We start from the raw sequence: 144,179 nt of genomic DNA, 5'->3' as shown, positions 1-144,179 counted from the left end.
TCTGCTCAAGGTCATGATCTCAGGGACCTGGGATAGCCTATGTTGGGCTCCCTGCTCAGTGGGGAGTCTGGTGGTCCCTCTCCATCCCCCAACTTGTGCACGTACTCTCTCTCTCTTGCTCTCTGTTTCAAATAAATAAACAAAAACTTAAAAAAAAATTCCACATACAACAGCATCCATAAAATAGTTAGGAATAAATTTAACAAAAAAAGCACTAGGCTTGCATGCTGAAACTCTATTACACTGGTGGAAGAAACTAAAGAAGACCTACACAAATAGGAAGACATCCTGTGCTGTGGATCAGAGAAAGGCAATACTGTCTCAATTGATTTTCAGGTTCTACACAATCCCTATCAAAACTGCAACTGCTACTCTTTGCGGAAATTGACAAGTTGATACTAAAATTCATATGTAGACATGCAAGGGATCAGTAATAGCCAAAACAATTTTTAAAAAAGTAAAAATTTGAGAATTCTCATTTCCCAGTTTCAAGCCTAAGCTGTGTAATCAAGACTGTGTGGTGCTGGCAAAAGGATAGACGTAGACAATGGAATAGAATTGAGAATCCCAGGATAAACCCATACATTTATGGACATACATTTATTTTCAACAAGTCTGTGAAGACAATCCAGTGGGGAAAAGTACTCTTTTCAACAAATGGTGCTGGAACAACTGGATATCCACATGTGTGAAAAAGGAAAGTGGACCCCCCATCTCACACCACGTTTAAAATTTAACTCATAATGGATCAAAGACATAAATCTAAGAACTAAAATCTATAAAACTCTTAGGGGAAAACACAGGTATGAGAAAATATCATAGAGCATAGTGCTAGCCCAGGAAAAGATCAAAATCAGAAATCTGAATTATGGTTTTTATTGGATGCATATTGCTTGCATACCATCTTTACGAAGTCAAACATTTGTAAGTTGGGGATGATCTGTACACTATCAAGAAAGTGAAAAGAGTCACAGAATGGGAGAAAATATTTGCAGCTCATTTATTTAATAAAGATACAGTATCCAGAAAATATAAAGAACCATCACAATTCAACAATCAAAAGACAAATAATCCAATTTAAAAATAGGCAAAGAATTGAATAGATGTTTCTCCAATGAAGAAATGCAGATGGCTAACAAGCACATGAAAATATGCTCAATATCATTAGTCATTAGGGGAATGCAAATCAAAACCACAATGAAATACTACTTTACATCCATTAGCATGGCTATAACCTAAGACAGACAGCAGGAAATGTTGACAGAGATGTGGAAAAACTGACACTTTGTACATTACTGATTGAACTATAAAATTATATAGTTGCTTTAGAAAAGAGTTTGACAGTTCCTCAAAAAGTTAAACACAGAATATCTGTATGACCCAGAAATTTCTCTCCCAGGCACATATGTAAGAAATGATAATATATGTCCTCACCAAACCTTGTATGTGAATGTTCATAGCAACATTATTCACAGTATCCAGAAAGTGAAAACAGTCCAAATATCTATGAAAGGATGCACTGATAAACAAAATGTGGTATATCCATATAATGGAATATTATTCTGCTGTTGAAAGGAGCGAAGTACTGACTTATGATACAGGGTGGATGAATCTTAAAAAAAATCATGCTAAATGAAAGAAGTCAGATATCAAAGGTCACAAATTGATTCCATTAGTATGAAATGTTTGAAATAGGAAAATCTGTAAAGACAGAAAGTACATTTCTGTGTACATTGCGGTTGCCAGGGTTTAGGGTGGGGGGAAGGGAAAATGGGGCATGATTGGTAGTGGATATGTAGGATCTTTTGTTGTGATGGTTGCATGACTTTATGAATATACTAAAATAAAATACATTGTATGCTTTAAAAAGATGAACTTTATGGTTTTTAAGTTGGATCTCAATTTAAAAACAAAAAAGTAATTTTTTAAAAAAGAGATGGAAGAAAAAAATTCATTCCATTAGATATTCTTAAATTTTCAACAAGCCTATTTTAACCTCATTTATCAACATCAAGAATAGAATAGCATTTATAACTCCCCTTCCTTTCTATTATCTCCACAACCTGAGAAATTTACTTTACTCTTACTCTCTCTTCTTGAACGCTCTGCGTCTGGATTTTGTTGTTGATGATGATAATGGAAATAATACAATTATTACTTGTTGAGTGCTAAGTGCCAAGTATGATGGTTGTGCTAAATGCATTGTCTCATGTTTCCCAAGTTCTTTTATTTTTTTTTTTAAAGATTTGATTTATTTATTTGACAGAGATCACAAGTAGGCAGAGAGGCAGGCAGAGAGGAGGGGGGAAGCAGGCTCCCGGCCCAGCAGAGATGCGGGGCTTGATCCCAGGACCCTGGGATCATGACCTGAGCTGAAGGCAGAGGCTTAACCCACTGAGCCACCCAGGTGTCCCCTTTAAACAATTTTTAAATTAAATGGTATAACTACCCTATTGGTTTCTTAAAGCTACTTTCCTTCTGTGGCTTCTATGACAACTCATAATCTCAGTGTTCTCTTATCTCTAGGAGACTCCTTCTCATTCTCTTTTGCTTGATTCCCCTCTTCTTCTTGACTCCTACATATTGGAGTGCCCCAAGATGGACTCTCTTCTTTTTTCATTTACCACATACCTTAGGATCTCATCAGCCCAGTCTTCACATCATCTTTCCCAGATAATTCTCAAATTTGTATCTCTAATCCTGACCTCAAAACTCCACTCACCAGTTTGACACCTCCACTTTGATGTCCAATAGGCACGTCAGATCTAACATGCTATTGTTGATAAGCCACCCAATCTATGGTATTTTTGTCATAGGAGCCTGAACAGACTAAGACAAGGATGAAAACTAGAACTTCTTATAAAGTTCTCTCATGTTCTCTGCAGTATTCCCAATGTCTTCATGTTCTTTATTCTCTGATGGCTCTCCAAACAACTTTAGCTGTTCCACTGCACTAGGGTAATGCACTATGGAATTGTGTAGTGACCCCTGAGTTGTCTTTCCATTTAATCCACATTGTATCATGTCTGGGTAATATTAATCAGAATTTGTAATAAAAGGTTGGGGCTTTTCTTAGTTCCAGTTCGAAGTAGCTTTCTTCCCTATTTAGTTTTATTTTGCTTATTTGCTCCTCTACATTTTTAAGTGAATTGTAACTTCATTGTTTAACTTTTACTATGCAAGTGTATTGAGTTCAGACTAATTTTTATGACACTAGAGATGACAGTGGAGTCACAGGTGTGGAAGAGTGATGCTCTTTTCTTATTATTCAAGAGTTGGCATATGAACAGTTTCAGTTGTGCTTTTATTTTTCCTATCCTTAGTATCTTATCTTACTATTTTATCACTAAAAGTTTTTCTTAAATTCTTTTCATGACATTTCTTTAGTACTGAGTTTATAGGACTATAGGATTAGTCTCTCAATCAATATTTTTAAAAACTGAACCCTTTTGTATGATTATCACCATCTGAGTGCTATAGGAAACTTGAAAATGTCTTTGTTCTGACCTTCAGAATAGACAGTTTGATTAGAGGGCACAAAATAATAAGACAGAAAAAGTGTATGATTAGGAACAAATTGGAGATAAAAATTAGAGATTAGAGATAAAAATATATAGATGTCCAGAGAAGAAAGAAATTAGTGTGCAGGAGAGACACTCATCAAACTCTACATGGAGACTGTGAAACTTGTGAGGAGACTTAATGCCTGAGCATCATTTGAAAAGACAGAGAAGGGAAGTCTGGCTTTCCAGATGAGAGAAACAAAAGAGGAAATGGTGTTTGTGTGACAGTAAACATCCAGGCTTGATTATATTTAAAGTCGACCACAGAGTCAGAAATTCATCACTGCAGATCCCATAGGCATCAAAAAAGGGGGACTTTAAAAAAGTTTTTATTTATTTAGTTGAGAGAGAGAGAGAGAACAAGCACAGTCATTAGGAAAGGGAGAAGCAGACCCCCGCTGAGCAGGGAGCCTGACACAGGAAATTTCTAGAAAAGTTCCACATATCAAAATGGAGACTCAAGAAAAACACATTACCTGAGTAACTATTAGAGAAATTGAATTATTATTTAAAACTTCCTCTCAGGGAAAACCCTAGTCCCTGAAGTCTTTGATGATGAATTCACATAAACATTTAGAGAACACCAATCTCAAACAAATGGTCTCAGAAAATAGAAAAAGGAAAAATAATTCCAAACTTATTAAATGAGGAAAACATAACCTTAATGCCAAAACCTGACAAGGACATTTCAGGGAAGGAAAATTCAAGCCAATCAGAACCCAGAGGCAAAAATTCCAAACACTGGCCAACCAAATTCAGCATTATGCAGAAGATAATTTCATGACCAAATTAAATTAGCTCCAAAAACATTTGAAAATAAATCAGTGTAAGCTACCACATGAACAAATAAAACTATGATTATCCCAGAGATGCAAAAAAATCTTTAGGTAAATTTTATCATCCTTTTAAAGAGTACACTTGTCATGATGAGCACTAAGTAATGTACAGAAGTATTGAGTCACTGTATTGTACACCTGGAACTAATATAATGCTAATGGTAATTATACTGGAATTAAAATGAAAACTTAATAAAATGTTACCATCCATACAAAAATATTCTTAGAAAATTGGGAATGGAAGAGAACCTCTTCAATCTGGTGAAATTTATCTAGGAAAAAAAAAGCTATGGCAAATATTATATTTATTGGTGAAATGTTGAAAGATTTCCCTTTGAAAGTGGGAATAAGACAAAAACGTCCACTTTTATTCCTATTTAACATGGTACTGGACCTCCTAGCCAATGAAGAAAAGCAAGACATGGAAATAAAAGATAAATTAATTGGAAAGAATAATATAACGCTCTCATTACTCATAGATGGTATCACAGTATATGTAAAATATCCAAAAGAACCTATAAATACAGAAAGACAAAGGACCAAGAATAGCAATGCACTCTTTTTAAATTAAATTTTTAAAAATTTTAACTTCAGTGTAGTTAACAGTGTTATGCTAGTTTCAGGTGTACCATATAGTGATTCAACAATTCTGTGCATTACTCAGTGCTCATCAAGATAAGTGTGCTCTTAAATCCCCTTTACCTCTTTCACCCGTCTCCCCACCTACCTCCTCTCTGGTAATCACCAGTTTGTTTTCTATAGGTAAGAGTCTGTTTTTTTGGTTTGTCTCTTTTCTTTCCTTTTCTCATTTGTTTTGTCTCCTAAATTCCATCTATGAGTGAAATCATATGGTATTTCTCCTTCTCTACCTTTTTTTTTTTTAAAAACTTAATCATTATACTCTCTAGATCCATCCATGTTGTGGCAAATGGCAAGATTTCATTTTCTATGACTGAATAATATTCTGTTGTATATGTATATACCACATCTTCTTTATCCATTCATCTATCAATAGACCCTTGGGCAGCTTCCATAATCTGGCTATGGTAAATAATGTTGCAATAAACATAGGGGTGCGTATATCCTTTCGAATAAGTGTCTTCATATTCTTTGGGTAAATACCCGGTGGTGTGATTACTGGATCATGGGGTAGTCGTGTTTTTAATCTTTTGCGGAAATATCATACCATCTTCCACAGAGGCTGCACCAGATTTCATTCCTACCAATAGTACACAAGGGTTCCTTTTTCTCCACATTCTTTTTTTTTTAGATTTTATTTATTTGACAGAGAGAGACACAGCAAGAGAAGGAACACAAGCAGGGGGAGGGGAGAGAGGAGAAGAAGCCTCCCTGTTGAGCAGCGGCCCCACCCCCACCCACTGCGGGCGCCATCCCAGGATCCTGGGATCATGATCTGAGCCAAAGTCAGACGCTTAACGACTGAGCTACCCAGGTGCCCCCTTTTTTTCTACACATTCTCACCAATACTTGTTGTTCCTTGTGTTTTGATTTTGTTCATTCTGACAAGTGTGAAGTGATATCTCATTGTAGTTTTGATTTGCATTTCCCTGATGATGAGTGATGTTGAGCATCTTTTAAGGTGTTTGTTGGCCATCTGTATATCTTCTTTGGAGAAATGTCTATTCACATCTTCTGACCATTTTTTAATTGATTTTTTTTTTTTTTTTGGTGTTGAGTTGTATAAGTTCCTTACCTATTTTGGATACCAACCCATTATGTCATTTGCAAATATCTTCTCACATTCAGTAGACTGTCTTTTAGTTTTGTTGGTCATTTCCTTTGTTGTGCAGAGCTCTTTATTTTGATATAGTCCAGTAGTTTATATTTGCTTTTGTTTCCCTTGCCTCAGGAGACATATCTAGAAAAATGTCATAGGTGATGTCAGAGACATTACTGCCTGTGTTCTTTTCTGGGATTTTTATGGTTTTAGGTCTCACTTCTAGGTCTTTAATCCATTTTGAGTTTGTGTATGGTGTAAGAAAGTGGTCCAGTTTCAGTTTTCGCCAGTTGCTGGCCAGTTTCCCCAACACGTTTGTTGAAGAGACTGTCTTTTTCCCATTGCATATTCTTGCCTACTTTGTCATAGATTAATTGACCATATAATCTTGGATTTATTTCTGGGTTTCCTATTATGTTCCATTGACCTATGTGTCTATTTTTGTGTCAGCATAATATTGTTTTGATTATAACAACTTTGTAATATAAACTGAAATCTGGAATTGTGATACCTCCAGCTTTGTTTTTCTTTTTCAAGATTCCTTTGGCTATTTAGGGTCTTTTGCAGTGTGTGCAAATTTTAGGATCGTTTGTTCCAGTTCTGTGAAAAATGCTGTGGTATTTTCATAGGGATTGCATTAAATCTGTAGATTTCTTTGGGTAGGATGGCTATTTTAATCATGTTTGTTCTTCTAACAAAGCACTCTTGAGAAGAACAGTAACATAGAAGGATTTGCTCTACTGGATACTGAGTTTTTATAAAACCAACTGATTAATTACAAAAAAACCAGAATGATTAAATACACCAAGACACATGCAAATTATGGCATGTTGAGATGTTGAGTAGCAGTTATAAAAAGTAAAGTAGATTTATATGTAGTGGCACTGGGGAGTTTTTGAAGACATATCATTATCTTTGAGAAAACTAAACCAATCACAAGAAGATATGCACAACGTGATACATTTATATCAAAACAAAACAGTACCATGTATTTTTCCATATACAGTCGTATATGCATAGACATGTAAGGAAATAATTTCAGAAGGATCCGTACCAATCTAAAAACAGTGGTTATCTCTAGGGAGAGGACTAGGTGTCATTGAGAGGGCCTACAGGTATGATTTTGTATAACCAAAACAAACAAAAAAGAAGAAAGAAGGAAGGAAGGAAGGGAGTGTGGGAGAGAGGAATAGAGAGAGGACCAAGCCGAGAATTTGGAGCCAAGCCACCCAAGATCTCCATGGAGATGGTCTAGAGCAGCTTCACCAGGAGAATTTCCTAGACATTTCTTTCCTACTTCCATTGAGTCTCAAGAGTTAGTTCCTTCCTTCTTTCCTTTCTCCATCAACAAACATGCCTATTATTGTGTTTCCTGAGATAGACCTGTTTGGCGTTTACATGCTGCTGAGTAGACAACGATGTGATGATAGCAAGAGAATCTCACCCTGTTAACATTCAAACACTTCACATTAACAGGCAACATATTTATAAGAAATGTGTGTACTTCTAATGATGTAATCTCAGAATTGTATGTGTTCTTATTCAGTTCATCAAATCTTTACATTTCTTAAAAATATAACAATGGCCAAGCAGTTTCTAGGAACTCTGGAAACTGTAGGAGAAATGCTGGTGAAATACTAAGGAATCAAACAGACATACGGATGGAAATCCCAAGGAGTAGGCAAGGAACAGTAGAAAGAGAGAAACATCATCCCCCTCAGCAGAATGTGACAGTCATGGAAGAACTTGTTTCAGGACACGTGTGTGATTCCTGGGAACTGCAGGAAAGATGGCATGTTCTTACACATTCCATCAGGCACAAACATGCTTTTTATGTCCAGCAGATGGATATGTAAACTTGCCTTAAGAGTGTCAGTAGCGCCTGGGTGGCTCAGTGGGTTAAGCCGCTGCCTTCGGCTCAGGTCATGATCTCAGGGTCCTGGGATCGAGTCCCGCATCGGGCTCTCTGCTCGGCAGGGAGCCTGCTTCCTCCTCTCTCTCTCTGCCTGCCTCTCTGCCTACTTGTAATCTCTCTCTGTCAAATAAATAAATAAATTAAAAAAAAAAAAAAAAAAGAGTGTCAGTAAAACACAGGGACATGTGGCAGGATCTGCTTCCAGAAGCATGAAGTCAGAAGACTTCATCTTTCCATGCAACAGCCTCGCGGGTGATCCCCCAGCTACCCTTCCCAACCCTGCAGTCCGTTCTCTACTGGCTCCTCTCAGGGTATAACTTAGATCACCCCTCTCCTTGGCTTAACACCCTGCAAGAAGGATAATTTTTATGAAATGTCAGTGTTGTATCCATATTTTCTCATGTGATCTTCCAAGTATCCTGACACTGGAGCTGCTTTTACGATTCACAACTTCTACATGAGGAAGTTGAGATCAAGAGAGTCCTCCCAAAACAGCCACCCTAACATGGGGGGCCCCCTGCTGCCTTCATGAATGCTCTTCTCCATTATTCTCGTGTTTTCTTCATGGTATGTATCACTTTCTGAGATTTCTAATTGCTTATGTATTTATAGTCTACCTCACTCCACCAGAAGACAAGCTCCACGAGGAGAGGGATTTTGTTTAACTTTTCACTGCCATATCCCTGGTGCTAATATGATGACTGGCACGTAATAGGCACTCAATAAAAATTTGTTTAGTAGACAGAACAGATTAATTTAATGCTACTCTCTCAACTGTTTCTTAAATGTTGCGTCCAAAGTGACCAAGATAGTTACTTGCAATTATTATGAATTATATAAATAAATGCATTAAATATGATACTAACTCTACAACAAATATGACGTGGCATTTTTATATAGTTCATTTGCCAAATGCGGACTATGTACCATACATTGTTAGGCACGGGTAATAAAAATTATTGTTATCTTAAGGAGCATGTGTGTGTGTGTGTGTGTGTGTGAGAGAGAGAGAGAGAGAGAGAGAGAGAAAGAGAATACAGGCCAGTAAATTATGTCACCACACTGTGTTGTAAATACAATTACAGGGGTAAACACAGGTGCTGGGGCATAGAGGAAGCACATGTCAATCCAGAGGGGTTGGAGGGGGAGGTGTTTAGTGAAAGCTTTCAAGAGGAGCTGAGTTAGGGAGAATGTAATTATCCAAAGAAATGGGGAAGCTTATGTAAGTCTGGGAAGCAACTCCTCCAAGGCAGGGAGGTGTCGTGCATTTGGGGAACTGCAAGGTCATGGGTAGGGCTATATGGTACAAGGCAGGGATGCATCGAGAGATTAAACTGGACATGCATGGAAGAGCCATTCACAGACAACCTTGAATTTCATTGAATATTATATCACTGTGTCTGTTCTCTTTCTCAGTGTATACATTTTGCTAGCCCAGTGCCTGTCGGATGGTAGACCTAGGTAAGTATGTGCTGAATGAGTAAATGAATGAATGGATCTGGAATGTTACCCTGTGGTATCCCTTGTTCCAGGAACCAGTTAGAGTTTGAAATAGGGAAGAGACTGATTAGATGAACACTTGAGAAGGAGCACTCTGGGAGACACAGAGCAAAAGAAGAAAGGCTCAGGTCAGTGAGCAGTGATTGTGGGAGTGAATGTGGGAGGACCCTGGAGAGAGGGGGGTCCGAAGGAAAGGATGGATTTGAGAACAGCCTGGCGACTGATTGGATGGGAGGAAAGAAGTAAGGGCAAACCCAGGAGGGCTGCATTTCTGACATAAGACCTAGGTGTTCTTGGTACTACTCACTGGACAAGGGACTGGAGCAGCTTTGACCCAAAGGGGAGATACTGGACTGCTGGCTCTGAGCTGCATTTGGAATTCCAGGCTGGAATGGGCGTCTGAAGCCCAGCAGGGAAGAAGATAACAGATGTCAGCAGGGTCTGGGTAGTGCATGGAACCCCACAGTAGAAGGAGAGAGTGCAGGGAGGGAGCCCTCCAGGGTGGAGGCTTTCGTGGCCCCAAAGGCATGTGAAAACAGAGAGGTGCCCAAACAAAGCTTGCTAGTGGGTGGTGGTAGAGCCAGAATTATGGTTTGAAGGAACCAGTATCAGATGCACAAGGACTCTGTCCCTGAACGCACCTGAAATATGAAAGAACACCAGTAAAACTGCAAGTCAGAAGGATAAAATCCAAATGGCATGAGGTGGGAGGAACGGGGTGAGGCAGGCAGCCTGGAACCAAGCAGGGAGCGGATGATGGAAATCCCTTTTACATGATGCCCTAAGTAAGGTGCAGGGCAAAGTGGCCTCCAGGAACCATCAGGGCGGGGCGATTTCCTTCTTTCAGTAACTTTCCATGCCACCTGCCAGGTAATTAGAGCTTCCCCTTTAAATGTTCTGCCCCTGGGATCTTGGCCTTCACCTGTCTCTCCTTCCCCTGTAATTCACTGCTATATGGCCCTGGAGCAATCAGCTGTGTGGGGCGGTGCAGCTCGGGGGAGGCCTGGGTACACAACACCCACATGCAGGCAATTACACGTCCACTCATTACTCACATTGTTTGGCACAGATTTTCACATACATCAGGCATTTCCAGTCATTCCCAGTTCCTCTTCCTAGAGCCTTGGACCTCTCACTCTTGCCCCTAGGGAAGTTTTGTTCCGGTTTCTTAGGTACTGAGAGCAGAGGATCCTGGGCTGTTTGGACCTCAGTTCTCATCATTCCGATTCTAACCTGAGGCCTGTTCTGCATTGCTGGTGTGCCCTTTGGAAAAACAACAGCAGTAGACCCGAGGAACCACACATGATTCAAGACCCCCTTCTTCGGGATGCCAACCAAAGGTCCCTAAATGCAGAAAAATCCGATGCATAAAGATGTTTGTCTTAGAATTAGTTATGAGAACAAAGAGTGAAAAAGTGTGACCTGGAAATATCTAAAAGGGGGTGATTCAGGGGACCACCGCATTTCCTTGGGTAGAATGTAATGCGAGAGTTTCTAATATCAGTTACAAAGGTCAGTTAAGAACATGGAAATGCTACTGATTAGATACCAAGGAAAAAATAGAATGCGAAATGATATATACAGTGTGATTAGAACTATGTAAATAAAAACACACATAGGAAGTTTAGAAACAAACCTCTAAAATGTCAACAGTGGCTGTGTTTGGATTGTGGGATTGAGGGCATTTTTTCCCCCTCTTTCCCAAATTTTCTGTAATGAGATTATATTGATTTTACAATGGAAAAAATGCACATAATAAAAAATAACTTTTAGAACACTGAAACCTAATTTGACAGCTCCCTTCTTTTCTCAGGCTTTCAAGGATGAGGCTATCCTGGTTCTCCCTCTGGTCTCCTCTGTCCTCGGTGGCCTGGGCTCTGTCTACTGATCTGGGGAAGGTCACAGAGGCAGACCAGAGCTTCCACCAGGAACCAGACCCTCTTCCTGGGGTGGGGCAGGCAGGGCCCTGTCCTGGGGTGTTGGCATTTACAATGTGCAAAAACTATTAAATGCGGCTTTAAAGCTTAGCACAAAGTGAGTAGGGGAAGCTACCAGAAAGTTCTTGAGGCCCATTCCCACAGCCTGTCCTTGACCTAGTCATGGAGGCCTTGAAGTAGGCTCAAGAGGGTGGGGCCTCCTCTTGGTCCCTCTGGCTGAGTGCCCTGCCCTGGCCCGCCAAGAGTGAAGTTCTAGGCCACAGGGAAGTAACACCATCAAAGATAGGGGGAAACCTGCCAGATAGCTGGCCCAGGGAGGCCTACAAACCATGGCGGGGTGACCTTCCTTCCTGCCAGAGCTCTGGGGCCAGTCTCTGGCACCCGAGAGGTGTTCCAACAAGAGCAGGGGGAGGAAAGGGAGGGAGTATGAGCTGGCAGAGGGAAACAGGGCTTTGGCTGCAGGAGCAGGCCAGCCAGCGTCAGGTACAGTTGACCCTCCACAGGATGAATGATTAGGGAGAAAAGCCCCGATGGGGTTGTAATACTGCTGTTTTGCACAGCTGTAGATGCAGGCGTGGAGAAGCCCACCTTTTTCCACCCTATGCTAGGATGGAAAGGCCAACATCCCTATCCCAAGGTTCAAGCTGTCTTCAAATTCTCCCTCCATGTGTATGTTTCAGGCCCCCTGGGGGAATGATGCTGAAGGGTTACCAAGGGCTAAGGGATGGCGGGCAAAAATGGAAGATGCCCATGTCTCAGTGGAACCCATGGGCCCAAGTCTGAAGCTCCTCAAGGCCTCCAGGTCAAGCCCTTTCTCCCTTGACTCTTCCTCCCTAGGGACTCATACCAGCTGAGGGCTTCAGGTCCTAACCCCACAGGGACTCACTGGTTGATATTCCCAGCACACCCTCTAGACAAAATCCTTACCTTATCCTACTAACTAATAGTCCTTGAGCACCCTCCCTCCCTGTGTCAGGCTGGGATCCAATAGCAATTTGACCAACACCCTGCTGTGGGGCGCTTGCCTTCTGCTGCTGTCTCAAAGGCACCTCAATCCTATCGTGTGCTGAAGGCTGACACTTACCAGGCCAGGTATGGCTTTAGACACTTTGCAGGTACAGGCACACCTTGTAGATAGTGTAGTTTCTGTTCCAGACCATCTCAGGAAAGTGAATATTGCAATAAGGCAAGTCAAGACATTGTCTGGTTTTCCACTGCTTCCAAGGGTCATGTTTCTACGACACAGAGGTCTATGAAGCATGCAGGAGCATTATGTCTTAAAAAAACAATGCATATGCCTCAGTGAAAAGTGCTGGATGGCTAAAGAATGTTAACCATCACCTGAGCTTCCGGTGAACTGTAATCACTCATCACGTCACCATAATGAATACAATGAAAGAGACTGAAATATTGTTAGATGACCGAAATGTGACACAGAGACAGGAAGTGGGTGAATGTTGTTGGGAAAAAATGGTGCCGGCAGACTTGCTCAACGTCGGGTTGTTACCAACCCTCAATTTCTAAGAAACGCAGTATCTGCAGAGCATAATAAAGGGAAGCACAATAAAATGAGACACGCCTATATAAACGTGTTTTATCTTCGCAACAGCTTGGTGACCTAGAGCTATTGCTTTCCTCCTTTTCAGACAAGATAACTCGATAAAGGGACTTGCCTGATGTGACAACAGTGGTGAGCGCTATGCTGGGCTGGGACACCGGCAGCTGGATGTCCAACGCCACACTCTCACTCCTACAGCCTGGCTTTTGCTCCAAACAAAAATTGTGATTTTTCCCTCCCAGGCTGCCTCCCTACGAGTCATCAATATGTACCTGGTGACATAGAACAAGAGCCCAGAGGCGTGGTTGACCCGTTCCTCACCCTCATCCTCCATGTGCTTTCAATCACCAAACCTTGCTTTTGAAGATGCTTTGAAGTTTTTCTTCAAGAGGCAGAAAGGGCTGTGCTTTTCGCTCACCGTTGTGTCTCCAGTGCTTGGCACCTTTCGTGATCACTCCATGGGGAGTGACTCGGTGAACTCACGGTTGTGTTGGGGAGATGGAATCCTCTGCCTTTGGGTGCATCCTTTTGGTCTGGATGGAGAAGGAGCAGTCCCAAAGCAAATCATGAATGAGGTTGGAATGACTTGCCAGGTTTGGTAGATGGGAACCAGACCAGTGGATTTAGATAAACAAACAAATAAAGAGATGAAAGCAATAATTCTAGCACCTGAGGTAGAGAGCAAATTCATGCAATCTGCATCTGTTTACTTGTCTGTCTCTATAACAATGCACAGCAAACAATTATTGAACATTTCCCACGTGGCATGCATGATTCCCGATACTTTCCATGGGCACCATATAATCCTTGCTATGACCCTGTACCTTAGGTAGGGTTATATTACAGATGGGGACACTAAGGCTCTCAGAATTCAGTTACTTGGTCAGGGTCATCTAGCCATTAAGCAGCAGGATCTGGGTTTGGATCCAGGTGGTCTCGCTTGGGCTCCATAGCCTTAACCATCGAGATCTACTTTGCCCCAGGAAGCCACCTTTGGTGAGATCTGCCCTGTCTGTGGCTCCCCAAGACAGTCCATTCCTGAGGACTAAGCGTTTGTATTTCATGGCAGCACTCTCTTGAATTCAAGGTGGATTTCAAATGAGAGATGAGGGTCACTGTTGCTGGTCACTTGAACTCAGCATGTTTGTCCTAAGGGCATTCTATGCTGTGGGCTACCCTCTTCCATGGTGGGCACAGGGAAGCAGAGAACACTTGTCTCTGAGAGATAAGATGAGGCAGAGGGAAGGGGGATGCAGGATCAGACATTAGATGAGCAGAGCAAAGACAGATCCATGTAGTCCCAGAGAAATAAAAACGTCACATCTAGGTCTTCAGGAGCCTCGGTGGCACATCCTGTCCCTGGATTCTAGGATATAGTCTGGAATCCAACAACAGATCCCCGTTTTTGCCTTTTCACTGCAATAATTACAGAATGATGGTCAATGAGATAGGCAAAAATATAAACTATAGGGCACCTGGGTGGCTCAGTCGTTAAGCGTCTGCCTTCGGTTCAGGTCATGATCCTGGGGTCCTGGGTTGGAGCCCCGCATGGGGTTCCCTGCTCAGCAGTAAGCCTGATTCTCCCTCTCTCACTCCCCCTCTTTGTGTTCCCTCTCTTGCTGAGTCTCTCTGTCAAATACATAAAATCTTTATATATATATATATATATATATAGAGAGAGAGAGAGAGAGAGAGAGAGTTACAGACAGCATTCAATGAACCCTAATCTTACAGCAAAGAGATTGGCTGCAGTCTGCTGTGTATGAATAGGTGTGAGCCTGGATGTACATAGGGGGTATGCCTACTCACATCAGGTGATAAGAAGTCGAAAGAAGCTTCAATTAAAATAGGTTAAAGAAACAACTTGAAAGCCACCCAGAGAACACATGAGACCATGTTAGGAAACTAGATTCCAGGTGAAAGGTATGGACACAGAGCTCCCTCTTGACAGGGCAGACAGATTCCAGCTCTAATATTCCAACTGGTATTCACAGTTGTTCAGGTAGAAGCATTCTGGACATACCAACACCCACAACCAGGTGCCACCTTCACTTCCCTACTGAGAACTTGAATCTTTAACAACTTTAAAACCCTGAATCCTCCACTACTAGACTCAGATGGTCTACGACAATAAATCACCTCCTCTTGGCTGGGTAAGTGACTTTGCAACCCTAGGAAAATGTGCAGATCATTATAGATGGTGAGCTGACGCAAAATCAGAATATCGCTATATTTTCTCAATTTTAACATCTTGGAATTTGGAATGCATTCTGTAATCTAATCAATGGCATCAAACAATTATGAATAGTGGTATCACAAAAATCACGTTATATCTTAAAATTGAAGGCATCTTATATCCCATGAAATAGAGCATTCCTTTCATGGTAACTTCAGGAGCAAGTGTTATATCATCATTATAATCTGTATATTATTTAAAGAACTTGAAACAGGGGTGCTGGGTGGCTCAGTCGGTTAAGCATCCAACTCGATTTCAGCTCAGGTCATGATCTCAGGGTTATGAGATTGAGCCCCACTTCGGGCTTCACACAGGGCATGGAGCCTGCTTAAGACTTCCTCTTTCCCTCTGCCCCCCAAATAAATAAAAATAGAGAACTTGACACATTAAAGAAAATCTAACATATTAGAGAACCTGGCATATTGGACTTGCAGTTCAATTGGAAATGTTTAAGAAGATATAATCATTTTGAAGGAAGTCTTTGAATGTTGCGTTATTAGGGTACAGTTTAACCCCCAACTACAATCCCTCAAAGATGATAGAAGTCTAGTAGTTAGTGGCTCAGAGCTGTATCCAAGCAGCTTTGCTATGTGAGGAATGGATTCCTTCTCTCCTTTGTGTCTGCCATGGCCTTTGGTGCCTTCATCAACATGGTTGAGGCTGGCTCACCACCACATCCAAGGGAAGTGGGAAAGAAGTGGGTCCACTGCAAGTGTCTTAAAGGCGATTATCTGGTTGTAGTGTACATCCTATCTACTCACATCCCATTGACCCTAACTTGGTCACATGGCCACAGATGGCTGCATAATGTAGTCTATTGTTGGGCAGATGGATGCCCAGCTTAAAGCTCAGGGGTTTTAATTAAAGGCAAAGAGGGGAGAATTAACACTAGAAAACATTTGGTACATCTACCATGAATCTTAAGAAAGCTCATTTGTTGGGTTTGTGAAATTTTAACAATTGCTGAAAGGCTTAGAAAAATTTCACTTGTCCATCTTGTAAGTTTGCCACACTGGATGTTTGAAGTGTTTTAGAGAAACATGTATTTTAACTTTATTTATTTATTAATTATTTATTTTATTTTATTTTATTTATTTTTTTAAAGATTTTATTCATTCACATTTGACAGAGAGAGAGAGATCACAAGTACACAGAGAGGCAGGCAGAGAGGCAGGCAGAGAGAGGGGGGAAGCAGGCTCCCTGCTGAGCAGAGAGCCCAATGTGGGGCTCGATCCCAGGACCCTGGGATCATGACCTGAGCCGAAGGTAGAGGCTTAACCCACTGAGCCACCCAGGCGCCCCGATTTATTATTTATTTTAAAGATTTTATTTATTTGTTTGACAGGCAGAGATCACAAGTAGGCAGAGAGGCAAGCAGAGAAGCGGTGGGAAGCAGTCTGTCTCCCTGCTGAGCAGAGAGCCCAATGCAGGGCTTGATCCCAGAACTCTGGGATCATGACCTGAGCCAAAGGCAGAGGCTTTAACAGACAGAGCCACCCAGCTGCCCCTGTATTTTAACTTTAAATGTGCATTTTAACTTTAAATACTTTAAATTAAAACTTAAAATGTTTTAGAGAGTTAAATAATAATTTTCTAAATAGGGCTAATTACTTAAGAGTACTTACTACTTAAACTTTTTCAGTATAACATGAATCAGACAAAAAATGAAAGTGATTAATATTATTTTTACATAAAAATTACTAGACACAAATAAGGGCAAGACTTGTGAATTAAACATGAAGTCTTTGGAAGAAGCCAGGTTTTAAAGTATTGCAACTTTCCAGGTTGGCCTCTTTTACTTAGTAATATGCATTTAAATTTCCTTCAAGGTCTATTCATGATTTGAGGGCTCATTTTTCATTGCTGTATAATATTCCAGTTTTTGGATAGACTATAATTTCTTTATATACTCCCTACTGAAGAACATCTTGATTGCTTCCAAGTTTTGGCCATTATGAGTAAAGCTGTCATTAACATCTGCATGCTGGGTAACTACCAAGGAGCATGATTGCCAGATCATATGGTAAGAGTACATTCAGTTTTATAAGAAATTGCCAAACTGTCTGTCAAAGTGGCTATACCATTTTGCATTCACATCAGTGTCAAGTGAGTTCTTATTGCTCCACATCCTCACCAACACTTGGTGTTGTCAGTGTTCTGGATTTTGACCATTCTAATAAGTGTTTAGCAATATCTCATTGTTGTTTTAATTTGCATTTACCTGATGATGCAAGATGTGGAGAATATTTCATATGCTTAGACAAGTATATATCTTCCTTGGTGAAGTGTCGGTCAAACTCTTTTTTTTTTTAAAGATTTTATTTATTTATTTGACAGAGAGAGATTACAAGTAGGCAGAGAGGCAGGGAGAGAGAGAGAGAGATAAGCAGGCTCCCTGCTGAGCAGAGATCCCGACGTGGACCTCGATCCCAGGACCCTGAGATCATGACCTGAGCTGAAGGCAGAGGTTTAACCCGCTGAGCCACCCAGGCGTTCTGTCTGTCAAACTCTTTGGCCCATTTTTTTTTTGGTATCAATAAATTTACTCAATATTGATAGAATACAAAATTTTATATGCAACACATTGACTTTAGTATTACAATTTAACCTTTTTATAATGTATCTTATGGTGTAAACTCTTCGCCTATCTGTTCTAAGCTATAATGTGCTGCACCAACAGATCTCCTTTCCCCATAGTTTTTTATAAAGATACTTATTTATTTATTCAACAGAGAAGGAGTACAAGCAAGTGAAGCAGCAGGTAGAGGGAGAGGGAGAAACAGACTCCTTGCTGAGCAGAAAGCCTGGTGTGGGGCTCAATCTCAGGACCCTGGAATCATGACCTGAGCCAAAGGCAGATGCTAAACTGACTGAGGCACCAAGGCATCCCCATAGCTTTTTACTATGTACTTACACAGTTGATTTCTTTCCCTTAGGCAAGGTGAAAAAAAAAATCACACAAAATTCCCACCAGGAAAAAAACTGTTGGCCCATAAAATCTTAAAAAAAAAAAAAAAAAAATTTAAAACTGTTGGCCCAAATTCTGAGTTTCAGCATAAGATAATACCAGAAATAGATTATGGGCAACTCTTTTTTTTTTTTTTAATTTACTTGACAGAGAGAGAGAAAGAGAGAGAGAGCGAGCACAAGTAGGCAGAACAGCAGGCAGAGGCAGAGGGAGAAGCAGGCTCCCCACTGAGCAGGGAACATGATGGAGGGGCTCGATCCCAGGACTGTGGGATCATGACCTGAGTTGAAGGAGACACTTAATTGACTGAGCCACCCAGGCACCCTGGTTATGGGCAACTCTTAATTACCTGAATAGTACTATATGAGGTTACAGTGTTGGCCAAAAGAAGACACAGTTTTCTCATTAAACTTTTGATTTAATGGGTCTCAAAACTCGGTGACAGACTTTTGGTTAACTTGTTTCCATTAAAAAGTACTCATTTAAAAAAACTAATAACTGGGTGCCTGGGTGGCTCAGTGGGTTGAGCCGCTGCCTTTGGCTCAGGTCATGATCTCAGGGTCCTGGGATGGAGTCCCGCATCGGGCTCTCTGCTCAGCGGGGAGCCTGCTTCCCTCTCTCTCTCTCTCTGCCTGCCTCTGCATCTACTTGTGATTTCTCTCTGTCAAATAAATAAATAAAATCTTAAAAAAAAAACCTAATAACTTAAAACACACACACACACCCAAATAGTCCATAAAACATTCTCCTCTCCTTCTGAAGTTTTTATGATGCACTGTTATCACTAGCCAGTCTTTTACTATTAAACTTAAATGGCCAATTGACACACTTCTGATGTTCTTCCACCACTGATTAATCCTGGGATGACAGGTATTGGGAATAATATTCATTTAGCCCTCTGAGCTTTCTGGGCAGACTTGGTGACCTTGCCAGCTCCAGCTGCCTTGTTGTACACTCCTTTGATGACACCCACAGGAACTGTCTATCTCATGTCATGAACTGCAGAACGGCCCCCAAGGAGCATAGTCAAAGAAGCTCTCAACACACATAGGCTTGCCAGGAACCATATTAGTGATGGTGGCATCACCAGATTTCAAGAATGTGAGGTCATCTTCCAGCTTTTTCCAGAACCACAATCAATCTCCTTCAGCTCAGCAAACTTGCAAGCAATGTGAGCTGTGTGACTATCCAGCAAGGTGCATAGCCACCACTCTGTGGTTTAGATGGTTCAGGATAATAACTTGAGCCATGAAACCAGCTGCTTCCATGGGTATGTCATTTAAGGGGTCATGAGCCACAATGCCATGCTGACCATCTTTGACAGATATGTTCTTGACATTGAAGCCCACATTGTCCCCAGGAGACGCTTTGCTTCTCCTGGGGACATTTCAACACACTTGACTTCAGTTGTAACATTGACTGGAGAAAAGGTGACCACCATGCTAGGTTTAAGAATGCCACTCTCCACTAGGCCCATAGGGGCAGTACCAATACCACCCATTTTTCAGATGTCCTGGAGGGGCAGACACAAGGGCTTGTCAGTTGGATGAGTTGATGGCAGAATGCCATGCAGAGCTTCAAGCCATGTGATTCCACTGGCCTTGCCATCTTTATGGGTGACTTTCCATTCCTCAAACCAAGGCACATTAGCACTTGGCTCCAGCATGTTATTACCATTCAACCAGCAACTGGCATAAATGTTACTCTGTCAGGGTTGTAGCCAATTTTCTAAATGTAGGTGCTGACTTCCTTAATGATTTCCCATCTCTCTTCTGGCTATAGGATGACTTAGTGGAATGCATTTTGTTAACATCAACAATTAGTTGTTTCACATCCAGTGTGTAAGCCAGAAGGGCATGCTCATGGGTCTGCCCATTCTTGGAGATAACCTGCTTCAAAGTCACCAACACCAGCAGCAACAACTGGGACAGCGCGGTCAGCCTAAGATGTGTATGTAATCACGTTTTTGATAAAGTCTCAATATGATGGTCACATAATACTTGCTGGTCTCAAATTTCCCAAGGGAAATAACAATGGTAATTCTATGTTCATGTTCAACTTTCAATTTATCCAAGACTCAGGCATACCTGAAGGAGACCTTTCCCACTTCAGCAGGCTCCTACTCAAACTTTTTGATAGTTCCTTTGTCAATCCCACCACATTTGTAGATCACATGACCAGTAGTGGCGGACTTTCCTGAATCGACATAACCAGTGATGAAGATGTTGACATGAGTCTTTTCCTTTCTCATTTTGGTTTAGGTGTAGTGATGGTTTTTACAACACTTGTGTTCTGGTGGCAAATGCGTTGTGAAAAGGTCCTTGGCCTATTTTTAAATCAGGTTGTTCTTTCTTTCATGGATTGTGCTTTTTGTGTTGTATCTACAAAAACTACCTATTGTATTTTTCCAGTTATATGACATTCTGGAAAAGGCAAATTCATGGAGACTCTAAAAAGACCAATGATTGACAAGGGTTAGGGAGGAGGGAAGGATCAATAAGTGGAGCACAGAGGGTTTTTAGGGAAGGGAGAATACTCTGTATGATACTTGATAGTAAATACATGTCATTATACATTCGTCCAAACCCACAGAACTAACAACATCAAGAGTGAGCTATGTCTATGTAGACTATGGACTTTGGGTGATGATGTGTCAATGTGATTTTATCAATGGTAACAAACGTACTATGGCATGTGATGTGGATAGTGGTGGAAGCCATGCAAATGTGGGGACAGGAGTTGGGCTTATTGGAAATCTCTGTACCTTCTGCTCACTTTTGCTGTGAACTTAAAATTGCTCTAAGAGAATAAGGTATTTTTAAAAGCATGACAACGTTAACAACTTGAGTAATAATTAAAACAAGTAACTGTAGGTGATCCTCTGCACATAAGACATAGTTTCTCCCCCAACTTCATTGCATCCTGTTTCTACTCTGAGTTTCATAAGCCTCATAGACACATTTTAAACTTTCTTCCGCTTATGACAACTCTCCACGTATGCATGGGTGGAGAATATGCCTACTGAGATGCCTGTTTAGAATCTCCTTTGCTGCACGCTATTTCTCTTTACCTGCAACCCCCCAGATCCGCAGGGCTCAGAGGTAGCTGCTCACTTTCATAATGATATGATTTGACCTAGTCTTTAGTCTTTGCTGATTGGCCAATGTGGACTGCTAACCTAACCAAGGCTAATAAATGTGCCAATTGAGGGAGAGACTCAGACTATGTTTGGGTGGCTAGAGGGATTCTATGTAGACCAAAAAGTCAGGAATAGCCACTGTCTACTGCGTAGACCAAAGAACAGAGAAAAAGGGTCCTATTGGAGAAAGAAGAATTAAGCTGATGGGCAGGGCAGGAACAAAAGTTGGAAAGCATCCTGGTTTTAGTCTGTTCCAAAGGCCTAGTCAGCTATGCATTGCCTTGAGACCTGGGATGCATCTGGCACACTTCTAATAATTCATCCCTCCCGTATAAACAGACTAGAGTCAGTTTCTATTATTTGTAATCAAAATAATACTATCAAATATGTATGAGATATACTAAACTCATTGTGTGGAACAAATTTGTAGATTTTTTTTTCAAAAGAATTAGCTGCCTGGTTGTCTCAGAAGAACTTTTCAGTTGTAGACCTGACTTCTTGGGATTAAGTATAGGGGCTAGTCCAAGGCATATGCCCTGGTAAATTCATGAAACTGAATTTACCTAAAACTCAATTCTTAATGTAACTCTAGCGTGATCATCACTTGCAAAATATTCAACATTGAATATAAGAAGAGCCAATAAACTACTTGTGACTTGTGTAACATCATCGTATTGGAGTGTTTCATTGGAAGATACCCAAATTGTGTTATATGGTCTATAATAGAAACTAGTAGTTCACCATCCTCTCCCAGCTGAACTTATATTTCCCAGTCCTTCTTGGAAGGAAAGGCAAAGCTATAGGATTAAGTTCCAACTCATGGAAAATAGGTAGAGGTGATGGGTAAAACTTCTGTAACACTTCTTAAAAGGAATGCTGTAAGACTTCTCTTCTCCCTTTCTCCTGGCATGTGAACATGATTCTAGAAGAAGGAATGATGCTAGAACACAAGATGGAAGCCATATGTTATAAATGGATACAAATGGATAGCAACAAGCTGGAAAGGGCCTGGATCCCCAGCCCTACCTACATTTGGAACTTCCCATGTAATATACCATCTTATTTAAGTCACTGTTGTTTTGACTTGTATTTCAGTATCTGAGGACCCTAACTGTGACATAGCCTTTGCATGGAAAAACAAAAATGAATGACTGTTTCCTACAAGAGGTATTGTAACTATTATTCAACAAATGTTTATCGAGTCACCAAGGTCTTAATGTGAACAGCTGAGCGCCCTTGGAAAAACCGTCCAGGTTAGTTAAGTAGTCTCACCCACATGAGATGACAAGTGCCCAAAGAAACAAGGGGCACTTAGCCAAGGGAAAGAAAGGGTTAGATTAAGTCAGAAAGCTGTCTTCAGACATAGGAAGAGTTCATCTGGAAGAGGGGACAAACCTGTTCCATATGGATCCAAGGGGGCTGAACCAAGGCCAACAGATTTATTCAGGGAACTGAAGCACTAAGATCTAACGAGTTCTACATCAGTCCAGGTTGTTGGCTTCAAGCAATATAAACAGATTCTAAAATCTTAGGCAAAAATGAAATTAATTGGAATGATATTTGGGGGAATCTCAGAATTGACCAGAGTCTAGAGTACTGGCCAGGAACCAAGAGTATTCTCAAGGGCTGGTTAGCAGGAAGCATAACCACAACCATCAAGAAGGAAGGGTCTGGTGAGCATAATGAATGACCTCTCGCTGTTCCTCATGTCACTGAGTCATTCACTCAGGACTCAAAAGCATGAGAGAGAGTCTGATGCTTGCACATGGGATTATTTTCCATTTGCTGGCTTCACATGGTAGAATAGTGGAAAATCTGTCTCTGTTGATTGTAGCATGGAAGTCAGGCACTACCTCCAAGAAGAGCCCAAGATACTATGGGACAAATTTCCAGTCCTACCTCTCATGATGCTTTCAAAGCTCATCATTCTGTGACCAGTGTCTCAGGATTGGGAGGGATTTGTCCATTCAGCAAAGTCATCTCCTTTCTACATTCCTCGTATATGCTCATATACTCTTTGCCGAATGATTCCAACAGTGAAAGCTTCCCTACATTCTTATTGTTGAAATGAAATAAAGGCCAAGAGTTTAGACTCTCTACCTGGTCCTCCAGGCCCTCGAACTCTGGTCCCATTTTTATAGAATTAAGTTCCTGTAAGTCTTCTACAGACACCTTTCCTCCTGTCAAACTTGTACACTCAATGTCACCATCCCCTGACCCCACCAAAACATCTTATGTTTATCCTCTTTTCTGCTCCCATCTATCTAAATGTTATCCATTCTTCACATTCCAACTCAAATCCCACATCCTACATGAAACATTCCCAAGCCATCCCAGCCCAAAGTCATGTGGCTTTGGAAATTTTTGCTTGTACTCTTTGTTAGAGAGCTAATCTCTCTCCTTTTATATACTTTCTATTTCTTAGAATTGATACTTAAATCTTGTTAGATGATTTAGTTTTAAACATACTTCTATAAAAAAAATTAAAAAATAAACATATCATCTCTGCCTATGTAGATTATAACTTCTTAAAGACATGGACTATTTCTTATCCATCTTTGCATCTCCTGCAGAACTTAAAATTCTTTCCACATGGACATTTTTTTTCTTAATTGATATGAATACCAGAGGTGAGTGTGGTTTGACCTCTTATTCAGGAATTTGGGGAAGGGAAAAGAGGAAAAGATGTGAGTAGAGGTATATTAGAACAATAGAACAATGACTGAAAATGATTTTTCTGAGTATAATAATGATGTGATTTATATTTTTTACAGCTTTGTTAGGCTATAATTGATACCTAATAAATTGCACATACTTCAAGTATATAATTTGATAAGTTTGACATTGTATGCAACCATGAAATTATTGCTCTGATCAAGATAATAAAGATATCCATCATCTCTAAGTGTTTACACATGTTCCTTTATAATTCCTCTTCTTCACTTCTACCTCAAGCAACCACTGATTTGTGTCACTATAGTTTGAATTTTCTAGAATTTTATGGGATGGAATCATTCAGTATGTTTTTGAGTGTGTGTGTGGTGGGGAGGATCTGACTTCTTTCACTTAGCATAATTAATGTTCATCCGTGTTGCTGAACATATCTATAGTTGACTTTGTATTGTTGAGTAGTATTTCATTGTATGAAATGAGGATAATAAGAGGATTCACCCCAGGACTGCTGTGAGCATTAAATGCATTGATACAAAAAAGATACGTAGACCAACACTTGTTAATTTTATTAGGCTTTTATTTCCTACACAAAGCAATCATAGTCATTAAGAATTGCCTAACCCATTTAATAGATAAAGAACCTAAAACATAAAGAAATTAAAATGACTTGGCGAGGACCCTCAAGACAATGATTACTTAGGTCTTCTGACTCTCAACCCCGTGTCTTCACTCTACCACTGAGACTATAATATGGAAGCCCCATCTTTTTATAATGTCAATTCAGAAGTTATATCCTATCACTTCTGCTGTATTCAATTCCTTAGAGGTCTTTAAATCTGGCTCACACTGGAGGACAGGGGATTATATAAAGTGTAATGCCAACAGGTAGGGATCATAGAAGACCCTCTTAGAGGCCACTTACTATAGGCCCCCTCTTTGGCCATTTTTTAAGTAGGAAGTGGAGCCTGTGGCTAGGCCTGTGGAAAGAAGTGGGGTATCAGTATAAGAAGCAGTTTTCTTCTGCCTTCAAGATGACACCAGTCTATCATGTATCTATCCCACTGTTTGGCGCTGGGGGCACAAGGGTTTCTTTTCTGATAATTTTTGTACTCATTGCTAAGGTCACAAAGTAAAGAAAAGGTGACACTTTGTTAGTTCTGGCTCTCTAAGAAGCGGACACCAAGACAAGATCAGATGTGTAAGAGATTTCTTGGAGGAAATATCCATGAAGAACAAAAGGAGGGAAGCAGGGAAGGTGGGGAGAGGAGTGCATCACAGGTCTGACATCTATCCTGGAGATGGGGTGGGGAGAGAGAGTCTCACACCGCAGGACAATTTCAAGAAAGGTTTGGTCAATCACTGGGAAGTCCTTGAGCCCAAGTCACCCATCAGAGGAGTCCTGGGTGTAATAGAAATGAACCTGAATTTGTTCTTCACTTTGCTGTGCTCCATCCTTGATGGGGAGCAGCCTGGGGGACACATGACCTCAGTGCTAATAAAGCAATGGACCCAGAGGGCCAACAGCTAGGGATCTGAGCAGTATCTTTGCATTTCTGTCCTGCGCATGCAACAAGAGATGGTTCACAAGATTATGGAGTAAGCATAGGTGCTGAAAGAGTCCAAAAGATCCAGACTTTCAAATTCAGGGTAGGCTTTCTGCCTGGCAGTCGTCAAAACTGAGACATGAACAGAGGGAAGCAAACTGAATATACCATTGGAGAAATGCCTACTGGTACCAGCACTTTGAGGAACAGTTTGGCATCATGTAGAGCAGTTCGGGGTTTGCATACCCTGGGAAAGAGCATGCCACTCTTTGTACGGGCACCTATATGCATTGGTCTGTGTGTATAAGATGTTCCCACTGCTGTTCTTTGAAATAGCTACCCACAAAGGAAACCATCATGCCCTCCTAGCAGAACAGATAGACAGTGGTTTAGCTGTACAGTAGAATAGTTTCAGTGATGAAAATAAGTGAGCAACAATTACACTCTAGGACTTGGATGAATCTCTTAAATACATTTTGAGGGGAGGAAAGGCAAGGCACTCACAGGACATTCAGGAAGTGGGCAGAAACAGACTGTTGTTTGGGGAATGCATCCAAAGATGGTAAAGCCAGAAAGGAAGCCAAGGAAGAGGGGTTGTGCTTCTAGAGAGGCACGGAAGAAGATTCTGGATGTGGGCTTCTGTGAACCTTGTGAAATAATTCTTTTTTTTTTTTTTTAAAGTCAGCTCCATGTCCAGCATGAACTGGAGCTCATGACCCTGATATCAAGACCTGAGCTGAGATCAAAAGTCAGACACTTAACTGATGGAGTCACGCGGGCACCCCTTATAAAATAATCTTTGTAATTCTCCATGTGTGTTTCATGCAATCCCATGAAACATCTCATAATTTAAAAAAATATATGGGGGGCAAATAGAAGTAGGCTAGGGCAAGGGAGTGGTATTTCTAGGCAGAGTGGAAATGGCAGGAGAGGAAATGTATGCGGAGCTCAGGGACCTCAAACACCATGGAGTAACACTGAGGAGGGGCAAGAGGGATGGGGTGGGCATGGGGGGCATGCTCAGAAGGAAGGGTCTTATAGACCCCTGCTGGGGAGTTAGGAATGTACCCTAATGACAAAGAGGAGCCATTGAATTATTTAAGCTGGGGAGAAACTGAATCAGATGTGTGTTTTCCAAAGTGGCTGCACCAACTTCCACGAACAGTGGAAGAGGATTCCCCTTTCTCCACATCCTCTCCAACACATGTTGTTTCCTGTCTTGCTAATTTTGGCCATTCTAACTGGTGTAAGGTGGTATCTCAATGTGGTTTTAATTTGAATCTCCGTGATGGCTAGTGATGATGAATGTTTTTTCATGTGTCTGATAGCCATTCATATGTCTTCATTGGAGAAGTGTCTGTTCATATCTTCTGCCCATATTTTGCTATGATTATCTGTTTTGTGTGTGTTGAGTTTGAGGAGTTGTTTATAGATCCTGGATATCAGCCTTTTGTCTGTACTGTCATTTGCAAATATCTTCTCCCATTCCGTGGGTTGCCTCTTTGTTTTCTTGACTGTTTCCTTTGCTGTGCAGAAGCCTTTGATCTTGATGAAGTCCCAAAAGTTCATTTTCGCTTTTGTTTCCTTTGCCTTTGGAGACATATCTTGAAAGAAGTTGCTGTGGCTGATATCGAAGAGGTTACCGCCTATGTTCTCCTCTTGGATTCTGATGGATTCCTGTCTCACGTTGAGGTCCTTTATCTATTTCGAGTTTTCCTTTGTGTACAGTGTAAGAGAATGGTGGAATTTCATTCTTTCTTCTACATATAGCTGTATGGAGATTCCTTAAGAAATTAAAAATAGAGCTTCCCTATGACCCTGCAATTGCACTACTGGGTATTTACCCCAAAGATACAGATGTAGTGAAAAGAAGGGCCATCTCTACCCCAATGTTTATAGTAGCAATGGCTATGGCCGCCAAACTGTGGAAAGAACCAAGATGCCCTTCAACGGAAGAATGAATAAGGAAGATGTGGTCTATATACACTATGGAGTATTATGCCTCCATCAAAAAGGATGAATACCCAACTTTTGTAGCAACATGGACAGGACTGGAAGAGATTATGCTGAGTGAAATAAGTCAAGCAGAGAGAGTCAATTATCATATGGTTTCACTTATTTGTGGAGCATAACAAATAGCATGGAGGACAAGGGGAGATGTAGAGAAGAAGGGAGTTGAGGGAAATTGGAAGGGGAGGTGAACCATGAGAGACTATGGACCCTGAAAAACAACCTGAGGGTTTTGAAGGGGCGGGGGGTGGGAGGTTGGGGGAACCAGGTGGTGGGTATTGGGGAGAGCACGGATTGCGTGGAGCACTGGGTGTGGTGCAAAAACAATGAATACTGTTACACTGAAAAGAAATAAAAAAAAAAAAGATATGTGTTTTCTGAAAGATCCTATGGCTGCAGTGTGAAAGGTACCTCGCAGCACTGAGGTGAGTGGAGGTGAGGTGGTCAGAGAAAGGGTTCCTGGTGCTTGCGTGTTGCCTGTGACACTTACCCAGGGCTTGCCACAGCTTCCAGCTGGAGTCAAGTCTAACAGCACTGATTCCCAGGCCTGAAGCTGCCCTTCCTCACTGGCTGACCATAGCCCTCCTTCCCGCATGCAAGAACTTGGTCATGTCTTAATCACTGAATCATTAACAGCAGGAGGAGGTTTGCCAACCTGGCTGTCTCTAATGTCAACCACCCTTATTATTGATGGAAGATAAAGTGTTGTCCTTGCTCCCAAAGGCCCTGCCTTCTGGATTCTGAACACTTTGGAGAAAAAAAAAAAAAAAAGGACTTGTAAATAACTGATCATTGCCAAGGCTAACCTCTTGGGAATTCCTTAGTAGGAGTCATTTAATGATAGCACCGTATGTAATGATTCTTTCATGGCTCAAGTAACTTGTTCCATTTGCAATAATACAGGGGAACAGTTGATTAACATGGTTATTTAAAATTTTCTTAGTAACTATGTGTTTAGTGTTAAGGTCAGTTGTGGATCTCTTTATTCAATTTGGGAGCTAAATCCTGAGATATTTCCTGCATATTCTATTCTCCTAAGGTCTCAGTAACTGGAGGCTGAAAGTTCATGTTTTATTGTAGGAGGTATCACCTGATAGCTCTCAATTATCTTGTAATTTTAATTGCACGTGAGGATTTTTTTTTCTTTTTGGCAGAACAAACAGCTGCTGTTCTTGTTGCCAGGGAGTTGATTTTTTAAAAACTATGGACAATTTGAAAAAAAAATAGATATTATCTAATACTAAGGCATTATATCTTGATTGGTGATACATTCTCAATATAAGATCTTCCTCATGACTGCATTTGGGGGTTTGACTTCCTACTAGGTTCTCTGTTGCAAAAGATCACTTTCTCCCTGAATATGGGCTCCTTTGGAATCCCCTCTGCCTCCCTCCTACGTGCTCTTTACCTGCCTGTCATGTGCCTTTGTAAAAGGAAAGTCCAATGAAGTTTAGATAAAGGGCACAATTCCGATTTGACCTTGAGGCAATGGGGGGCTGCCTAACCACTGGATGTAGTCTAGTGCCTACGGGCTTTGCTCCTTGTACCAAGTCTATGCAACCCCTTCTTGTTATAATGAGGGCATTCTCCCCAACATGAATCGACAGAGCCCTAACAACACAGGCGAGATGATCCCCACAGAGGGTGTGGACTTGGAAATGATACTGGCATATTGACCTTCTTACCAGGAAGTGTGGACTGGTGATGTCATGACCCCCAACCTCCAACAGTCTTTGGGTGGCCAGATCATTCGAGTTGTGGATCTGCGCAGGCGTTTTTATGCCTACCACTTTCTTCCCTTTGGTGGAAACCCTGAAGAGGGAGACTCTTTGGAGACATAAAAGAGATCACTTCAGTTCTTCAGAAGATCGTCATCTTGCTATGAAGATTTGCAAAGATAAGATATCTGGAGAGAAAAAGTACTAATACATTGAATTGTCATATAAGCTTTTTGAGTTAGGAGCTGAAGAGATGCCACACAGGGATATGATCAGAACAAAGGCAAATCGGTCCAGAATGTTTATTGAAGAGAAACCTGGGATCCACTGTTGACACTTGCCCCACTAACTTCCCCTCAAATATTCAGTCAGTCACCAGATCCTACGGATTCTATCTCTTGACACTCCTTCCTTCAGCTTCCGTCAGCCCCCATGCCATGCCCTCTGAGCTTGCCCCAGCCGGTGCCCCAGCCCTCTCTGAATCCATTCAGGCCTGTCACATTCTGCGCTTTCACGTCCAGCGTGAAAGCTGCTCTGTGTGGAGCAGGCCTGGCTTTTGTACCTCTCAGGGCCCAGAGTGAGGGCCACTTAGTTTATTTTGCCAGGCATTCCTACTGACTTTTGTTTCGTGCCTTGCCCCCTGAAGACCCCTTCAGACACTGCTTCATCCTCCTGCACCCTCTCCAGACCATGGCCTCGCTCCTTTGACTAATTCTAAAATCCTTCCACGTGTGTTCTGGATTTTGCACTTGTGGAGGAAGACCATAAAGCTGTTACCTCCAACATTACTGACATTTAACATGAGTGTCCCACCATTAGGCTGCTGGAGACACTTTGTTTTCTTTTTTTAAAAGATTTTATTTATTCATCTGACAGAGAGAGAGAGAGAGAGAGAGAGAGCGAGCGAGCACAGGGGTGGGGGCAGCAGGAAGAGAGAGAGGGGGAGAAGCAGGCTCCCCGCTGAGCAGGGGCTGATGCGGGACTCGATCCCAGGACCCTGAGATCATGATCTGAGCCAAGGGCAGATGCTTAACTGACTGAGCCACCCAGGTACCCGGACACATTCTAACAATGTCAGGAGGAAAGCTAAGTCCTTTGATAAGTGAAGGTATAGGGAGGATTTTGTTGTTGGTCTTTTTTTTTTTTTTTAATAATTGTGTGTTTGCTTGCTTTTTAAAGATTTATTTATTTATTTGACAGACAGAGATCACAGTAGGCAGAGAGGCAGGCAGAGAGAGAGGAGGAAGCAGACTCCCTGCTGAGCAGAGAGCCCGATGTGGGGCTCGATCCCAGGACCCTGAGATCATGACCTGAGCCTAAGGCAGAGGCTTAACCCACGGGCCACCCAGATGCCCCTCCAAGTTAAAGTTAAAAATTATATTAAGCATTTTTTTCCTGAAAAAGTACTATGGTGAAGAGAACATTTCCCACAAACATGCCATATTTATTTATTTATTTGTTTGTTTGTTTATTGCAGGGGAGGGTAGGCAGAGGTGAAAGTAAGGAAACGTTTCATTTAGGCAAACTTTGCTTTCTTTTCTTTTCTTTTCTTTTCTTTTTTTTTCTTATAAAGTGGAACCCAAATTTGAGCTCCCTCTCCTCCAAGAAAACATACTCGATCAAAATGAGAAAAATGATTTGGAAATTAGTGGATTAAAAGAGCTCCCCAAATGCCTGACCTAATAACGTACGTATTTTGTACACTGTGTTTCATTTGGCAAGGCACACAGCCAACAGAGCTGTGAGATGACCCACTGAGTCTCTGAAAAGGTGGGTGACAGCGTGAGCAAGGGGGTTTAGAAACACCAGCAGGTTCAGTGGTAAAACGTTGAAAAACAGAGTGAATCTGAAATGTTGTGACTTGGGTCGGGGCCATGGGCTGAGCAGTCAGGCCAAGAAATGACGCCGTACTTTCCGCAGGGGGAAGATGATGGGCTGAGGAGAGTGTTGACTGACAGTTGAAAATCTGACTTGGTTTGACTGTCATTGAAAACATTCCCATTTCTTCACTTTTTGGAGTTGTCTTTAGACCCACAAGGCCTGTCTGTGACATATCTTTCAAAATTAACAATCTTCTGTGGGCTCAAGGTAAAGCCTTATTATACAGTGATATAAAATAAGAAGGTAAAGATGATTAAGCTGGCCCAAGGCATACAGTGATGTTACTTTTTTGAAATAGGACTGGATTTCAACTTATTTTTTCTTTTCTGTTGCCTCTCCTAAACCTTACTTGAAAACGAGTCAAGATCTCCGGTTAACCAAATCTTCAAGATTTCTGGTTAATCAAATCTTCAATAGATACCACATTAAATGTTTTGGAGACCCTAGGTTACAGAATATTCTTTTTTCTTGTATAACTAAAGTTTTGGACTCTTTCACTAATACAACCCCACGGCGCCTTCTCCCAGATCCTGCCAACAGCCATTCTACTCTCTGCTTTTATGGTTTTGAGGATTTCAGATGTCTCATGTAAGTGATATGTAGTATTTGTCCTTTTGTGTCGTGTTTGTCCTCCAGTTTCTCCGACATTATCTCAGATGGCAAGATCGCCTTCTTTTTTAAGTCTGCCTAGTATTGTAGTGCATCACATTTTCCTTATCTGCCCGTGGACATTGAGATTACTCTCATGTCTTGGCTGTTGTGAATAATGTTGCATTGAACATGGGACTGCAGATAGCTCTTTAATATCTGATTTCCATTCCTTTAGATATAGGATCATAAAAGGGATTGCTGGATCATCTGGTAGTTCTATTTTTAAACTCTTCAGGAGTCTCCATACTGTTTTTGACAGTGACTGCACCAACTTACATCCCCACTGACAGGGACAAGGGTTTTCTTTTTTCCACATGCCTCCCAACACCTGCTAACTGTCGACACCATTCTAACAGGTGTGATGTGCTATCTCATTGTAGTTTTAAAATTTTTAAAAACATTTTATTTATTTGAGAAAGAGAGAAAGAATGAGCAGGGTGGTGGGGTAGAGGGAGAGGGAGAAAAAGACTTTCCATGTGAGGCTCAATCCCAAGGCCCTGAGGTCACGACCTGAGCTGAAGGCAGTCGCTTAACCCACTGAGCCACCCAGGTGTTTCCTCATTGTACTTTTGATTTGCATTTTCCAGATGATTAGTGATATTGAGCACCTTTTCATGCACCTGGTGGTCCTCTATATGCCTTCTTTATAGAAAAGTCTATTTTTTTTTTTGCTTATTTTTAAATCACAATTCTTTGTGTTTGTTGCTGTTTTAATTTTTTATTATTTTTTAAATATTTTAATTTATATATTTGACAGAGAGAGAGATCACAAGTAGGCAGAGAGGCAGGCGGGATGGGGAAGCAGGCTCCCTGCTGAGTAGAGAGCCTGATGTGGGGTTCGATCCCAGGACCCTGAGATCATGACCTGAGCCGAAGGCACTGAGCCAACCCACTGAGCCAACCAGGCACCCCTTCTTGCTGTTTTTAAAAATCAAATTGTATGAGTTCCTTTATATATTCTGTAACTCAACCCCTTATCAGACATACAGTTTGTAAATAATTTCTCCCATTCTATAGATTGCCTTTTCATTTTGTTCATTATTTCCCTTGCTGTGCAAAAGCTTTTCAGTTTGACGCAATCCCATTTGTCTATTTTTGCATTTGTCACCTGTGCTCTTAGTGTCATAGCCAAGAAATCATTACCAAGGCCACCATCAAGAAGATTTCTTTCCCCTGTGTTTTATTCAAGGAGTTTTATATTTCAGGTCTTATGTTTAAGTCTTTAGTTTATTTTGAGTTAATTTTTTAATTTTTTAAAAAGATTTTATTTATTTATTTGACAGAGAGAGAGAGAGAGAGATCACAAGTAGGCAGAGAGGCAGGCAGAGGCAGAGGGGGGAAAGCAGGCTCCCTGCTGAGCAGAGAGCCCCATGCGAAGCTCAATCCCAGGACCCTGAGACCATGACCTGAGCCAAAGGCAGAGGCTTAGCCTACTGAGCCACTCAGGCACACTTGAGTTAATTTTTTAAAAAGATTTAATTATTTAAGAGAGAGAGCACAGGAGCATGAGGATGGGCAGAGGGAGAGGAAGAGAGAGGATCTCAAGCAGGGTCCCTGCTGAGGACAGAACCTAGTGCAGGGCTCCTTATTACGACCCTGAGACCATAACCTCAGCTGAGATCAAGAGTCAGACCCTTAACCAACTGAGCCACCCAATTTTGAGTTGGTTTTGGTGTAAGAAAAGGGTATAATTTCATTCTTTCGCCTGTGGATATCCAGTTTTCCCAACACCATATATTAAAATGACTACCTTTTCCCCATTGTGTATTCTTAGGCCCTTGTCAAATATCAGTTGACCATTGGTTGACCATATATGTGTGTTTATTTCTGGGTTTTCTATTTTGTTCTACTGGGTCTATATGTCTTTTTTAGTGCCAGTACCCTACTGTTTTAATTGCTATAGCTTTGTAATATGGTTTGAAATTAGAATGTATATTGCCTCCTGCTTCATTCTTCTTGCAGAAAATCGCTTTCATTATTCTTTTGTGGTTCCATATGAATTTTAAGATTTTTTTCTATTTCTTTAGAGATTGACATTGGGATTTTGATAGGGATTGCACTGAATCTGTAAATCATTTTGGGTAGTCTGAGCATTTTAACATTGCTTCTTCTAATCCATGACCACAGATATCTTTTCATCTGTGACTGCTTTATATTGTTTTACAGTTTTTAGTGCACTGATCTTTTGTCTTCTGGGTTAAGCTTATTCCTAAGTACCAGAATAATTTTAATACATCAAATATTACAGTAATATTTATAATTCTAAATGTCTACTTAAATACATAGTATAAAATTCAAAATATCTTTCCGGTGCATTTTAATTTGTAGTTATAATAGAAGGACACAAAATCTGCATCAGCATTCCTTGTGATTTTCTCATTTTTAAATGAGCATCCTGTGCTTAAAAAAAAAAAAAAAAAAGTTGAAGGGGGAGAAAGAAAGGGTAGATGCCCTTTCTCTCCCTTTCAGAAGAAATGGAGTGAGCCCCTGGGCAGCCACCAGATTGGGAGAGCTGGGCATATCGTGTTGAGGCAGAATGCAATGAGACTAATTTCCTCATACTAATTGTCAACAAGGTAGGCCCTTCACTCATCCCTGGCCATTAGGGAAAAATTATGGCCCTTGCAAGAGGAAATGCTAAAAGTTAAAGTCAACAGGTGGTATTGCCCTAGTCTTTGCCTTGGCATATTACTTTGGGGGTCCATGTTTTCTCATTCCCAAACTGGGACATGTTGTTGATAACAGGAGGGACTGTTGAAGTAGGGAATCGTCCTGGAAAACAACTCAGAAGTCCAAGAATAGAAAATGTTAAAACCCAAGTATCACAGAATAGACATGTTCAAAAATCATCTTTCTCTTTGATGGGGGATGGGAGGTAAGATCTGAGAAATATCAAGGTCTCCGGATAAGGTGGCACAGGGACTCTATTCTCAGTTTATATGAGCTACATGGTACATCAACCGAATAATACTTTTGGCACTTTAATCTGCGCGGTGGGAGAGAACCAGAAGCTGGACTAAGTATGGGCTCAGCCTTCCTATAGTTTGGATCCAAATTTTATCTCTATTACTGTTTGACCTGGGCCTAGTTACATAAACTTTGCGTGAATCCCTGAAGTTGTGGTTCATAATAGTACGTGCCTCACAGAGTACGAATTTTAGGAGAGGCGTATAAGAGCCTTAGCGTTGGGCCAGATACACAGTAAGCGCTAAGTTTTATCCATTAGCATTAAAGCACTTTATTTTTTTTTTTAAATTTTATTTATTTATTTGACAGATAGAGATTTCAAGTAGGCAGAGAGGCAGTCAGAGAGAGGAGGAAGCAGGCTCCCTGCTGAGCAGAGAGCCTGATGCGGGGCTCGATCCCAGGATCCCGGGATCATGACCTGAGCCGAAGGCAGAGGCTTTAACCCACTGAGCCACCCAGGCGCCCCTAAAGCACTTTAAAGACAAACATTTCACGCACAGGCCCTTTTAACGGGACAAGCATACTATGCAGGGGCGACAATTGCAGGGGGCTCTAAGTTGCAGGAGTCTCTAAGGAGTGGAGCTGGAGAAAATGCATTTGGTACTACGCCTCGCCTGCCTGCCGGGAAAAGTCATCATTGGCTGGAGGGAAAGGTGAGCCCTGTGTGCCTGTTTGCGGGGGTAAAGGGAATGAATGTACCACAAGCCTCTCCTCCTCCAGGGCACGCTCATGCTCCCAGACGGTTACTAAACGGCTTTCCAAGTTCTCAGCTGGTCCTCTAAATGAAATCTGAGCAAACATTTAAAGAATATCCGTTTGAGCCAAAGTATTAGCCTGCCCTTGGCAACTACTCGTGGGGCAGGCCGGGCTCATACAACAACAGATGCTTGTGTCGCGCCTATGTGCAGGCATCGTTCTCAGCGGTTTACGTGCATCAGCTCACTCAAAGGCATCGCGGCCCTGGGAAGTAGGTGCCCTTCACATCCCCCTTCTGCAGAAGCCTGCCAAGGTCAGGCAGCCGGCGAGGGATGGGGCCAGAGCCGACCACGCGCGCGGTGGGCCACAGTGGGAGCGGTGGGTCACAGCGGGCGCCTTGCGCCCACCTCGCCAGGGAAGGGGGTCCCGGGAATCCGGTGCCTGCAGCCACGCGAGGACGGCTGTGGGCAGGGGGCGCGAAGGGGCAGGCTGCCCCGGGCATCCCCTGCGCGCGGAAGCGCAGTCCTTAGCAGGAACGTTCTGGAACTCCCCTGCGCAACCATGGGCGGGGAAAGCCCAGGTCCGGCTGAGACCCCACCCGTAAGAGCGTGGCCGCCTTAGAAGGTCCCCCGCGCCGACAAGTCGCGGGCGAGGGGCGCGCGCACGGACAAGACCGCACTGTTTAGCGCACGCGCACACGAGGGCGCACGCTCGCCCGCCGCCCAGGATGAGACGGAGGCATGGAAAGTTCCAGCTGGTTCGAGAACCGTAGGTAGCTGGAACGTTGGCGGCAGGGTCGGAGGCGGAGTGCGGCCCGCGCTGGCCCCTCCTGGCCGAACCCCCGGCGCCGCCCCCGCGCAGCGGCTGTGGGGCCAGGGGTCCCGGCGGGGGTGGCGCGCCTGGGGGAGAAGGACTGTCGAGGGGGCGCGGCGCGGCCGCCTTAAGGAGGGAGCTGGGCGGGGCGCGCAGGAGGCGGGGCGCGCTGAGGGGGGCGTGGCGGGCCGTCTGCGCAGCTGCCAGAGCCTTAAAGCCCGGGCTCGCTCGGCCGGAGCGTGCTTTCGCCGCCCGGGAGCCTTCCGGCCCAGCCGTCCGTCCGGCCCTCGCGGTCCCCGCCCCTCCTGCGTCCCGGGAGCCGGCTCGCTCCGGAGCCGCGCGCGGTGCGACCGGGCATGCCCCGCTACGAGCTGGCTTTGATCCTGAAAGCCATGCAGCGGGTAAGTGACCTTCCCCCCAGAGCCCGCCTTCCCGCGCGGGCGCCCCTCACCCCCTGCCGCTAGGCCGTCGCCCCCCGCCCTCCCCGCGCGGCCGGGGTTGGGCGGGGGGGAGGCCGGGGCCGCGGGCGGGCGGCGGGCGTCCGCGCTGAGGGGGCGCGCGTGGGCCGGCCGGCGCGGCGAGGCCGCGTGCGCGCGGGAGGCGGGGGTGTGCCCGCGCGGGAGCGCGGCCGCGGGAGGGTGTGCCTCGCACGCGGCCGGCCGGCGGGGCGGGCGGGGGGCGGGGCGGGCGCGGGAGACCCTGGAAGGTCCGCGGGAGGACACGCGCGAGCGCCCGGCCCCGCGCCCGCCGTCGCCAAGCTGCCTCGTCGCCGGCCCCGCCGCCGCCGCCGCCGCCGCCCGCTCCGCCTCCACACTAGCGCCCGCCGGCCGCCCCGGAGCCGTCCGCGCTCAATAAAACGTTCTCCACAGCGTGGTTTGTGCAGTTTTCTGGACCACGGGCGCTTCCGACCGATCTCACGTTAAAAAAATCTTTGACTTCTCTTTTTCTGACTTCAGCGAAAATCCTGCTCCGGGTGCCCTTAGCCCAGTTTCATTCATCCGAGTTGTGGCCTTTTTTGCGCCTTCCGGAAGAAACTTTTCTCCCCCTCTGCTTTTGATTGATCTTGAGGTAGGGGATTTCAGGTTTGGAGGGATGCTAAGCGAGCCTGCAGCCCCTTCGTTGCAAGTGATGGTGTGGCCGAGGACAGGGCCCCGCGGCCCGGAGGCAGCTCTTCGTCCTCTGTGCTGGGTCAGGTACTCCACAAGCCTTCGCCGAAATCCCCATCCTTCCCGTGAATTCGGTAACGTAGAGTGTGGTGTGTGCCCCCCCCACCTCCCCCACCCTTCGCCCAGATACGATAATTAATACAAGCTCTACCATATCTGAACTTTGCAAGCAGAACTTTCGACAGCGCTAGAATCATGCTTTGAGTCCACTCGGAGGAGTAGCTATTCACTGAAGTTTGGTTGAACTTAAATTTAGGCCTGGCTGCACGGTCCAACTTCTATAGAAAAGCCGGGGGTCACGGGGCGTTAGGAGATGGTTAGTCACCGCACACCCCAAAGCGGGAGAGGACACCAGTCCTTCGTGACGAGGTCTAGAGAGGTTGGTCAGGCGTGCCATTGTGTCCCCAAGCTTGTTCTCCCAGAATTTGGGAAAAGATAAGATTGTATTGTTTAGCCTCTGGAATAGTCCCCTTTCCTGGCCCTTCTCCCTCCACGCTGAGATGTTACTGCTTTAGGAGAATAGAAACAAGGAAAAACCAGAAGCACATTTTTAAAAAGGAAACATTTAAAATTATGTAGACATTGGTTAAGCCCTCCCTTTAACCTGTGCTTTTTAGGCAATATACCATAGAGCCTGGAAAATGTGGTTATTGAAATTTATCTTACCTTGATTTAGGGACCAAATGGGTAGCATTAGTCAGAGTACAGGCATAATATTTGTTTATTCCATAAGCCTTTAAAATGAAAACCCCACACTCTTTGGTTTTAGTGTAGCTGCCAGGTACATCTATCTGTTAGTTAAGGGGGCTCCAAGCAGAGTAGTTTAAATGTATTTGCTTTACTATGTTACTTGTATTTCTTTGTATCCTGTTTTTTGGTGTGCTCCTGTATGTGGTGCAAACATTTCTTAGTTCAGGTAAGACACATAGTGCAGTGGTGAAAATGATAATTGAATACTTTTCCTGAAGTCTCTGAGGTGGGGGGGGGGCAACCCATTAACAGAAAATCAAGGTGAACAACTCCTTGGAGGAGGCCTCCGTGGGTGCAGATAGGACAGTGTAACAACGGTGAAGTTGTGTCTGAAGAGTTCTTGACCTGAATAAAGTCAGATTAAACAACAAAAACCTCTCTCCCTTTTTTTTTTTTTTCTGTTCATAAAACTAGTTTTGGAGTAGGTTGTAACTGTATAACAGACATTTCCTGGTTTTGAATGATTTTGATTTCGACTTAGGAAAGTGGGATTCTAAAATAAGATCAATACTTGGCAGGGGGTGGGGGGAATGAATGAAAATGTTCACATTAGGTTTATGTGATGCTAAAATGCCACTTGTGAGCTCCTACACCTTTGGCAGGCCTGGAGAACCCCAGTTCTAGTCTGTGGCAGTTTGTTTCGTCTGCTGGAGGCATGTAGTGACGCCTCAGTTGTGAGTGGCATGTTTTTCATATTTTTAGATCCTGAAGTGTACATCCCCTTTAACGGGATGGTTTAACCCCCATCCACTCACTGATGTGTCTTGGGATTGAGGAAACGGGCTTATATTGACGACTCTTAGAGCAGGCATGGGAGTTGAGACTGATATAGTTGTCCCAGCATTTTTTGTTTAGATTCCCTGAGGTGTCTTCCTTTCTGTTTCTTTTTTGTAGTGCTCTAGAAGCCTGAAGAGCATTCCTGGTCTCTTTGGAGTGCGTTACTCCCTCCTCCCCTATTTTACTTCCTTCCACCCCTAGCTGGGCTCCTTAAAAATGAGCATACAAGAATTTTTGAATAGAAAATGCAGAAACTCTGTTGAGGCTCTCAGCATGTCTTGTATGGGAGACCCCTTGCTTTGTAGCACAGTCAGCTGTGGGGGTTCCCCTTGAAAGGTTTCAAGGTATAATATACAGAATGAGTCCTTCTTGAACCGTACAATTTTGTGTTGATCAGTCACTTAGAATTTCCAGTGCTGTTTTTCTCAGTTTGCAACTGGGAGTTAAATGAGTCTGCTTTTGTCACACATCCAGGTTTCTGCATTTCTGAATATAGTTACCAATCCTCCCAAGAAGAAATTTTGGGAGGTGATTTGCAGGTGCCCTTTAGCTGGAATGTTGTCTCAGTTTTGTTTCTCCCTAATTTTTACTATGAAAAAAGTTGTCTCATTTTTGTTTCTCCCTAACTCGTAGTATGAAAAGTAGGTAAAAGTGTGGCTAAATTCTGCAACTGGACGTGGTAAAGTAATGGGTGTTGTGAAACCAGGCCTTCAGAGGTGATGATTAAAGCCATTTGAAAAGGTTGTTGCTTCGACCAGTCTTAGATCACATTTATAAAAGGGTCCCTAGAATAAAAAGATTTGAGTCATGTTACACCTATATCGAGATAACATCAGAGGAGTTTTCTAACAACTGAAAAAGAAATGAACTGCCTTTGCGGAGAGTTCTCTGTTCACCTCTGCCTTGTCCTCTTGCAGTGGGAACGTTCAAGTGAAGAAGAGAGGTTATGCATTGGTGGTGGGTAAGGTCTGATGCTGCTTTCTGAGGACCCTTCTCTGGAGAGGCTGAGGAAGTGGCTGATGTCCCTTCATTTCACCTTGAAATCAGACTTTAAAGATTGGTATTTAATTTCAGTTAGGTAGAAGACAGAACTGCCGATACATGAATGATAAAGCCCCGTACTGTGTAGAGAAGCCTAGGAAAAGCTGTGTAAACTGTATAAAATTTTTACTCTTAGGATGGGTTCAGGAAGAGGAATTTTGAGGTTTAAGAAAAAGATCTGTGCAGAACATTTATATTCTGTGGTTACTTAGTTTAGGAACTTTTTAAGTTTAGGAGCATTTTAATTATCATGTCTCTGTATGTTTACCCAGAGTTGGCATATTTAGAGTTCTGAAAGCCCTGGACACATATTTTTCCTGAAGTTTTCTCAGTTGCTACTCAGGAATTTTTACATGAGGAATTCAAGATTAATGGTTTCAATAATAACTAGTTTAATTGCTAAATGAATCCTTATGTGTTTGATAAAATAGCGTTATGTATCTTCTATGTATTTTCCTAAGAGGAGTGAAAAAGCAGATAGGTACTTTGGAGATCTTGAGTTCTTTTTCTTTAAAACAGAGTTCACCAGTTACTTTATGTTTAATATTCCTTATTTTAAATTTCATTGAAAAGCAGATTATATTTTAAATTTTAAAAAATCACTCATCGAAGTAGTTCTTTGTGGGTGAAGCGTTTTATGTTGTAATCTGAGTTTATTTTATAACCTGGATTTTGTTAAGTTGAGAAATACAAGTGGTAGTAATATTCCAGTTCTTGATAACATGGAAAGCCGTAGGTTTTCTGACTCTGCGGTAAGAGTCTTCGGTTTTTCTTTAGTCAAGCCTTTCGGATTAGAAAGACTGGCAGAAGTTTTGTATTTGCTCTAGAGTTGTATCCCAGGTAGGATCTTGTGAAAGAAATACCTACAAAATGTTTACAGTTCTAGATAACTTTTGGAGACGTAGATAAACTCAAGTATGGGACTAGCCAAACACAGGTCATTGTAGCTTCGCTTGGTGGCAACATCTGGTAACGAGGAAATAGTGACATTTCTGCTCTCAGATGGTAGCAGACCAAAGTCCAAAAGGAAATGTCTTTGTCCTAGCTGTCAGGTGGCTAAGTTAGTTTTTTTCTTCTAATGGGCCCTCTTTGAACAGCTTAATAATAATCACCCTTTGTGTTTTGTCTGCTTGAAACCAGACAACTTAAAATAGTTATCCAGTAATGAAAGACTTGAGCCTTGTGGGCAATGTTATACTCTCATTTGGTATTACAGTTTTCTTGGGTTACAGCTCATTGCCGCAGCAAGTGATTGAAGAAGGAGTCCTGTTCCTGCCCCTGAGCTACAGCTAAGGTACAAGGAGTGGCTTGGGGGTAAGGAGTCCTTCCTCACCAGACGTGGTTTGTATTTATTAAGACTGCTTGTCGGAAGTTGACATTCTGCACTGATTTTTTTTCCCCCTTAATTGTTATTAATGACTCATACATTCATTACTGATGTTTATAGGTTTTTTAAAATCTAGGAATTTATGTGCAGACTGCTGTCGAATCTTCTTACCTTTAGATTACAAAATCACTTGAAAAAGAAATAGCTTGAAAGCAGTGAGGGACAAACTCTAAGGTAATAATTTTCGTCTAGCGCCTTTGCTGTATTGTAGTACAAGTGTAATTTTTCTGTTCAAGATAAAGATTACCTCTTTTTAGTGGAAGGCAGTATTCTTAACCAACAGGGATTATTGTCAACACATGTAGTTATCTCTCAGCAGAATCAAATTTAAGGAATTAGTCAAATTGAAGGAAATCATTCAAATTTAATGAACATCTGGTAAGTTATTAATATATTTAAAGGAAAAACTGCCCTCAGAAGTTTAGAAGAGGACAGTTAATCCAGTTCTCTTCGTTGTTCTGTCAGAGGAGGAGTTGGCAAATGATGGCTCACAGGCCAATTTAAACCTGCCACCTGTATTTTATGGCTCGTGAGCTAAGAAAGGATTTTTCAGTTTTAAGTAGTAGGAGAAAAAAATTCAAAAGGATAATTTATGACATGAAAACTCTTAGGAGATTCAAGTTTCAGAGTCCATAAATGTAGGTGTATTGGAACATAACCCTGTTCATTTGTTTATATTTTTCCTCTTGTCCTTTACAGAAGAATTTGCTGACCCTCGATTAAGAATATACAAATAATTTCATAGGTTCAGTATTTCTCGAAGCTTCTTATGGTGCTATTTTCTGACATTTCTGCTTTGATTCCTTCCTTGTATTTCTATACCTTCACCTTCGTATGGATGATTTGCCTTTTCTTTGTTTCTTTCTTTTTTTTTGTTTTTTTTGTAATAAGCTAAGAACCCTGGCATTTTGTACTCTCTTGTGTGCTGGTCATAACCTCCTGGATGTTCCCTTGGCACTGCAAACTCAGTATGGTTCAAAATTGAGTTGCCTGCCCTAAAACTTGTCTTTAACGGTTCATGACTTCTCTGTCTTCCGTCACCTGTGGCTGAACAAATTCAACTCCTTCTATTCCCGTAATCCCAGTCCCACGTAGTCTTCTCTGCTCTGGTTGAACCACTAATATTTCTAGTTTGATTCTTGCAGTTTCTTAGCCGGTCTATTTAACGCAGAGCCGAGGGAGGATGGTTAATGCCTGTAGTGAATGCGCTTCTTGGAGTGCAAAAAATAGCTGTTGTGGAGATACTTTAAGACAATTGAGATTTCATTTGAGATTCATTTTTAGCAAGGAAATAATACAAAGCATTGTGTAGTGTTGGCTTTCTGATTACTTTAATACCCTTCCGTAACAGTTCAGTGTGTCAGCACTGTTGCCAGATACCAGTACCCCTGGTTTTTACAACGACCTTCAGACTGAAGTCTGGCATATAAGGCCACCTCTGATGGGACCCCCCTTTTTTTTAAACTTCATCTCTCTGTTTCTTCTCCTTTCTGTGTATCGAGTAAACAACCTGTTGCAAATCCCCATAAATACCATTACCTTTCATTTTCTTCGGTGCCTGTATCATACTGCTTTTCTTAGAATGCCCTTCCTCTCGAAATTACCCATGGTCCACGTGAATACTTGCCTCAAGTCCATTTTATCTCATTTCGTACATTAAAAAAATATATATATTGAGGCCCTACACTGTTAGCAGTATAGACTAAAACCTTTCCTTTGGATTTGCATGGTGTTTTCCTGTGTCTTATCACATGGATCACTTTCTTACTGTAGTTAATCGGTGAATGTTCATCTCCTTTGCTAGATGACAAATTCTTGAGGGTTCAGCCTGTTTCATTTCTGTCCTCTGCTCTGCATTGCACATGTCCATGTTCACTTAGCTACCTTAGGAGGATTCCTGCTCTCATCTCTGAAATGTTGTGGGTGCTGACCTCTTGTGTTAGTAAGTTGTTTTCAGGTCTGTACACTTGGCTTGCACTGGGCAAGGTTTATGTTTATCAGCAGTTTTGCTGATTTCCAAGACTATTTCATGGCAGGTAATATGTAAATAATAATTTAAATATCACGTGAACTGATGAAATGAGTACATAGACCTTTTTTTTTCCCCCTGAAAACCAAGTTGGATTCTTTGGAAAGACTTGATAAAGGTGAGTTACTAAAATAATGCTTGTAGAATTAGACATGGCTGCAATATCTAAAAGTTTGGGAGGAAGAAGAGCCCTAGTCCCAAAGGATTCTGTATGTAGACTGCTTCACAAGGATTTCTTAAAGCTTTCCACTTTAATGAAACTGAAAATGGAAAATTTGTAGATGATGCATTTATAGGTGTGGTTTAGATCAAGCAGAAGGAACTTCAATCAGCAAGGAGCTCCTCATCATCGATCCCATTCTCCAAGTGCTTTCACCCCATATTAAGATTGGCAAATGAATGTACATTTATGTGTTAAACTTAAATAAAATGTTTAAGGTACGTATGTATGATATTTTGATTTCCTACTTTAGCTTTAATCCATTTTTTTTGCCTGTTATTTTTGGGTATGATTGTTTTGGTTATGAAAGCTTCTTTAGTAAGTGCTCTGATTTTTGTTTTCTAAATGAATAGAAGAACGTAAGATCCTCAAATGAAGATACTGGTTATGTTATGTCGGAATAAACAAAAGAACTGGCACTGGGAAACTAGAAAGAGCTAGAGACAGATCGACTGGTTTTGCTTCCTGGCACCTGCCTCCTAGGGATCTTAACTGTTTTGGATCTTCATTTCCTCGCTGTAAAATGGGAGTGATCTCTAAGATGGAGAGTCTGAAGATAAAGTGGTAACATGACCTTGGATGTAATAGGTGTTCAGTGTGTCACTGAAGTAGCTTTGTGATATCGGGCAAGTTATGGAACTTTAATTGCCTAGTTTTCCATTATTACCACCTTAATGATGAAGAGACTACAAAAGGTAAATATTTTTACGTGTAAGTTGTTTTATCAGAATCTGAGGGTTAGTCAAGCTTGGAGTATAGTAGTTGCTCAGTAAGTATCTGACGCTGTGAGCATGAGTCCTACTACATAATAGCTTGCGTGCTAATGAAGCAAGGCAAACTTTTGCATCTAGAAGATGTAGAGTGTGTGTATGAGGGTTCCCGTGGGCTCCACCAGCTTAGAACAACCTCTTTGTTAGACTGATGTCTATCATTTAGTAACAGCTGCTGGCCTTTGCCAGCAGCTGTGCACTGGGACTCCTCATCAAGAGCTAAACTGTTTGCGTCTGGTCTTTGTGTTTCTCTCTCCCATCCAACTTGATTATAACTAGTACTTCAGTAAGACTTAATGTATGTTTTAGGTGAGAAATCGGGAAAAGTAAAGAATAGGGAAAATCTAAAGAGAAGAATTACTTAATATAGGCTGTTAATTAGTAAGGTGATTCGAGGCAAGTGTAATTCATATTTAGTATTGTATATAGTTAGTATTTAGTAGTTAGTATTTTATTTAGCAAATGTTTGATTGCTAATGGGCAAATTGCTAAAGCTGTAAGGAGGACCTCTCTTCAGTAGGAAAAACAGTTGTAGCAGATAGTTGGTAGCCTATTGATTTCTGCCACTATATAGTATTTTCAGTTAGTAGTCTACTTTTCATTTGATACAGCAGTGTATTATAAAACTACATATTTTATTTTAATTGGTGGTTTTAAGAACTTGTTCCATTCCTATTACACTTTATTTTTATGAAGGAATTAAAACAGTGTTTTATGGCACATGTTGCTGGAGTGTATATATTTCATTAATACGCTTAATTTTTTTAGTAATTGTTTTGTAAGCCAGAAATACTTATGATCTAACAAGTCCAAGATAAGACCTTCTGCAAGAGAATATACTTTTTTTTTTTTTTAAATGTTGCCTTGTCAGTCTTCTAAATCCAACTTTATTTCAGGCTTAATTTGTGACTTGATACCTGCTTATTTTATTTCACCTGAAGTTGCATAATGGGCTCGGGGATGGTATAAGGTGTTGGGCATCCCTTGGAGCAGACTTGAGATGTGTGTGTTTGAGTGTATAAAGGAAGAAACAAGAATGTGACCAAGAGGAATAGTAATGCTGGTAACTTAAGTCCTTTTCATTCTGTTTGGGAGATGGCAATGTGAATTGTAAATGTATTCATGAGTTAATAAAAGTGATTTAACAAAGTTGCTTGAGAAATAGCCAGGATGTGTGTTGAATTCTTTTAACTGCTGTGTTTTAAAAACTGGGTAAGTATGAAGGGTTGTCCTCAGTTTCGATTATACCTTGTCACAGTGTGGAGTGTTTTAATTCCTTTACTGTGAGGGGCTGGGTGGGCCAGGGGCGAGATGGAGGAGCTGCAGGGCGGGGAGCCCGCGCGTGCTGGTGGCGCTGGTGCTTGCCAGCCCAGTCTGCTCCCCGGGACTGGGGGCCTGGTTCACGGCTCGTCCTTCACTCTCCTGCTTTGTAGCCTGAAATTCAGATTTTTCAGGAAATTGATTTTTAAGATGTTGGCAACTAACTCAAAAATACTTAAACATCATGGACCAAGTGAAATATATCTGTTGGTCAGATATGCTATCACCTTATAATTTCTGATTTAGATAATTGGCTTTAGACATTTTTTAAAGATGTCCGTGACTGCTTTTGGACTCCTTTAGCATTTAGGTTTCAGAAATTGCTGCTCACATGTTGCTAAAACCCACTTTGTTGTTAATTGGTCATTGATTTACAATAGGACTGATAGTTAATTAGTAAATGGCAAACATGTTCCATTCTTAAAAGTAATACTGGTTTCTAGTTATGGACTATTGGATAATGTATGTCCATATTGGCTAAAGTGTATGTACAGACTCAGAGAATAGTGCAAGGACTGAAGCATGACTTAGTATAATCTGTCAAAAATTGGTATTCGTAGTCCACTTTTTTTTTTTTTTTTGATGTCCGAGTGAGTGCTTACTTTAAGCACGCATTAGTACAGTTTGGTTCATACCCGTTGTACTAACCTCTTAGGGGGTTGAAATACTGTTCTGAGCAGACTGCTTGTCTAGAAAATGAAATTTTTAAAAAAAATCTTATTTATTCATTTGACAGATCACAAGTAGGCAGAGAGGCAAGCAGAGAGAGAGGAGGAAGCAGGCTCCCTGCTGAGCAGAGACCCTATGGGAGGTTTGATCCCAGGACCCTGAGATCATGACCTGAGCCAAAGGCAGAGGCTTTAACACTGAGCCACCCAGGCGCCCCACAGAAAATGACATTTTTTGAAGTTCACATTAACTTATATGACCCATGATCCTTGGAGAACATAGCGTTACCATGAAAAAAAAGTAGGTGTTCTCGAGTCAGAGTGTTGAACAAGGGGGTGATAGAATATTTTTATTTTTGACTAGGCTTCGTGTTTCCATAGAGTGGAAACCAAGCTGTTGCCTTGATTGACTTTCCTTTTTTTCTTTCTCATGTCCCCATTCTCACTTGATCTATGTAACAGCAACTGCAATGAGAAAAACAAACTCAGGCTCAGTTCTTTCCTGCCTTTCAGGTCCAGGTTATAATTGATTGTGCTTTCCCCCCAACCCCCCCCTCCCACCCCCAGCAATTTTACTATGATTCCTGCATCCGACTTAAGGGAATCCCTACCCGCTTTGGGAACACTTCAGGAGTGGCTGGTGTGGGTGAGAGCTTAAAAATGGAATTGCAAGTGAAAGTTCAGACTTAACAAAACCTTAAACCTTAACCCGGAGCCCTCAGTGCTTGTAAACTGGTATTGCTTGCTTCTGCCCCAGAATCAAGAAATGCTGGTATTGTCTTAGTTTAGATTTTAGTTTTTATAACATTCTTGTGGACAGCTACCCTTACTGTTAAAATGCTTGAATTTTGTCAAGTGAAGAAACCCAAGTGCAGTTATCATAGTCCGATTGCTGTGAATGTAGTCCAGTATGGGAAAGTGTGTTCAAGACCTTGGCTGCACTTGGATTTCAGGTACTGGGAAGGTACTTGTGTGGAAACCCATGTGCAGTCTTCGCTTTGGTTAGATGGATAAATTAGGAATATAAAATATTCAGTTCCGGGTTAGATTCAAACACAAGGTGAGCTTCTCTTGCTCAATGAAAAGCTAAATTTGAGGGTAGGGTCTTTGCCAGGCGTTACATATAGAAAAGATGTATTTAAGTGTCCTTTAAAAAAAATTAGGTTGAATCTATTAAGTAAATATATGACCCAGGAGTATGTTGTTCTGGTTTTCATTCTTGCTGGTGTACTGTTTGCCTTCTGTTTTGTTAGCAATTAAGTGAGAAAGCAGTTGGGTGAAGCACACTATTTTGAAAACCTGAGATACCAAGTTTCCACGAGTGAGGATCTTGAGTCCGTAGTAGCGCTATTGGTCTCAGGAAAGCATTATCAGGTGTGGACTGAGGGCCAGGAGCTGTTGCAAATTCAGAAGAAAGTTGAGGTGTAGAAAGAGTCCTAAGAAAATTTTCTACATTATTTTATCTGATTTGGATGAAATAATTGGAACCTGTAACGTCAGGATCTTCCTATCTCACATTCATGGAAAGCAACTGTGATTCTGTTTCTCTGTATTTTTAGGCCAGTCTATTTGTCCTTTTGTTGAAATGCGAGATGAGAATCTAGTTGCATTCATAGTCTGTAACATCATACCTCAGTTTTATGTTTATTTTTTATGTTCAGGCCATATTTCTACCAGTCTTTCCAAATACTGGTCAAGTTATCCTGTTTGGTCTTATTTTTTACTTCTTAAAAATCTTCCATTCCCTAAACATTGAGGAAAATCAGAAAGTTTAAAAATTTTCCAACCAAATATATCTAAGGAAACATCCCACTTTCAGAATCTTCTATTTATGACTTGGCCTCCTGGGAGAATTAGAATCTGGTCTACGAAAAGTCTTGTGTTTACAGTTTCTGGCCCCAGTCACATGGAAAAACAAGAAACTTTTTGGCATCTGTTCTTCTAGGAATGATTTCTCCAGGAACATAATACTGGAACCAAGTAGGAGGAGTTTAGAAAACATGAAGGTGAACCACAAAATTGACATGGTTGGAAGGTATACTCTAACGCTTAGTGGGTAGTTGAAGCAGGGTGTGTGTGTATGTATTTTCCCCTTGAATACTCAGCCACCTTAAGGATTAGGTAGTGTGATCTCCATTTTACAAGCGAAAAATCTGAAGCAAAAAGGTGTCCAGGGTCACACAACTCAGTAAATGGCTGGGCCAGCATTCCAAGGACAGTCTCCACCTAGCAGCTCTACTTTTCATCACTGTATCTGTAAAAAGAGTGTCCAGCGTAATGGTGTAGTCGAGTTAAAGGCCCTTTAGATTGAGGGAAGTATTTTGCATCTATTTTGAGTGCCTCCAGGTACCACCAGCATTACCATGTTTGAGGGGAATGTAGTGGTAAACTCTAAGACAAAGTTCCAGCTTTCCTGGAGCTTCCATTCTAGTAAGGGAGACAAACTAACAAATGCTGGAGAAGGTGTCATGAGAGACAAATATAGCAAATTTCATTTTTGTTAGTGTCTTAGGTAAGGCCAGGACTTAAAGTGAGGCCATTGCCATGAACTTGGGGCAGAAGAGCAGAAGACAAGTGCGGAGACCTTGGAGTTAGATTAGCTTGAATGCAGTTCAGCTGGCTTTTGTTTTGTAGGTCATCTTTGAGCCTTCCCTGAAAGAATTGACAATGCATAACAATTGTTGAATGCTTCATTTTTTTCCCACAGGGCTTTTTTATTTAGCAATCTAGTTGTTGCTTTGAGATACCTGTTTTTCCCATTTTCTAGAAGTGAGAATTTGGAGCAGACTTGGGCACAGGTAAAAGGAAATAGTTTAATGAATCTACATATTGTGCCTGTCACCCAGCTTCAACAACCAGTCGAAGTTTACCAAGCTTGCTTCATCCCCACTTCCACCCCTGCCTTTGATGTTCTTCCTGGAGTATTTTGTATTTTCTTTAGAAAAGTTACAAGACCAGTTCGGTTAACACCTGCGTGCTTTTCACCTAGATCACCGATTGGTAGACTTTGCTGTATTTGCTCTTTTTTTTTTTTTTTTGGTGTGTGTGTAATCTGCACTGTTTGAGAGATGCAGACATCTTGACATGTCTTTTTTAGGAATAAGGGTGGTTTTCTTCCTAACTACAACATAACCATTACCCAGTTCTGATATTGATACAGCGCTATTATAAAATGTTCAATACATACATGTTCAAATTTATCCTGTTACTCCATTAATAATCTTTAGCTTCATAATCCAGAAATCAGTCAAGGATCATGCATATAGTTGTTCAGTCTCCTTGATCTAGAACAATTCTCTGGTCTTTGTCATTAATGATAGTAGAACTTTGAAGAGTCCAGGCCCAGTAGTCTGCAGAATCCCTCAATTTGGATTTGTCTGCTTGATTTTCTTGTGATTAAAGATAGGTTAAACACGGTTGCCATAATTATTAGATAGGGATGTCCGTGTATTGTATCAGGAGGCACATCAGTTTGTCTGATGTAAAGTGCCTTTTTTCCTTTTGTAATCAGTGATTTATAGAATGACAAAGTTGAGGCTGAGTGTTGTTTTCTTCAGTCTTCAGTTGTCTTTAGCATCTGTTGATGATTTTGAATCAGTTATTCCTGGAAGTCTTTAAAGCAAAGTGTGCAGATAAAAAATTTTACCTGTGAATAGTTAGTATGTAACCAAAAGATAAAGGTAAGATAAACAAAACAGAAGATAAGAAAAACAAAACCCAACCATGGTGCCTCTGTGACACCACATGAATTCCTTAACATCTCCATGCTCAAATCCCTGAATTGTCTTAGAAGTTTCTCCCCAGTTGGTTTGCTTGAATCTGAATCTAGACAAGGTCCACAGGTTCCATTTACTCGATGGCCCCTTGAGTCTCTACTGTAACTGATTCCCCACTCTTTCTTCCTTTCCAAATTTGGTTGATCATTCCCTGGTGTTTTGTGTGTTCGTCTAACCCAAGTATTTTCTGTCAACTAGCAGGTAGAAATTTGAGTAGTTCTCAGATCTTGTTTTGCAAGAGCACATAGGTATTATGGGTGTAGCGTCCTATCAGGTTGCACGTCTGTCTTTTAGAGAGGATTCATTCTTCCATTTTAAAGTTCCCCATCAGCCTTTCACCGAAGGATTCTCGCATCCATTATAATCAGTGCCTAGGATTTGTGTAGTTGCTTTCTCATAATTAGAGATAAGGTTAAACTTTCTTAATCCATTAGGGACTGCAAAGAGTGATTTTTCTAATCATGTTATTACTGTTTTATCAATGAGGTTTTTTTTTTTTTGGACTTGTGTTCATTCCTCCTTTTTTATGTGTATCTCCCTGGGGAGTATTTTTTAAAAGAATACATTCTTCTTCACAGAGGATGTTTCTGGACTTCTTGATGATTATCTGATATGTCCTCAGTTTTCTGATCGATAAATTGGGAGTAATTATCAGGCTTACCTCTTGGAGTTTTTGCGGAAGTTGGATGAGCTAGTTCATGTAGTGTGGAAATGGTGCCCTGCACTAGTGTTGGTAAATGGTAGTTCTTAAAGTAACTTGCTCAGTTTTGTGGAAACATCTAATACTTCATGTGTAATGGAGAGTAGGAGGAAGAAGAGAGTCTTCATAAGCTGAGATCATCAAGAGGGCTGGGCTTGTATAGAATGGGCTGCTTGCCCACCCTGACCTGCCATTTATATGGAAACAACTATAGTACAAGAAGTGCTTGGCTATCCTGGCACACTGGGAGGGGTGTGGATAATTGCGCTGATAGGGAGTTAGTGCAGTGAAGTCAGTAGACCACTCTAACGGTGGATGGGTCAGATGAGATAGATAGTGGCTCCAAGTAACAAATTTTCACTACGTCATGGCCCATCGAGATTTTTATCTGAACAAAGGGCTTCTTGTCTAGTTTGCTTTGCCTTGTCATTCCACACACAGCCCCTCCAAACTTCGCGATAGCTGATCACTTTGGTAGGGGAGGAAATGCTGTACTCCCCTTTGGCCTTTTACTCTGGATCATTTATTGCTTTAAAAAAACAAAAACAAAAACAAAGAAAAACCTGCTCTTGAGGATTGTGTAGGATATTGAAAGCTTAACACTCTCAGTTGGGTACTTTATCATTAACATTTTATTTAACAAACATTTGCCTACACTGTGTGCCACACTGTTTGAGACACAGATCACATCACTGAACAGCGCAGATAAGAGTCTCTGCCTTTATGGAGGTTATATTCTGGTAGTGAGGGAAGAATAAACATAAATAAGTCCTGTAGTAGGTTAGAAGGTATTGAGTGCTATGGGGAAAAAATAAAGCAGAATGGGGCTCCTGGCTGACTCAGTTGATAGAGCATCCAACTCTTGATCTTGGGGTTGTGAGTTCAAGCCCCACGTTGGGTGTAGAGATTACTTTTCAAAATAAAAAAAAAAAAAATAAAGCAGGATGAAGGCCTGAGATGGTAAGGGGAGTTACTTTTGAGCAAAACTGTACATGAGAGAAGAGCAAGTTTTGTGAAAATCGGGGAGTGCTGAGTGTACCTTGCATTAGGAACAGCAAATGTCAAGGCCCAGAGGTGTGTTTGGTGCATTGTGAATAAAAGGGTGACTGCTTCCTGGATTGGTAAGTGCCCTGCAGTGGGCCAAGGGCCAAAGTTTGCAGACAGGTTAAGAGGTGAGGGCAGTCGGTTCACTAGATGAGATGGGATGGTGATTGGGACCAGAGTTCTAGTGGTTGAAATGACAAGTGGTCCGATCTAGGTATATTTTTTGAGGTAGATCCAGCAGACTGATGGATTGTGTGTGGCTTAAGGGAAACCATGAGCAAGTAGTCAAGGATGACTGATACTACTGATATGCTAGGCATTGAGCAATAGTGAGGACAGAGTTGCCTTTCCTTGAGATGGGGAAGACTGAGAGTGAGACAGGTTGAAGGGATATGAGCCAAGTTATTCACACTCCCAAGCAATGGTAGGTGGTCACAAACAATAAGAACCATGGTCCATAGATTTTGCTGTAAGAACTCTTTGATCTGAAGATCATACATTGCTGATTCTTGTAACATAGTATCGTAAGGATGGAGGAAGCAAGTGAAGGAAAACTGGCTTGGGTGGATTCATGTAGCCCGTGGTAACAAAGTCAGGTGTAGACTTAATTGTTCCTTCTCTGGTGAAAGAACTAACTCATCAGAGAATGAAGGCACAAGCCTTGGCTTTGGATGGTAGAACCAGGATAAGCCCTGGTCTTAGAGCTGACTCTTCAAGGTTTTTCTGCTCTATTTGTTTACCTAAGGAGCCTGTGCCTGGGACTTCTTTTTGTTTTGATTCTTTTCAGTTTCTCCTAACATACATCCATTTATGTGTGACCATACATAAGTACTTTGGTTGAATTTTGTCCTATGTGCTGTTGTAGTCTATTTTGTAAGCGTTTGTTACGTATACATCTCAGGTATTTTCTCTACAAGCACAGATTTTTAAACATGGATGATACCAAATGATCTTTTATTAATTGACGGATTATTGTATTCTATTTTGTTTTTTTCTATTAGTAAAGGTGTGTTCCTGTCCTTGAAGGTAGTGTTGTCTAGCGATTACAAGGGCAGAAACCATTTAGACCCATAGATGTGAGTGTAGATCCTGATGTAAATACAAATAACTGTCTTGGAGCAAGTTATACTGCTTCCTTGGTTTCTGTTTTCTCATCTATAAAATGACCGTAGTAATTGGACTTATCCCATGATTGCTGTGAGGAGTATAGTAATGTACACAGCCCTCTAGGTACAGTGTCTGTAAGGTGTTAGGACTTAGGTCGGTAAGTGTCAGGTCTTTTTTATCTCCATTATTTATAATTCACTTATCTTTGACAACCAGGCCCCTGTAAGCAGACTTAGGCACGGCCGCTCTCTCTGCTCATATCTTCATTTCTCAAAAACGTTACTGGAGTTTGTTCCACGTGCATGATCTGGTGTAATCCACATGGAAGTTGAAACCAGTGGTAGTTTGAAAGTTGTCCCGATACCCAAAAGGTTTTCATTCTCTGAGACTTAAAAAAACAAACCAACCACAGAACTTTGTAACTACAGAAGCGGGTTAAAATGGATTATCTCAGGGGATGTGTGTATGTGGATGAAACAATAAATCTGGTAGTTTATGATTTTTCCTAGGTGAATAAAATTGTATTTGAAGACATGGTTTACTTACATGGAAAACCATCCTCCTAAACCCCTTCTCTCCTCAGTACTTTGCTAAAAGTAGAGCTGGTCTCTTTGGTAGAGGGTTGATGGAGGGAGGCTCACATCCCTGCCCACTCTGCCTTGCTTCCCACCCTTGTGAAAATGCACGGGGGCTAGAAACCCCCGGAATATGGTTTAAATGCCATCTGAGTTCAACCAGGGTTTCATGCATCGCTTACATACTTTCAGAAATTTGAATAGCTGAGGTCGTAGGTTTAATAGAAATGTTTAGCTGAAAAGGATTAAGGGCAAACTCCTTCTATGTTTCAGGGACTGTTGTATACAGTGTTACTTTAGCTCCATTTATAATTTAAAAGTGGCTGAAATTCATATGAGTTGTATTAGAAACCCTCATTTCACTTTTAAGTGTCACTGATAAACTGCTACCAATATCCATTTTTACGTTTTTAGAGTAACAATGGATTGAGGAAGGTCTTATATGTATGTATACATGTGCGCTCTGTGCCATGCACCATCAGTCTGCTCTGCTAGTGGAATTTGCTTTACTGAACCTTGAATCAAGATGACAAAAGTGAAAATGTATATGAAAAGTCCATAAGTAGAATTTTGTATAAATTTAGGGTTTTTTTTTTTTTAATTTAACTCGAAGTGACGTCAGTAGGAGCTAATTGTTCCTGAGGTGGTTGAGAGCCTCTTTAAAAGTATTTGAATATTTAATATTTTATCTATAAATAACTTTGGGAAGGAACCTAATATGTCTGGCATATAGTTGACAAATTAATTTTAAAGGAGCTGGTATTACAACTTTTAGTTTGTACAAGTTGTAGAAGGTAAAGCAGCATTTGTTGAGTACCTGCTTGTTGCACTGGACAATCTTAGGTGTTTTCTGTATGTCATTTGTTCCTTACTAAGCCAGTAGTAGCCAGATGATGATTTCATTTTACAGATGAGACAGTGGAGGCTCATAGATTGTTACTTGCTTATTAGATCCTGCATTTAGGAAGTAACAGCTTGGGTTCTGGCCCTTCAGAGCTTGTCTGCTTTCTTGATCATGCCATCCATACATGTACGTTTTTGCAGGTGTCTGCATGTTTCACAATTCTTTAATTATTACTAGCTGGTACAGTGAGCATTTTTCACTGGATCAGAATAGAAGCAAGACCTGGCAAGCCTACCGTTCAGATTGTCCATGGAGTATGTGGTTTTTAAAGTGACTCCAAAGCCAAAAAGATTATTGTTTGGTTACTTTTCATGTCAGTTTTCTGCCCTTTGTTCGTCTCCTTGCCTCACTGAATTTGTTGTGACTTGGAAGACTGATGGCTTTACGGATTGTGTTTCTTGTTCTCGGTTGGGTTTTTATGACGGTGACTTTCTGGAGTGACCATATATGTCCTGGATTTTACAGATTGTCCCAGAATAATTTCCTAGTTTGGAAGATAAATTATATGGTCACCCTAGATAATAGGAAAGAGAGTTGGATTTGGTTATTATAACTAATTATATTTTGATTATATTACCTAAAGAGGGTTAATAGCTGATTTAATTTGGTGTTACCTATTTCCCTCTTTCTAGTTCAAACACAGCAAATTCTTAGATATACTTTTCTATTCAGATTAATTCTTAAGTTGTAATTTAATTTATCCAGCTACATGAATCAGTACCAAAATTTTATTCTAATTTTGTGCAAAACTGTCAAGAGAACGCTCTCTGAGAAGAAAGCCCTCTCCTTTTGGTGGCGGGGGGGACTTCTGCTCTGTTTCACAGTGAATGCCCTTGTGTTTTTTGATTTGGCAAAAATTGATTATACTGTCCATCACCACTAGGGGACCACTTTATATATTCCACACATAATATTCTTATTATGGAAATACTTGTTTTCTTAAAAATGTACGACCAAGGAACCAACCCGTATATTTTATCATTCCTGTACCTATTTTATTACTTGTCTCATATTTCTCCCTTAACAGGATTTACCTGACTTGTGTAGCAGCTTAGTCCTAGTAATGTAAAAACATAAATTAAAAAGTTTCATTTTAGCTGATGAAAAAATTTTTCCATGTATGTTTTTCCTGAAAATAAAGGACTTCTGGTTAGTGTTCATTGTATTTTTGTTCTAGAAATACTTATTTAAAGGAAAGAAAAAATTATGCAGAACTCACATTGTATATTTTATTTGGAACCGTTTTTAAGGAATGCATACTTTATTTCCTAACAAAGTGAAGTTGAGGCTGTGACAATCTGTTTATGACTAGAATGTGAAATTTAGCAGCATTGTAATATAGTCTCTCTTTCTCTAAACTAAATTGACCTATTTTTGGTTTTGTTTTTCTTTTTCCAGTCTTTACCAGGTGCTGGTCTCTGGATGTTTTTTGTTTAAATTGGAAAATCTTAAACCTGCCCACAGACTGGTATGGTATCCAGTAAGATGGGGACTGCCAGCAATGGCTTCCGAACGGTCAGAGGAAGCATAGGCAGACGGAATTGAGAAAAGTCAGCCTTGAGCTTATGTTTGGCCACCGCCTGCTAGTCCAGGGAGTGAGGGCACAATGTCTTTTTCTCTCTATCTTACCTGCTGTTCTAGAGAAGTTAGGGGTTAGACCAGTGTGGATTTGGTTTGTGACGGGACAGAATATGGCTAAGAGATTTGACTTGCATAGATCGTATTTGACAAGAACAATGTTCCTGATGTTAGCAGTGCTTACCAGTGGTTGAGGAAGAAGGTGCTTGTTCTGTTTCTAAGCACTTGCTTCTCTGAACACACAAGCCACTGGTGGGGGCTGCTGCAGGGGGTCCCTTCCCCTGCTCCCCTTTCAGGAGAAACACAGAGGGTTTTTGCTGCCCCTTCTTGAGGGAAACACAGACAGGGTCGGTGAGCTGCTGCCACGGAGAAAAGCAGCACCTGAAAGGGCTCTCCTCTCGGGGAGTTGGGCTTTTCTGTGTGCGTTGGATGGAACAAGTGGCTTCGACGATGGATTTCAGGGAGCTTTGTTCAAGGCAGGATTTCCCGACTGCCATCCACTGTTTTCTTTGTAATCAAGGACCTGCCGCTTCTACTGAACCATTAAAGGCACGTTTAAGTAGTTAATGTTTATTAGTCATCTGATTACATTTTATTAAAAATTGAGATGATCCTAGATAATGTCCACGTGTTTCTTCAGAAAGTTTTTGGCATGAGGAAAGTGGTCACAGAAATATGACCAGCTTTCAAGATTTGGCAAGTCTGAAGTGATACAAATCCCAACTGTTAGTATATTTGATGCTTTTATGTGTGGGGGTGTTATTCATGTCAGTCATTATTGACCCAGGTTCTCAGGAGGAAGGATAGTAATCCGTTTTCTTAGTATAATTATTATAGTGCTGTATGCTTAAAAAAGGCCTAAAGATGGGTTTAAGACATTTCCATCTAGGCAGCATTATGAATTAGACCTAATAACCTAATTCAGTAGAACGTTTATCTTTAGCCATTGTTTCCACCTCCTTTCCTGCTCAGTGAGAGGTGTGTGTTTAAGTTTTTTTTTAATACCGTGGTCTATTTTGAACAGTTTTGGAAAGCAGTGGCTTTAGTATCATTTATAGGTCTTAAGCTTGGTACTGATTTTTAAAGGAAAATAAGTAGATTCATTGAAAAGCATCTACTTTGTCAGGTATAGAAAAACATTTCACTTTGAGGTAGCTTTATCACAGAAGTAAAATTCACATTCGAAGTCGATGTGTGGCAGGCATTAGGATGAATAACAAGATGTTCTTCATATTGATCTGTCAGCAACAATTATAATTAACTTTGTAGATTTTAGAATTTGTCTCTTTTTCAGGAGAAAAACCATCAGATTCACAAACTTGATTTTAGATGGATTTAAATGTCTGTTTTGCAGAATGATTTTTTTCCCCTTAATCCAGGACTGAAAAATGCCTGACTGACTTAATCAAAGATAACTTGTTATCTCATGGTTGATAAATGTTTGTTTCATTGAGGTTTGGAAGATACAATACATTATTTTTCGGTCTTTCAGAAATTTTGTCCTCCTCCTCCTTACTGTCCTTGCTTTCTAGACCCTTTAATAAGAAAACATGACTAAAAGGAAGAACTACGCAACACAGTCAAACTTAGTGTCATTGTGCCTTTATCCTCTCAGAGATTCTCTTGGAATTACTGCCTGATGAAAAGGAAGGGAAGGAAATTACCTTGAACATTTTTCAAAAATCTTCTGAGGTCTTCCTCTAGCTAGAAGAAATAAAAACATTTTAGGGTTTTATAAAACTAGAATTTCCTAGTTTTTTGTTTTTGTTTTTGTTTTTTTGTCTGTGGCATGTTTTGTTTTCCTTTAGGGCAGGAGTCATTTCACGGTTTCTATGTTACTGTGTGATAACTACCACATACACATTTGTAGTCGGAACTGAGGAAAATTTTATATTAATAAATTTGCATCGACTAAGTGATACTTGATTTTGTGTTTGGGGGTAGGCGATAACACTGAACTGAGCCGATTCCATCCAGGACCGCAACCGGCTATAAAGTGCATTATTCAGATTCATAGCATTTGAATATTCATTATGGTGCCCTTTTGAATAATTAGTGGTTTTTTCCCCCACCCTTTTCCCTTAAGGTGCTTTAAGATTTTGGTGTCTGTTCCAATCTGAGCCGCCAGCCACAGCAAGAAAGAAAGGGCAGTGTCATGGTAGCCAGTTCTTAGTTGCTAGAGAAGTTAGGTCACTTAGTTATGAGGTCAACGCATTTTTGTTCTTAGTTCAAAATGATAAGTATTCTCATGACTTTAAGTACTCGATGTGCTAGTTTAGATTGCTCTTTCCTGTGGAACTGAAGTATATTACAAGTTTTTTTTCTTTTTATAAAGAATGTCTTATTGCGCCGTTTTTGCTAGACTGAAAGTTTCCTCATCACTTGGTGAGACCCTCCTCTAATTCAATCTTTGTCTTTTGTCTTTGCTGCCTTGCAGGGTTGGTACAGTAGGCTTCACTAACTTAGCTGCAACTCAGAATTTCTCCTCCAGCACCTGAGTAAATGCTGATGGTCTTGTGGAGAGTGGATTAAGAGTACGAGCTAAGTTCTCAATCCCAATTAAGAAGCGGAGGAAAATTTAAACTGTCTCCTTCAAAGTTTATCACAACCACCACCATCAAGACAGCAAACCAAAGGACAAAGACTTTGACCTGCTGTGTTGCTCTGTGTAGTCCAGTTCACGTATGGTTTACAGACTTGGCTGGGGTTACTAATGAGTAAATAAAAAGCTGGACACTTCTGTTATTGGACACTTTGATTCACAAAGGTACCAAAATGAGGGCTGTACTGGAGACAGCAGACATTGCCATAGTGGCCCTGTATTTTATCCTGGTCATGTGCATTGGGTTTTTTGCCATGTGGAAATCTAATAGAAGCACCGTGAGTGGATACTTCCTGGCGGGGCGCTCTATGACCTGGGTAGCGATTGGTGCCTCTCTGTTTGTGAGCAATATTGGCAGTGAGCACTTCATTGGGCTGGCAGGATCTGGAGCTGCAAGCGGATTTGCAGTGGGCGCATGGGAGTTCAATGCCTTACTGCTTTTGCAACTTCTGGGATGGGTTTTCATCCCGATTTACATCCGGTCAGGGGTATACACCATGCCTGAATACTTGTCCAAGCGATTTGGTGGCCATAGGATTCAGGTCTATTTTGCAGCCTTGTCTCTGATTCTCTATATCTTCACCAAGCTCTCAGTGGATCTGTATTCAGGTGCCCTCTTTATCCAGGAGTCTTTGGGTTGGAACCTCTATGTGTCTGTCATCCTGCTCATTGGCATGACTGCTTTGCTGACTGTCACCGGAGGCCTTGTTGCAGTGATCTACACAGACACGCTACAGGCTCTGCTTATGATCGTTGGGGCGCTCACGCTTATGATTATTAGCATGATGGAGATTGGCGGGTTTGAGGAAGTTAAGAGAAGGTACATGTTGGCCTCGCCCAATGTTACTTCCATCTTGTTGACATACAACCTTTCCAACACAAATTCTTGTAATGTCCACCCTAAGAAAGACGCACTGAAAATGTTACGGAATCCGACAGATGAAGACGTTCCCTGGCCTGGATTCGTGCTCGGGCAGACCCCGGCTTCTGTGTGGTACTGGTGCGCTGACCAAGTCATCGTGCAGAGAGTCTTAGCGGCTAAAAACATTGCTCATGCCAAAGGCTCTACGCTCATGGCTGGCTTCTTGAAGCTTCTGCCCATGTTTATCATAGTTGTCCCAGGAATGATATCCAGAATACTGTTTGCCGATGATATAGCTTGCATCAACCCCGAGCACTGCATGCAAGTGTGTGGAAGTAGAGCCGGGTGCTCTAACATTGCTTACCCACGCCTGGTGATGAAGCTGGTTCCCGTGGGACTCCGCGGCTTAATGATGGCGGTGATGATTGCAGCTCTGATGAGCGACTTGGACTCTATCTTTAACAGTGCCAGTACCATATTCACCCTCGATGTGTACAAACTCATCCGCAGGAGTGCGAGCTCCCGGGAACTAATGATTGTGGGGAGGATATTTGTGGCTTTTATGGTGGTGATCAGCATCGCGTGGGTGCCAATCATCGTGGAGATGCAAGGAGGCCAGATGTACCTTTACATTCAGGAGGTGGCAGACTACCTGACACCCCCAGTTGCGGCCCTGTTCCTTCTGGCAATTTTCTGGAAGCGCTGCAATGAGCAAGGGGCTTTCTATGGTGGAATGGCTGGCTTTGTTCTTGGAGCGGTCCGTTTGACACTGGCCTTTGCGTACCGTGCCCCCGAATGTGACCAACCTGATAACAGGCCAGGCTTCATCAAAGACATCCATTACATGTACGTGGCCACCGCACTATTCTGGGTCACAGGACTCATTACTGTCATTGTTAGCCTCCTCACACCACCGCCCACAAAGGAACAGATTCGTACCACCACCTTTTGGTCTAAGAAGAGCTTGGTGGTGAAGGAAAGCTGCTCCCCAAAAGATGAGCCGTACAAAATGCAAGAGAAGAGCATTCTGAGGTGCAGGGAGAACAGTGAGGCCGTCAACCATATCATTCCCAATGGGAAATCCGAAGACAGCATCAAGGGCCTTCAGCCAGAAGATGTTAATCTCTTGGTGACCTGCAGAGAAGAGGGCAATCCAGTGGCTTCGTTAGGACATTCAGAGGCAGAAACACCAGTAGATGCTTATTCCAATGGGCAAGCAGCTCTTATGGGTGAGAAAGAGAGAAAGAAGGAGACAGAGGATGGAGGCCGGTACTGGAAGTTCATAGATTGGTTCTGTGGCTTTAAAAGTAAGAGCCTCAGCAAGAGGAGTCTCAGAGACCTGATGGAGGAAGAGGCTGTTTGTTTACAAATGTTGGAAGAGCCTCCACGAGTTAAACTAATACTAAATATCGGACTTTTTGCTGTGTGTTCACTTGGAATTTTCATGTTTGTTTATTTCTCCTTATGAACTTTTTAAGGATATGATGAGACACTAACTTAAGAAAATGCTGGTCTTTGGAAAAACAAAAAAACAAAACAAACCTTATGTAACTGTTGCATCTCTCAGGCATTGTTTACGCTATAGGTTTTAGCCAAATTTTACTTAGCAGAAAATCATCTATTTGCAAGACTTTATTTTCCCAGAGATGGATGAAAGTAAATTTTCAACCTAAATGAAGTGAAACTTGTTTGACAGACTGAATTGTGCAAATGTGGTTTAAAATTTTCCATACCAAAGTAAGGAGAGACCAATTATTCTCCTAGAACACGTAGAGCAGAATAGATGCTAAGGTTATTATGAATAAGGTATACTTTCTGCACTGCCAAATCTTGGTAGGCCTTCTTATCCTGACGTAGAAGACTTGCTCATTTCAGAGTTTTTTCTCTGTCTCTGTAATCCCTACTACCATTTAAAACTAATTCGTGGACATTGTTTAATCAGTTGTGTACTGAAAACCTAACTGATGTGCTTGGGGAGGGGGGTCCTTGTATCAGGACAGGTTAGTTTGTTTGCCAGGTTCATTTTGCTAGCAGGAGCCTGTGGATTTTGATTGCCAGAAGAAAGGAGGAAGAATGTTTGCCTGTAGCTGTTCTTGTACCACCAGCATGTGGAATGTTGGTAAAAAATTTGTTCTAGTTCCTGGTTGTTTTTTTTTTTCCTTTTTCTTTTTCTGCTTCCACTGAAGTTTAAGGGAACCGTACTCAAATGACCACCAACTCTGTCTTGATAAAAAGATATGTCATGATTGTATTGTCAGATGATTAGGGGAGAAAATGAAGTAAACATTGCTGATGATCCCCAAATTTATGGACCAAGTTAAAGATGTTTATATAGTTTGGGAATTAGCAGTTCTCCAGCAGTGTTTGAGCAACTTACACTCAACAGGCGACTGACTATTCATACTCCACTACTTCTCCAGCTTTGTTCTTTGTTCTTGTCATTTGGTAACATTTTTTCTTAGCCACACACTTTCCCAAGTGGATTCAGTTGGAAGATATGTCCAGAAATTTGAAGAAAACTGTCACTGTGTTTGTGCTGGGTTGCCCTGCTTGATTGGATCATGATATAGTGAAGCTGAGCTTTTGGAGGGAAAATATAATTCTGAGATCATATTGTATCCTTGATAAGTTGGGTTTTTTTTTTCCTCTAATTTACTTTTTTTTTTTTTTTTTTAAGACTTGCCATCTGTACACAGCCTCAACATTTTTAAAAAGTTACCTTGACTTAGAGAATGAGGAGGTTCCAGTGCAAACTCGGCATCAGTAACAGAAAACTGAGTGCATGCTTTGCCATTGGTAGATTGTCAGTGTAGTCTTTCTGTAGCGTGGATAGCATGTTAAAGAGGTGTCACGAATAAGAACTTCTGGATGTAGTAGTATGTCTTGTGGAGGATATGCTATGACCTGTATACTTCTAGGACCCTCTGTCTTCACGTGGCATGGCACTCCCTTGCAGCCTTCATGGACGGGAATCTTTTTCACAGGCTGATTCCCCTTCTTTGAGGACAGGATACAAAAGATGTTAGACAAAAGCTCTACAGAATACGAAATTCTGTGTCTGTGCTCTCAACATGGTCCTTTTTCCTCCATGACATATGAAGGAAACCAATTGTGTATCTACTTTCTTTGACTTTCCTGTAATCTGATACTTTTTAAATTGCATGATTTTATTAAGCTCGTATTCTTTAGAGAAAAGTATTACTTTTTTAGATACTTTTGTAGATTTTGAATCAAAACTCAGTCCTAATGACTTCAAATTTTTTGTATTCTATAAACGAGTTTCATTATGATGGACTTGATTAGTCCAAAGTTGATTTTAGAAATTTATCAGGTAGCATAATGTCTTCCCGTCTCCAGGAGGCTTTCTGATGGACTGAGTCTGTAGACGAAAAAATAATTCATGTATGAATAGCATGATTTCTGAGAGCTTAGAGTGCCTTGTAGAGTTTTTTTTTTTTTTTTTCTCAATTTCATTCTTACAGTTTATAAGCTGGGGGCCAAATAAATAGGGACCATCCTTTTCTTGTATGGAGGAGGCTGTGGCTCTGACATGTCCAAGGTTACAAAAAGTCTGTTGGGAAGAACAGAAAAACCGTGTAGCCAAAGCTGGACTCATGGTTTGTCCTCTTCTCAGAGGAACTATTTTTTCCTTTGAGACAACAGTTTGGTATTTGGGAAAATAATAGGACTTTAGATTTTTCAAATTGGTATTAAGTTGTAGGAATTAAAATTTTCTTTGACTTTGAACGTATTGCTGTGTAACTCAGCAAAGAAGATTGACACACTGGCTGGGCAGCCTTCTTACCCCTTCTTATAGCATAAATTACTAGGTGGTGTTTATGTGAGTCTCCCCGCCCCCTTTATTTAATGTTGAGCCCTAATAGTTTGAAGTATTAGGATCCCCCCCCAACCTTCTCTTTGCTGCTGTCTTAGTACGATACATGAAATACATCATCTTGTGTCTGTTTGTGTATATATAGCAGTAGGTCAAGTTTAGAGTACTAATGTCTGTAAATAAGGAATGACTATTAGCATATCCATTAGGATGTTTATTCTTGGCAGTATAAACATCATTCTGTTGAGACTGAAGTCCCTGAAGCTTGCCCTTATTATTGCTCTCCAGTAGTAGATAATGTGCTTGAATAAGTATGTGAATTGCTGGTTGCAGCTTCATTCAGGGACCACTGTTCAGTTTGTTTCGTTAGAATGATTGTTCATGGAGTGATACCTGGTCTGTGTTAAGCTAGCAAAATGTTCATACTTTACACGAAATGGGTCCTAAATGATGACATTTCATCTGTAAACATTAATATGTATATATTTTTATACTGGCTCAAGCTAAGGTTCAGAATTGAATAAGCATGAAATTGACTAAAATAGTTACCTCAGAGTCAAAAGGAAGTGAGGACATTGGTCTTCAAAGGTAGAGAAAAATACTCTCTGATCTGCTCTTAGTAGTATCCCCATTCCTTAGAGTTTTGTCCTTTCAAGCAGTCTCAGTCTTGAGATTTGATGAGCAGAGCTTAGTACTCTGGCATGCAGAAGAATTTTTGGGTCCAAAAACATTATGTTCTTTGCCCCAAGGTAGTAAGTGGGTTTGGAAATAGCTGGGTCAATCTGTTTCCAGGGCCATTCTTTTCCTGGTGAGGTAATCACTCTACTCTTTAGGTTAGGGAAGCAGCAAGCAGTAGTGGCAGTCCTGTGTCCTGTGACCTATATTCCGCAGATCTCCTCTCGCGAGGCTTCCTCTTCACTTGGCTCAGAGCACCCATTGTCTTTTTGCACAAAGAGGCTGGCCAGGGCCATAGTTCTTAGCATGTCAGGTAATTAGCAGGGACCTACATGGGAAACTTCACATTTTAAGAATTGATTGGGAGGCTGTCATTCAGTTCTTTAACCCGAGGCCGATTGGGAGTGGGGGTACTGACAAGTCTCGTCTTAGTGTCTCCATTTCTCAGCCCATTGCTTTTTCTTCCCTGTACTAACAGGTGCGTGGATCTTCCCCTTCCTCTTCAAATATCATTTAGTGCAGCCTGTGGGTTATTCTCATTCTTTACCATCCTCCAGACTGGCTATATCATGAGCTGTTAAAAGGTTAGGCCCGTCAGTGTTCCCACTTGGCAGTATTTGGCTTACTTACTCTCCTTACGGTTTTTACTCTGCTCTGTCGTTTTCATCTGCGGTGTGATGGTTAGAAGGGACCACATGGGTATGGAGTAGTGACCGCCTCACTGCCACTCCCCTGTATTGGGTTGAGAGATATGTGTAGACCATTCCTGTTACGTTATGTGACCACAGAGACTTTTCAGGACAGAGTTTTCCGAAGAAGTAAAAAACAAAAAACAAAACAACAACAACAAAAAACTATTAAATGAGGTGCTGAAAAATACCTGGGTGATACAAACTTAACAAGTTAGGCAAAGGACAAACATGAGCTTAAAATGTGCAGGCATAGAATTCTATTCAGTGAATTCTAGAACTTGAAGCATCTTGGCTATCGGCTAGTTTAAACCTTTCCCCGTGTAGATTAGGATACCAATAACAAGATCCAGCCTTTAAACCCTGGTTTGATGTTAACTATTGTGATACAGGAGTTTTTAAAACATATTTGAAATTAAAAGGACCGATACTTGATAGTGATACTTTAGTAGAAAAAATGCTTTTAGGCTTGTGTTCGTAAGATTTCTCATTAACAAAGTGTTGAGTTGCATTAAGACATCTTGATGTTGACCTTAGCTTGAGCAGACCACAAATAGGGTATATTCCTCTTTGTGCTGTACCCACCTACCATTTCGAGAGACTGGTCTTTCCCCCGTTTGTCTTCCCTCACCTTGCTGTGATTCTTCATCTGTTCTTTCTTTTAACACTACTCAGATTCCTATTTTGATCTTTTCTCAGCTTAATTCACGTTCAGGCTTACTGCAATGATGTGTAAAAGTGCTGCTTTGCCCCAGTTTTGAAGACTTGGATCCAAATAATGATTCATTAACTATAGTTGTGTTTAAATGTACTGAATTTCTATTAGCTTAAACTGTTAAATTCTCAAGAATGATTTTCTCAGCCTAATGTTCACTAGTGTTCACTAATCCTAAAAGCCCTGGTAATGCATCATTATTGTATTCTGAAAATTCTTTTCTTCAAAAATGAGGGAGGCAGCAATAGTTAAAATTCATACCAGTCCCTTTGAAAGGGTGGTATTTCAATACAGAGAGGAGTGGAGTTTGTCTCGATGGCCAGAAAGCCTTGTTCTTGCAGTGCTTAAGGGTAAAAAATTGGAACTAGTCATTTGGCATATAGAGAAGCCCTTTTGTGCTCGTTAGGTAGGAAGCTGGATTATGTAAGAAACTTTGATTACTACACTTGGTTAGACTTGGTTGGCTTAACTCAGGGCTGCAGACCCCTTTTCCTCCATTAAGTCATTTCTCTTAATTGGAATGCTTTTTATCAAACTTTACCCTCTGTTGGAAGATTAGGTATTCAACTTCTTTTACTCTTAGAATTGAATTTAGCTAAGATACAAACTACTTACAGGCTTTGGCAGCGCTGAGACCCACACCGTTATTCACGGAGTCCTATAAATGTGTTTATTTAAGCTTCTTTCCAGTGCTGGGAATAAGGCTTTAGACTACTGATTCACCTTTAAAGGAATGTTGTGAAAATTGATATAATTTATGTTTCTGTTTTCCATCTCAGATCCTTTATAACAGATAGGATTTAGTTTTTTTGTTTTGAGTTGTTCCAGTAACTAACAGCCTTAACCATGGATATATTGTCTTACTCAGAAATAAAAAAGGTTTGATATGTCTGCATTGTTACTTATTTCATATACTTTACTTTTAGGGGAGGACCATAATGTGAAGCTTTTGATTTTAAACCAATAACCTTACTTTATGTAATGACTTTCCAGTGTGGTTTGGTTAACCTGGATTCGCACTATGTTTGAAGAGAGGCATGCTAGAACACATGAGCAAATGAAGAGTAAGTCAGGACAAAAGCACAGTGGTCTCAGATTTTTCCTAGTGTAGGAGCAGTGGCTTTGCTCTCAGAAAAGCACTGTATCACAGTTGTTGCCCATGATAATGAAGCCACTCCATCCTCTCCGACCCGTCCCAGGTTTAAGATAGTTTACCGTCTGTGAACTCTGTCAATAAGGAAAATCCATTATTTCAGTGATTTCCGCAACAGCACAAATCGACAGTAGATAATCACAACCTTATTGGAGACTTCTCTTTATCTTGGTAAATTCACCTTGTACTGCTAGAGGAAGGAACGTTTACTTTTTTTAAAAAATTGCCTTTGGATAAACTAGTCTGGATAATTTTTCAATATATCATTGTAGCTTAGACTTCTGTAAGTGGAATGAATGTTCCTTAATAACTCATTTTTTGGTTATAATAGTTGGAAACTGAAATTAAGCTCATTGCTCTTATTGAAATCCCAAGCTGGCGAAGGCCAATATATAGGGTATTTCGTAATATAATCAGCTTCTGAAATTTAGTGTTTTGATTAGTGCCTTCTGGTTGCCAATATTGACTCTGCTAGTTTACACATTTCCCTTTCTTGATAGAATATACTTATTTGTTACAATTCCTCTTTTTAAATTTTGTTACAACTAGTTGAGGAAATACAGAAAAATACATTTATATTTACATACTTTATATGCAGCCTTTGTTTAGGTTCAAGGAAACCAGGTAGCTCTAATTCCTGTTGCAGTTTAAATGTTATTTATTCATCTATATTTGTTTTATATCCTTAATTGAAACTATAAGGTTACTTATTAATTCTCTGAATATATTTTAACTATTGTTTTTCCAGTGTAGGTTTGATAGGCATATCTGAGAATATACATGTGACAGCAGTTTCACATTCCATGATAGGTGAAAAGCTTAAAGTAAAAGTCCATAGAAAGCACAAATCCTGTTCATGCAGGTGTGTATCTCCGCATGTAGAAAGCACAAGACTAACAGTATTTCTCAGTATCCCGCAAGTGCCAGTTGTACAGCCCACCAGGTGTTTGTCTCGGGAGTTGTGGAGGACCACAGTATTGAAAGCCCTAGACAATGAGGTATCCTGAGTTGTGGTCGTAAATGATAAGTGATTTAAAATACAATAATCTGAGTAAGTTTGTGCTACTTTGGTGAGGGAGAAAAAACAAATATCAAGAATGTTGCAATTGTATTTCGGGGTTACTAGCAAAGATGGGGTCTATGGGTTCTTTCCTATAATCTGGAACTAAAACAGGGACAGACTTCTAGGCTTTTGGTGGGTGAAGAGTTTGACCAACTTTTGCTTTAAGCTGTAGAGCCATTGGTGTTATTATTATTTTATCTTAAATCTTTAGATTTTACCTGCTATGAGTAGTTCCCTGAAAACATGGAGAAATTTCACATTTTAACAGGGCAAATACTACTTGTCTTTAATCTTTGTGTAGGTTTGTAAGAGGTGAATGTATCTTTACTTTTTCATGTGCTTTACTGCACTTCATTTCAGTAGAGCAGAATTCGATCCGAGTGTTCCTAGCATCAACCTAAATCTGACACACATCTGCCAAAGGAGCTACTTTGCTTGTCACAGCGGTTATGAGAGTCCAAAGGATTCTTTTACCTGTCCCATTCCCTGCTTCATGGTTAGATTAGGTGAAATCAGAATGTACGTGCAGAAGAAAATGTGTTTTCTCGCACTCCGTATTGCCCTGGTCTTACCCCTTGCTTTCTTTACCTGAATAGTCCCAGTTTATCAAGAATGAATAAGTAGTCTTTGTCTTGGATTTTGCCCATAGGTCAAAAGCTGTGACTCTCTGTGAATGGGAGAGAAGTGACTATGTTTGTTCCCACTCTCCTCTATTTTGCGTATTTATCTTCTTAAGGAAAGAATTAGTCACCTTTGGTAATACATGGCTGAAGATTAAAGCTGGTGTAGACTAATGTCACATGTTTTAGAAGGGTTAACCGGAACACCTTTAGGGAGAGATTGCTCCTCTAGCAAAAGACAGGCGTGTTCCCTCAGTATTTTAGAGTGTAAAACCTCAGGTTTGCGGGGAATGAGGGCAGAGGAGTGCCAGAAATGCAGGAAAAAAAGAGAAAGGTTTGAGGAACGTCTTTGGCTTAGCAATGTGTGATAAGGCAAAGCAGTTACAACCTGTTAGTCCTATATAGTATGTGTCTGTACCTTTAAGTGTTGTTTTAAAATTTAAAATCCTTTGTAAGAACTTAATGCTTTTGAAGATCCCTTTGGCAGAATATCTTTCATTTATAATTCCATGGAAAATTGCTTTAATTAGTCTAGGTGAAAGTCGTCCTAGCAGTGTAAATATGTATAATTAGAATTTTCTAATTTCACTTTGAGATCTCTAACTTTTGAGTGGCAAAAACAGATCAACAGGTCTTTTGCTCATGGACTTTTCTGTGGCGTTGTTAAAATGCAAAAGCTTTATTTTTGTTAATAATTACATATTACATTAGTGTCAGATGATGATATGGAATCTGTTCCCTGCTTTTCCCCACCAATACTGCTTTGGTTTATAGATTGCCAACAGAGTTCAGAGATACAGCGGGGATCTACCCATTCTTTGCTTGGACATCCCATTTTCTGTTGCCCAGACCTATGTTGGCAATCACATATGAACTACGTTATGCTTCTCAGTGCTTTTTTTTTTTTTTATAAGGTGGATATCAAAAATAGTTGCTGTGCAAAAGTTAGTAGTCTTCTTCAAGAAGAAAACCAATTCCTTTTCTAATATCCTGTGAAATCGCTTCATTCCTTTATTTTTAAGCCAAACGTCAGCAGAGTACTGCTGCTTTTATCTAGTACTTTTGATATGTAAGTATTGCATTTTGAAAAGATGTCTTCGTTGAAAATTGTTTTTCCCAGTGTCCTCCCTATTATGCTTTGTTCATATTTTCTGTTAGAGACCAGTCTGTGCACTGGGGGTGTGTATCGTGTACATGTATCATTTCGTCAATTATGCATTGTAGACCAAATGTGATTATAAATGAAGCTGTTGAGTTATTGGTGAGTTTTTGGAATTGTAAACTGATTTCCAGTGTACCCTTTATTGTCCACAGGTTTTTTTGTTTTGTTTTGTTTTTAAGGTTTTATTGATAGGGTCCATCTTCACATTGTACAATGTTTTAGTTGCAAGCAGAAAGTAGAATTTGGTATTAACCAGGTTATTTCCGTATCGAAAGGAATACAATTGAAATTGTAAATTTAGGATTGTTAACCATACATGACAATTCTAACTTGACTATTATTCTAACCTACTGTATACAATCTGATTTTTAAAATTGTAGACATGTATGATCTTGGTTTAATGTGTTTTTTAAAAAGTGTTATTGTTGAAAAAATGGAAAAACAATGAAGCAAATCTGCTAAGGAGCTGTCAGTTTTCATTACTGACTCTGTAAAATACACTGTTCTTTGTGTACTGTGTGTTATTTTGCCAGCTGCTGCATTAGCCTTCAAAAGTATTTGGAAACTTCAGATGAACCTACATTTCTTGCAAAGTATATTCCTTTCTGTGGTATCTTGTCCTGTAACTGAAGTATAGTAATTATTTTATGGAAATGTTATTAGCACTTCTGTACCAACTTTGAATAAAATGAAAAATTTACCTTTCTGTGACTTGAGTATTTTCAGTGTGAACACGTCTGCCCTCAAAAATGTACAGGGTTCTGTGCTGGAATTGAAGAGGTTGTCCTTCACTGCCTTTTCTCTTTTCTCTTACTGCTTCTGTTTTGAAGTAATTTCAGATTACATGAAAACTAGTATGAAGAAGTCCAGAATCATTTTCATCCAGATTCGCCGGTAGTTCACATTTTGCCACATTCGCTTTGTCGTTCTCTCTTAATCATACACACTTTTCTGAACCATTTCAGTGTCAGGTTGCAGACACCGTTCCCCTCTACCCCTTAAGTACTTAAAGTATATTTAAGATAGAGACAGTCACTCATAAAATCACATTATAATTATCAAAATCTGGAAAGTAACAGTGATACAATATTTTAATCGGAAGTCTTGATTCAAGTGTTGCTATTCCAGTGATGTCCTTTCATAGCATTTTTTTTTTTAAAGTTTAGAAGCTTTTCTGTCTCTCCCCTTCAATTAGCCACAGTTCCTCAGTTTTTTTTTTTTTCTTTCATGGTATTGACATTACTGAAGCTTAGAGCCCATTTTGAGAACGCCCCCACCCGATCTGATGTTTCCTTATGATGAGATTCATTGTGTGCATTTTTGGCAGGTATGCGGCATAAGCAGTACTATGCCCTCAGAACTTCACAGCGGGAGGTGTGTGAAGTATTGTCCCGTTATTATTGACACTAACCCTGACACTTGATTAAGATGGTGTCTGCCAGGTTTCTCTACTGTCAAGTTACCGATTTTCCTTTTGCCAGTAAGTAATTTGAGGGGAGATAATTGGAGATTATGTAAATAACTTATTCCTCATCGAGCTTGAACCCCTGATTTCAGCATCCACATGTAGTTCTTGCCTGAGCGAAGTTATCACTATGATGATGCAAAACAGTGATTTTTTTTGTTGTTGTTTTGCTATACTAAAATGAAGAGTTTCCCTCTTTCCCCATTTATTTACCAGTATGAACCTGTTTACTGGGTTATAATACATTACTGTCATTATTTTGTTCAGATGTCTCCAGATTTAGCCTGTGACACTCTGCAGACCAGTTTCTGTGTCCTTCATGACACATTTCCATCACACACTTCCTTATTGCCCAAAACAGGTGTTTTCATGGTTACCTTGTGCTTTCCTTGCCCCCATCAGGATCAGGCATTTAGTAGGGAATGTGATTTAGGTCTGGGTGTGCTCATTCTTACAGGCGTAAACATGGTCATTCTTCCTGGCTCTTTTCAGTATATTGAGGTGGGAAATTCATACATACCTACTGATACCTCCCAGTTCCAAATGAGCACTAGAGGATTCTTTTTAGCTTACCCCCATTCCATTTATCTCCCTTTTCCAACTGTAAGAAATCAAGTAATATTGACACATTAACTCATTTTTTTTCAATTCTATAAATCCTTAGAATTAAAGTTTTTGCATGTCAATAAATATCTTTAGAAGTTTTACTGAATATGGAGTTGTAGATTGGAAAATATTTTTCTTTAGAGATTTGTAAGCACAAGACCATTTTTTTCCCCCTAGCTTCTAGTCTCAGTGCTCTGAAGTTTCATTATTATATGCCTTGAAAGTTTTCCATTCATTGCCCTGGCCTGCAGTAGGCTCTCCAGTTCGACAGTCCTGTGTCTCTCATTCCCAGGATGATGATTCTCCCTGTTCTCTCCTTTCTGGAACCCGTTTTGTTCAACTCTTGGACCACGTGTATGGGTCCACTTAATTTCTTACAGTCTTTTGTTATTGAATTTTCCCAATTGTCTTTGTCTTTTTGCTCTTTCTAAGGGTGTTCCTACACTTGATCTTCCGACCCTGCTGTTGAAAAAGAATTTCTCAGATGCTTAATTTTTCAGTGCTCCTTTGTTCCCTGATTCTTTGTCTTTTATCGTCTCGTTTCGTGGATGCTGCGTCTTCTCTCTGAAGATGCTGTTTTCTCCTCCTGTGCTGTTTGTTTATTCCAGCTTTTCCCGTGCTGAGTTCTCATGTAAAAGGCTTTTCTCAAATGTATGCTCATCTTTGGTCATGGGCTTAGATCAAGCAGGACGGACTTCCACTACCCACCATGTGGGCGGAGCTCGTCAGCTTTGTTGTTTGGCCTTGTGGCCTGCCATCTGTTGGATGCTTCTGAGGTAGTTTTTGAACGGATTAGATTCCCCAAAGAGTATTTGAGGTTTTGCCTGAAGGATAAAAGACCTTGGGCCATTATTCTGGGAGCTAAGTGGGGAAGGAGCACCAGGGTCTCATCTCATTCAGCGTGCATTTTTTTTTCTCAATCTCTTCTTGGTGTGGAACCCCCACTTCCATCTGTGCGTGTGTCTTCTGGTCCACAGGTTTCTCTGTTTTGTCTACTCCAGACAGTAGTAGACTTCCAAACATGCACCTAAGGATCCAATTTTCTTATACCTTTGACAAACCTTATTTTAGTCTCTCTCTTCACCCCCACTTTCAGAGGTGTGTCCATCGTTGCCCGTTCTCGGATCTTTCCAGGAATTCTCCAGTGTAAGTGTGGTTGATTTCGTTTTCCACATTGCTGCTCTCTTCCATCCGCTTGCTTTCTCTTAAAATTGAATTGCTGTTTTCCTGGTTCTTGCAGAACTATACCTTTAAAAAAAACTTTTTCTAGTAGGTTTTCAGGAGGGAGCATCATTAAATGCTTGTGTTGAATCTTCCAACATCCTGGGAAGTCGTGGTCCTCCTCACTTAGCATTTGAAAGTTGAAATTTCAGAGCCTCATAGCCCATTTCTGCCCTTCCCAAAAAGGACATGTTGACAACCAGATAAGAAGCACAGTTGGAATCTTCAAATTCTGCTTATCTCTGTAAGTGCAAAGCTAATGATTACATTTTGCAGCGGCCTGAGAGATTGCATATTTGATTCTTGTGTATAATGCATGAAGACCACCTATCTAAACATTTTGTGTGTGTGTGTGAAATTGAGCATACATACTCAGTCCAGGAAACATGAACAGGTGTACAGCTTAGTGAACATAGCTAGTTACTGTTACTTGCGGTAGTTACATTTTGTAAAGTTGCCTCTGACACTGAATTAGTCAATACTGAGTCCCTGCCCCTTGAGGAAGTACATGGTTAGGTTCCTGTGAGCCAATGGCTGGTCACCACATTTTAATTAACTGATCGATACATAATGTCATTTTAAGGGTTTCTCATAAAGGCATCATGTTTAATATGTATTTTTGATTTGTAATCGTTGAGCTCAAAGCCTATTAAATAACATCCTAACTTATGCCCTGAATGAAGCTTATCTAATACATTTTTTCCTATAAGGCACAACACATATCCTTCTTGCACTTAGGGACACTAAGTCAGCATTTCACCTCACCCAGGGGCTTTTTTTTTTTTTTGAATTTTATTTATTTATTTGATAGAGAGCACAAGTAGAGCTTACTAGGCAGAGACAGAGGGAGAAACCGACTCCTCGCTGATCACGGAGCCCGATGCAGGGCTTGATCTCAGGACCCTGGGATCATGATCTGAGCTGAAGGCAGCCGTCTAACCAACTGAGCCGCAACTCAGGGGCATTTTAAATAGCACCAATAATTTTATTTATTTAAAATGCCCCAACTCAGGGGCATTTTAAATAGCACCAATAAAAAGCACAAAATTGTGAGAAACATGGCACTACATAGGCCACAGAAAAGGCACCTGCTTTACCATGGGAGGTCTGAAACAAGGCAAAGCCTCAGTTGTTGGACCTCAGCTGGGAATGTGTGCATTGGTGGCAGATTTTCCACCAGTCTCCACACACGCATGTCCTCAAATGACTGTGAAAGTGGTGGGAGTGTTGATCTGGGGGTGACAAACAAACTTGAGCTAGTAAGTGAACTGGCATATCTGTGTTCCACAAATGATGGGGATCAGCTGTACGTGTGAAGCAAACACCTGTGTAACCACCACCCACAGACACTAGAACTTGATCTGTCCCCTCTCCCAGAATGTGCATTTTGCTTTCAGAAAGTTCCGAATTTAAAGAGGTTTCCTATCTCCAGTTTGCCTCTTTAATTTGATAATTCAAGTTCTGCCTCTGAAGTGTTATTTTTTCTTCGCTTGGAATACTTGAAAATAAATATTCAAGATACATGTACCCTTAAGTCTCGAAATCAGGCTTCATCTTCTCCATTCTCTTGGGTGTACAGCACAGGACCTGGGCTTCAGACTCTTTACATGTCGGTCTTTATTTTTTTCTGGACAACTTCGAGGCCATTGATACCCCTTCCTATATATGGCCTCCACGTTTAATCCAGTACTCCAGGGTACACACTGAGGTTATTAGACTGTAGGGGTGGGAAGCAAACACAACAAAATGAGGCTACCATTTCCTTGCCTTCACTCTCCTTCCAGTTGTAATAAGAAATTTCATTGTTACATCCTCTGGCAGACTCTGTATAATCCCTGTTGTGGCTACATAGTGAATAGAGACAGCGTGACTTGCTGACCCAGTTTCCAGAAATTTTCAAAGCTTTTCGAAGTCTGAGTTGGGATGTATAATATTCACTGTACACTCTAGCAGTAGAATGTCCACTGATTCTTGATTATATCCAAGAATCTTGAGAAGTTTGGAGGCACCTTTATGAGCCTGGCTGTGTCTTTGTTCGTTTCCATCTCTCACCTGTTTATTCCTCGTTCCTTGACTGTGCACCTGTTTTTAACCCACAGGATGTGCTTTAGCTTTATTAATGCATTTCTGTCTTTTGAAAACAAAATGGTGCTGTTTTCCTCTTTGCAGCTGAAGATCTTACTTCCCCCTGAATTTTACGACTTAAAGGCTTACTTAACCTTTTCTTCCTTTTCAGTGAAATAAGTGCAGTTAGCAACTTTCACCCCTCATCTTTCCATTTATTCTTTGACTTCCGTGTTCATCACACCTTTATCGAACACGTTCTGCGTGCCAGGTTCTTTGCATCTCCAGCACCTAGTAAAGATGAGTAGGATGCAGCCTTGAAGAAGTTTAGTTAAGGAAGGGGACACCCTCCTACATAATTACACTTGCAAGATGTGTGTGGAGTGAGAGGGATGGCACATGGGCTCGCAGAGGAAATGCACACTTCTAGGAGGCGGCTGAATCTTGAAGGATGTTTCTGTTCCTTTGATTCCACTGTGCTTTTATACCCTGCTCCTCCCTGCATGATCCCTCAAGTGCCTTCCTCTCACCACTTGAATTAAGCATCGCCTCAGAGGCCTGGTTGGTGGACACACTGTTGGTCTGTTGTTCCGTAGGGTGTGCAAATCTGACTCCTGCTGAGCCCAATTTCTGAGTCAACCAGTACATATTTTAAAAAACGTTTCTTTTAACCCAGTCAGCGAACACATTTTTGCTAAAACTGTGCACTGATGTTTAGTAGATTCATGGGATATAAATATGATTTTTTTACAACCCTTTTATCTCCGCTCACTAAATCTGCCAGTTCTTCCCTCCCCGAGTGTCCATGCCACTGTGGTGCTGCCCTCCTCCTCCTTTCTCAAGAGGCTGCCGTAAGGCGAAGGCAGGGAACGGAACTGCGCATGAAGGAGGCAGTCAAGACAGGTAGCTCGATGCCGTATACCTGATTCCTGCTCTCACTATCAGTTTCAGGAGCTTTGGCATTTCATTTACTGGCTGCCATAGTAACCAGGACTCCTGCCAGTCTTCCTGTTTCCCATCTTTTATTCATCTGTAGGTGCATCTGGAGGGGGGATGGGGAAGATAGAAGTGGAAATCTCCCAGTAAAAGGGTGTGGATTTCGGAAGCTCTGAAGACCCGCGAGTATGGATATCTTCATTTTGGCAGGTGCCAGCTGTTGAAGTAGTATTAACCACAAGTAGTCGCCCGTTGGGCTTGTCATTTCTCCATTTCACATTCAGGGAGAGCTCCATTATTACTGTGGAAGAAGCGGAGCTTTTATGTTGATTAGAGTCGTAGGAGATCATCGCCGGAAAACCTTTCTAAACTACAGTTCAGCCAAATGACTCATTTTTGAGATAATGAGAAGCCAGCCAGCTTTGTACTAGAATGTGGTTCTTACCTTTGTCTGCGCCTGGAGGGCTAGTGCCCAGGATTCTTAAATTCCCAGGCCACTTGAATCAAAGTGTCTGCGGTGAGACATAGGCCTCTCATTTTTGAAGTTCCTCAGGTGATTTCCAGCGTGCACCAGAGGAATGCCGTGGTGACGCTGCCCTTTTCCTTCGGTTTACCCAAATCGTGAAAGGGGTAGTTGATTGTATGCAGTTAAGCCTCCACATTTGGCCCGAAATAACACGTGATTGATACTTTTTTACTTCAGACCTAGGAAATAAGTGGATTATATTTAAGGAACAAAACTGCATTGTAGTTGAACTACACAGAATTGTGGTTAACCTAGGCCCATAAGAAACTGACAGCTCGTAAATTCATATGAATTTAGATCTCAGGTAGTCATGACTTTCTTCTTGCCTTGCGAGTTAAATATATTTACATATAATTATAATATATACTACTTAAATTTATTATATATTTAAATATATTCAAATTTATTCATCTCTAACTTTTTGATGCCAAGGCTTGTATCAGTGTCTTCCTGTGGGCTCGCTGCAGGTATCCCGTGGATGCCTGCTGCATTTTGCAGCTGAAGTTACTTCACTCGTCATCCTGGTACCTTCACATTGGCGGAGTCAGCCTTGCCATGACGTGTGACTCTCTCTTTTCTTATTTGTGCTTTGTTACTGGCACTTATTAGTCTGGGCTGAACTCAAGAGTTTTGCTCCTCTGATTTTTTTTTTCTTCCGTTCTTCCCGGGGTTCTTTTTATTTTCATCACATTCCCCAAAGAATACATTTTTTTTTTTTTTAATTTATTTGACAGAGAGAAATCACAACTAGGCAGAGAAGCAGGAGGAAGCAGGCTCCCTGCGGAGCAGAGAGCCCGATGCGGGGCTCGATCCCAGGACCCTCGGATCATGACCTGAGCCAAAGGCAGAGGCCCTAACCCACTGAGCCACCCAGGTGCCCCAAAGAATACATTTTTATGCCTGATTTCCCATGTCTCAAGAATCTCAATCCGAGCTACATGGCTGTAGAATATGGTCAAGTTCCCCTTCATTTCATCGGCAGCTGTGTTCTTGTGGCCAGACTCTGCCTTGTCCTGTCACATCTCCTTCGTTGACTCTGATTCTAGAACCAGTGATCTTGAGGCCCCTGACTTAGAGATTTCTGGTATTTCTTTGGTTACCAAGAAATGAAGCAGCCAGTGTAACAGCTCGTGGTGCTGAAAGTATAGCTTGCAAGGCTCTTCCAGTAACCACTGAGCGACCCAATGATAACTCTCTGGTTTATTACATTATTAAGAATCTGTGGATGTAGAGTCAGCAAATGAGTTCCAGATGAGGCATAGGTTTATTTCTTCAACACAGTATTAGCAAATTTTGGCATCCATAGTAAGGTAGCAAACAGTTGGCATAGATTTAGGGGAGGAAATCCATTTGTTTGTTTGTTTTTTAAATTCAGTTAATTAGCATATAATGCATTATTAAGTTCACAGGTAGCGGTCAGTGATTCATCAGTCTTATATGATACCCAATGTTCATATCCTCGCGTGCCCTCCTTAATGTCCAGCCCCCAGTTACCCCACCCCCACCGTCTCCTCTAGCAACCCTCGGTTTGTATCCTGTCATCAAGAGTCTCTTATGGTTTGTTTCCCCTCTCTATTTTGGTCTTGTTTTATTTTTTCCCTCGGAAGAAATACTTTTAAAATCAAAACAAAACATGGGGCGCCTGGGTGGCTCAGTGGGTTAAAGCCTCTGCCTTCGGCTCAGGTCATGATCCCAGGGTTCTGGGATCGAGCCCCGCATCGGGCTCTGGGCTCGGCGGGGAGCCTGCTTCCTCCTCTCTCTCTGCCTGCCTCTCTGCCTACTTGTGATCTCTGTCTGTCAAATAAATAAATAAATAAAATCTGGGACGCCTGGGTGGCGCAGTTGGTTGGACGACTGCCTTCGGCTCAGGGCGTGATCCTGGAGTCCCGGGATCGAGTCCCACATCAGGCTCCCAGCTCCATGGGGAGTCTGCTTCGCTCTCTGACCTTCTCCTCGCTCATGCTCTCTCTCACTGTCTCTCTCAAATAAATAAATAAAATCTTTAAAGAAAAAAAAAAATGATAATAAATAAATAAATAAATAAAATCTTTAAAAAAAATCAAAACAAAACAAAATGAATTTTTCTCAACAGAAGTTTGTTTCTAAAACAACTTTTATTGCTCATTGTAAAAAAAACAAAAGATAATAAAGCAAAGTATAAAAAAAGAAAAAACAGAATACTCCTCTTATCTTCACTCCTAGGAAAAAAGAGTTTAGCATTTAGCTATATATTCATCCAGACCTTTTCTCCATATATGTATACGTAAGTACACATGGATTGACCTTACATGCCGGTTTTTAGTTTTGTTAAAATATTTTTATGTTTTATGTAGGAATCAACATCCTTTTACTAAATGTTTGTATCATACTGATTGATTCAGTGAAAATAATTCAGTGAACCAGTCTTTTATTAATGGACAACTACCTTTCTGTTCACTGTCCTAATAACTTTATGGGAAGATTTTCATAGCTAAGTTCTTGTGCAGGGATATGGTAGTTTTCTGAGTAAATTCTTAGAAGTGGCTGTGGGATTGAAGGGATACACATTTGAAACTCATATACCTGCCATTTGCCCTCCAGAAAGTTTACATTTTTACCAGTAGTGTAGATGAAGGTTTGAGGAAACAACTGAATGTACTAAGGAAAAAACTCGCCTTGAAAAAAAAAGCGATGGCTTGTGTGAGTACCAGCACAGTGCCATGTTGATTCTGCCCCAAATATAAATGCCACCTGCATCTTCCCATTCTTCTGTCCCACTGTTCGTCCAGACCTGCTCCGAGAGAGCTCTGACTGACCCTCTTTCTGCTTCTAGAAGAGGTGTTCTATTGTTGGGGTCAGGCTGCTGTCCTCTCTAGCGCACCAGTCACAAGTAGCTGCTCCCCTGGAGTTCTTGGAACATTGATGGGTTTTGCTTCGGTGTTATCTGTGTTTAACTTCCTTTTTAATTAGTTTGCCTATATGTGTCTGTCTTCATGTCTGCATCGCAAACTTTTAAAGGGCTGGGATTTTGCCTTTCACATCCCTGTGTCTGCCCTTTTGGAGGTGGATTTCACTGTGGGCAACCCAGAAGTACTTGGCTGGAAGAGGCCTTTGAGAGGATGGTTTCCAGATTTAAAAAAAATTAGGTAGAGCCTTAAGAAATGGTTAGTGTCCATAACTATAATTGATCCCCCCCAACTGGCAGTTTCATCAGGTTCAACCTGTGTTTCTGACACCCACAGAATGTGGTATGCACATTCGGTTTTTTCTGCTTCCTTTTCCAGACATAAGGAGTATGCCTCCTCTTTACAACTGATTTGTGTTGTAAGATTATTTTAAAAAATTGTTCCTTGGTGAAGACTGCTAGGTGGCCTCACAAAGATGATCATGTAAATTAAATACCATATTCATAGGTACTTTTCACTTGCTCTACATTTTAGCCACTTTTAGGGCTCTGTAGCCTTGTTAAATGGTCGTGTGATATGTCTGAACTGTGAATGTGGTTTCTAATTTAAAATTATTTTTAGAATTTGAGGTACTTTATGCAGAGGACATGACAGTTGCTTATAAAAAGAAGTTTTTCAGTGCATTTTACTTTTGTTACTTTCACTATATGGTTGTTGGTCCTCATCTCTTTTCCCATCCTTCCCCATTTTTGAAAGCCTGTTAAGTCTTTGTTCAGTAGTTAGTCCGTGTTTGTTATAAATTGTCTTGTAAATATGATTCACGGGCAGAGTAGTAGAGCGGTGCAGTTCTACTTTCTAGAAGCATTGTCTATCTTTGACCCTGGAAAAAGCCTATAAAATGTACTATTCTGGTCACTTAACCCCTAAGTTATGCAGTGTATAACAGTACATAGTGTGTAGTCATGTTTGAACATGCATTTATGTAGCTTTACTTTTTTTTTTAGTGTTCTAGATTTGTCCTTACTGAATCTTACACTGATTTTTAGAATAGCTTCTGTGCTTAGTAATTTTTAATTCTTAATTACCTGGAGTGTTACAACTGTTGATTCAAATTGTGGGGCAAAAACGGGGTTCTCTGAACATAAAAATATTCTGAAAAACAGTTCCCCTGGAACCATTTTCAGGGTTGGCCTTTGCAGATGTTGTGAGGCCGGGCTGACACTTTACACGTTTTAAGATAGATGGTTCGTCCAGGTCTGTTAGTGACAGAACTTCCCTTAAAGCCTGTTCTGCTGTTGAAAGGTGCTCACAGATTTTCTTTTTCAATCGCTGTCAGAATCTCAATACAGAATTTCAAGGAAATTTCTTTTGAGGAGATAAATCCCAGAATTGAGATGCAGCAGACAACGAGAGAGGCTTTCACAGATACATTTTCCCAGGTTTTGACGGTTTTCTGACCTGGCTCCGCGTTCCATAAATCCTCCTGCTCCCGGCAGCTGCACACCGTGTTATCCGTGAGGACGGCGAGGGTCGGTGGGCACCGCCTGCGGGTCGGTGTGCGTTCTGCACACTGAGGGTGTGCTGGCCTCTGCGGGGGTTGTGGTGAAAGCCGAGTGCATCCGAGGGCCAGGGAGTCTAATTTACAAGAGGATTTTGTTGACAGGCCTCTCTTCTTTAATCTTCATTTAATGAGAGAAAACACTGGTTGTGGACCGGTGGTATTCCCAGTACTCCCTTAACTTCTTTGCTTAAGTAACCTTACTGAAGGGGAATTTTATTTTGCTGCAAGTGGAGATGTCCTTCTTTTTATTTTTCCTGTTTGCTCTCGTCTTTATCATAGAAACTTTGGCCATTAGACTCTCTAGAGGTTTTCAAAATATCGCCTGAGCTGCCTGGCCTTCCAGGGACGCCCGCAGGACACCGTCACAAAAGCAGTAGCGGGTAGAAGAGCTCGTACCTTGATGCGAGTCCGGGCACAGCACCAGGCCCTACTAGTCGCCAGCGTGTTCCTCACTTCTGCGCTTGTAGCCTTTTAAAAACCCGTTTTCACTTCGGAGTGTCCTGCAGAATCAGGGCTGGTGCCAGAATAGTGCTGGAATTTAGTCTTGGCAGGGGCTTTAGAAGTGAGCCAGTCCAGCTTCCCACCCGAGGCAAAGACTGACTCGGTGGTCCTCCTGTATCCAGTGATGGGGGGAGGCTCGCTGCTTCACACGGCAGCCCACCTCGTTCACGTGGCTGGGATTTTCAGAAATGTGTGGTTTACACACTGTTTCTCTATAATGTTTACCCTTTGGTTCCTGTCTAAACCTTAGGGTCTGATCAGTGTATGACATACCTATTTTTTTTCTGAGTAGCCATGCAAATATATGAAGTTTTGGATTTTCCCTGAGTTGTATTTGCAGCCTGAATATCAGTAGTTTTAGTAATTCATAATAATAAGACCAAAACTGGTCATTTTGTCCAATGTGAATTTTTTTTTAAGATTTTATTTATTTATTTGACAGAGAGAGAGAGAGAGATCACAAGCAGGCAGAGAGGCAGGCAGAGAGAGAGGGGAAAGCATGTCCCCGCTGAGCTGAGAGCCCAATGCAGGGCTCGATCCCAGGACCCTGGGATCATGACCCGAGCCGAAGGCAGAGGCTTTAACCCACTGAGCCACCCAGGCGCCCCTCCAGTGTGAATTTTTTAAAGTATTGTTTATTGTAAATTTTTTGGACAGTACTTTATCTTAAAACAGCAGATAATTAGAACTAAGTTTAATATTTATATTTGTATATATACTAGGCCTTGTTATCTAAAATACATGAATATTTAGTTTCACTTCTATTAGATGAATTCTGGATTCTTTTAAACTACAATATTAGTATTAACAGCATTTTGGCACTATATGAAATAAATAGAAAAAAACTAGTATTGCCATTTTGCTTGCTTGAATATTGCAGTTACTAAGTGACAATGAGCTATCTTGTATATATGAAATGCAGCTTCAAATTGTAGTAGAGATTGGAGGAAACTTAGTTAGGGTTCCTCAAGGAAAAAAGAGTAAGCAAGCAGAGGATGGAATTGATACATTCATTTGCTTATTTAACCACCATTTTCTAGTGCCTGCCCCCTGATAACGTGAAGTGCTTTAGACTTTGGGAGTACCGAGGAGTCCATGATGGACAAAAGTCCTTGCTCTCTTGCAGCTTCTTTCTAGCAATGAAAGGGTATTTACAGATTGCCACAAGTGCTGTGTAGAAAGAAACAGGAATGACAGACTCCCTGGGGGAGGCAGGGCAGTTGGGGTGAGGAGGATATCAGGATGAGGGGCACAGAAGAAAAGAGAGGGAGATGACTTTCAAACTTTGTATGCCCCTGGGATATTTCGAGAATTACAGTATAAATGTTGTTTGTGTGAAGCTTGTAGAGGCAGAAAATTTGTTGGGAACTGCTGATTTTCACAGGAGAAAACTGAGGCACAAGTTTAAAAATGGATAAATTTTAACAAGTCATGCAAGGTTGTAACTCATTTGTGAATGAGCCGGGACTGGAATCCAGTTTTCCTAGTTCCCATTCACATTCATTCATTGTTTCTTTTCCATAGTTTTTTTCAAGTGAACGTTTTTAGCCCCTCAGTCTGTGCCTTGCCAAAATTGTGTTTCATTGCCATATGGTGGATTGGAGGAAAGTCTTAAGGAGCTGCTTTCAGATGGGATGGGAGAAGCCTATGAGAAGCACATACAACCTTTCTTAGAATAGTTGGAATTAAATGGTTCAGAGACCTTGTGAATGAGAATTATGGCAGCAAGATCATTTCCTTTCCTGTAGACCATATGTTCTTACAAATTGAACATTGTGCTGGATTGGATTGAGGAGAACTTTTTGTTTGGTTTGGTTTGGTTTTGAAGCCTAAGAATTTTATTTCAGTAGAGCTGTAGGTTTCACTGGATGAGGAAAGGTGCAGTTGGCATCTGGGTTGGTGAGGAGATGAGCTTGGTGGTTGGAGTGGTGAATCTGTAGTCACTTCTGTGAGACCTGCGATGACTGGAACATCCAGGCTGGTGTTGTTCACTTAGATTGGTGCCATGTGTGTCTACCTGAGGACCCATCCCAGGGGGCATTCTCTGTCTGCATACCTCAGTGGCCCAGGCTCATGGTTTTTATTTGTGATGCATTTTAGGGTTAGTGGATTGAGGCCTTGCCTGTATCCCCCAGTCCACTGCAATGGAGAGCAGAGGTTGGACAGTTAGTAAATAACTTAGTCTTTGCAGGACATACAGTTTCTGATGTAATTTCAGATCTACCTGTGGCACGAAAGCAGCCATGGGCACTATGCCCTTGCATGGGCTGGCTGTGTTCCAATAAAACTTTATTTGCACAAACAGGTAATGAGGCAGATGGCTCCGGAGCCCTTGTATGCTAGACCCCTGCTCTAGAATGATGAGGTAAGGTAGGAGGGACGAGTTGAACTCCTCTAATAAAAAAGAAATTTGTTGTTGTTGTTGTTGTTAAAGATTTTATTTATCAGAGAGAAAGAGAGGGAGAGAGTGTGCATGTACAGGCGCACAAGCAAGGTGGGGGCAGAGGGAGAGAGGGAGAAGCAGACCCCCCGCTGAGCGGAGAGCCCAAGAAGAGCCTCCCAGGACCCTGAGATCATGACCCCAGTCGAAGGCAGACACCTAGACGACTGAGCCACTCCGATGCCTCAACAAGAAATATTTTTGTTCCTCCATCTTTCTTTTAAAACTTTTGGGTTCTGTGAAATTACCATGAAACGAATGTGACCGTTGCAGCAGTCTGCAATTTGACCTTGGCATAATAAAGTCAAACAAAATGTATTTTGATATTTCCCTAGAGTTATATTCTTGTTAGGTAGCTTTACCCTGTTTTAGGACAGAAGAAAATTTCTTATTTCAGAAGTTCTTCAGAGGGGGTTGCTCCATGTTTCATACTCTAAGCACTTCAGTTGGATTTAACCAAGACGAGTTATTGAGATGCATTCTTTTTTTAGTCAAGCAAAGCTGAAATTAAAATTTACGATTTGGGTAGATAATCAGAGACTGTAAACCATCAAAGTTTGGGTTTTTTGTTTGTTTGTTTGTTTGTTTTTTTTAAAAACTTAACCCACATCTTTATTTGGGAATACTGTTTGTCTGCCTAATCATAAGTTAATAGGTGCAACACCAGGTCAAGAAGTGGCATTGTTAACTAAATGAAATATTACCCTGCTGTTACTAACAGGGCTTCCGCAGAAAGGTGGAAATGCCTAACTAATGAAATGTGAGAATTTAGTCTCCCTGTTGATTAGAACTGTATAAAAACACGTTTGTGTACAATTGTGAGGAGAAATTGCCATAGACTTTCTACCTGTTTAGTGTTAATGTGAAGTGATTTGGGCCCCTGTTTTTATTGTTGGTAGGAAGTTTGTTTTATCATAAAGTTGGTTAAATACATAAATATAATTTTTAGTAGGAATCTAAAAAAATTCCTGGTGGGCTGCAGTATGAGATGAAAGTAAAAATTTAATTTCTCAACCTTAAACTAGTACTTTGTGCATTCACAGCATTTTAACAGAATTTGTCGAATGAAAATTTTACAGGAATGGTGGATTTTCTTTGGTTACCAGAGTGCACACTTAAAATGATTCTTCGTTATTCTTTTCACTTGATCTGTAATGAGCCCCTGGAAGGTAGTCTTAAGTTCACTCCTGTACTTTGTGATCTCTCTACCTGGATCCCTTCAGTTATGTCTTTGAGGAGAAGCATCCCTTTTCCTTGACGAGGCGCCCCTCTGGCATCCTCTGCCCGCCCCCCAGTTTCTTTCGCCGGTGTTCCTTCCCTTGCACCAGGCGCTCCCACTTACCAGCTGCCGTGTCCTCTCAGAGTCATGGCATCTCTCTGAGGCTCCAACGTCCAAATTGGTAAACTGTCTTTGCTCTTTTTTTTTTTTTCTTTATTTCGGTGGAGATTAAATAATGTAACAGTAACACACTAGACCAGTGCGGGGCTCACAGCAGTTACACAGTAAATCAGCGTTGCCGTTGTTCTTACTTAAAACCTCTTCCGTTTTATCCTCTTGACTGCTTCATTCCCCTTTGACTATGAACTTGCTCCCGTTCTCTGCCTCCTCGGACATCCTGCTCACACTCCGCCTCCTGTGCTTTCTCTTTCCCTCCGTTGCTGTCACACGGCACCACAGAAACTTGCCATCTAGCTCTTGGCCCCATTCCGTGTGACGGCGCAGCCAGCACACCGTGGCCTTTGCTTCCTTCTCATCCTCCACCCTGTCACTCTGGAGTCTGTCACAAGGCGGGCCTGATTTTCCCTGACTGTTTGACCACCTTTTCTGTTTGCTTCTCTGGCTTCAGGTTCCCTTGGCAGGCCACATGGTTGTGTTCCCCAAGGGTCTGTTGCTCGCTTCTCCCCCTGCACCCTCCCTCCACGATGTCCCCTACTCCTGGGGCTCCAGAAGCCCTCCCATGCAGATGATCTGAAATGGGTAATTCTAACCCGCCCTGTTGTTTCTGAGCTTAAGGTTTACATTTGAAAGGTCAGCTTGGAGGAGCTGTGGGCAACTCAGACTCAGCATATCAATTCATCTTTTTATTGTGCCCAGCGAGCGTCCGCAGGTTTCCCTCTAGCTGTTAGTAACAGTACCATCTCCCCAGCCTCCATATTTTGGGGCTCCTCCTCTGCCACGTCTCTGTCTCGCTTCCCCATTGCCATAGCTGCATCTTCTCAGGTGCATCCTGTAAAGTATCTTGGCTTTCAGAGTTCTTCTGTATATACATACGTAAAGAGAGAGATCTGGAAAGAAGTTCAGCCGAGTGTTAAAAGTCTTTGATCTCTGGGTGGTGGGGATTTTATACTGTTTGGATTTTGTTGTTTTTAACGGGCATCAGGATTTCCGTGCTCGCGCGCCCGCTTCTCCCTCTCAGCCCTCCTGCGTCCTGATCATCCGCCGGCGGGACGCTTCCTAGTTAAACTCACACTTTCTTGCCTTTGCTCCTGTACTCAGAGCCTGTTCCGTTGGTTCTTTGCATCTCCCAGTGTCACTTTTCAGGGCTTCTCCCGAATAAGCTTTGCTTTAGTGCATTCATTTTCCCAACCGAACGTGCCGCCTTTCACAAGCTCTCTTTGCGGTGGCTTTTTGTGTTAATTCCTTTATTAGATTGTAAGCTCCAAGAGAGCAGAGAGTGGGTCTTACTCTTCCTTTTCCATGTTTGGTTATAATCTCCCTGTTTTTCTTTGGGGACAACCCCTTTTCCCACTGGCTCTGGTTCTGGTGGGATGGCCGGTCAAAGCGTCCTGCCAAGAGGATGGGATGTTCTTCCCCTGGAATTTGGATTTTGAGTCATGGGATACAAGGACTGACAATGATTGGCGTGGATTCATCCTGGCCAAGGTGCTCTGAAGAAGCCATTTCTTAGTTCCTGCTTCCCAGATCCCTGCAGCTGCCCTGGTTCCAGAACTCTCCGAGGCCTGGTTCTTCAGATTTTCCTTCGTATCTGTGAGCTATCTCGTATCCTTACACTAAATGTCTCTCTCTTTAAATTTTAAGATAGCTAGACAGTTTCTGTTACTTTTTTCCCTGCCAATAGAGCTGTTATGATTGGAACTGACCAGACTTAATCATTCTAGTTCATATATTGATTCTGACACGTTTTTTTCTTCTCTTTAAAAATGAAAACAAAAAAACAGCCAGAGACTGCTGCTGCTTTGAAACGTACGCTAGAAGCCCTGATGGACAGAGGGGCGATAGTGAGAAACTTGGAAAATCTGGGTGACCGAGCGCTGCCTTATAAGATTTCCGCCCACAGCCAGCAGCACAGTAGAGGAGGGTAAGTGTCTTCATGAATCTCAACAAATGGCTTTGGTAGGCTGTTAAGAATGCTGTTTAGTTCATGTTGGAAATGATGATAATTTCTCAGGAGACCTCTGTTGCACCAGGTGGCCTGTGGGTTCGTACTCTAGTGGCGTTGTGATTTAAATGGGTGCCAGGATAACTGGTCCATAATAAACCATAACCAGAGTACAGAAACAGGTCATGCGAGGAGCAACAGGTGTATAAGCTTTTGATGGCGGGAAACTTTTTTCTTGTCAACCTATGCACTGTTTCCTCCTGACATTTCTTCAGCTTTGCCTTTACAGTGCCTCAGCGACATGTGCTGTCCACACACTCGGTGCATCCTTTGTCAATAATGCGGGTTGCAGGGGACACGCACGAGGTACTGGGAGTAATGCGTTTAGTCAGCACCTGACCTGCAGTAGAGAAATGGTTTTATGTATGCCGAACAATAATCACAATTCTCTGTTTCGAAATTTTTTTTTCCTACAAGTGTATAGCACCTTCCTCAAACATGTCGAAGATTTGACTCTAGCAGTAACGGTCCTGGTAGACATTCTTTGATACCAGTTTGCTTGTTGAGTTGATCTGAAGCTTCTCTGACTCCTCATGATGTTATTTTTACACACATAATTTCTGGTTCGGAGGAGAAATCTTCTGATACTGTTGAGTTTCCCAGAAGTACTGATAGAGAAGATGGAAATCCGTGTTTAGTGGTGGGAAAGTCCAGGAGCTGAAGACTCTATACTCGCACTGGTGCTTGCCCGCTGGGTGGCCTTCACCAAGTCTTCAGCTTCTCTGATTCCCGTTCCCTTGGATACTGAACTCAGGTGGCCAATCTCCCATCCTTGTTGTCGTGGGGATCAAATGAGATCATTGCTCCATGTGCTGTAGGGCTGGTGCCACTGCTGTCCCCGCAGAGCTGGGGGTCTGTGCCAGTGCCGGCCACGGGAGAGGCCTGCGTGCCGTCCCGCCTCCCGCTGCGGTGAAGCCTCTGCCAACGTGCGGCACCTACTGCAGACCTCCTCTTCTGATTGCTTCACCTTGTTCTGTGCTAGCGTTCAGCTTCTGGAGAACACCTCTGAAGAGAGCGCCTGCGCCGTTGCTAGGCAACTTGAAATGCACAGTGGCCGTTCCTCTTCCAGGACTGGTAGAGAGAGGATGGAGACGGCGTGTGTAACGTTTTTTTTTTTTGTTTTTTTTTTTTTAACTTAACCACAAAAGGGTTTCATTTTAACAGCAAAGCCATGAATCCTTTTTCCTTTTTGTTCAGAGAGGAGCATGTAAAATTTAGCTAAGGATTATTAGCCAGGTTCTTGGTTAGAAAGCACTGAACACCGAGGATAAGCCCCTTCCCTCATTCATGTGCTTTCAGGGATGTGCACTAGGAGTGCTTTCTTCTGCCCCTTTTCCAAGGAGAATTTGTTGAGGGTTGGTGTGACCAGCATTCCAGAATTTGCACTTCTTGCACTAAGGTGCTTAGTGCTGCTGCTGCTGTCTGAGGACCCCACTTTGAGAACTGCTGTGTTGACTCATTAGTTGTCAGGCCTCTGTGTGCAGTGCTGGATTGGGCGGTGCTGTTTTTCTTTAGTGGATGGAATAAATTCAGATCCTGGAAGAACCCCCCCGCCCCCGGAACTAAGGCCGAACTGCAGAAACACTGAGCCCCACGTTCCGGATTCCCAACAAGGGGCATGTGCCCCACCAAGGACTCTTGCTGTCACTTTGTTCATTCACATTTAACGATTTTATCTCTGGCCCTTTTACTCTCAGACTCCTCAGCTAAGGAGGAGTAACATTCATAAAGGGTAATATATATGTGTATTGTATATAGACCCGGGACCTCCCTCCTAGTTGGGGAGGTTCATGATGTAAGCTTGGTTTTCTGGTATTAATCAATGTCTGGTATCTATTTGTTTAAGGTAGCATTTTCCAAAGTGTGGTCTCTGAAATACTAGTTAGACAGATACACTCTACCAAAAAATGGGGTGTGTGCGTGTGCGAGAGAGAGAGAGAGAACGAGCGTAAGCAATTAGGTATGGGATCCTTTGGAGAGTCTGATCCCTTCTGGAGATGCGCAACGTATGCGAGTGTAATAATGGTGAGAAGCCCTTCAGTAAGTTGCCTTCATTTATCAACTTTGACTGTTACCTTTTATTTTTATAACACTCATTACTATTCTTCACAGTGACTTTTGATTAAAGAGGAGATGAGAGATGAGAGGCTAATGTATTTTGGAGTTACCAGGGGGTAAAGATTTGAACTTGAGTGGTGTGTCAGATGTCTGTAGTGTGGAGCTTAAGGGTAGTCGGATCTTCTCCTGACTTCAACCAGCCTTCCCCTCGGGTCACTCCCCGCAGTGATGTTTGTACCAGGCTTTTCGTGCATTTGGTAAGGTCTGTGTGTCCCTTGCACACAGCCACATCAGGGGTCACAAACATGTATTAAGTGGATTATATGCCAGGATTCTGTGCTGGGTGCTGGAAAGGCTCAATTTTTCGAAGTGATTAAGAAGAAACAGCGGACTTATTTGTTGTAAACTTAGCATTCGAAAGTTTTTAACTCTTGGAACATCCCTGGAGACATGGCATATATCTATAATTTTGGTGAGGCACTGGTTTGAGTCCTGGGGTTGGTATTTGAGAGCCAGTTTTTTTAGCTAACGAGTGAGCCTAGATGTCCTCCAAGAATGCACATCACCCGTGGTACTGTTGGTATTATGTGTTTGTTGTTCTTACATTTTATGGGAGGAAATGTCTATCCTGGTGGTATTCCTAGGTCTCTGGATGGTTCTTGTGATCCAGTGTGGTTCCTGGTCACAAGTGGTTTTCCGTTGAGTCAGGGACGTGCTTGCACATTGCTGACCTAGGCACTGGCCAAAGAGATACCCGGGCAGGGGCCTGGCACAGCAGTGACCACCCGGCCTGGCTGACAGCCCGTCTCTGCCACGGTTACTTCCCGTGTTGTTGGGGGTTTGCCTCTGTTGTTGTCCATCCTTGCCCGGGTGGGTAGAAAAGTGCATAGGTGGGAGAGATACTGCTGCCTCAGGGTTATGTGGGGGGGGTCTCCCCAGGGGAGGAGGTGTTTATTGCTGTATCAGGTCTCTGACCAGCATATGCCAAAAAATCAAGTACGCGTGTGGTGTTCCACATATTAGTTAAGTTGTGCCCCAGGTGATGTGAATTAGACCAGGAAGGAGTTAACCAGATGTCCCCTTTGCTCTTTGGGCACGTTGGGGTGGTTGGGAGGTTTAGATGGAGGATTTGGCCTTACTAAAACACCTGTTGTCTCTAGGCAGTATCTGGAAATGATTGGAGCCTGATGCAGGTTGCGGGGAGGCCAGTGGGGGGGTGGGTCTTACACGTTCTGAGATTCATTCTCAGCTCTGGATTTGCTTTGGTCTCCTGGGGACCCGTTGGTTTTCCCTACTTGGTACCTTCAGATGCTCACCTTTATCAACTCGGAGCAAGGGAGGGTTGGCGTGGAAGATGCTTACTGTAGACCTCAGAGTCTGAAAGGTGACGATGTGACACGTGCAGAGGGGAGCAGTGGTGGGCTGGCTAAAGAGGGACAGGCATTTTCTGAGTCATGGTGTGAGGCGCGGGCTGCCGAAGCACTCCGGTGTCAGACTTCGGGGCTGCCCGGACTAGCGTAAGGCTCTCTCTCCACTAGATGGGGCTGGGCTGAGACTCAGCGGGCTTTCTGGTACAGAGAAAGCCGTAGTACACACTGTGGTCCATAGTTCCGTGCTGGGCTTGTGCTTGTTTGGAAAAGGATGCCCCCGACGGGCTTTGGCCGTTCCTAGCAGGTCCCATTGTACTGCGTGGAGATGGAACTTAGTGCAGAAGGCGTGTGTAAAGGAACTCTTATGTGCTGAAGGAGGTTTTTCTTGCCTGTTTTGTCCCTTTCTCCATTCTCGTCTGTTTTGGAACGTGAATAGGTGCTTATAAGATCTGCTGGCCTACATAGAAGATGCCCTTCTATTTACGGGTAAGCAGAACAGTAAAAATAACCGGCTCTGTGGTGAATCATGGAATTTTACTGACTCGCTCCCCAAACGTGTCTGCAGCTTTACTCCAAGAGAGCTTCTGGCACCCACTCTAGAGGGGATTGAGGCTTCTCTGTAGTTTTCCTGTTAGCTGACGTTTCCATGTTCTCGTGCTTTCCTGCCAGCAGTAGGCCCAGGCCAGCCTCCTGACCCCGTTCCTGTGTGCGAAGGTGCTCCACAGCTGGGTTTCAAGGCAGAGCTGCTGTGGCCTTGGAAGGGTTCCTTTTTAGTGGCAGCGTCTCGAGATTTGTAAGAGTTCTCCACTAGGTTTAGTGGTTTTAAAAATGTATGAGATCCAATAGATATAAAAAGAAATAGGGCTTTTCCATGCAGACAGTTCCTTGGTTTTAAGGTGAAGAATTCACTGTCTCAGTGAAGTCTGAAGCCAGCAAGGTTTAACTGATACGGTCTGGAAACTGGCATTCAGACGGATCTGTTTCCTCCCCTCCGAAAGGCTGGAAGATGCTGGAAGATGCTTCATGGCGTCAAATCCCTCCCATCCCCCTCCTCCACCCCCCACCCACCGTGAGCCACTGAGCGCTTCAGTGGAAATTTCCACTTGTCTGCTAGGGGGAAGGGGAGGCTGTGAGTGTGCGACTGTGTCTGAGAGAAACAGAAACAAAGACTATCACTCAAATTCAGGCAGGCGCTTTTACGCCAAACTTGTAAATAACAGGGTTAAGACAAAAGTGAAATAAAAAACAAATAATGACCTTTAAGTGTAGGAACACTGCACGGAGACACATATCTTCCCTCAACTACCTGGGGCCAGGCAGGGGGGTGGGTGGTGACAGCTTAGGCAGAAGGTGACTGAGGGACACTGGTACTGGGACCCCAGAGCAGGAGTGAAAGGCCAGGCCGAGCTGCGGGCGCCCTCGGCAAGCCCGTGCTGTGCATGCAGCGTTCTTGGGGGTGTCATTTTCCGGGATTGGACCGTCTGTCCTGGGGGGGCCGTTCTCAGGGTCTTCTTCGATCCCTGGGGTTTCAGTCACGGTGGCGGAGAGACTGGGAATGCTAAGTGTCTTAAGAATTAAAAAGGAGGGTCAGTTAGCACCTCGAACACCACGTGGGCAGGTTCTAGCTGGGAAACCGTTCCCTGCACCTTTAGAACACGAGACTGCGCTGGGGGTTGCATCAGTGTATGGAACCTCTGTTTGTACTCTGTCTCCTTGCCGCTAGCTGCCGTCTCTCTACTTCCAGTTCGGCGGAGTTGGTGCTGCGTAAATGTTAAGTGCTTTTCTGTAGGCGAAAGAGAGGCTTGGGTAAAGCTGATTTCTACCTCGTAGATCAAGTGCGATTCTATAATTAGAACCACACATGGGAAACCACACCTTTCAATGTAAACACTGCCGGGCTTTGTGTTTAAGGCAGGGGTGATACTGACATCAGCCCGGGCGGCCCGATGTGCAGGACCACTTCAGGGTGCTGCCCAGCAGCTGATCGAATGATCTAATTAGACCGTAGATGGCTAAACGGGGCTTTCCAGAATGATTTGTCCACGCACTGATTTAATTGTTGATTAGAGAATGGAAAACTGTTTGGAGAACTTTTTTTCTTTTTCAGAAAGCCAGCTTTGAGGTATGTCAAGGCACATGCAATTGTAGTCAAAATTCTCAACTATTCTCTAAATTGTGAGGATGGAGATAAGAAAGAGTCCATGTGTGTTGTGAGTTTAGTCTTGGTTTTGGTTCTGCCTAGCTTGGTTAGGGTAGAAGTAAAGGTGGGTATTTAATTGTGGTTCTTGAATCCTCTTGATCCTCCCCTCTTAGGGCCAGGCTGATGGTGGGGCAGAGGGCTCTCGGATTCCCCTGGAGACTGAGACATTCCTCTTTTGCTCCCTTCCCTGAACAGCTGCTCATGTGAGTTTCAGAATGGCTTCTCCGTGGTAGCCCTCAGGATATAAAGAGTAGGGGTCAGGGGAATTCAAGGTCATTTTTTTCAACTTAATAGTTGTGGACCTGTGTGGTCACAGGATGGGGATCCTTGCAGGCATCAGAAACTGCAGAACCCACTACTCTAAACAGGTTGTTTGTAGGCTCACTTTCTTCAGATGCCAAAATGGAAAAAGGCAGGGCTGCGCTCTGTATGCTCTCTTGTCACCATCATTCCTCGGGTCATCCTTCTGTAGTTAGAAAAGCCCAGCAGTCGGGAGTCAGATGTCCATTACTGTCATTTCCAGAGCCTCCTGCAGGACTGGGGGACTTGTATAAATAGTGGGACCCTGGTCTGACAGCACAGTAGCCCTGTGACCACTCTCTCCAGTGGGACTAAATGTTTTGGGAGGTCAGGGCCATGCATACCTCCTTTTTAGCCTCTTTTTGAGATCTGCCTGTAATAGGTGTTCACGGACCAGTTAAGTTTGTCTGCTTACCTGAAAACAAAATATACACATATATAAATGTATATATATATATATTGGCAACGCCCAGGAAATCAGTCATGGCCTTTTCTGTATGGGAAAGCCATCCTGGGCTGTTGACCTGTGTGCTTGGGCCACTAAGCCAGGCGGAGACTGAGTTTGTCCTCGATTTCTGTTTGGCTCCCCTGTGATGGGGAGAGACCACTTCATGCCCTGGATGGGGCTTAGCTGGAGGCTAAGAGCTTCAGCTTTCAACCAGGAGTGGTGAATACAGTAAGATCTGCCCATCTCTGAAGCTACTTGCCCTCTTCTCTATTTTGCTGGTGGTTCATTTTTGTGGAAATTTCCACAGTATAAAAAGGAACATGGGAGTAGAAGCAGTTTTTGCCCACACGAGCCCTAGGCACAGATCAGCGGGGTAATAAGCACAAAATGACTGTCACTGCTGTAGTTGTGGGCACAAACCCATCTGCATTCTGGCCTTGCTCTTGTTTAGGTTTGGTTGCTAGCGGGAGTATCATGCCTGGGGGAGGGAAGGCACACTGCGTAGAAGGTAAAGGCCGGAAACATTTTTGTAGTAACAGGGATCTTCTAGAAGCCCAGTTATAGCCTAATCTTAGGATGTTTAGGCCTTTTTCTGGGTAGGATTTCTTATCCTTGAGAAGCGTGTAGAGGCTGCAGGTACCAAGAGATGTGGTTGACAGAGTGGGGAACTGTTGGGTCTGCTTTTTATCCTGTGTCCTGGAGCAGATCTGTTCCCCCGTTCCCTTATAAGCACAGTCGGGTTGGACCGCATTGTCTCTGGCCCTCTCCACCACTTACATTTTGCGATTCTGTAACCCACTGGTCCCAAAGCTGTGTGTGGCTACTTTCCTGGAGTGAAAAGACCTGCTTTGTTAGAATCCTGGCTGCTGCCACTTAGTAGCTGAGTGACCTTGAGCTAATGACTTAATCGTTATAAAACTCAAAGGAGGCCATGTGTGGGAGGACCACTTTAAAAACTACTAGAGCAGTCGTGTTGCTAGGAGAGGGCTCCTGGACCGAAACCGCACGCAGCACCATTTCCTCCTCTTCCATTTTCTGAATTGCCACACGGAGCGGAGCATCTACTTCCTGTTCGTCGTCTTCCTCAGAAGCTGTTTAAAAGATGTGAAAGCACTTTGAAAACTAGAAAACTCTATGTAAGACACTTTCCTTTTAATTCCTGAAATAAGAAGTTTCTTCTTCTTTTTTCTTTAAGATTTTTAATTATTTATTTATTTGACAGACAGAGATATCAAGTAGGCAGAGAGAGAGAAGAAGCAGGCGCCCCGCTGAGCAGAGAGCCCGAAGTGGGGCTCGATCCCAGGACCCTGGGATCGTGACCTGAGCCGAAGGCAGAGGCTTAACCCACGGAGCCACCCAGGCGCCCCAGAAATAAGAGGATTCTGATAGTTGCTGGCCTCCAGCTTCTATCCTTGGGTAGTCTTTTTACCCTTATCACGAAATAGTATCCAAAAGCTTTGGGGGTCTTTCTTAGGACGACTTGGTGAGTGCTCGTGTGTGGACATTGTTGTTCAGGAAGACTGCGTGAGCCTTGATTTGTGGGCAGTCGAGTGGTGGGCAACTGCACACCTACTCTTTCTCTTCAAAACATGTTTAGACACTGATGCTAGCCCACAAAAATGCCTCTGGTACAGTTGAATGGAAAACGGGAGAAAACAATGGTTGCTGAACCCCAGGTAGGGTATCGAATAACTTGAAGACTTGACTGCTGGGGCAGACTAAACTGGAGAGCAGGAGCCCCCTGCGGACTTTCTGGAAGGAGGCGGGTACTTCCCAGGACTGGCAGTGGTGATTGCCCGGGTTATTGAGTGCCCAGGGCATGTCAGGCCCTTGCTAAGCGCTCGCCTGCATATTACCCCATTGTAACATGTGGCGTTTCACCAGCGCACTGCCTCGGGCCGTTGGTGCAGGGCTTTAGTGTAATAAAAGAGGAAGACTATTTTAGGGAACCTAGACAAAGGGCATGGGAAGAGGAAGGAGCTATAGAGTCAGCTATGGTGGGAATGTTGGTGAACAGGGGTGGAGGTCATAACTGGTCGGTGATAGTTTGGAGGGACACGGATGAATATGAAATGAAAGAACAAATGAATAAAATCGAAGAAAGAAATGCCGGGGCTGTGCTGAGTGCGAGAGTTCCCTGCCCTGGCCACCAGGCGGCCATCGTTACTGCAGGCTGGCAGGGAGGTGGAGGGCTGTGGACTGGCAGAGAGAAATTTAAGATTGATCACACTGACTTTTTAGGTTCTTTTGCAGAGCCTTACTAAAAGTAAGTAATCAGTAATTAGATGTTGAACAGATGAGCAGTTCTTAAGTTGGGTGATTGCAAACCTAGTCCCTTTCATATGGAGTAGAAATAAACAAGTGGAATTGTGTTTTGGAAAATTTGGCCATTTGGTGTATAATTTTCAGAGTAAGCCCAAATGGTAATCTCATCAGTGAGCAAACGTTACGAGTTACTTCCTCAAGAAGTTTGCCTGATGATGGAAGAGTTCATACTATTTTCTTAAAAAAAGATTTTATTTATTTGAGAGAGAGAGCAAGAAGGAGCAGGGGGAGGGGCAGAGGCAGAGGGAGAAGCAGACTCCCCACTGAGGAGGGAGCCCAGCGTGGGGCTCGATTCCGGGTCTCTGGGACCATGACCTGAGCCGAAGGCAATTGCTTAGCCAACTGAGGCACCTAGGCACCCCTACACTATTTTGAAAATAAGATTAATTTGTTTATTTATTTTAGAGAGCGTGTGGGCAGGGAAGGGGCAGAAGGTTGAGGGAGAGAGAGAGTTCTCCTGCAGACTCCCCTTGTTCCCACACCCTGAGATCATGACCTGAGCTCAAACCAAGAGTTGGATGCTTAACCGACTGAGCCACCCAGGCACCCCAGTTTATGCTTATTTTTATTTATTTTCTTGAGAAAATCTGGGAGTCTTTGTTATCTGTAGTTGCTTTTTCATCACCATTACCCAAATCAAATCATTCATTATGCACCATTATTAAATCAACAGCTTTGTTTATATAGATATAATTAACAACACAATAAACTCCACTTGAAGCGTATACTTTAATAAGGCTTGACACACACATATACATCTCTGTGAAGTCACTACAATCAATAATAAATAATTTGGTCACCCTGTAATTTCCGTCCCGTGGCCTGTGATGATTCCCTCCACTTGTTCCCATCTCTAACAACCAGAGGTCTGCTTTCTTTCCTTGTAGATTAGTTTATATTTCATAGAATCTTACTTAAATAAAATCAGATAGCATGTGCCCTTTTTTATACCGGTTTCTTTTGCACCAGCAAAAGTATTAGGAGATTCATTTGTATCGGTAGCTTATTGCTTTTTATGGCTGAGTAGTATGCCATTGTATGGACATACCACAGTTTATCAGTTGACATGTTTGGTTTCTTTTAAAGACTTTATTTATTTATTTGACAGACAGAGATCACAAGTAGGCAGGGAGGCAGGCAGAGAGAGTGGGGAAAGCAGGCTCCTTGCTGAGCAAAGAGCCTGATTCAGGACTAGATCCCAGGACCCTGAGATTATGACCTGAGCCAAAGGGAGAGCCTTAACCCACTGAACCTCCCAGGTGACCCCAGTTGACGTGTTGATGAATATCAGTTTGGGATTGTTAGTAGAGTCATAGTGAACATTCACATACAAGTTGTTGTGTGGACTAATGCTTTAATTTTCTTGGATGAATACCTAGGAGTAGAAGGGCTTGATCACAACAGCAAGTGTATGAACTTTTAAGAAAATACCGAAACAGTTGTATCATTTTGCATTCCCACTAGCAGTGTATGAGAATGCCAGTTGCTCTGTATCCTCACTAACACTTGGTAAGGTCAGTCTTTTTTTGATTTTAGCTGTTCTAGTGGGTATCTCCTTGTGGTTTTAATTTGAATGTCTCTAATGTATTAAGCATCTTTGGCAGGTGCTTCTTTGCCATAATCTATCTTTGGTGAAATGCCTGTTCAAATTTTATGTGCATTTTTTAAAAATTGGGGTTTTTAAAGTGAATTTTGAGTTTTTTATATTCTAGAAACAAGTCCTTTATTGGACATGTGATTTGCAAATCCCAGTCTGTGGCTTGTCTTTTTATTATCTTAATAGTATCTTTCAGAGAACACTATTTAGTTTTGGTGAAGTCTAGTTTATTGAATTTTTGTTTATGGACTTTGCTTTTAGTGCTGGCTAAAGTTTCTTTGCTTAACTGAAGGTCATAAAAGTTTTCTCCTGTGTTTTTTTCTAGTTTTACAGCTTTATATTTTATATTTAGATCCGTGTTAAAGTTTGAGTCAATTTTTGTATATGATACACGTATGGATCAAAGTTCATTTTTTTTGCATACAGATAAGGAATTGTTCAGCACCATTTGTTGAAAAGACTGTCCTCTTTCTCTTTGAGTTGCCTTAACGCCTTTGTCAAAAATCAGTTGTGCATGTATGTATTTTGTGCATATATGTATGGATCTATCTCTGGACTCTGTTCTATTGAGCTGTTTGTGTATCTTTATACAAATACCATACTGCCTTGATTACCATAACTTTCCTTATAAAGTCTTAAAATCAGGTGGTGTTAATCCTTCAACTTTATTCTTGATATCAGAGTTGTTTTGGTTGTTGTAGGTCCTTTGAATTTCCCTGTGTAGCTTAGAATCAGTTCATCAATTTCTAACAAAAATGTCTTAGGGTTTTGATTGGGATCCCTGGGAATTTATAGATCAGTTTTGGAGAACTGGCATCTAGATAAATTTGAATCTTCCTACCCATGAACAAGGTGTATCTCCATTTATGTCATTTTTCTTTAATTTCTTTTAGTAATGTTTTATGGTTTTTAGTGTACAGGTCTTGCACACCTTTTGTCAGATTTATCCTTAAGTATTTCATATTTAATTTCAAGTTGTGATTATTTGTTGCTAATATATAGGAAATGCAGTTGATTTGTATAGACTGCAACCTTGCTAAACTCACATATTATTTCTAGGATCTTTTGTGTAAATTTCTTAGGCTCTTCTATATACACAATCATTTCATCTGTAAATACAGATAATTTTAGCTACTTCCTTATCAATCTGGATGCCTTTACTTTTTACTTGCCTTATTGCACTGGCAAAAACCTCCAGTAAAATGTGGACTAGAAATGGTGAGAGTAGACACCCTTGTTTATTCTCCGTCTTAGAAAAGCATTAGGACTTTGACCAGTTGGTATGATGTTAGTTACGTGTTTTGCAAAGATATCCTTTGTAACAAAAGGTTGAAGAAGTTCCCCTGTATCCCTACTTTGCTGAGAGTTTATCAGGAATTGGATATGGAATTTTGTCAAAGCTTTTTTGTTTTTTTGCTTCTATTGGAATGATCACATGTTACAGTTTTTCTTTTCTTTTTATTATGTTCTGTTAGCCAGCATATAGTACGTCATTAGTTTCTGATGTAATGTTCAATGATTCATTAGTTGTGTATAACACCCAGTGCTCATCATAATATGTGCCCTCCTTAATACCCATATTAAGGTTTTTCTTTTTTAGTTTGTTAATATGGTGATTGACATGGATTGATTTCAGGTGTTAAACCAGTCTTGTTTTCTATGATAAACTCTGCTTGACCATGATGTATTATTCTTTGCATATATTTCAGTAGTCCGTTTGCTAAATTTCTTTTTTCCATTTATGTTTGTGAGAGCTATTGATCAGATCTTTTCTTTTCTTGTAATGTCTTTGTCTGATTTTGGCATCAGGGTAATGGCTGGCCTCATAGAACAAATTGGGAAGTGTTGTCCTGTTTTTTGGACCAGTTTGTATCAAAATTGGTGTGTTTTTCCTCAAATGTTTGGCAGAATTCACTGGTGAAGCCACTTAGGGCTTTGGTTTTCTTTGTGGAAAGTTTTTTGTTGTTGTTGTTGTTTTGTTGTTTTTTCTTTTAAAGATTTTATTTATTTATTTGACAGAGAGCACAAGTAGAGCAGCAGGCAAAGAGAGGGGGGGAAGCAGGCTCCCTGCTGAGCAGAGAGCCCGATGATGCCATGATGCTGTGGGACTCGATCCCAGGACCCTGGGATCATGACCGGAGCCAAAGGCAGAGACTTAACCCACTGAGCCACCCAGGCGCCTCTGTGGAAAGGTTTTTAACTACACATTTGATTTCTTTAATAGATACAGGGCTATTCAAGTTACCTACTTTTTGGAAGAAGTTTTGGTAGTTTACATTTTTCAAGGAATTTAAGTTGTCAAATTTACTGCAAAATTTGTTTATAATAGTCTTTTCCATTCTTTTATTATCTGTAAATTTGTATCCATTTCACCTCTGTCTTTCCTGAATATTAGTAATTTGTCTCTTACCCTTTTCTACTGATCGGTCTGACTAGAAGTGGATCAGTTTTACTGGTTTTAGTGAACTAGTGTTTGGTTTCATTGATGGTCTCTATTGTTTTTCTCTTTTCTGCTTCAGAGATTTCTGCTCTGATCTTTATTCTTTTTTTTTTTTCCTTTTCTTTTCTTCCCCCCCCTGGTCTTATTTGGGTTTGTAATTTGTTCTTTTTTTTTTTTTTAAGATTTTATTTATTTATGTGACAGAGACAGCAAGAAAGGGAACACGGGTGGGGGAGTGGGAGAGGGAGAATCCGGCTTCCCACTGAGCAGGGAGCCTGATGCAGGGCTCTGGGCTCAGATCCCAGGACCTTGGGATCATGACCTCAGCTGAAGGCAGAGGCTTAAGGACTGAGCCCCCAGGGGCTCTGTGCTTTCTTGTAGTTTCTTAAGGTGGAAGTTTTGAGGCTTTTCCTTTCTTACATAGGTGTTTAGTGCTATAAATTTCCTGCTTTAGTGGCATTCCCCAAACTTTGATTTGTTGTTTTCGTTTTCATTCAGTTGACATTCCCTTTTGATTTTTTCCTTTGACCCGTAGGCTATTTAGATTTATGTGTAGTTTCCGAGTATTTGGGGATTTCCCCAAGTTTCTTCTGTGAGATTCGAATCCCTTTTGATTTATTGAGACTCATTTTGTGGCCCAGATTATGGTTGACTTTGGTAACTGTTCTGTTTGCCACAGTGAACAGTGCGCCTCCTGCTCTCTTTGTTTGGAGGGTTTTATAAACGTCAGATCCCGCTGGTTGATGGTGTTGCCCACTCTTTGGATATCCTGGCTGATTTTCGGTATACTGCTTTTATCGGTTACTGAGAAATATTAAGTCTCCAACCATAATTATGGACTTGTTTATTTCTCTTTTCAGTTCTGTTTGTTTTTACTTCCTGTATGATGAAGCTCTGTTGTCCGCTACTTGCGCGTTTAGGGTTGTTTTGTCTTGGTGAGCTGATCATTAAATATTATCTGTTTTTATTCCTGGTAATTTTCTTTGATCTGCAGTCTGCATTGGTATTACTGTAGCCACTCAAGCTTTCTTTAGATTAGTGTTTTTGCACGGTGTATGGTTTTCTGTCCTTTCCGTTGTAATAATTGTTTACTTGAATAACTTTCCTACTAGGCTCAGCTAAGGGTGAATGTTCACCTGGGAAGTGGTTTTATATGTTTTGAACTCTCTTTGTTACGGAATTATACAAAATGTCATCCCTTTGCTCCTAACTCCCTCGTCGAATCTGTCCATTTTCACTTTGGTCTCTTCTGCTTTCTGTGAGAATCCCACCTTCCGTGCTAACACTCCCCCTGTCGGGGTTTACTGGGGACCTGGGGTGTGTTAGCCTCTGTTCAGGGTGCAGGGATGGAGCAGCAGAGTCCGTCCTAGGGCAGTTACGTGTTAGTGGATGAGACAGCCAGTGAACAGCTGTGTCCTGCAGCGTGGTGCTGAGCGCCGTGGGACGCAGCGAGGCACTGAGTGGGGCGGAGGGAGTAAGGCGGCTGGACGGGCAGGCAAGGGGGGCTGCTTCAGGAGATGTGATCAGAGAGGACCTCTCTGACAAAGGGCCGTTCAGACACAGACATGATGGAAGTGAGGCCTGAGCTCTGTGGAACTCGGGCGAAGAACATTTCCGGCAGAAGGAACAGTGAGTGCAAAGACCTAGGAAGGGAACATTCTTGGGGAGGAGCGTGCGGCTAGAACAAAGTACGGGATGTCAGAGGTCACCGCAGCCAGCTGGAACGTTGCAGAATTCTGAACTACAGCACCGAAAACTGCCCTTTCGCAGCCCTGTGGTTCAAACCGAACAGTGCAAGGGAGGCTTTGACTTTAGAATTGAGAGGCGGGCGTGGGCAGGGAGGAGGGCTGTTTCTTCCTTTGTAACACCATCCAGCCGAGCCGATGAAGTTGTCCATGTGGTGAGAACAGTGGGCTGGATGAGACGGCCTTCTAGATCAGTCTGCTGCGTGCGAGTGGAGGAATGCTCGGTTCTTCGCCTTACCGAGGATTCCCGTGACTTCGCTTCTGTTGTCAGCTCTCGAATGTGCAGGACAGTCTTAGACCAATCCCAGGCCTTTCAGAACCTTTTCCCTTGTTTTGAAATGTGGCTATTGGTAGGTCCTGTGCCTCTCAGGTACACTAAGTTACTTGCAAAATCCTTTAGGAAATGAGAAGACTAACCTAATGTTTTCTCAAAAATGGTTTGAGAAATTCAGCCTGGTTGGCTAGAACACTCTTGTTCCTTAGACACATAACCTTACTGTCCCTTCTGTTCTCCGCACTCTAATGTCACATGCTTCCAGGTACCGTAGAGTTCGTTTGGATTCAGATTCTCCCAAGATTGGAAGGGGACCGGCCATAAGGAAGAGGGAAGCTGGGCAAGCACTTCCGGTCAGCCGGTCAGCTGGTCGTTTCTGTTTTGACGGGGGCATGCACGTGTTTTCACGGAGCTGATTTTATCCGGCGAGCAGTAGAGGACAAGCATTGACCCGGCAGCGGGGGTGTTGCACTGCGGCGCGCAGGAACTCACAGACCTCTATTTTGTTGCAGGTATTTCTTGGTGGACTTTTATGCACCAGCCACAGCTGTCCAGAGCATAATGGAACATTTGTCCCGAGACATTGATGTGATTAGACCGAATGTTGTAAAACACCCTCTGACCCAGGAAGTGAAAGAGTGTGAGGGGATTGTCCCTGTCCCACTCGAAGAAAAACTGTATTCCACAAAGAAGAGGAAGTGAGAAGATTTACCACATTTTAGCTTTGTATTTAATTCTCTCACTTTTGAGTGCCATGGATTAAAAATTTACAAACTTGATGCTTCTCTGAGTGTTATGGGTGCCAGTTGATTTTTCCAAGGAATTTCTAGCTCTCGAATGCCCTTGCAGTGTGAACTTGGGGGAGAGGCTTGCTTAGAGCCACTTTGTCATCTGAGGTGCAGGACACTATTCTTGATTTACTTTCGTAAGTGTAATTGCTTTATCGAGGAGGGCTTTGCCCTCTAACAATGCTGCCACCATTTTGCAGAGCAAAGCTTATAAAAACGGCCTCAGATCGCAAGCTAGTCCGTTCAGACTGTATAACCATACAGAAAAAAATTTAAGACCTCTGCATTTTATGAGTTACTTTTGACCAGAATAATAAACATAATTTCAAAAAAACCTCAGGGAGGTTCTTTGTGTCTTCACCTACCCCAGCAGCAAACTGCTCGTGGTCCTGCAGCTCGTGTCCACCCCCCAAGCTAACCGTGGGCGCCCAGCCCAGGGGGTTGGGGGCAGGGACATGTCTCTCTCCCAACTATGAGGCCTTTTGTAAGAGCAGTAGCTTTCTCTTGCATCTCACAGTTAACTTGTCACCGGGTGGATGGCGGTCCCTGTAGAGGGACACAGATGTTCCGTGGCCAGAGCGCTGGAGCCACTTCCTCTCATTCTCCTGCCCTAGCACCTGCCTCCTCCCCTGTCCCTCTGCCCCAGTGGGCTTCTTTGAGAAAGTAGCCACCTTGGATTCCTGCTCTTACTCCCCCCACCCCCCCGCCCCTGCCCTGACGGGTTGGAAGCCAGTTCCTTTCGAGTCTGCTGGTGCCAGAGCCTGTGGCCAGAGGCAGCCTGAGCTCTTAAATAGGGAAACTTACAAGAAGGTACGTCTCCTTTTTTGTTTTTTTTTATTAGATACTTATAGACGTACTTTTTAAAAACATGTCCTGGAAGTAAAAAGACAAGTTTTGTTTTGAGGGGTTTTTTGTTGTTGTTTTGGCAGGGGGAGAGGTTGGTTTGGGGATGTTGTTATACTTTGGAGACTAAGAACCAACTAGTCTTTGCTTGAAATGGGTGTAATTAAGGTTACCATATTTAGCAAATAGAAATGCAGGGTGCCCAGTTAAATTGGAATTTCAGATCAACAACGAGGCATTTTTTTTTCCCATAAGTATGCTCCAAATATTGCATGGAACATAGAGCAAAAAACGATGTGTTTATTTGAAATTCAAATGGACCGTATTTTCTGGTAACCGTAATACCTAAGCCAGAGACAGGGTGTGCTCTGCTCCCCAAAGCTGCAGGGAAGGGAAGCCAGCATCCATCCGCCTGCATCCTGACTTTTCAGGGGACTGCATCGCCCTGAGGCGGGTTTGAAGAGCTTGGAGGGTTAATAGAAGAGACTGCGGCTGGCGAGCTCTTCCCTCGGCCTGCCCGAGAACTGATCGAGAAACTGACTGAAATTTCATTCCTGGTCAGTTCCAGATAATCTGTTCTGTGAGCCTTGATTTACACAGCAGTCTTAGAATCCGTAAGTGCTACCGGCCTTTTAAAAAATTCTCCTTTAAAAGATGTCCACCTGTAGGCTCTGCCCCAGGCTGAGGACCCAGCTTCTCTGGCAGCCAGATGGCTTCTGAGGCATGTAAGGAGGAGGCTCTCTCCTGGCACGGTCAATGGCATCCCCTCTTCGGGCTCCTCTGAGCTGGTGAAATGGAAGAAGTTGACAAGCCTTTCCGCCTTCCATTAGAGGTGCTGCGCCCAGGGTGTCCCTCGGCAGCCAGTGACAGAGCACTACACACATGGTTGGGGCGGCTGCCGACCGTTAAGCAGAACCTCCAGTTATGGTAACTCACACAGTTAGGTCATGTTAGAGCAGGGAGGGGCCCAGAGATCTGGTTTGGTCTCTGCCTCTTTTAAACCACGACAAGACTGAGACACAGATGTGCGAGACAAGGGCCCCAAGCACCGGGAGGAGCCCGGCTCCTGCCTAACCCCGGGCTTCCTCCCTCTGTCGAGCTGCCCATCTCTGCCTTGTCACGCTCCTGAATTCTTTTTTGTTTGTTTTTAATTGACATATAACTGACCTGTAATGCAACATTAGTTTCCGGCATACCGCAGAGCGCTCTGATATTTTTGTACATTACAAATGTACAGAATGATCACTCTGATCGGTCTAGTTACCCGCTGTGACCATCCTCGGTTCTGGCAGCGTTAGTGAGTGACTCTCTTCCCTCCGCAGCACCGTGACATCCCCGTGACTGACTGAGTGCAGACCCGGGGTTGTACTTCTTCATCTCCTTCATTGCCCGTCCCGTGCCCATCCTCCTCCTCCTGTCTGACAACCACCACTTTGGTCTCTGTGTTTATGAGTCTGTTTTGTTTTGCTTTCTAGATTACACAGAGATGGGACATCGCACGGTAATTGTCTTCCTCTGTCTGAGTTGCTTCACTTTGCCCCATACCCCCGGGGCCATCCGCGTCGGTGCAGATGGCCCGATTGCATTCTTTTTCTTTTCTTTTTTTTTTTTTTCCAGTTTATTTATTTTCAGAAAAACATTATGCATTCTTTTTCTTAAGAGCCCAGAGAGCACAGGGGTTCAACTTCCTCCAGAGGCAAAATACTATAAAATAAACTCTCTTTGAAGAGCAGTCGTTCGGTAAAGAGGGTCATTAAAAACTGTAGGCTGGAAATAAAAGGGATGAAGTGGAGGTTATCTGGGAAAATAGGCTATTTCCGGCTTCATTAGGAATTTCCTGAAAGTGTGGGCTTGAGGCCAGGGCCTGGGAGAGTGTGAACTTGTCCCTGCCGGGTCCAGTGCACTTGGACTCAGGCGCTACCTGAGGTACGTTGCCCATCTCCTTAAGGCTGCGTGCGTGCTGTCTGCGTGCCGTGTCCTGTGTCGCACACGTTTCCAGGACCTTCTCTAGCCCTTTCAGGTACCTTGTGAGGAAACACTGTGTCATCCCTGGTGTTCAGATGAGGAAACAGAGTGATTTGGCCTTGGCCCCGCAACTGCCAAATAAGAGCTGGGATCCTGAAGTGGGGACCCTGGTCTTTTCCCTACAGTAACGGTGAGCTTGTCCTTCTCCTCTCAGGCTACACAAGGCCCCTGGATGTCCGGGGCTAGTTCTTACCTCTCAGCTAGGAGCAGTTGTCCTCATGGCCCGAGTGTGGTGCTGGCATGTTCTCTTCCTGCACTTGCTAGTCCCTGGGAAGTCGACGGACGTTCTTGAGCATTCCAGGTCATGCTGGTGTTCAGCATCCCGTGGCACAGTTTAGGGGGAGCTAGGAAGGAGGCTGGCTAAGTAGGGCAGTCTTGCAATGTGCCGCTTGCCTGCCTTGGCAGCTACAAAGCGAAGCCACGGTCCCTCCCTCTGAGCTGCTGATTCACAGCTGGATCCTCAGCCACTTAGTTGCGCCCCTTGCACAACAGCTGGTCTTGGAGCAGGCCAGGTGTGGAGGTCTTTTTCAGGCTGCGTATTTGCTGTCAGAGGCCAGAGTGTCGGCTCCTCCGGCTGCCGGTGGCCTGCGGCACCGTTCTGCTGGTCTGCGCCTGCAGCGGGCGTCTTGGGACAAGGTGCTGGGAGCAGAGCGGGCCACGAGGGCAGCCCCTGCCTCATGGGCTAGTAGGGGAGAAGGCAGGAAAGTGTGTGTGGTGCCCAGGGAGGGGAGTCCTGCAGAGGAAGTGCCGGTGAGCTGAAGCCTGGAGGGTGAGCCCGCCCTGTGCCCGCGAGGACCCTGAGAGCCAGAGCTGGAGAGAGGGGTGGGGCCCTGACGAAGAATCCAGGCAGAACTGGGAGACAAGACCCCCCCAGGGCTAAAGCCGGAGAGTCGGAGTCTGCCCAAGTGCACTGAGCCATAGCAGCCCAGGAGGCCAGGTGCCAAGGGTGAAGGAAGGATTCCAGAGCATTCCCTTTGGGCTCCTTTCCTCGAAAAGACACTTCTTCCTCGGATTTGTTACCTTGACTACTTGTGGCTCACTGTGGACAGGAGCGAGCTTCTGGAAGTGCTTTGTTGCTCCCATGGGGTTGGCTCAAGAGGGGAGGTGGAGAGTGCGATGGAAGTTGTGGACCCGAGAAGCCAGTCGCAGGTGTGTCTCGGAGGCTGCTTCCTGGAGACGCTAAGTCATGGAAGCATTCAGCAGGCGTCTGAATGGGAGACGTCTACGTCCCGTACCAGGGAATGTCAATAAGGAAAGGCCTGGGAGACCCAGGTGAGCCTCTAAGGTTCCTTGCTGAAAGACCACATGTGTGTCGATGGAGGTGAAACTCTTGATCGAGGAAGGATTGAAAGCATGAGCCGGCCTCCCCTCCTTCTGGTCGAGTCCAGGAAGGTCATTGTCTGCCCCAACACCGCTGGCGGATACTTTCAGCAAGAGCTCGATGTGAACAGTATTCCTTTACTTTCCTTACAACGCCGTGAGTATTATACCCATTCTGCAGATGGGGCACCTGCGGCTTAGAGAAAATAAGTGGCTTGTCCAAGGCTGCAAAGGGAGGAGCTGGATTGGCGATTTGAAAGCCCATTTGGGCTCAGCATCCTTCCTTGGGTGGGCGCCTCGTAGGCCGTTCTCCCAGGAGCTGCTTCCAAGGAAGGTCCTGCCTGGGCCCTTCCTACCGCGCACCTGGACCAAGGACCCGGGCTTTATCATGGAAGGAGGGGAGAGCGCGTATCTGGGACTTCTTGGGAGTGTTTTTAATCTGAGGTCTTCAAAGAGAAGTCATGAGAATGACAGAATAAAAATGTTCGAGTACCCTGGAGACCAGGCCTCTTTCCGCAGGTATTTTCCTCTGCCCTGTGATTTCCCGCAGAGCTTTTTTTTTCCCTCCATACTCCGGGGGTATGTTTATAAAGCGCACACATGGCAAGTGGTGCCCTGGGGCAGGATGCAAAGATGAATGGGCAGTGACCCTGACCTTGGGGCCCTCATAGAGAGGGGAGGTGGAAATACTCCGCTATCTGAAAACAGGCTATGATAAAAATAATAATTAGGATTCAAACTAAGTGTTGTGGAAACAGAACTGGATTCATTAGCACTTGGAACAGGGTGGGGGGAGTTTTCCAGCAGAGATGGTGTTTGAACAGGCATGGGAACGTGTGTGGGAGCGTGGGTGGCAGGCGATGAGAGGCGGCAAAGCCACACGGTGGGTTTTTGGAGCACCTGGCATCCTGATTGACCAACTCTCTACCCTGCCTGCGTATTTGTCAGAAAGAAAGGATGATACAAATTCACCGTGGAGAAGGACGGGATGGGGGGGGGTGTTGAATGCAGTTTCCAGATGCCCACCAACTGACGGACAGTGGGCTGCCCAGACAGTGTGCGTGCCCAGTGACCCCTGGCTGAACAGGGTGTGCTCGGAAATGCTGCGTGTGGGAGCATCTTGAAAGTAGAACTCACGTTCCTTTTTGTGGTCTGGGCTGTGATCACTTCTCGTTGGGAGGGCTCGGGGGTTGATGCACCTGAGGTTGACCTGGAGTGCCCTGTCTTCTGTTCCTGGGAGCAGGTCAGGATGGTGTCGGTGGTGGGAAGTTCGCAGAGCAATTTGTGGGATCCTTGGTCACCTAGAAAAGAAGGTGGTGTGACGAGCATAGAACTCTCGGTCAGAGACCTGCTCAGTGGCCCTGCCTTGCCATCCTCCAGCCACAGGGTCTTGCTTGTTTCTTCCTCAGGCTTGGGCATCAGTCTTCAAATGGAAAATGTGGCCAGTGAACCAGCGGGATTTAAAGAGCCTTCCAAGCCTACAAGGCCCTAGATCAGGTCCCACTGCCTGGTTTACTGACGGGTTATTCCATCAGTGATTTGGGAACCCGGCAGGGAGACAGGGAAGGGTTAAAATTCTTTCTCAGAGGCTTATTCTTTGCACACTTCTTTTAGTCTAGCTGTTGTTTCCATGGCCTGCCAGTGGGTTCTGTGGGGCTGTTACTCTAAACAGAACAGGTGCCGTACCTGATCATGAGAAAACAGCAAAGGGACCCCGGAGGCCAGAGCAAGCATTTGTTGGGCTCGAATTGCCAACATACTTTTTACTCTGGAAACCCAGTGTTAAGGCACATGGAGTTAAAACCAAATACAGGCCCAAGGCACTCTGTGATTCCACAGGAGGAAGACACAGTGTGGTGGCCAAGAATTCCCCGGATAGTGGGTAAGTCTTGTTTTTGGAGGGGTGCACCACGATCCCCAAAAGTCAACCCCGTGACAGCAGCAGTTCCTAAATAACATTGCACCTTCCCAGATCCCCCAAGCCCAGCGGGGCAATCAGCAAAAGATGCCTGAAACCAGACCGTGTCTCCACAGTGCTGGGGACTTCAGGGTTATTGCTGGTGGCATCTGGTGCTGCAAATTGGCGTCTGCGTGTTCTATCGGCACCCCTTACCCCCAGAACAAGCTGAGCTGTGCCTCCTCTGGGGAAGGAAATCGGATGAAGATTTGCCTGAGATGATTCCATTGTGACTAGAAAAGATAAGGATGCATTGTTGAGCGGACAATGTCAGAAGCACGGAATATGCAAAATGGACTGGATCTCTCCATTCCCAGTAAGTGGGAGTCCATTGTTTCCATAAAGCTCCTATTGAGCTAAATGACTTGAATGTAACCTTCTTTGTCCAAAGGAATCCCAAAATGTAAGTACCTCTTTATGGAGTATTAGATACTGCTGGTTTTTTTGGTTTTGTTTAGTTTTGTTTTGTTTTAAAGATTTTATTTATTTGAGAGAGAGCACACAGGCGCAAGGGGAGGAGGCAGAGGGAGAGGGAGAAGCAGGCTCCCCCCAGAACAGGGAGCCCAACTTGGGGCTCCATCCCAGGACCCCAAGCTCATGACCTGAGCTGAAGGCAGACACTTAACGGACTGAGCCCCCCAGACACCCTGCTCTTCTTTTGTTACATGTCTGGCTCTGCTGCCTGTCAGTTCCTAGTATTCAAAGATTCTGTATTTCTAAATTGCCTACTTGCAAAAACTCATTTGTAAGCCCCCCGAATCAATATGGTATTTTCACAGTCATTCCTGGGTAGGGAGGCAAACATGTGAGCCTCCGTGGAGTCCTTTCCCAACTGGGGTTGTATAAGGTGACGTCTGCCTTGTTGTTTCAGCTCTCCTACCAAGAACAAGTATTTTTTGTTTGTTTGTTTGTTTGTTTTGCCATCTATTGTCATGTGTGCCATCATATTGTCTAGTGTCATGTTGTTTGCCTCTGTGTGCTCTTCGTTGGTGGTCCCGGTGTTTAAAATGGCCCAAGCATAGCACTGAAGGGCTGTCTGGTGTTCCTAAGCACGAGAAGGCTGTGCTGTGCCTTAAGGAGAAAATATGAGTGTTAGCTTAGCTTCGTTGAGGCACGAGTTACAGTGCTGTCAGCCTTGTTCGATGTTAACGAATCAATATAAACTAAACAAGGTGTCTTTAAAAAGAAACATGCATGAAGCATGCATCAACTGCGTGTTGATGGGGCGTCCTAGAGGTGATCAGAGGCTTGCAGGAACCCAGCCCTGCGTTTCTCCTAGGAGCAGTGGGTCCGTATTCTCTAGAGTGTTTGCAGCCCTACCTTTATAGGACACAGTCTCTCCAGTAACGAGACCCTGGGGTTCATCCTTTGTTTTTCTGCTGAGGACTCCTTTGGCATATTTCTATAATTCTCTTTTATCTGCAATAAAGCACTTTTGTTCCCAGCATCATTCTTGACTTTGCTTGCCTGGCTGTCTTCCACCATCCTGCCTCCCCTTCTCGTCCGCCATATTTTCATTCTCCACAGTCCCGTCCATTAGAGAGCTTTCTGTCTACACGAACCCTTCTTTTAGAAAGTACCTCAGCAGAGGGGTTTGGTGATGTGGCCAGAAAGAGCCAAGACTGTAAGAAGACAAGAGCCTGGACACAACACTCCATTTACATCCCAGCTTTAGGAGCGAGCAGATTCCTATGGGGTTTAGATAAGGCCATGGAAAGGGGTAATTCGGGAAGTAGTCTAGCAGTCCCCCACCGCCACCCCTGGCACGGCTCCATGATAGCTTAGTGATTTTCACAGCACTCTCCAAATCCAATACATTTTAATTACCTTTAAAACAAGAGCAAATGTTTGGTCACGAGGCAAAATCGCAAGAAATTTTTAAAGGTACTGATTTGATAGTTAATAGTTATAACTAGTGCTTTGAAGGCTTATTTTTCTTCCATATACCTCTTACCAGATCAAAATATAATAATATGGCATAAGATATTTAATGTGGTTCAGGCAAATATTAAGGAACTTAATCCCTCATCCCTCCTAATCAAAATGAAACGGTTTTGGGTTCAGTCTCTGTTCTGGGCGAATGTGATGCCCTAACAGTGATTGTGCTCACCTGACAGCACTCTTCATACTCTGCTTGCTTTCTTAAAACATGCATAGAAATTTTCTCCTTTAAAAAAATATTTAAACATACATAAAAGTACAGAAGATACTAGAACAGATGTGAGGAACTTACCACTTAACTTGAACTGATACTGTATTTTTGCTCTATTTCAGATCTCTTAAAGAAATAAAATGTTAGATAGGGTTGAAATCCTTTCATGTATCTTTTCTTCCAAGAGGTGACCATCATTCTGAAGTCAGTGTGCATCATTTGTCTCATTTATATGTACGTCCCACTACATGTATATGGAGTTAACAATTTATAATACCGCTTCGTGGACTTCAACGAACTAAATGGATTCATGGTATGGAAGCTGCAGCTCTTCAGCACCATTTTTATTTCCATTAAACACTATCGTTTTGAGATCTGGATGTAGTTCGTGGATCCCCTTGTCCCATAAGATGCCGCATGTGACTCCATCACTCTGGCCACTGGCAGATTACTCCTGGGGTATATGGGTATTTCACGAAACATTGAATTGCTGACTCATTGGGTATTTTCATTTTCACTTTTATTGGTTACTGTGAGATTTCTCTCAAAGTCATCATACCTACTTACATACCCAATGGCAAGATTTGAGGTTTCCTGTTTCAAACACCTCCCAGTATGAGGTATTGTGTTAAAAAAATTAAAAAAAAACAAACTTTGCCAGTCTAATGAGTGTCAAGAGTTACCTCTTATTTAAACTTGTATTTTCTCTATTATTAATAGGCGTGAGCTTATCTTTTTTAAAAAGATTTTATTTGTGTGAGAGAGAGACAGGACATGAACTGGGAGGAGGGGGAGAGGGAGAGGGAGAAGCAGATGCCCCGCTGAGCAGGAAACCTGATACAGGACTCGACCCCAGGACCCTGGGTTAACCTGAGCTGAAGGCAGATGCCCAACCGACTGAGCCACCCAGGGCCCCCAGGCGTGAGTTTATTTTTGTGGTGATGGTCATTTGGGCTTTTTTCCCCATTAATTGTCTCTATATATACTTTGCTAATTTCCTTCCTGGATTGTCATCTTTTTCTAACCTGAGAAAACAGGAAGGCAATGCTTTCTATACAAGCGTGGTTCATGAAGGTCTAAGACCACCACTCTGGTCTCACCCTGCCACTGGCAGGAGTGGAGAGGGGGGCCCAGATTCTGTGTGCTTCTGGAGATATCCCCTCTCATTTTTGCCTTCCCCCACTTGACGTTCGCTACACATGCACACCTGTCACACACACAGAATCAGGCTCTGCTATTTCCCTCGAGAACTTCGGGACTAATACAGTGAGGCCCTTCATTCTCATTGTGAGAGTCACCACAAGAAGGCTGGGATTTCTGGGTCATTCCTCACCCTCAGCAACCCAATCTCCATTTTGCTCAGTCTATTCCATTTTTTGACTGTGCAACTGGGATCACCCTTGGAATTGCAGGATTGTATGGTAGATCTATTTTTATTTTTTTGAGCAACCTCCATGTTGTTTTCCTTCGTGGTTGGACCAATTCCCATGAACAGTGTATAAAGATTTTCTTTTCGCCATTTCCTTGCTGGCTCCTGTTGTCTCTTCTTGGTGATAGCCGCTCTAACAGGTGTGAGATGATATCCCATTGTGGTTTTGATTGGCAGTTCCCCGCTGATGAGCGAAGTTGAGCATCTTTGCATGTACCTGTTGGCCATTTTCATGTCCTTGTTGGAGAAAAGTCTACTTAGTTCTTTTGCCCATTTTTAAATCAAATCACTTGTTTTGTTGAGTTGACTGAGCTCTTTATAGATACTGGATATGAACCCCTTATCTAGTATATGGTTTTGCAAAAATTTTGTCCCTTTCTATAGGTTGTCTTTTTTAATTGTTTCTTTTCCTGTGCAGAAGCTTTTGAATGTGATGTTCCATTTGTTGACCTTTTTCCTTTTGTTGTTTGTGCTTTTGGTATCATGCCCCCAAAATTGATTGCCATGACCAAGAGCGATGTTAATTCCCTATATTTTTTCAAGGAGTTTTATCATATCAGGTCTTATGTTTAAGTCTTTATTGCATTTCAAGTTAATTTTGTGAACCATGTGAAGTAGGGAACCATTTTCATTGTTCTGGCCTGTGTTTCACCAGAAGAACAAGTTTCTATTGACTGGTCTCTTCAAGAGACCACACGTGGGCCTTTGGTGCTTGTGGGCACAGCAAGACTTCTCTGGTCTGTTGACTCCCATCTTTCCCAGGTAGATATTTCCTTCCTTCCTTTCTCCTCAGTCTTCTAGTACTTCTTTGCCCCCATTTCACTCTCAGCTGATATATGATCTTGCTCCCTTTTTTACCAAAAAAAATGAAGGCAATCAGAAAAAAGTTCCCCAAATGCTCAGACTGTACCTTCTGTTCTCCTTCATGTAACTGCATCCCACCTTCCCTCCTGGATGCACTGCCCATGATGCTGGAGGGGTCAGGTCTCCCCTAGGCCTGGGCACCTGTCCCCTCACACCTGCTGGGGGCATCACTCCAGCAAATCTACCCCCTTCCTCCTGCCTCACCAATCTTCCCCTGTCTTCTAGGCATTCCCATCAGCCAAAACATAGGCTATGATTTCTTGCAGAGAAAAACCTTTCAGGAATTATCTGTGGTCATCGTTTCCTCTCCTCTGAGTCTCTTTCATGAACGTAGTGGTGAAAAAACGAAAGAACCCTTTGTACTGAGGTGCATTCCCCACACCCCTCCTTGGGCTTGCTCATATCTCAGGTCAAGGTCTCCAAGCCCAATGCCCACTTGGCGCTCACTTCACTCTCCTACTGGCCCAGCCACGGTTGCTAGAAATGGCATTTCACTCGGTTTTTAGGGCATTATGGCTCTGCTCGTCCCACCAGTGTCCTCCGTGGGCTTCTGGGATGGTTCCTTCTCATTTCCCAGACTCTTAGTGTTGGGGTGCTCCAGGCCCCACCTTCTCTGTGTCTCCTGTCACATCCCCTGTTCTGGTTTTGCGTATATATGTATACCCCTAGCTTGTGTCTGCCACATGGATCTCTGTCCTGGGCACCACGCTGGTATTTCCAGTGGCCTACATCCCATCTTTGGAAGCTGACAGGCACCTCAGGCTTCACGCATCAACACTGAGCTCCTGCTTTGCTCCCCACCCCCCCAGGCCTAATCTTTTGAGTCTCTCACCTTCCACTGCCTCAAGCCCCAGATCCTAGAATCACCCTGGACTCCTCGCTACCCTTCACATCCCAGTCCTGTCCCCTCAGCAGGTCCCATTTTCTGAGCTTCGGAACATACCTGATATCTATCAGATTCTCATCTCCTGCGCTGTTTACCACTGGGGCCCAAACCACAACATCTCCTAGAGCACAACAAGAATCTCCTGGGTGAGTTTCCTGGGGCTTTCCTAACAAAGTATGATGGATGAGGACATTTCAAACAACAAATTTACTCTCTTCCAGTTTTGGAGGCCAGAAGTATGAAATCAAGGTGTCCACAGGCCTGCATTCCTTCCCAAGGCTCTTGAGTGGGATCCTTCCTTGTTCCTCCAGCTTCAAGTGGCTTCTGACATTTCCTTTGCTTGTGGACATGTTGTTCCGGTCACTGCATCTGTCTTCACATGGCTTCTGCCTGTGTCTCTCTGTCTTCTCTCCTCTTCTTGGCCTTACAGATTTTGATCTCGAGTCCACCATATGTCCAGGATGATTTACCTCCACATCCCTAGCTGCTTCAATCTACAAAGACTCTATTTCCGATTAAGGTCACATTCTGAGATTCTGCGGGGGATGTGATTTTGGGGGACACTGTTCAACCCACCCATCTCTCCTCACGGGGCTCCCTGATTTGGTCCTGGCACCCTCTGGTGTGACTTCAACCCAGCAGCTTAAGCACAGCAGTTATCTGTGTATACCTTGTGAAGGCTTCTGTTTCACTCAGAGTGAAGGCCAAGGCCCTAATGGCCCGGGCAACCTAAGTCTATCTGGTCCTCTCACCACCCCCCAATCTTCTCTCCCACCCTAGCGCCTCCCCACCTCTGGCTCTCACCCCTTGGGTTCTGGCAGTGCCATCTTCCTGAACACTTCCTGGAATCTTCGCGTTGGCCAGACACACACAGAGCAATTTATTATCTACCAGGCCCGCACCCCTGCTTTGCCCCTTGCTTCCCGGGCCGGATTGTTCCCCACTGCACTTATTCTGCCTGGAATGGTGCCTGACCCATTGCAGCAGGTTGGATGGGATGAATGAAGAGGAATCCATCAAGCTGAAGCGGTATATCTCGAATTAGAGCTGCCCTGGGCAGTGAAACCTCTCCTTCCAAGAGAGCCCGTTCCAACAGCCCTTCAAGACATCCCAGGTGGAGAATGGATGGGTGAAAAACTGGATAAAGACAAGTAAGGAAAAGGACAGCAAAACACCTGCAGGTGTAAAACATGAATTACCAAGGCCAAGTTGACTATAAGTAGCAAAAGTCATAAAAAAATGCATGCGTGTCCTGTGATTCAAGTTCTACTTCCGGGTCTTCACCTTGAGTCATGGTGATGTGCAGAGCTCTGCATACGGTACTGGGTTGTTCACCAGATTGTTCTTTATTAAAACCAAAACGTTGAAAACCACCTAAAAGTTCTATAATAGGAGATCACTGAAATAAATTGTGAATGGATTTACTATGCCTCCTGTAAAAATCCATGTGGAAGAGTGTGAGAAAATATTTATGACCTATCCATGGGAGTAAAATGAAATTTAAACAATGCCTGATGGCATTTTAGATAATAAACTTAATATGAAAATAAAACAGAACATGCATCAAAAAAGAGAACTAGCTTTATAAAACGGTAAAAAAAAATCAGATGGGTCTGATTAGTAGTATCAGTGGGAGTTGATAAAATACATCAGAAAATCAGCGATTGGATGTTAGCATAATCTTGAAACAGAAATATCATTAGGTAGGCACCAGTTGGGAAGAAAACCACCTAACCTAAGGGTCATTGCCAGGGACTGGGTTAGACACTAAGCAAACTCACTTAGCATCACAAGCCCTGCTTTAGTTGCACTGGTGTGCCTGTGATTATGCTAGGGCCCTGATGGAGGCAGCCTGGTAAGGCCGTTTTAGGGGCCCCAGGACACCCTGGAGAAGGTCCCTGGTGGAAACCTGGGTAGACTCAGAAGACGGAAAAAAGGAGAGGTTTTGATTTGAATGAACATCGGCTTTGCCTTCCTTCTGAGCACCTCCCAAGGGCTTTCCAGTGTGTTCTACCTACCTACTGCTTTCTCTGGTTAAATGCATCAGTGTTGCTGGGTTCATTTTATTTTGCTACCTAAACCGATCTGAGGTGCTGCTAGGACTGCTTCTGAGACCAGGAGCTGCCTTGCATTGAATTGGGTTGTAGCAATGGGGATGGTGTAATGCAATGACCCAGCAGCCTGATGGGGGAGGCGGCCCTGAGCAGGGGACAGGGTGGGATCCCAGTCCTGGAGCTGAAGAGCAGTACAGTGCAGTCTGGTTGCTTCTTAAAAATACATACATCAGGAAGGAGCCCTGAGATGTGAAACACCAACTTATGAGCAGACGCTGTCTCTGAGGAGTGCAATAATGGGTAACTTTTATTTTCTTCTTTTTGTTAACTGTAATGGCTAATTCAAAACAAAACAAAACAACAATGGCCATGTGCTGAAGAACATAGTAGAAATATTTCTAAGACCAATAAGAGAGACTGAGCAGTATCTGAAACTAATATAACACTGTATGTTAATGGTACTCAATTAAAAAAAGAAAAAAGCCTTAAAGCTAAAGTATTGGAAAAATTGAAGTATTGGAAAAAAAAAAAGGAAAAAAACAGAGAAGGAAAGAATGAGAGAGGGAGGGAGAGATTAAGGGAGGAAGGGAAGAGGGAAAGAAAGAAAGAGAAAAGGAGAGAGGGAGGAAGGAGGGAGTTTGCAAAACAACAGAGGAGACAGCCTAATGGGTCATCATAGCAAACGTGTGAGTGAGGCCAGGCTTTTGAGTAGAGAGAGATCCAATGGTGTGGAAGACAGCAGACCTGGTTTGTGAAATCATCCCCAGGGGCTTTGTCGTGCTCTTCCTAGTCTTAGGAGAGACCCAAGAGGGCTCAGTGAAGTAATAGAATGAAATAGATGATAATAGAATGAAATAATAATAGAATGAAAAAGATGATAGCCATTTGGATTATTTAGCCTAAAAGAAATTAGGGTTTAAAAATTGGCTTTAACCCCTGGGGATAAAAATATATGTTTATAAAAAATAAAAAAATTTAAATTAAATAAATAAATAAATAAATAAAAATTGGCTTTAATCAAGAGGTTCTAGATGAAAACACTGATCAATTGCAAACCATTTTCACAGAGAATAGAAGAAATGGCCTTAAATTGATTAAGAGAGCTTGAAGAAGAGATCCTTGCCAGGGAGGCTGATGATAGCTTGGCATGGGTTGATGGTGGGCTTGCTCAGTGCTGGGAGGACTGAATAGAAGAAACACCATCTGTTCTAGAAGATCCAGGGAGACTTTCCAGAAGGTTCCTTGAAGTTCCAATCCTGTGATGTCTCGATGAAGGTACAAACACCTAATCCATTCCTGAATGAGCTATCCTGGAACTCGAAGTGTCTGTATTCTTGGCCAGGACTGGTCTTGGGAGAGCTGGTGGCCATCTGTGTGATGGGAGGGCCACCTGCCAAAATACCGTTCGTACTGCTGAGTCATGCTGTCTGAGATCCTACCAGGTGGCAATCATTCTTTGGTCATCAAGAGCCCAATGGAGTGTAAGTGATGCCCTTATGGTTTTCTTTCTTTTCTTAAGTTCAGGAGGGAATACGTGTGGAGATTTTGAGATAACTAGTTTAGAATTTTCTCTCTTTAGGGATTGTTAAGAAAAAGTATCCAAACTTAGAAATAAGGCAAAGGGCACGTCCTCTCAATGTCATACTGAGACACTGTTTGACATGCTCACCCAAGGATTATTTAATTCTTCAGGAGAATATACTTGCGTTTGACTTCACTGTTTACTGGTTGATAAGCCCAGACACAGTAGAGTTACATGTTAACTTGTCGATTTCTGTCCCTTAGAAAAATAACCACAAGGGTTATGGTTTTATTCCCATGTAAGGCGTTAATCAGTTTTGTACCTCACTGAGCAGTGATTCTACCATTCTGTTTTGTGTTTAAAGGTCGTAGGTTCTGCAAATGCTCTTGGAACCATCTTTGCTATCGTACTGGTTTGCTCATAAGTGAAATACATTTTGGACACAGGTATATATTTGTATGTGAGTCATCATGAGTTTGACTTATTGGAAGTTGTGCTTTGACGGGAAGGAGATGAGGTAACATGAGGACAATAGCTTGAAAGAGCATGACATTGATTCTCCTCTGGATAGAGGATTTTTTGGTCATTCTTTGAAAGAGAAGGATTCATTAATTCTCGTGCAATCCATGATTAACCAGCCCCTTGGTGAGCAAAAGGTAATGGAATTTTTTCCTAACCTTAAGGAGGTGTTGGGATTTTTGTTTTGTTTTGTTTTGCTTTTTGTTTGTGGTTTTTTAGTTTTTGTTTGTTTGGTTTGGGTTTTGGTTTTGGTTTTGCTGAGAGCTGTGGGTGAAGCCAGTGTGGCCAGAATGGAAAGGAGGGGATTCCGAGTGACAGAATGTTTAGGACTCTGATGGATGCACCTGTCACACTGGAGAGCAAGAGTTCAGAGGCAGAGGGATTCAGGGGAAGCCTAGGCCCTGACACCGTCATGGGAGAAGGTGGCTGAAACTCCCCAGAGCACAGGAGTAAAGGCAGAGAGTGGCTGGGAGCCAAAGGAGTCACGGGTGGGAACGTGGAACCCCTTTCTCATGGTGACAGACTCTGTGGCAGCAGTGCTACCTACCCAGCGATGCCTAGTGGGTGACCAGAGGAGCCAATGGTTTAGACCGTTTTGGGAGTAAGAAGCACAAATGGGGAGGTCGGCCATTGGCGGTCCAATCATCATAAAAATTAGTTGGGAGACACATGGGCACAGTGTCAGCCTGAGGTCGGTGACTACCCTGACCTAAGAGCAGAGACACAGGTAAACCTCAGATGCCAGCCTGTCTGGTGTTGACACCGCCTTCAAGGCCTTTCTCGGAAAGTATCCCCTTCTGTCTCCAAAGGGTCCACTGATGGGGAAGGTTGAGGATGCCTTCCCAAACCACAGAGAGCAATACCGAGCCCCGGGAGCCTTTGGACATGCAGGGCCGTGTCACTCTTGGACGGCAGTCTGCAGATTCTTAAACTCAATCCCCACCCCCTACCCTGGGGCTGCTCTTGTGCTTCTGTTCAAGGCTCAAATGCCCCCTCACGCTGTTCGTCCCAGCTCGGGGGTGTCCCCCAACTCAGAGATGCCTCAGAGGCATCTCCCAAATAAAACCCGGCACCACACTCGGGCACACTTGTGTGGCGCGGTCTCACCCGTGGGTCTCTGTCACAGCTGCAAATCCCAGATAGATCTCTCTTGTGTTTTTGAACCTGTTTTGCTTTTGATTGTGGTTTGGTTTTGAAAGGGAAGAGTCGCACACCATCCAGCTCCCTGTTTTCTTTCTCAGATGGAGTCATAAAGCTTATTTATAGTGGAACTGTTTTTTTCCATTATGGCATATTTAATTTTATTACCCTACCGCCTTGCGCTTTGAATTACATAGGGGAAGCAACACATAAAAGAATATTCCGTTGTTGTTTTTTTTTTCCCCTCGTGTAGTTGATTGTGGAAAAAAGGATGTAGCATCCTCTTAGTCATTCTGTACCATGATGACTTTTTTTGCCTGTGACCAACAAAATTACATTTTACACTTGAAGGAACTCTCTGAATGAACCCTTCTATTCAATGTATGTGGAGTAAGAGTAAGACTAGAGTCAAAGTATGGCCAACCCTACGCATTCTACCCGAAGTTTATTTCGGCCGTGGGAGATGGTTCTCTCCAGGAATACCACTGCTGCAGAGCACGATGGTTTGGGCTTCTGGTGAGAAGTCTGAGCATGGTATTTATTTTGTCCTTCCATCTTTCTGTTCAGACCATTTGAAAAGATCACTGAACTCTAGGCACTTGGGGACAGCATTCGGTTATACCCTCCGTGGCCCCTTGCCTTATTTCTTTGTCACTCTGGTCTCTGCTCTCTTCAGCCTGGAAAAAGGACAAGGAAAATCTCTCTCTTTGGAACCAAGGAGGTTTCTTAATTGCTCAAATAGGCCTGTGAAATCTATGGTTGTATTTCACGTGAGGCTTTTCACATGTTCTAAAGTCATGGGTTTGAATCCACATTTTTCCCCATTTTTGACCAGGTTCTCCGACTGTGTTTTATAGTATGTTGGACCGAGTAGGTACTTGCATGAGATGCTTCTGCCTCTGTTGTTTCCTTCCTGGAGAGAACATGGAATCAGAGGGGGAGGTGTTTGCCATGCTGGAAATCCCCACAAATTAGGAGAAAGACTGATCAAACCCTATTGTTCTGTCTCGGTTTGTACCAATGAAAGGGATGTGAATTTTTAACAATGTGTGATGCTCTCCAAGAAAGAGGTGGTGATGCTGAATATCCCAATTTTCTGTTTTCAGTGGCCCCTCAGTTGCTCTGAAAATCATCCTACCAATAGGGAAATTAGAACCTTTATATGCTGCTGGTGAGGATGTGAAATGGTGCGTCTGTTTTGGAAAACAGTCTGGCCGTTCTTCAAAAATATTGGCATAGAGTTATAGGGGACCCAGGATTCCCAATCCTATATATGTGTGTAAACCCAGGAAAACTGAAGAATGTTTGTCCACACAAAACTTACATGTGAAGGCCCATTGTAGCGCTATTCCTAATAGTCAAAACATAGAAACAACCCAAATGTCATTCAACCGATGACTGGATAAATAATGTGATATAGCCATACGGTGGGATATTGGAATATTATTTGGCAGTAGAGAGGAATTCTAGCAACCAAAAATAAAAACAAATCATTAAGGCCATTTTTTTACTTCACACCAAGGAAGGCTTTATATCTAAACATGTAATAATAGTAATAATAATAGCCATAATAATGCCCATTTTTAAAATTATAGTTACCATCCTGCATCTATCATTTGATTGTCATGATAATCTTCCCAAAATAGTTATTATCATTCCCATTTTCAGATGGGAAACTGAGGTTCAAAGAAAATGTGATCCTTTCTGAAGCCTCCAGTCATTCTGTCTCTGACCTTCTTGCAGTTTCTAAAATGCAAGTGATGCCTTTGACCTCAGCCTGGCAGAGTTAGTTGGGGTTTGGGGTGGAAAGAACCCACTGCAGTGTGGTTTTGTGTGTCCCAACACCTATTTCTTCAGGTGAAGAAGCAGACTGTATAGACATGTCCAGTTGTCTGTGGTTCTTCATAGTACACGTAGTTGGCAGTGGGAGAAAAGGTTCAGTCATTTTGCACCCGTGCCCCAATCAGTAATCAGTATTAACTGTGGGGGCAACTCTGAATTCATGGATAAGAGGAAACTGTAATATATTAGTTCGGTCATTCCCTTATGCATGGGTAATTCTTTTCCCATCTGCGGCTTGGTCTGGGTTGGAAGCAAGCTTCCCGGGTCCCTGGGTAGAGTTTTTCTAGTTCGGTTTCAGGAGCCAAGTTGCTCCTGGCAGGTCCTGGGTTCATGGCAGTGCCAGCCTCTCCTGGCGCAGCGACCTGCACTCCTCTGCCTGTACGGACCCCAGTCCTGGCCCCGATGTCCCCAGCCTGTTTGAAGGATTTGTTCCTGTTGTACTCTGCCAGGCTTTGCACTGGTATAGACACTTTAGCAATAACCCGAGTGTTCTGTGCCACCTTTTTTTTCCTGGTCTGTTGGCTTTTGAGCTCAGCTGCGCAACAAATTTCTGTTGTATTTTATTCAATATTTCCATTTGTTCAGAGCAGGACATCTTTCCTCATCATTCACTCTTCCATGTTGATCAGGATGTCTATATTTTTACTGTTTTTTTTGTGGCCTAATTGTTATGGACTGAATGTTTGCTTCCCTCCTCCCCACCACCCAAATGCAGATGTGGAAGCCTCATCCCCAAGGTGGTGGTGTGAGGAGGTGGGGCTTTGGGGGTGGCTTTGGGGTGGGGTCCATTAAGGTGGAGCCTTCTCCTAATCTCCTTCATGCTATTTAAAGCTATTGGTCTTAAATTCCACTTTGTCTGATCTTGGCCCTGCCCCCACTCTCATTTTGTTTATTCTTGCCTGATTTATTTTTTCATCTCTTTCTTTCCAAGCTTTCTTTGTCATTTCACTTGGCTGTTTTTCATAAATAGCATGGAACAAATAGTTCTTTAAAACTCTATTTCAGATTGTGTGTCATTTAGTGGAGGAATTTAATCGAGTCCTATTTATTGAGATGTCTGATGTCTTGGTCTTCTTTTTTCTCTTTCATTTTTTTTTTTAAATGCATGGTATTGACCAGTCAGGGGGATCTTGGATCAGAGACCTTAGCTCTCAAAAGCCTTAAGCCTGGCTTTACTGCCTCAGTGTTCCAGGTGCTCCCAGTGAGGAATCTGGTGATATTAGAATTCTCTTCCCTGTGTAAATAATTTGTTTTCATTCCCTGATAGCTGGCATTTGGGAATTCACCAGATTACATCTAGGCATGATTCTTTTTTTGCTTTTCAAATTGTTGTTATTAATTCTGCTTGGTATTTGAGTTTATATCTGTTCCCAAAATTATTCTTTAAGGAGTAAGGAGTATTCTGCTTGTTTTTCAAGTTTTCATCTCCATGTCATTTTTCTCAATATTTCATAGCCAATATTTGCCCAGTATGCAGTATTCTTGAATATGTACTCCCTACCTCTTCTGTTTTCTTTATGATTTTCATTTCACTGAGTTTTTGAGCTATACCCTGAGATCAGTCCAGTTCACTGGTCATTCAGATAACCCTGTGCACCATCATGAGAAAGTTCAGGAGGGAGGAATGGATGTATACTGTTAGCACGCTAAACTTTTTATGCTGGTTTGCTTGGGGCTGGTTTACACCTCTAAAGTAATAGAATTCCAAATCTCTTGATGGGGAGACTAGCTCAGTTAGGAGTCAGTTTCAGATTTCCAGGCTGATCCCAGATGGCATTTCAGTCTGCCAGATCCCGGGATGATTCTAGCTTCTAGAGGAAGTACCAGTGCTGATAGTTTTTGAAGTTGAGTTTATTCTTTGACTGAATTTTGTATTTACTGGAATCACTTCTTTTTTTCCCTTTGTGCCCTGTTTATGGGCCCACCCGCTTGCTTTCATCACCCTGATGTGGGTCCTGGGTATTGTTATCATTTGTCCCTAGGTCAGCTTCCTCTCAAGCCTGTGAGTTCCATTTACCTTCCCCCCCCTCAGTCAGCTCAGGCTGCTATAATAGAGGACCACATGCTGGGAAGCTTGAACAACAGAAATTTTTGTCTCCATTCTGGAAGCTGGAAGTCCAAGAACAAGATGTCATTAGGTTTGGTTTCTTTTGAGGCCTCTCTCCTTGGCTTGCAGGTGGCCATCTCTTTGCTGTGTCCCCACGTGGTCTTTCCTTTGTGTGTACACATTCCTGGTGTCTTTCTGTATGTCCAAATTTTCTCTTCTTCTAAGGACACCCATCAGACTGGATCAGGGCCCACCCTAATGATCTCATTTAACCTCAGTTAACTTTTTAAGGTCTTACCTTCAAATTTAGTCACATTCCAAGGTATTGAAGGTTAAGGGTTCAACAGATGAATTTGGGGAACACAGTTTAGTCTGTAACACACTACCTTGGTGCAGGCTTTGTTATTGGTAGAAAGGTTAGTTGAGAGGCTGAGTGGAAGTCCCCTAATTTGTTCTTCAATTATTTTGACTTTCAAGCAAGTTATGTTGAATGGGATGGTGTCATATGCTCTTTCAAGATAAATAAGTGAACTAGCTTTTTATTGTCTTTTTTTTTATACTTAGCCAGTAATATTTTGTGTAAGTAATTCTCAGTAGTGTAAATACATGGTCCTTCTTTTTTTCCCCCTTCCAAAATATTCTTCTATTGCTTGGTAAAGAAATGAGTTCAGTGCCTTAGGGCAGATTCAATTCACAATCTCTGTGTCAGAGCCACTGGATTTCTCGCAACTGGCCTACATGTGTTTGTGGGGATTTGAATCTGTTACTATGTTCTGGATTTACCTGCCTTGGGAATTCAGTTCTTTTTTTCTTTCTTAGCACACTTTCTCTGTTTCAATATATTTATTTCCACACTCTGCCCCAAGCTCAGACAAATTTGAATTTTTTCAAAAAGCACAGAGATATGCATTATACTGATTATGTCTGTTATTTGTGGTCTTTCTAGTTTATAATAATGAAAAGCTGGAATTAAATTTTTTTTCATTTGGCTATTTTACTCTTTTGCTGTCTTCATTTTTATATTTTGCTTTCAGTTTCTCATTGAATTTTTGATCTCCAAAATAGCAATTTAAAATAGCTATCCAATGGTATATGTATCCACAACAGAGTTTGTTGCCAAGCATACAAAATGAATGGGTTCCTTATTCAAATGTTAAATGCCTACATACAGAGTCTATGTATAGAACTGAGATCAAGATCTGGAATTGGATTCCACAATGGATATCATCAGGATGACAGCTTCCAGTGGACTTAGAATTTCATTGAATTTAGTAATTCATCAATGCTATCAATAAAACAATTGATTCTCTTCTGTGCATGGTCTCAAGAGCCAAGAGAAGTTCATGTCTTGGCTGCTCTGAAGTATTTGCTGTGACCTACACTTTCCACACTGGTTCTTTTCTGGCTCATGAGGATGACTTTCCATCTGCTGAGAATACTCTTCCTCTCTTGACCACTGGGAAGCCATCCCTGATTTCATACTAGCCTAGGTGTTCTCTCAAGGCTTCCGTAGATCCTAGCTGTTCCTCCTGAGCATGTATATGCTGATTTGCAAGTGACCGTTGATGTCTGTCCCTCCTTCTTGTCTAAAGGTCCTTTCTGTGCCATGGATGTCTTTGGAAGCTAATGAAGTCTATGAATTGTATCTTAGAATCATTTTTTTAATGTAAAAAATAAAACACATTGAGTTCTGCCTCAGGGCGAGATGCAATAAGCACATCCCATTCTGTCTCCAAGCTCTAGGAGTTGGTAGCATAGTGAAGACAGAATCTGAAGTACCCCTGAACTAGTTGCAAGATATCATTTTCCCATTCTAAAACCATCCAGCCTGGATTCAGTACAGCCCAAATCCCAAAAGTAGGCACTGGTGCCAATAGAGAGAACCCCAGGAGAAGCACTACAGTGAGCAGAAAGGAGGTCTCCTAATATTTAGAAGGAGTGGAGAAATCCCCTGTAGAGTTTTGTTTGTTCTTCTCTATTCTCTTGTGACTCAGCCTTCTAAGCAATCCTGTGGACTCAGGAGCATGAGAGCTCTCAAAAGCCTAAAACTGAAGGAGGAAGGTCTTCCCTCTGATCAGAGGAGTTGTGGCCCCAAGAGGATGGGGAGTAAACCTCCAGAGCTTCTTTTTTTGTGTCTTCCCACCATTTGTCCCTGTATGCAGATACAGTTAGGGAAAGCGCATAGAAGAACAGCCTAAGTAAAGCCCCAGATCTCTGGCCAGAGGGCCAAAAAGTTGAGCCCTTGGAAACTGGGAAGTACCAGAGAGAGGGAAGAGCTAGAGGAAGCAACCTCTTGAAGTTGTTAATGAACTTCTGGGCTCACTCTTGAGATTCACAAGAATAGACTGACCCTAAATAGCATACCATTGTTTTTGAGAACTGAAATACAAATAAGATCATTGCCCAGGTTTTGGACTGCCACCTAATAATGTACCCAGGGACAGATCTGAAGTCATGGAAAACAGAACATATATTAGAACTACAGTCCATAGAAGACTGGTTGGAACTTGTGACCTGAATTGAACCTGGAAGATTCTTTGTTAAAAAAAATCAACATTCTCTACAGGATTTGGTCACAGTCTAGAGTCCTATAATCTTGTAACATAATCATCAAATATCCAGGATACAGTTAAAAATTACTCAGCACATATGAAGAATTGGAAGGAATCTCAGTTTTCATGGGAAAAGACAGTCAACAGAAGCCAATGCTTAGATGACACAGAATTTAAAGCAGCTATTCTAAAATACTATAACATGAATAAAGACAAAACGTCTCAAAAAAGAAATGTAAGATATAAAGAAGAGCTGAAAGGAGACTTTAGAATGGAAAAACACTATAACTAAAATAAAGCTCTCACTGGATAGGCTCATTAGCAGAAAACACCAAAATGTCTCTTTTCATGGGAGTCCTAGAAATAAAAGATGTGTGTACAGAAAATGTTTGAAGAAACAATGGCTGAAAACTTGCCAAATTTGGAGAAAGACATAAACCTACAGACTCAAGAAGTCTAGGGAGCTCCAAACAAGATAAACCAAAGAAATCCATGCCCAGACACAAACTGCTGAAAACTAAAGAAAAAATATATTTAAAGATTTTTATTTATTTCTTTATTTTTGTGAGAGAGAGTAAGCATGAGTTGGGAGGGAGAGGCAGACTCTTCACTGAACTGGGAGCCTGATGTGGGACTTGAACCCAGGACCCTGGGTTCATGACCTGAGCCAAAGGCAGCCACTAACTGACTAAGCCACCCAGGCACCCTCCTTAAAGCACCCAGAGAAAAATTACACATTAACTTACAGGTGAGTGTAATTTAAATAGCCACAGATTTCTCCAGAAAGAAATGAAACATTTTTGAAGAACATTTTAAAAGAACTGTCAACTCATAATTCTATATCCCATAGAAATTCTTTTCAGGAATGAAGATGAAATAAAGACATTCTCAGGTGAAGGGAAACTAAGAGACTTTGGTATCACCAGCTGTATTACTAAAGGAATTTCTTCAGACAGATGGTAAATGACACCAGAAGGCAAGCTGAGACCAGAAGAATTAAGAAAAAACAACAGAAATGTTGAATACCTGGGTAAATGTAATACTCTTCATCTTTTAAGTTTTTAAAGATATAGTTTGATTAAAAACAAAAATTGTAACACTGTTTAGTGGGATTTTTAGTGTATGTTGATGTGACAAATGTGACAACAAGAGGGAGGGAGGGTAAGGGAATGTATGTAGTGTTAATATATCACTTGAAGTGGTAGATACCAATTCTATATAGACTATGAAAAGTTAAATATGTCTATTTTAATCCCTAGAACAACTTAAACATTGCACAAAGAGATACACAGTAAAGATGCAATAGATAAAATAGAAACCAAAAAAAAAAAAAAATGTTTAAAAGAGAAAAGAAACTACAAGGAAAGGGGAAAGCTGGAAACTAAAAATAGACAAACAGAAAACAAATAATAACATGGTAGACTTAAATCCAAAGATATAAGTAATTACATTAAATGTAAATGGACTAAACACACCAATTAAAGCACAGGTTGCCAGAACAGATTTTTAAAATGACTCAATTATATATTGTCTATAAGAAAAACTCACTTCAAATATAATGATCTATGTAGTATAAACACGAAAGATGGAGAGTGCATATCACTAACCGAAAGAAAGCTCTAGTGGCTGCAGTAGTATCAGATAAAGATTTTAGAACAAAGAATAAAAAGGGCAATACATAATGATAAAAGGAGTAATTTATCAAGAAGATGCATAATCCTAAATTTGTTTACCAAATAAAAGAGCTTGAAAATATACGAAGCAAAAACTAACAACCAAAAGAAGAGATAGACAAATCCACAATAATAGCTAGACACCTCAATAGTCCTCTCTTGGTCATAAGTAGAACTAGGGGATAGAAAGCTCAAAAGGACATATACTATAAATTACTGGTTTTAATTGACACCTATAAAATACTACACCCCCAAACAGCACAGTACATAGTCTTCTCAAGTATACATGGAACTGTCACCAGATAAATCATATCCTGCTTCATAATAAAAATGTTTTAACAAATTTAGAGAATTGAAATCATGCAAAGTATGTTCTCTCACTATAATGGAATTAGACTGGACGTCAATAACAGGATAATAACAGGAAAAATTCCAGACCCTTGGAAATTAAACAGTACCTAAATGATCCATGAGTCAAAAAGGAATTCCTAGGGATGCAGGTAAAGCAGAGCTTAAAGGAAAATTTACACAACTAAAATGCTCATATTTGGAATTGGAAGCTATCAAACCAATAATCCAAGATGCTATCTTAAGAAATTAGAAAAAGAAGAGCAAAATAAACCCAAAAAAGCAAAAGAAAAGGAATAATAGAAATAAAAACACAAATTAATCAAATTGAAAACAATTTCAAAACCAACAGAGAAAAGCAGTGAAAGCAAAACTTGGTTCTTTGAGAAGATTAATGAAATTGATAAATCTCAAATGAGAATTCTAGGAAAGAGAGAACACAAATAACCAATATCAAAGATAAGAAATGTGTTATCACTACAAACTCTGTTCATAAAGTCAACAATTGAGATAAAATGGATGAATTCTGCAAAATACACAAACTACCCAAATTCCCCTGAGATGAAATATAGGTAAGTTGAGTAGCCCTATAACTGTTTTTAAAAAGGAATTTGTAGTTAGAAACCTGTTTTCTGAAATCTCCAGGCTCAGATCATTCTAGCAGGTTCTACAAAATACTGCTAGTGATGGTTCACACTAGCAAATTCTACCAAATAGTTACAGAAAAAATACAACAAATTCTACACAGTCTTTTCCAGAACGTAGAAGGGGAGGTAACACTTCTCTTATAAGAGGAACACTTCTCAAATAATAAGGGCAGCATTAGCCTGATACTGAAGCCAAACAAAGATGGTACAACAAAAGCAGAGTACAGAACAGTACCCTCCAGGAACACAGTTGCAAAAATTCTCAACAAAATATTGGCAAATATCTAGCATACATAAGCGCATGAAGAACTGTTCAAAACTCAATGACCATTAAAAGCAATACAAGTTAAACCCTGATGAGATATAACTACATGCCCAGAATGGCAGAATAGGATACTGAAAATAAAAAAAATACTGATCATACTGAGTACTCAAGACAATGCAGAGCAATTGGAATTCATACATTCCCAGTGAGAATGCCAAATGGCACAGTCCCTCTGGAAAACCACTTGGTGGTTTCTTATAAAGCCAAACAAAGACTTGTCTAGGATCCAGCAGTCCTACTCCTGGGTATTTTCATAAGTGAACTGAAAATTTAGGTTCCACAAAAATCTACCTGAATGTTTAGAATAGCTCTGTTGCTACTCATCAATATCTAGAAACAATCCAAATGTCTTTCGGTAGCAGAATGTGTAAGTAAACAGGGGTGCATCCCTACAGTGGAATACAGATGTTTAGCAATAAAAGGGATGAACTATTGATACACATAACAACTTGGATGAATCCCAAAGGGTTATGCCATGTGAGACACGCCAATCTCGGAAATTCTATATACTGCATAATTCCATTTATATGAACTTTTTGGAAAAAATGAAATGATAATGACAGACAAATCAGTCTTTTCCAGGGATGAGAGGTTAGTGGAGACAATGTTTTGTTTTTTTCCTCACCCAAGTTCACACACCACCTGGGGAGAGGGTCTGTGGACCCCAGGTTAAAAACCCATTCTATGCTATACATTATATAGAAATTGTCTTTTTTGTTTGTTCTTCTATGTCCTGTGCCTAGAGGGGTGGACCGACATATGGCAGGCACTCACTTGTCTGGTTAGTAGAAGAATAAATGAGGGTGCCTGGGTGGCTCAGTCAGTTAAGCATCTGCCTTTGGCTCAGGTCATGATCTCAGGGTCCTGGGATCGAGCCCCACTTTGGGTTCTCTGCTCAGCAGGGAGTCTGCTTCTCCCTCTCACTCTCCCTCTGTGCTCTCCCTCCATCTCTCAAATAAATTAAGTCTTTAATAAAAGAGGATAAATGAATGAACAAACTACTTAAGGACAAACATATAACAATATATTGAGAGACTCTAGAGACTTTTAGAAAAATGTTTAACGCAACGAATGATCACTGTTCATAATTATGAATTGGACTGTCTCTGATAACTCCTCTAACTGTACTTTTCTGGTTGGATCACTGATCAAGTTTTGTCTGGTGTTGTAGTACCTGCACTGTTCCTGAGCATCTCTTGTTTCCATCCCATAGAGGGAACACAATTAAATCTTTTCTCAGAATTATTCAGCTTGCTGTCACCAAAGATGGTCGATAACTGTCCTCAAGGTACACATTGCAATTAGTGTTTGAGATTTCTCAGGCCCTGCAGGACAGGACTTGGTAGGTGCAATGCTGAGGCTATAACGAGATTCTGTCAATGGACATCATTCAAGCTTAGCAAGGAGTCCCGGGTGAGAAGCAGAAGTGGGCAAGCGCAGGAGGGCACTCTGCATGAGAGAGGCACCCTGCGGACATTGATGGGTACCCGAAAACCAAAGTTGGTGTTAAAACCAGAGAGCCCTCCACATGCCCAGCTAGTAGTAAGGGCCGGTGAGAACAATCACCAGAAGGTTCTGGAAGAGTTGCACAAACCTAATGAGCGGCTACACTTTCCTGACCCTGTCATGTACCAGCAGTCTCCTTGATGGTCCCTGGCAGGGCTGTTCCAGACCTGAATAAAAGATTGGAAAAGGCTATTACCTTATTTCATTAAGTCAAGTCTAAGATACCCTTGGATGTAAGACCCACCATTATTTTATATAAGAAGGGAAAAATACTGTCAGTAGACTGAGGGGTGCCTTTAACAACAGTCCTGACTGACCTAGGAATCAATCACAGCAGAGTTTCTTGAAATTAATTTTCATGTCTTCTGAGAAATTTAGCAATGAAACAGTTATCTCAATGACAGAAAGTAACACAGCTTGTCTGTCCTTGTTGGCCTCTCCCTTTCGGAGGTTTCTGAGGCACTTGGTTGTTCCTTTGCAAGAAAACATGGACTTAATGATCATTCCTCTGTGACAAATATTCGTTACTAATACCACATTTACATCCTACTGTTTGGCTTCTGTGCCTTTCTGAGTACAAAATAGCTTGTCATTTCAATGCTGAATCATGGTGGAATTTTTTTTTTTTTTTTGGAGAACATTTCTAAATGGCAGTTAAGCTCTTGGGTTGAACTAACAGATGCACATGCCTCACAACCGAAGTGAGGACTGTGTGAGAAGCCAAGTGGCTACACAGACAGGCAAAGGCAGTGTTGTCATAACCCCCACCACTTAGACCAACAGGCACGGCTGACTGGGATAAATCTGGATTCTAGAGCTGTTTACGTTGTGAAAAACGGCATCTTGGAATCGGTAGAATACAATGATTCTGTCAGATTCCATGATCTGGGAGAGAGTTCTGCACCTAAGATGTGTTTCTTGAACGTCCTCTGTTTGCCGGGAAATGTTCTAGGCCTACGGTGGGAAGCCAGCTCAATGATTTCCCTGACCACGTGGAGCTCACTCACACTGAGTAGGGAGAACACAGGATCAATGAATAACCAGAGAAGTAATCACGTGGTTTTGAGTGCAGTGAAAGAAGTCGATGGGGCTGAGATAGGGCCTCACAGAGAGGAGGGTCAGGGTGTGTCAAACATTTATGCTAAGTCCTCTCCAATCTTGCTGATTTCCAACTGAGTGGACATTTAGGTTTCGGTCTCTGAGAGTCGCTGAGGGCCTGCAGGGTGATCGCCTGCCAAGGTTTGCCCAGGACGGAGGGGTTTCCTGGGATGTGGGAATGGCAGTCCAGAGACGGGCAGTCCCAGCCCCACTGGCACACTTGGTCTCCCTGCAGCGTTCTAGCTCGGTTTCCTTTTGGTTTAATATTTGCATTACTCTCGCCGTAGGGAGTGAAGTTTGATGCTAACCTTAAAACTGTGACTTATTTTCTTCCACTTCCATCTCTTCTATTTGCATAAAAAGAGGTTAATTTGATAGGAGTAAAATCTTATAATCCCCAAATGCATTCAGTCGGTGAACAGCACTGATTAAGCTCCTAGGTCACGTCCTGGGGGTGGGGGGGCGCTGCAGTGGTGGGGCGAGGTGGCTCCGAGGGGGAGGGGCGCCTGTCTCAGAGGCTGGAGGAAGACAGGGACCGTCCACCAAGTACTCCAGGAGTTGCCAGGAGTGGGCGTCTGATGATGCGGAGGTGAGGAAGGCAGGGGAAGCTGCCTTCTGTTTGTAATTTTCTTTCACTTTAGATGAACAATACGAACCACAGGCTTCAAAGAACAGCAATTTTCTTTGCCTTTGAAATGAGGTAAGAGCAAAAACAACGTCATGCTTTCATGTTAGGAATCATTTTGGTCACACGGTGAGGCTCTGTTATGTAACTAAAAGACCGGCTCAACTCTGGACTGCAAACGCTTTCATGACTGTGAAATGCATACATTTTTCTCTTTAAACCAATGGAACGTGTATTCTTGGATTTTCCTTCAAGGAAGGGGCCCCCGCGTGGAGAAGCCATTTCCGCTTCTGTGAGCAAATGCTGTGGTTGGGGCTCAATGACATTGCCGTCCTTATTAGGGTTCGCGAGCCCTCAGGGAACATCGTGTCCCATCTCTGCCTTCAGCTCAGGGTTGACCGGTAATGACTCGCCCGTCTGCGGCAACAGTCAACAACTACTGTGTGATTCCTTTTCTTGCCCCTTGCCCCTCTCCATTCCATATCCCTCCTCTATCTCTTAAACGTTTAGTTCCTTCTTTAATGGCTCATTGCTCTGAACACTGTGGTCAGTCTTAGAAGCACTGTCCTCTGAACCAAGCCACCAACTCTCCACCTGATCACTGTTGTTTATTATTATTATTTTTTTTAAAGATAGAGGTTGTCATATGAAAATGGGGGCCTTGACTCTTGAACCTATGTCAAAACTTTATTTAGCTCACACATGGCCAGGAAATAGAATATCGGTGTGAGAACGTGTGTGGTTGGGCACGCTCACGTGCGTGTGTGTGCACGCACCTGAAATAGTACAAAACCAAAAAGACATAAAGTTAAGTAAGATTGATAATCAGTTTTTAAATGAGGTGTGTTTTACGGGTCGAAGTTATTTGAAAGCTGAACAGCTGGTGTCAAAAATAGACTTCCCATTCTTTCCAAAGTGTGGCAAAAATAACCATATGCCTTTCTTGGCCTCCCGACTCTCACCCCAGAGGGTTTTCTTGTATAGGAACCAACAATGCCTTGGATGGAAACTCTGGATAGGCTAGTCATTATTTTAAAATTTAGGAGATTGCAGATTCTTGGCAGACCTTGGTTGTTTTTCTAGAGCAGTAGGCAAGTAGTTGGACAAAAAGCAAGAAGCCGATCTACGCCGCTGGCTTTGGGTTCTTCGTGAACAAATGAGACAAGGTGAGTGACTGCTCTGATCTTCCTGCCCTTGCTCCGTGAAGAAAGGTTCTGGTGGCTGCAGCCCTGGTGTGTGGCTCTTAGTCTCTTGGAGAACAACGGGACCTTTCCCCTTTGCCTTTAGGCTTGCCCGCCACTGGGAGGAAGACCTAGACGATGTGTGTCTGGTGCCAGCACAGCCCATCGAGGGGTTAGAAATAGTAGCATTGCTTGTGGAGGGAGAACAATCACTCCATTGTCAGATTTTTTTCCCCCACTTTTCATCCAAACGCTGGGCTGCTTTGTAGCACAGTTGGAGATACTGTGTTGAGGAGCCTTTGCTCATGGCAACGTTTCCTCTGTTCGCTTTCTGCTGCTTCTTACACTGGAAAATTCCATCCTTTAACACTGGGATTGTATGTCACCGTTGCTGAAATGATAGACAGAGTTCACTTAATTTGCTGCAAGCATGAGAGAGAGCCAGAGAGAATGGGAGAAGCATAGCATTCCCTTGTATAAAGAGAGGATTGAACAAGGTCAGTGAACCAAAGAACCAGCAGGTCACAAACCTCAGGGGGTCATGAAAATCTTCCCAGGTTTCTTGCCTTTAAGAGCAAAAATGATGCGTGTTTAGATTAAAAAAAAAATTTTTTTTTTTTAACGAATTTAAGTTTGGCCATGATAACTGAGCTGGAGAAGTATTTGAAGGCTCATTATTCTTGTTTCTGTACTTTAGCATGTTTTTCAACATTTCAATGATAGGAAGTTTTTTTTAGAAAGTATTTAAATGTTTCTATCTCTCATCCCAGAATGATCCCAGAACCCCTGAGTAGGTATCATGTACCCATGCGTGGCAGGGATGGTGGCCTAACTGAGCATGCTCGTAGAGTTGGCCTCAGTCACTTTGACTGAGGTGAACCCCCAAAGCTTCTAACCTGTCGTATAGTTTCAAGTGGCCCTTATTCTTAGCCATATGTTCTTTGGTCCATCTCTTGAGTGGATCCTTTGTTAGAGACTAGAAGTGTTAGCAACACAGATGCTGAAATTCATGTTGTTAATGCAGTAAATTACCTGATGCTAATCTTATCTGAAAATGATCTTTTTCTCATCAAAACCTATCCCTCTGAAGATGCCCCTGGGCTTCAGAAACTAAATATTACAGAAAGAAAAGACAGTGACAATTATGTCTGCTTTTGGTTTTCATTGATAAAGAACCACCAATTGCATAGAAGTGATTACAACTAGCCCCAAGTTGATTTTCTGAGCACAAAATATAGGAATTTCAGACATGAGGTCATGAAGGCGATTTTCCTAATTAATTTCAACCTGTATTTTAATGTAAGCACCAAACAGCTAATACAAAATAATTCTTTTATTGACTTCCTACTCGTATCTGGTGGCCTTGCAATTGTCACCATGAAATTTATTGTCTTGTCATTGTTTCCTGGTGACTTTTGGGCACAGAAATGGTAGAATCTGGGACGCCTAGGTGGCTCTGTTGGTTAAGCATCTGCCTATGGCTCAGGTCATAATCCCGGAGTTCTGGGGTTGGGTCCTATATCAGGCTCTTTGATCAACAGAGAGCCTGCTTCTCCCTCTGCTTGCCGCTCCCCCTGCTTGTGTGCCCCCCTCTCTGCCAAATGAATAAAAAAAAAAAAAAAAAAAAAAGGTGGTAGAATTTTCTAGAAATAGGGCATGTGGGCACCTTGTAAAGTTTATGGGTTTTAGACACACACTCCAGAAATTCTGTGTTAATCCTCACATTCAATTAAATTTTAAAATATGTTGAATATTAAAGATTATACCAACATGAAATTTACAATGTCTGTGGAGAAGATAGAAAATACCTTTTACTCCCAGTCTCTTCTTCTCATAATACACTGTATTGGACATCTGTGCGTGTCTCTCACCTCCTGGCCCACCTTTGATGCCAGCCATTGCTGGCAAGTGGACCCAGACCATGCCTTGTTTCAGCTGCACCATATGTCTCTCTTTCAGCCTTGGGCTCCTCAGGGACTGTCTCCTGGTCTCCTGAACATGCCTGTACAATGTAGAAGTTGTAAGGGAGTCAATGCCCCATAAGACCACCTTCCAAAAGGGAATGGAAGTCCATGGGATAATGCTTTCCTTTTTCTTCCCTCAGGCTGAAAATTCCAATGTGCCTTCTACACAGCTTCTTAGAAGGGTCCTCACAGGAGACGAGATGGACCACATGGCCACCTTCTCTCCTTCCTTCTTTGCTTCACTCCCTCCTGTCTTGACTCCAGTTTGCTGGGATCACTCTCCAAAATAAGCTTCCTGTACAAAAGCCCTTGTCCCCAGCTCTGCTTTCTGTGAGGAACCCGGGCTAGACACTAGAATAATGTGCTAGAGTTAAGATATGAATATGGATTGCGCAGGGATTGGGTGGGTTATATATCTCTGTGAGTGGCATTCAAAGAGAAGCTTGGGAAACACTGGGCCGGATGTCTTTTGGACTCACAGCATGTCAGATGAGAATTGTCAGGTCCCCATTCTGCTCTAACAGGTTGGTGGGTGTCTGAGTCTACCATGAAGAACAGTAGAAGATCCCCAAGCCTTGTCAAGCCTGTACAACACTTGTGAGTATGTATGATATCCAAGGGAAACAGAGAACAAAATGAAACAAAATGTTTTCACCAACTTTCAGAGATCCCCCCATCTATGGAGTCTTCTGCACTATTTCTGTATCTAATTCTAAAACTGCAAGTGATGCTGGCTTCTTCCAAGGAAATTGGTGACCTGACTCTAGGGCATGGTCTCTGCCTACAGGGAAAGGTGGAGGAGACCCAGGGAGGGCTTTTGTCCTGATCCCTCCCGGGGAAGGGTGGCCTTTGCCTCAGCCAGGTTATTGGCCGGAAGCTCAGGATTGTGAAATCTCCTTACCCCCTGCCCCGTAGCCTTTTTGTACCTATAGTGTCTAGGCCAGTTCTCAAATTAGTGATCCCTGGACAAGACCATCTTTTTCTGAAGGGAAATTTTCCACTAGGGGCAGGGTGGGGGCTGGGAGTAGAACTTCCAATTCTGGGTCCTTCCCCAGATCTCCCACAGTCTGTTCTGAGAGCCTTCCAGGTGATTCTGATGCTGGCTTAAGTTTGAAAACCACCTCCCTGGGCTTTTTCTTTCTTGCCAGGGGTTTGTGGGCTTTGGGGGCCTTCAATGTGGATTTCACACTCCTTCCCAGAGAATGAGCTCAGGAGACAAAAGACGCCTTGATTAGTCAGGAGGAGAAAAGAGGCTAGAACTGTGTAGGCAGCTACCCAGCTTATAAGCAGATCATATTCTGGACTTTGGAAGTCAGCTGTTTGGAATGTGAGCTGTTTTCCTAGGAATGGTAGAAAGGTTCCCACGCCAGCACACAGGGCATATTTAATCCTGAATCTAGCTGAAATACTGCTGTGTCACAATGAAAAAGAGCAGATCACAATGCTCCTGTAGTATTAGCAACCACTCAAAGCAGAAGAAAGTGATAAATGAAACACAGAGATAGTATTTTATTTTGGCTCATATTGGGGGGTTAAGGAAAGGTGGATTTGGAGGCAGACGACAAGGTATAAAAGGGGATTTGTCAAGACTGAAGGAGTTGCTGGCCTTTCTCTTTAGAATGTCGTGATACTAATTCCTTTAGTTCTAATTTCTTAAATGTGGTTCTGGACTGCCCCCCCCTTTTTTTGAAGGCAAGTTTCACACTAGGAGGGTGTAAAGAATTCTGAGAAGTCATCAAGAGTTGAGAAGGAGAGTGGAAAGAGTAAGGGGATTGAAGAGAATGTGGTGTGTTTTCTGTTAACTCGATCATCAACAGCAACAGAATTACCTTGAGGAGTGAGCAGTGAGAGACGGATGGGTCAGGATTCTCCCCTTGACAAAAGAGGACAGAAAGCAGACAAAAACTGACCGCCCACTGTCGGTAAACCAATTTTCATTTTGATAAATATCCATGAATGATTAGTTTTATATGAAAAAAAAACACCCAACCGCATGGTTCGAGAACCTTCTCTCTCATTGTATTGCCTTGAGACAATCACGTTTCCTGTCCCTTGTCCCTTCTCTGACAACAGATGGGCAGCTGACCAGAGGCCTTGACAGTGTCCACTGATTTGGTGTAAGAAGGTGATCTGGACCACGCTGACGTCCCCCTTCCTCCTCCCAGGCATTCAAGTAAGGAATGCCCAGAGCATTCGTTCGGTATGCGTTGGGAAGAGGTACATGGCTAACTATGATCATTTTACATGTTTTCAAATCAAATGCTTCTAGATAGGCTTCCTGGGGTGGCTAAAATCCTTTCTTCCTGGACTCAGGATGCATTTACTACCCATTCTATTTATGTATCATATGAATTATCATCACTGATGGTTGAATGGCTAGAGTCAGAGAAATGTGGTAGCCCTAATGGAATTAATTAATTGAATAATATTGCCTGACAAATGACTCTGTATACCAAAGAAGGCTTGAGACTTAATTACCGATGTCATTTATCTCTCTATTTGCACCCCAACAATAAGCAACTCCTTTCTCATTAAGGTTGGGTCATTTTCCAAAAGGAAGAAAAGAGGCCAAAATATCAGGAAGGGGGAAAAAAAAAATCGATGTCTTTGTTCCTCATCTCATTATCCTGATAAATCATAACAGACTCTGTTAATTAGATGGGCAGTCTTAACTGGCTGACTCCTGTCCAACAATTACCTCAGAAAGAAGCACCACTGGGAACATTGCCTTCCCTTGGGAAGAGATGAAAGGAAGTCTGTAACAACAAAAAAGGGATCGTTCCTCCAGCCGTGCTGGGGGGATCACAGTTGTCAAGGCAAATTTTGAGACCGAAGGGCGGGACCTGTTTCAGGGATGGTGCCTGTGCTTTATGGTGACATGGGGTATCTGACATTGCCTTCCTAATCTAAGGCTTAGGTAATGGTGCTCTGTGCCTCAAACTCCCCTGGGGAGATTAGAGCCTAATTAAAACAGGGGGACAGGTGTAAGAGGGCCTGATTTGATCTGGTCAAATTAATTGCTGAGATTGGGCTTGCATTTGGTAACTGGAAACAGTGAATTAACTATCACCGGAATACAGCTAATCCCTCGGTCTCACCGCGACTGTGTATAAAACAGACTGAACTTGCTGGGAACACAAACACAGAGGGATTTGAAGTGAAGGTACGTGTTGAGTTTGAGGAGTTCATTATCGATCCTGGATGTCAGGTACGATGCCTCCTTGCATGGGAAAGCCTGGGCAGTGAGCCTAGCCCCAGAGGGAGGCCACACATCAGACACTGTTTGCCTGGGATGGGGCTGGTTTACCCCCGTTGTCCCTGAAAAATTATTAATAGGGCCCCCTTTCATTCTCAAAATAAAATGTCCCTGCATGGACAATAAATCAAATGGCTACTGTATTTTAATGCCAATTTTAAGCTACTTTTTTTTTTCTTTACCAGAAGAGTGGTGTTATAGGTTGAACTGTGTTCTCCCAAAAGGTATCAAAGTCCTAACACTCGATACCTATGAAAGTGAACATTTGGAAATTTGGGTGTTTGCAGATGATTAAGTTAAGATGAGGTTATCAGGGGGACCTCTGATCCAATAAGACTGGTGTGCTTAGAAAAAGGGATCTTGGGATATTTGGACAGAGAGGCACACATGCACATAGGGAGAATGCCATGTGACAGTGCGGGCAGAGATGGACAGGATGCTTCCCCAAGCCCAGGGGTGCCAAAGATTGCCAGCAAACCAGGAAAAGCTAAAAGAGAGGCCCGGAGTAGACCCCACCTCACAGCCCTCAGAAGGAACCAACCCTGTGAACTCCTTGATCTCAAGACTCCCACTTCTAGAACTTCAAACCAGAATGTTTCTGTTCTTGAAGCCTCCCGTTGGTAATGTTTGTTATGGGCCCCCTAGCAAACTCGTTCAAATGTGTGCTGGTTTCCAATTGTCTGAAAACACTCTCATTGCTCTTAGTTTGTACAGTTCACAGAAATGAGCTCTGTTGGTGGCAAAGACCAGTACAAGGCTGGTGTGAGAAGTCATCAGTCAGTGAACCGACACTGACTTCTCAGTGCCAGTGCTGGGGATGGGATGAGGGAGACAGACATGGTTCCTGGTGTCCAGGAGCAGCAATTTGGTGGGAAGGGAGGCAGTGCACATGACCTTGTATTTAATTAGTTAGATATAAATGTGTATCGACTATGCAGAGGAGGGAGGGAAGCACATCCCGGGGCTGGAAAGAAAACATCTCCTAGAGAAAGGGACTTCTAAGCTGACCTGATAAGCAAGGGTTACCTGGATGAAAAGAAATAAGGGATTTGTGGGAAAGAAAAAAGAAATAAGAAGCATGTGTGGAGTGTCTAGGGCAAGAGGGAGCCGGAAGTGTATGCTGAAGTGTACCCAGAGAAACCCAGAGAAACTGCAGGAGCAGAGAGAGAAACTGGAGAAGGCCGAGTTCCAGGTGAAGCCGCAGGTCTTCCTCTCAGCCCTCCTCACCTCACTGATGAGAAGTTTAAAGACACATCATGTCCAGACCCTGCGCTAGGGGCTGGGGATACAAGTGGTGGAGACTAACAAGCAAGCTGCCAGTCAAGCAGTTGATGGCCCAGGGCAGGGAAAACAGGTGGGAGCAGCCAGAGGAAACAAAGCCACCTCTTCTGTCTTGAGAATTCCTCTGAGGTGAGTCCTGAGGTAAAGCTATATGCAGTGGCTATGGAGGGGATAGGAGAAACCAAAAATGTTTATCCTTGGTTCAGAAGAAGGGAACCCATTGGTCCCTGAGCTTTCTGGCCAGTAGTTTTCATGTGACTAGACTCGGAGAGATCACATATTCTGTCCAGAAGCACCGATTCTTTCTAAGTGTCTAATGTGATTCTATTTCCCTGAAGCAGAATTTGGGTTTCTCCTTGTCTAGGTTTCATTTAGGGACCTGGCAAGACATTTCAGAACATCCTACAGAAAACCTTTGTGATGCCCTCTTGCCTTGGAGGTGCCAATGCCCCACATCCTCGGGCCTTGGTTCTTGGGACCTACCGAGATGACGCCATCTTGGATTTAGGTTTCTATCTCCTTGGCTAGAGTCTGAGGGAATAATGAAATCAGTAGACTCAATCCATACTGTGCAGAGGGCTTTGAACTCTAGGTTTGGGGGTTCTTAGGTGCTACCCAATCAGAAGGGGCCATTAACAGTGCCATTTGCAAGATGGATTTCTAGGTTGGATGTTTGTCTTCTCGAGTTGACTTTAATTATCTGTCTCTGGTGGGCCCAGGACAAAAAGTTTTGGTCAGGCAACACTGAGCTCTGGTTTTGTAGGCATGGATTCATTATGTAAGCGTACAGGTCTGCATTTCAAAATGAAAAATAACAATAATCATTAAAGTTTCTCTAGCCTTCTTGTGTCCAAACCACTCTTGCAAAACCACCTCTGGATGAGCTTTAAGTGTCAGCAAATCAGAAACATGTGGATTTAATTTCCTTTGAAATACACCAAGGGAACGAGGGGCAATGGGGCTTGGCAACCAGCTTCTTTGGGTTTGCCAAACCCCAAATATCTCACACTCAGGAAGCACCGTCCTGCTGGCCCCCCGCAGTCTTATCTGGCCAGTCCAGCCACCACATTTCTTGCTGTCCCAGCTAGGTTTACTCTAACCATTAGGCTGTTCTCTTGGTCTACTCAGCTGCCAGAAGGACGCTGTTAACACCACCCACATGCATAACAGAGCCTTGGAAGAGGGCCAGGCTGCAATGAGGTGTCAGGTTGGCTCCGGTCTTATCTGGACGAGCAGACCATCTTTGCAGCCATAACCGTGTCTTTAAAACCCCAACCTACTGCGAGAGAGTTTTTTCCAACTTGACTTCTAGATGGGAAAATATTTGGCTTTTATGGTGGATGATGGTATCAGGCCCCAAATATATTAGGTTTCGCGACCATCCAACTCTCATGCGTATAATGTGAAACAGGTCCATACTCTGCAAAGACCACAGCCGCCGCACCATTAGGTTCCAAGGTAAATACGAGCCCACAGACCTCCTGGGGAAATAGAGAAGAAGTTTCCTTAAAGCAGAGGAACCCCACAGGCGGGTAGTCATTATGCGTCTCCAAACCCCTGAGCTCCTGGTCTACTCTATTCAAAGAGTAAGGACACGCCGATGGGTCAGTGTTGTTCCTGGTCCATTGTTTTTCTTTCTGGATATTCACGCCTCTATTTTCCATGTCTGGTGTCTCTTTTACCTTAAATAACAATGTGCCCTTAATGCAAAGGACACACTGAATCTTAAAAAAGTACTTTTCACATTTGAAACAACTAAGGCTTTGGTGCCTGTATGTCACATATTTACATATGCTGACTTCTGTTATCCTCATCTCCCCGAAGAGGCCACTGAGGCAGCCCCAGAGAGACAGAGTAACCTACACATGACCCAACTGGTCAGTGACAGCCGCGCCTTGACCTTGGGCTGCTGAGATCCAGAAATGGTGTTCTTCCCAGTACATGCTGTTGCCTCCTACTCCGCCGTGATGGTTCATTTTATGTATCAACTCGTCTGCCCAGATATTTGGTCCAACGTTATTCCGAGTGTTTTCGTGGAGAGTGTTTGGGGAGGAGAATAACACTTACATTTTGGTAGACTGGGTAAAGCAGGTCCGCCCCCTCCTTGCAGTGTGTGGGGACCTCATCCGATCAGTTGAAGGCCTGGATAGAACAAAAAGACGGACTCTCCCTTGAGTAAGGGATGCTTCTCTTGCCTGTCCCATTGAGCTGGGACACTGGCTTTCCCCTGCTTGGGCTTGAACCAAAATGTCAGCTCTTCTGGGGTGTGGAGCCTCCTGGCCTTGGGTTAGAACTTCACGGCTGGCTGTCCTGGACCTCAGGCCTTCAGAGCTGGACTGGAAATATACCCCTGGCTCCCTTGAGGATCTCTTTGGCCTCCTTACCCTGAAGATCTTGGAATTTGCCAGCTTACGCAATGGCATGAGCAAGTTCCTTATAAAGCCCCTGTCTCTGTCTGTCTGTCTGTCTCTATCTCCATTTATCCTATGGGCTCTGCTTCCCTGGAGAATCCTGATACAACCATTTCTTACTTAATCTGCTAGGCAGTCCTGCGAAGGTGAAGGATCATCGCTGCTTGCTAGATGAGGGAAAACCTAGAACATGCTCGTTTTCTCCACTCACCTGGACCTGCATAGACCCCTGACATCAGGACTAAGAGCAGAATCCAGGGGCACCCATTCCTCACTCTGTCCTCTCTCCCAAGTCTTTGGTAAAGCAGCCACAGATGGCGTCTAGGTTACTTCCAGAGTCATTCATCTCCAGACCTTCTCAAAGGCAAATCTGCCTGAGGATCAGGTGACAGGCCGCTGCTGTTTTGTTTGTTTTTCAAATTCCGCCTTGTAAATGCCAGCTACAGAAAACCGTGTGGTGAGGAAGGAATCAGCCTTGCAAGTTCCCACCTGGAAATAGGGAATGGATCCTCGAGGGTAGAATTACCTCTGAACAATTGGGTGCTGAGCACGCCACAGGGATAGCTGGCTGGTGGAATTTGTGTGCAAGCAAGGGCAAAACTCGTATTATCTTTGTTAGCTCATGGAGACACCAAGGCCATTCTGTGGGTCGAGACTACTGACACCTATCCTGGGTGTTTGCTTTGCAAGGCCTTCTCCTGGCTCAAGCCACCCCAGCCTCGGGGTTAAGAAGAAATCCCGTTCTCTACCCCCCCACCCCCACCCCCTGCCTCTTGCTTTGACAGTATCCACTGGTGGCAGTCCAGGGCAACAGCGGAGCCAGGAAACGCTGTCCTGATGGTCTCCTGAAAGCCAAGGGCGGTTGGTGAAGGAACGCTTCTATCCACTTGCATCTTCGCCTGCTCTTGCCAAGTGGTCAGAAGCTCAGGCGGAGGCAGCTGTGGCCTTCTACTGCTATGTCCAAGCAGCAGAGAGAAGTCCTGTGCTGGGCTTGGGGCACGCACCCCACCCCACCCCTGCATGCGCACACACCTCCCTCTGTTTCTGCAGGAGCTGAGAAGCCAGGGGCAGAGAAGGATGGTGAGGAAGGCAAGGCTGGAACTGATCCTACGAAGATGGGGCAGCAGGTGGGACTTGGTGCTTGCCAGCAGGGAGCTTTGGTTTTCATTAATGAAATCTAGCTGGTTGCCACCCGGGGACAGTGGGGACAGGCATGAGATCCTTGGACGGGGGTAAGTGGGTGGGATTCAGTCTGGCCAAGGGGGGAAAACATTCTTATCCTGTAGCTGAAAACCTTCGCTGTGTCTCTCAGCCCCCCAGCCCTAGAACAATATGATTTTCAAAAGATCTGGTTTGGGCTTCACACTGTGCACGAGTCAGTGTGAGCAGGCAAAGGAAAAAAAAAAAAAAAAGTTTTCCATTTAAAAAAATAAGCCTCAAATTCACTCATTCTTCCTGAAGCCAAAAGCTCCTGATTTCTACTGGCTTCTCTCTGATGGATAATGGGTAGTTTTTCATACTTTGAAAAGCACTGCTTTTTTTCTCTCCGGTTGAGTAAGCTCTTGTGAGTGGGGGTTAAACTAGAAAAGCCATTTCTCATGGAAATGGAAATGGCTTTATTTCCATTATACCCACACAGGCTTGTTTTCAGAGCCGCTCAGAGGTGCTGGACAACGTACTCTGAATTGAGGAGGAAAAGGGGAGATGGCTGAAACACTTGCTTTGAGGGACGAAACCGAGCAAAGAGCTCTATTCATTCATACTGACCTTGGACATAGAGATATCCAGTAATGCTACGGTTCAGGCCTAATTATTTGCTGAGGAGCAGGCAGGGCTCCTGTTCCACGTTTTGTAGCCGCGATCCTCCCCCCGTGGGGGGCCCCCATATCAGTGCTGCTCCCCCGTGGGCGGGGGGCGTTTGATGGGTCCTGGCACTGCCTGGTCACATTCCATCTCAGCAGAGCCATCCTTAGCGGCCAGCCAGCACAGTGTCATTGGTGATACCACAGAATAACACAGACCTGCCCGTA

At 42.7% G+C, this 144,179-nt stretch overlaps 2 protein-coding genes and 1 long non-coding RNA gene across 3 annotated transcripts; all 3 read left to right on the top strand.

Moving 5' to 3' along the window:
• The first annotated feature begins 36,670 nt into the window (after positions 1–36,670).
• On the top strand, positions 36,671–102,679 carry MRPS6 (mitochondrial ribosomal protein S6). Its single transcript, XM_044250979.1, has 3 exons — positions 36,671–36,744; positions 86,917–87,056; positions 102,407–102,679. The coding sequence occupies exons 1-3, from the start codon at positions 36,700–36,702 to the stop codon at positions 102,594–102,596; spliced, it is 375 nt and encodes a 124-aa protein (XP_044106914.1). The 5' UTR covers positions 36,671–36,699; the 3' UTR covers positions 102,597–102,679.
• Positions 36,677–70,237, top strand: SLC5A3 (solute carrier family 5 member 3). The gene is made up of 2 exons (XM_044250978.1): positions 36,677–36,744; positions 58,593–70,237. Exon 2 carries the CDS (start codon positions 58,931–58,933, stop codon positions 61,085–61,087), a length of 2,157 nt encoding a protein of 718 aa, XP_044106913.1. The 5' UTR covers positions 36,677–36,744; positions 58,593–58,930; the 3' UTR covers positions 61,088–70,237.
• A 33,057-nt stretch (positions 102,680–135,736) lies between the features above and the next one.
• Positions 135,737–138,753, top strand: LOC122910303. Its single transcript, XR_006385208.1, has 3 exons — positions 135,737–135,798; positions 137,275–137,374; positions 138,320–138,753. It is a non-coding gene; the product is annotated as an uncharacterized LOC122910303 (long non-coding RNA).
• Positions 138,754–144,179: the final 5,426 nt, after the last annotated feature.

Source organism: Neovison vison, chromosome 6 (genome assembly GCF_020171115.1).
Source record: "Neovison vison isolate M4711 chromosome 6, ASM_NN_V1, whole genome shotgun sequence".
NCBI classification, from domain to species: domain Eukaryota; kingdom Metazoa; phylum Chordata; class Mammalia; order Carnivora; family Mustelidae; genus Neogale; species Neogale vison.
This window is presented reverse-complemented; position numbering and strand designations above follow the sequence as displayed.

Excerpts from the sequence above, each read along its gene's own strand:
- MRPS6 (XM_044250979.1), top strand. The coding sequence starts at position 36,700 with ATGCCCCGCTACGAGCTGGCTTTGATCCTGAAAGCCATGCAGCGG. Across the intron at positions 36,745-86,916 it reads TCCTGAAAGCCATGCAGCGG|CCAGAGACTGCTGCTGCTTT; the intron begins GTAAGTGACCTT and ends ACAAAAAAACAG. Across the intron at positions 87,057-102,406 it reads CAGCAGCACAGTAGAGGAGG|GTATTTCTTGGTGGACTTTT; the intron begins GTAAGTGTCTTC and ends ATTTTGTTGCAG.
- SLC5A3 (XM_044250978.1), top strand. The coding sequence starts at position 58,931 with ATGAGGGCTGTACTGGAGACAGCAGACATTGCCATAGTGGCCCTGTAT.